The 144179-nt window shown below is 38.1% G+C and overlaps 1 protein-coding gene across 1 annotated transcript; it reads right to left on the reverse strand.

Annotated features, from left to right (window-relative positions):
- Window positions 1-48377: 48377 nt before the first annotated feature.
- On the reverse strand, window positions 48378-113908 carry UBE2V2 (ubiquitin conjugating enzyme E2 V2). The gene is made up of 4 exons (XM_046010466.1): window positions 113819-113908; window positions 65513-65661; window positions 60785-60910; window positions 48378-52111 (listed from the first exon to the last, which is right to left on the reverse strand). Exons 1-4 carry the CDS (start codon window positions 113832-113834, stop codon window positions 51965-51967), a joined length of 438 nt encoding a protein of 145 aa, XP_045866422.1. The 5' UTR covers window positions 113835-113908; the 3' UTR covers window positions 48378-51964.
- Window positions 113909-144179: the final 30271 nt, after the last annotated feature.

A 144179-nucleotide genomic window follows, 5' to 3' on the forward strand; every position in this document is an offset into this window, starting at 1 on the left:
AGACCCCTCCCCCAGAAAGCCAAACAAAAACAAAAACAAAATAAATAAATAAAGACAAGAGGACAACCACCACTACTTCAGACACAACTTTTATTTATTTTTTTACACAACTTTTATTTTTAATTCATTCCCACTATTCTTGTTCTTTTCATTTTTATGCATAACTTTTTAACCTATTTACCATTACAGTGAGATGTCCAGTACATCAAATTCCATAATAACCTTTTAACCTGAACTTTTTGATACATATACCTGTGTTTTTCTTTTGCTCTTCTATTTTTTAATTTTAGTTTAGTTTAGTTTCTTCTTTTTTAAAAAAAAATTCATATAGAGATAAGCTTCAAGGTAATCCCCTTTCCCCAATCAATGCTACCCCTATAGGTAAACCAGTTTTTTTTTAAGATTTTATTTATTTATTTGACAGACAGAGATCACAAGTAGGCAGAGAGGCAGGCAGAGAGAGAGGGAGAAGCAGGCTCCCTGCTGAGCAGAGAGCCCAATGTGGGGCTCGATCCCAGGACCCTGGGATCATGACCTGAGCTGAAGGCAGAGGCTTTAACCCACTGAGCCACCCAGGTGCCCCGGTAAACCAGTTTTTAATCCCCCTTTATCTTAGGAAAGTTGAGTCCTTTAACAAAGATATCAAGATACATCCAGGACTAATCAAAATAACCTTCCTCACCCACACTGAGACTTTATAACCACTCTCCCATCTTTTTCTTCTGCCACTGTATCTGTGTTTTTGTTTTTGCCCTGGTAGTGTCTAAATCTTATACTTGGGGTTCTTTCTGACAAGGTTCTTTTTTTTTTTTTTTTTGGGGGGGGGGTTTTATTTATTTATTTTTCTTTTGTCATCTACTTTTGTCAGTCTTTTTGTTTGTACTTACCTTGGGGCCCATTTGGGCTGGGTCTTCTCTTTTATTTTATCTTTCATTTTTTTCCTCTCTCTCTCTCTCTCTCTCTCTCTCTTTTTCTTTTTTCTTTCTTTTGGGTGGGGACACTTGATTGCTCAGAAGTGTTCCAGGGTGCACCTTGCCTGCACCACTGTCAATACATTCAGCTACACATCCATTCAGCCATCTCTCACCAAAATGACTAGGAGGAGGAATGCCCAACAGAAGAAAAATTCACAGACTGGGCCTTCTGCATCAGAGCTATTGGATATGGACATAGACAGTACGTCGGAAAGGGAATTCAGGCTAACAATTATCCAGGCAATAGCTATGTTGGAGAAAGCCATGGATGACAAAATGGAATTGATTAGGGCAGAAGTGAAAGCCACCAGGGATGATGTTCAAAATTCTCTCAAAGATTTCCATTCTAATCTAAATTCTCTAAAAGCTGGGGTAACTGAGGCAGAAGATAGAATTAGTGATCTTCAGGACAAACAGAGAAAAATGATCCGGAGGAAGCCTGGAACAAACAGCTTAGAAGCCACAGAAAGAGAATTAGGGAAATAAATGATGCCCTGAAACATTCCAACACCAGAATTATTGGAATCCCTGAGGGGGAGGAGAGAGAAAGACTAAAAGGTATACTTGAACATACTCTCCATGAAAATTTTCCCAGTCTCCTGAATGGAACCAGCATTCATGTACTAGAAGCAGAAAGGTCTCCACTGAAGATCATAGAATCTAGAAAGACCTCAAGACACCTGATACTGAAAATGATGAATCATAATTGTAGACAGGAGTTCTTGAAACAACTAGGGCAAAAAAATTCCTTATGTACAGAGGAAAGCCCATCAGAATAACATCAGACCTGTCCACAGAAACCTGGCAAGCCAGAAAATGCTGGCAAGTCATACTCAGGGCACTACATGAGAAGAACATGAAGCCAAGAATACTTTATCCAGCAAGACTGACATTGAAAATGGATGGAGAGATAAGGAGCTTCCAAGACCGGTAAGGTTTAAAAGATTATGCAACCACCAAGCCGACACTGCAGGAAATATTAAGAGGGGTTCTATAAAAGAGGAAAATCCTAAGAATATCATCAAACAGAAATATATGGAGACAATCTATAAAAACAAAGACTTCACAGGTAACATGATGTCAATAAAAACGTATCTCTCAATAATCACTCTCAACATGAATGGCCTAAATGCGCCCATAAAATGACACAGTGTTGCAGATTGGATAAAACAACAAGACCCATCCATATGTTGTCTACAAGAGACCCATTTCGAACCTAAGGCTACAGCCAGATTGAAAGTGAAGGGATGGAGAAGCATCTTTCATGCCAATAGGCCTCAGAAGAAGGCTGGGGTACTGATCCTCATATCAGATAAATTAGATTTTAAAATAAGACTGTAGTCAGAGATACAGAAGGATACATCTTTCTTAAAAGGATTATCCACAAAGAGGATCTAACAATTGTAAATATTTATGCCCCTAATATGGAGCAGCCAACTACATAAGAAAACTGTTAATCAAGATAAATAGTATATTGATATGAATACATTAATAGTAGGAGATCTTAACATGCCACTCTCAGTAATAGACAGATCATCGAAGCAGAAAATCAATAAAGAAACAAGAGCACTGAATGACACATTGGACCAGATGGACCTCATAGGTATATACAGAACATTCCACCCTAAAACAACAGAATACTCATTCTTCTTGAGTGCACATGGAACCTTCTCCAGAATAGACCACATACTGGGTCACAAATCAAGGCTCAACCCATACCAAAAGACTGAGATTATTCCCTACATATTCTCAGATCACAATGCTTTGAAACTGGAACTCAACCACAAGGAAAAGTTTGGAAGGAATTCAAACACCTGGAAGCTAAAGACCACCCTGCCTAAAAATGCTTGGATCAACCAGGAAATCAAAGAAGAACTTAAACAATTCATGGAAACCAATGAGAATGAGGACACTTTGGTCCAAAACCTATGGGATATAGCAAAGGCAGTCCTAAGGGGGAAATACATAGCCATACGAGCCTCCCTCAAGAAAATTTAAAAATCCAGAATACACCAGCTGTCTCTACACCTTAAACAACTGGAGAATCAACAACAAATTAAGCCAACCACACACACAAGGAGGAAAATAATCAAGATTAAAGCAGAGATCAATGAGATAGAACCTAGAGATACAGTAGAACATATCAATGAAACCAGAGCTGGTTTTTTGAAAGAATCAATAAGATCGATAAACCATTGGCCAAACTAATCCAAAAGAAAAGAGAGAAGGCCTAAATTAATAAAATTATGAATGAAAAGGGAGAGATCACAACTAACACCAAGGAAATAGAAACAATCATCAGAAAACCTCCCAAAAAACAAGAGTCCAGGACCTGACAGATTCCCTGGAGAATTCTACCAAACTTTCAAAGAAGAAATAACACTTATTCTTCTGAAGCTGTTTCAAAAAATTGAAGCAGAAGGAAAACTTGCAGACTCTTTTAATGAGGCCAGCATTACCCTGATCCCCAAACCAGGCAAAGACCCTACCAAAATGGAGAATTTCAGATCAATGTCACTGATGCATATGGATGTTAAGATTCTCAACAAGATCCTAGCAAATAGGATCCAACAGCACATTAAAAAGATTATCCACCATGACCAGGTGGGATTCATCCCTGGATTTCAAGGATGGTTCAACATTTGCAAATCAATCAACGTGATAGGACAAATCAGTAAGAGAAGAGAGAAGAACCACATGGTCCTCTCAATTGATGCAGAAAAAGCATTTGACAAAATCCAGCATCCGTTCCTGATTAAAATGCTTCAAAGTATAGGGATAGAGGGAACATTCCTCAACTTCATAAAATCTATCTATGAAAAACCCACAGCAAATATCATCCTCAATGGGAAAAAGCTCACAGCCTTCCCTTTGAGATCAGGAACACAAGGATGCCCACTCTCACCACTCTTGTTCAACATAGTATTAGAAGTCCTAGCAACAGAAATCAGACAACAAAGAGAAATAAAAGGTATCCAAATTGGCAATGAAGAAGTCAAACTCTCTCTCTTCACAGATTATATGATACTTTATATGGAAAACCCCAAAGACTCCACCCCCAAACTACTAGAACTCATACAGCAATTCAGTAACGTGGCAGGATACAAAGTCAATGTACAGAAATCAGTTGCTTTCTTATACACTAACAATGAAAACACAGAAATGGAAATTAGAGAATCAATTCCATTTACTATAGCACCAAGAACCATAAGATACCTGGGATAAACCTAACCAAAGAGGTAAAGGATCTGTACTCGAGGAACTACAGAACACTCATGAAAGAAATCAAAGAAGACACAAAATGATGGAAAACCATTCCATGCTCTTGGTAAAAATCTCTCTACTGCCTAGAGCAATCTATATTTTTAATGCCATTCTGATCAAAATTCCACTGGCATTTTTCAAAGAGCTGGAGCAAATAATCCTAAAATTTGTATGGAATCAGAAAAGACCCCGAATTGCTAAGGAAATGTTGAAAAACAAAAACAAAACTGGCGGCATCACGTTGCCTAATTTCAAGCTTTACTACAAAGCTGTGATCACCAAGACAGCGTGGTACTGGCATAAAAATAGACCCATAGACCAGTGGAACACAGTAGAGAGCCCAGATGTGGGCCCTCAACTCTATGGTCAAATAATCTTTGACAAAGCAGGAAAAAAAATATACACTGGAAAAAAGACAGTCTCTTCAATAAATGGTGCTGGGAAAATTGGACAGCTATATATAGAATGAAACTCAACCATTCTCTTATACCATACACAAAGATAAACTCAAAGTGGATAAAAGACCTCAATGTGAGACAGGAATCCATAGGGTAGAACCATGGAGGAGAACATAGGCAGCAACCTCTTCGATATCAGCCACAGCAACTTCTTTCAAGATATGTCTCCAAAGGCAAAGGAAACAAAGTGAAAAATGAACTTTTAGGACTTCTTCAAGAGCAAAAGCTTCTGCACAGCAAAGGAAACAGTCAACAAAAGAGAGAGGCAACCCACGGAATGGGAGAAGATATTTGCAAATGACAGTAGAGACAAAAGGCTGATATCCAGGATCTATCTTTGGATACTCTGAGTTAAGTGCACGCCAAGGTCCTTATGCTTCCAAAATGTATAATCGCTCTAAAGGTGAACACTCATATGTGGCAGTGTGTTCCCAGTTGAGGAAAGAAGTTAGAATAAGGACGAACTCTAGGCAGTTTGGATACTCTGAGTTAAGTGCACGCCAATGCCCTTATGCTTCCAAAACGTATAATCGCTCTTAAGGCATATACTAATAAGTGGCAGTGTGTTCCCAGTTGAGGAGAGAAGTTAAGGCCTATCAAAATATCATGGACATTTTCCACAGAGCTTGAACAAATAATCTTAAATTCTGTATGGAATTAGAAAGGATCCTGAATAGCCAAAGGAATGTTGAAATAGAAAACCAAAGCTGATGGCATCACAATTCCGGACTTTAAGTTATATTTCAAAGCTGTCATCATTGAAAGAGTATGGTACTGGCACAAAAATAGACACCTAGATCAATGGAACAGAATAGGGAACCCAGAAATGGACCCACTACTCTATGGTCAATTAATCAACTGGCAAAGCAGGAAAGAATATCCAGTGTAAAAAAGACAGTGTCTTCAACAGATGGTGTTGGAAAAATTAGACCGCCACATGCAGAAAAATGAAACTTGGCCACTTTTTTACACCATACACAAAAATGACTCAAATGGATGAAAGACTTAAATGTGAGATAGGAATCATTGAAATTCTAAAGGAGAATACAGGCAACAACCTCTGTGACCTTGGTCACAGCAAATTTTGCTAGACACATCTCCAAAGGCAAAGGAAACAAAGGCAAAAATGAACTATTAGGACTTTATCAAGATAAAAAGCTTTTGCACAGCAAAGGAAACAGTTGACAAAATCAAAAGAGAACTGACAGAATGGAAGAAGATATTTGTAAATGACATATTAGGTAAAGAGATAGTATCCAGAATCTATAAAGAACTTACCCAAATCAACACCCAAAGAACACAAAATCCAATCAAGAAATGGGCAGAGTACATTAATAGACATTTCTCCAAAGAAGACATACAAATGGCCAACAGATGAAAAACTGCCCCACATTACTTGACTTCAGGGAAATACAAATCAAAACTACAAGCAGATACAACTTCACACCAGTCACAATGGCCAAAATTAAAAAGTCAGGAAATGATATAGATGTTGGTGAAGATGCAGAGAAAGGGGAACCCTCCTACACTGTTGGTGGGAATGCAAACTGGTACAGCCATTCTGGCAAACAGTATGAAAGTTCCTCAGAAAGTTGAAAATAGAACTACCCCCAACGTCAGCAATCGCACTATTATCTTACCCCAAAGATACAAATGTGGTGATGTGAAGGCACACATATACCCCAATGTGTACAGCAACAATGTTCACAATAGTCAAACTATGGAAAGAGGCCAGAAGTTCATCAACAGATGAATGCATAAAGAAGATGTGGTATATACATACAATGGAATATTACACAGCCATCAAAAAAAGAAATACTGCCATTTGCAATGACATGGATGGAACTAGAGGGTATTATACTAAGCAAAATAAGTGAATCAGAGAAAGACAATTATATGAGTTCACTGATATGTGGAATTTAAGAAGCAAAACAGAGGATCATAGGGGAAGAGAAAAAATAAAACAAGAAAAAAGCAGAGAGTGAGACAAACCATAAGAGATTTTTTAAAATTTTATTTTATTTTCTTCAGTGTTCCAAAATTCAGTGTTTATGTACATAAGAAACAAACTGAGGGTTGCTCCCTTCCAGGGAGCAGCGTGGAAGGATGGGGTAACTGGATGATGGGCATTGAGGAGGCCAGGTGATGTAATGAGCACTTGATATTATATACAATGAGTGAAATGCAGGCCTGTACATCTGAAACCAATAATACATTATATGTTAATTCATTGAATATTTTTTAAATGTTTTAAAAAGAATAAACTCAGGTATAAACTATTTTTTCTAATTTCTGCAATTAATTATTTCTCTTAAATTATTATTTTAAAAAATAAAAAGTTGGGTCCCCAGGTGGCTCAGATGGTTAAGCATCTGGCTTTGGCTCAGGTCATGACCCCACGGTCCTGGGATCAGGTCCTGCATCTGGCTCCCTGCTCCTTAGAGACTCTGCTTCTCTTTCTGCCTCTGCTTCTCTCTCTCTCTGTCTCTCATGAATAAGTAGATAAAATGTTTTTTAAGGGGCGCCTGGGTGGCTCAGTGGGTTAAAGCCTCTGCCTTCGGCTCAGGTCATGATCCCAGGGTCCTGGGATCGAGCCCCAAGTCGGGCTCTCTGCTCATCAGGAAGCCTGCTTCCTCCATCTCTCTCTGCCTGCCTCTCTGCCTGCTTGTGATCTCTGTCTGTCAAATAAATAAATAAAAATAAAATATTTTTTAAAAATAAAAATAAATGTTTTTTTAAAAATTAAAAAAACCTTAACGTGTCACAAAAGCTAAAGGGAAGAAAAGAACAAAAGAACTTCTTGTCTCAAGCTGGTGTCACGATTTTCTCTTTAACTCTGAAATTTGCAAGCTTCACTATTATATGTCGGGGTGTGGATCTATTTTTATTGATTTTGACAGGGGTCCTCTCTACCTTTCAGATATCTTTGCCTGTTTCCTTCCCCAGATTAAGGATGTTCTCTGCTATGATTTGATCAAATATACCTTCTGTCCCTCTCTCTATCTTCTTCCACTGCCACTCCAATAATTCTAATATTGTTTCACTTTATGTTATCACTAATTTCTTTTTTTTAAATATTTTATTTATTTGACAGAGAGAAATTGCAACTAGGCAGAGAGGCAGGCAGAGAGAGAGGAGGAAGCAGGCTCCCTGTGGAGCAGAGAGCCCGATGTGGGGCTCGATCCCAGGACCCTGGGATCATGACCCAAGCCGAAGGCAGAGGCTTTAACCCACTGAGCCACCCAGGTGCCCCTGTTATCACTAATTTCTTAAAGCCTCCTTCTTCCCATCAATTTGTCTTCTCTGTCATTATTCCCTCTTTGGCCTCATTTAACCTAGGTACTAGAGCATCCAATTTAGATTGCATCTCAGTTAAAGCATTTTATTTTTTTAAATTTAATTTTATTTTACTTTCAGTGTTCCAAAATTCATTGTTTATGCACCACACCCAGTGCTCCATGCAATACGTGCCCTCCATAATACCCACCACCAGGCTCATCCCACCCCACTCTCCAAAACCCTCAGTTTGTTTCTCAGTCCACAGTCACTCATGGTTTTTCTCCCCCCCACCCCGATTTCCCCCAACTCACTTCTCCTCTCCATCTCTCCATGTCCTCTATGTTATTCCTTATGCTCCACAAGTAGGTGAAACCATATGATAATTGACTCTCTCTGCTTGACTTATTTCACTTAGCAACATCTCTTCCAGTTCCATCCATGTTGATACAAAAGTTGGGTATTCATCCTTTCTGATGGAGGCATAATACTCCATTGTATATATGGACCATATCTTCTTTATCCATTCGTCCCTTGAAGGGTATCTTGGCTCTTTCCACGGTTTGGCAATTGTGGCCATTGCTGCCATGAACACTGGGGTACAGATGGACCTTCTTTTCACTACATCTGTATCTTTTGGATAAATACCCAGGAGTGCAATTGTAGGATCATAAGGTAGCTCTATTTTTAATTTCTTAAGGAGTGTTCACACTGTTTTCTAAAGTGGCTGCACCAACTTGCTTTCCCACCAACAGTATAAGAGGGTTCCCCTTCTCCACAGCTTCTCCAACACCTGTTGTTTCCTGTTTTGTTAATTTTGGCCATTCTAACTGGTGTGAGGTGGTATCTCAATGTGGTTTTGATTTGAATCTCCCTGATGGTTAATGATGGTGAACATTTTTTCATGTGTCTGTTAGCCATTTGTATGTCTTCATTGGAGAAGTGTCTGTTCATGTCTTCTGCCCATTTTTTTATGTGATTATCTGTATTAGGTGTTCAGTTTGAGGAGTTCTTTATAGATCTTGGGTATCAGCCCTTTGTCTGTAGTGTTATTTGCGAATATCTTCTCCCATTCTGTGGGTTCCTCTTTCTTTTGTTGACTGCTTCCTTTGCTGTGCAGAAGCTTTTGATCTTGATGAAGTCCCAAAAGTTCATTTTTGCTTTTGTTTCCTTTGCCTTTGGAGATATGTCTTGAAAGAAGTTGCTGTAGCTGATGTCGAAGAGGTTATAGCCTATTTCTCCTCTAGGATTTTCATAGATTCCTACCTTACATTGAGGCCTTTTATCCATTTCAAGTTTATCTTTGTGTATGGTGTAAGAGAATGGTTGAGTTTCATTCTTCTACACATAGCTGTCCAATTTTCCCAGCACCATTTATGGAAGAGACTGTCCTTTTTCCACTGGATATTTTATTCCTGCTTTGTTGAAGATTAGTTGACCATAGAGTGGAGGGTACATATCTGGGCTCTCTACTCGGTTCCAATTTGTTTTTCTTTTTCAACATTTCCTTAGCAGTTCGGGTCTATTCTGGTTCCATAGAAATTTTAGGATTGTTTGTTCCAGCTCTTTGAACAATGCCAGTGGAATTATGATCAGGATGGCATTGAAAATATAGATGGCTCTAGGCAGTAGAGATATTTTAACAATGTTTATTCTTCCAATCCATTAGTATGGATTGTTCTTCCATCTTTTTGTGTCTTCTTCAATTTCTTTCATGAGTGTTCTGTAGTTCCTCGAGTACAGATCCTTTACCTCTTTGGTTAGGTTCATTCCCAGATATCTTATGGTTCTTTGCGCTATAGTAAATGGAATTGATTCTCTAATTTCCCTTTCTGTATCTTCATTGTTAGTGTATAAGAAAGCAGCTGATTTCTGTACATGGATTTTGTATCCTGCCACATTACTGAATCGCTATATGAGTTCTATTAGTTTGGAGGTGGAGTCTTTTGGGTTTTCCATATAAAGTATCATATCATCTGTGAAGAGAGAGAGTTTGACTTCTTCTTTGCCAATTTGAGTAACTTTTACTTCTTTTTGTTGTCTGATTGCTGTTGCTAGGACTTCTAATACTACGTTGAACAACAGTGGAGAGAGTGGGCATCCTTGTTTTGTTTCTGAAGGCTATCAGCTTTTCCCCATTGGGGATGATATTCACTGTGGGTTTTTCATAAGAGATTTGATGAAGTTGAGGAATGTTCCCTCTATCCCTATACTTTGAATTGTTTTAATCAGGAATGGATGCTGTATCTTGTCAAATGCTTCTTCTGCATCAATTGAGAGGACCATGTGATTCTTCTCTCTTCTCTTATTGATTTGTTCTATCACATTGATTTGTGAAAGTTGAACCACCCTTGTATCCCATGGATAAATCCCACCTGGTCATGGTGGATAATCTTTTTAATGTATTGTTGGATCCTATTAGCTAGGATCTTGTTTGAAATCTTGGCATCCACATTCATCAGGGATATTGGTCTGAAATTCTCCTTTTTCATGTGGGGTCTTTGCCTGGTTTGGGGATCAGGGTAATGCTGGTTTCATAGAAAGAGTCTGGAAGTTTTCCTTCTGTTTCTATTGTTTGAAACAGCTTCAGGAGAATAGGTATTATTTCTTCTTTGAGTAATTGGTAGAATTCTCCAGGGAATCTGTCAGGTCCTGGGCTCTTGTTTTTGGGGAGGTTTTTGATCACTGCTTCAATCTCGTTAGTAGATATTGGTCTGTTCAGGTTGTCAATTTCTTCCTGATTCAGTTTTGGAAGTTTATAGGTTTCCAGGAATGCATCCATTTCATCCATTTCATCGCTCCCTTTACATTCATAATTTACTAATTTCGGTTCTTTCTCTTTTCTTTTGGATTAGCTTGGCCAGTATTTTATTACTTTTATTGATTCTTTCCAAAAAAACAGCTTCTAATTTCATTGATGTGTTCTACTGCATCTCTTGTTTCTATCTAATTGATCTCTGCTCTAATCTTGATTATTTTCCTTCTTCTGTGTGGGGTTGGCTTAATTTCTTGTCGATTTGATTCTCCACTTCTTTAAGGTGTAAAGAGATTTGGTGTATTCTTGGTTTTTCAATTTTTTTCAGTGAGGCTTGGATGGCTACATATTTCTCTCTTAGGACTGCCTTTGCTGTATCCCATAGGTCTTGGACTGATTGGATGTTCATTCTCATTGGTTCCCATGAATTGCTTAAGTTCTTCTTTGACTTTCTTGTTGACCCAAACATTCTTAATCAGGGTGGTCATTAGCTTCCAAGTTTTTGAATTCCGTCTAAACTTTTTCTTGTGGTTGAGTTCCAGTTTCAAAGCAAGATTATCCAGGGAATAATCTCAATATTTTGGTATCAGTTGAGCCCTGTTTTGTGATCCTGTATGTGGTCTATTCTGGAGAAAGTTCCATGTGCACTTGAGAAGAATGAGTATTCTGTTCTTTTAGGGTAGAATCTTCTTTATATATCTATGAGGTCTATCTTATATCTATGAGGTCTATCTGTTACAATGTGTCATTCAAAGGTCTTGTTTCTTTATTGATTTTCTGCTTGAATAATCTGTCTATTATTGAGAGTGCCATGTTAAGATCCAAGATGAATACAATTAATGTATTTATATCAATATGACTCTTTATCTTGACTAACAGTTTTCTTATGAAGTTGGCTGCTCCTGTATTGGGGGCATAAATATTTATAATTGTTAGATCTTCTTGGTGGATAGACCCTTTAAGAATGATGCAGTGTCACTACTGGGTATTTACCCTAAAGATACAGATGTAGTGAAAAGAAGGGCCATCTGTACCCCAATGTTCATAGCAGCAATGGCCACAGTCGTCAAACTGTGGAAAGAGCCAAGATGCCCTTTAATGGATGAATGGATAAGGAAGATGTGGTCCATATACATGATGGAGTATTATGCCTCTATCAGAAAAGATGAATACCCAACTTTTGTAGCAACATGGATGGGACTGGAAGAGATTTTGCTAAGTGAAATAAGTCAAGCAGAGAGAGTCAAGTATCATATGGTTTCACTTATTTGTGGAGCATAACAAATAATATGGAGGACATGGGGAGATGGAGAGGAGAAGGGAGTTGAGGGAAATTGGAAGGGGAGATGAACCATGAGAGACTATGGACTCTGAAAAACAACCTGAGGGTCTAGAAGGGGTGGAGGGTGGGAGGTTGGGGGAACAAGGTGGTGGGTATTAGTGAGGGCACGTGTTGAATGGAGCACTGGGTGTGATGCCAAAACAATGAACACTGCTTTGCTGTAAATAAACAAATAAAAATAAATAAATAAATAAAATTTTTAGATAAATAAATAAATAAATAAAAGGAATCTTTTATTTAAAAAAAAAAAAAGAATGATGCAGTGTCCTTCCGTATCTCTGACTATAGTCTTTAGCTTAAAATCTAATTTATCTAATATGAGAATCAATACCTCAGGTTTCTTTTGAGGCCCATTGGCATGAAAGATGGCTCTCCATCCCTTCACTTTCAGTCTGGATGTATCCTCAGGTTCCAAATGGGTCTCTTGTAGACAACATATGGACAGATCCTGTCATTTAATCCAATCTGCCACCCTGTGCCATTTTATGGAGCATTTAGGCCATTCACATTGAGAGTGATTATTGAAAGATACGTTTTTATTGACATCATGTTGCCTGTTAGATCCTTGTTTCTATAAATTGTCTCTATAAATTTCTGTTCTGTGACACTCTTGGGTTCTTTCTTCTCTTATAGAACGCCCCTTAATATTTCTTATAGTGCTGGCTTGGTGGTCACATATTCTTTTAAACCTTGAGAGTCTTGGACACTCTTTATCTCTCTATGCATTTTGAATGCCAACCTTGTTGGATAAAGTATTCTTGGCTGCATGTTTTTCTCATTTAGTGCCCCAAATATGTCTTGCCAGCTCTTTCTGGCTTTCCAGGTTTCTGTGGACAGGTCTGATGTTATTTTGATGGACCTTCTCTGTACGTAAGGAATCTCTTCCCCCTAGCTGCTCTCAAAAGCTCTTGTCTACAATTATGATTCATCAGTCTTACAAAGTGCCTCAAGGTCTTTCTAGAGTCCTTGATCTTGGGGGGTGTTCCTTCTACCTCTAGGACATGATCGCTGGTTCCATTCCCCAGATTGGGAAAATTTTCATGGAGAATTTGTTCAACTATATCTTCTAGTCTTCTTTCTTTCTCCTTTACCTCAAGGATCCCAATAATTCTGATGTTGGAACATTTCATGCATCATTTATTTCTCCAATCCTGTTTTCATGGCTTCTAAGCTGTTTCTTCCAGGCCTCCTCCTGATCCTTTTTCTCTATCAGTTTGTCCTCTAGATCACTAGTTCTATCTTCTGCTATGGTTGCCTTAGCTGTTAGAGTATTTAGATTAGATTGGATCTCATTGATAGCATTTTTAACTTCTTCCTGGGCAGCTTTCATTTCTGCCCTAATTGATTACATGTTGTCACTAATGGTTTTCTCCAACATAGCCATTGTCTGGATAATTGTTATCCAGAATTCCCTTTCCAACATACTGTTTATGTCCATATAAATAGTTCTGATGAAGAGGGCACAGTCTCTGAATTTTTCCTCTGTTGGGTGTTTCTCCCCCTAGTCATTTTGTGAGAGGTGGTTGAGATGTGTAGCTGAATATATCAACCACGATCCAGGCAAGGTGCACCCTGGAACACTTCTGAGCAATCAGAAGTCACCACCAAAAAGAAAGAAAAAAGGAGAGAAGGAAAGAGAGAGACAGAAAAAAAAGAAGACCCAGACAGAATAGGCTCCAAAGGTCATATTTATAATGTATACAACCAAAAAAGGACGAACAAAAAGGCTGACAAAAGTAAATGACAAGAAAATTTAAAAAAGAACCCATCCAAAATGAACCCCAAGGATAAGATTTATATAATACCAGAACAAAAACAAATACACAGAAACACTGACAGAAGAAAAAGGTGGGAGGGTGGTTATAAATCCTCAATGTGGGTGAGGAAGTTTATTTTGATTCTTCCTGGATTTACCTTGATATCTTTGTTAAAGGACTCAAATTTCCAGAGATAAAGGGAGAGTAAAACTGGTTTATATATAGGGGTAGTATTGATTAGGGAAAGAGGATTACTTTGAAGCTTATATCTATATGTATACAAAAAAAAATAGAAAAGAAGAAGAAAAACACAGGTGTATGTATAAAAAAAATTCAAGTTAAAAGGTTATTATGGAATATGTTGTATTAAACCTCTAGTTGTAATGGTAAGTAGGTTTAAAAAATTAAAAAGAACAAGAATAGTGAGAATGAATTAAAAATAAAAGTTGTATCTATGAAATATACAGGTTTTAGGGCAATACCAGGAGCTTAATATATTGTTTTCCCCTGATATTGGGGTTTTACAGTCTTATGGAGACCCTGTGGTGGTTGTCCTCTCATTCTTTTGGCTGAATTTCTGGGATAGGGGCATGCCTTTTTGTTTTTCAGTCAGTCTTGCTTGGGTTGAGTCCTTCTGCTCCCTATCAAGGGACTGGACTTTGTGGAAACCTGTTTTTCAGGCTTTTGTCCTCTGGAGGTTTTACTTTTTTCTTTGGTGGCTTTTTGCGGCTTTTTGGAGGTTTAGTGGAAAGCAAACAGCCACCAGACCTCTGGTTCAGAGAGAAGCCTCAGTCTGCTCACCTCTGGGTGGTCCAGAACACACAGACTCCCCTTCTGCAAACTCCGCTGAGCCATGTGACCTCCCACAGGCAGTGTACATCCCAAGCCACTGTCTCAAGGGTTGCCCAAAGTGCCTCCTTGTCTCTGCACTCCCATGCCACTAAAACAGCAAGTGATATTGATCCAGGAAGCCTGCTTCCAGTGGCTGCCTTTGCCAGGACTGCTATCTAGGGTAGGTCCTTCAATTCCGGGCAGGATTGTCCAGACTCTTGGCCAGCCCTAAAGACCTCCAGTTAGTGCCTGCATGGAGCACTCTTAGGCACAGGTGGGGAGTGCAGTTCAGACCCTGTTGCACAGTGAGCACAGACTGCAAAAGGCTCTGGTTCTATAGAGCGCCCACCAGACTCCCTCATGCGCGGGTGGGAGTGCGTCCCTGCTGAACAATGGTGCTGATGATGTTTTAGAATTTGGTGAGGTTTGGTGGGGTGAGGTCCAGAGCTGATGACCAAGAAAGAATTCTCGAGACATCTTTGGTACAAAATGGTGGTTTATTAAAGCACGGGGCAGGACCCATGGGCAGGAAGAGCTGCTGCCCCAGGTTGTGAGGGGTGGCAGGTTACGTACCATGGGGGTGGGGGAAGTAAGGAAAAGAGAGGTTTCAATAGAACTTTCATATGCTAAAGAGGACCTACAAGATACCAGATACCAGAGGCCTTGCCATTGCCAAAGTCATTTTGCCCTTTTTAGCAAGCTATTAAGAGAGTTGAGAGATTCCTAAAGAATGTCACATATGTCCCACCCAGAAATGGGGAGGGCGGGGGTTGCAAGGGGTCAGCCTTTTGCTTTGTCCTCAGCCAGCCTCCTGTTCCCTAATCAGTGCAAGCCACACAGCCCTGGGGGCTCAGAGACCAGGAACTGGAGGCTCTGCCACTGCACTCTCTCTGGCACAGGTGGTCGCAGGTGGTGGCTGACCTGGGACAGTGGGCTTAGGCTCATGCCCATGATTGCCCAATTCCACCAGTTGCCCTTTAAGATCTTTTGCTTTTTTTTAGTGCTTTTAACTAGACTCCAAGTTAAGACTGTCCCTAATCACAGGGAACTTTCATATTGGGGTATTACTTTCCAATGGGTTGCTTCTGTGGTTCCCTTCCCCTTCTGTTTATCCTCCGATATCAGCCCGATATTTCCCAGTATGCTGTACCTTTCCACTGATGTTTTCTGCCCCCATAGAGATCCAGAAGTGTATAATTCTACATCTCAGTCTTGTTTCATGGGTGTTCAGTGTTCTGGTAAATAATTAGCTCACTTTAGGGTACCAGTTGAAACAGGGTCTCCTACTTCTCTGCCATCTTGCACCTCCCTCTCAGTTAAAGCATTTTTAATTTCAACCTGATTAGAATTTATTTCTGCACACTAGAGATTCTCTATTGTCTTTGATGCTTTTTCCAAGCCCAGCTCATAACTTTATAATCATTCCTGAATTCCAGCTCCAACATTTTACTTATATCCATATCAATTAGATCTATGGCAGAGAGTATTACCTTTGGTTCTTTCTTTTGATTTGAATTACTCCTTCTAGTCATTTTGCCCAGAGAAAAATGGACGATCAAGAGAGCAAAATCAAAAATATCAGCCATGAACCAAAGGAAATACATACTAGACAAATCCAAAGAGGTCAGAAATCAAAAAAGAAAAGAAAAAGAAAAAAAGGGTGAGGAGAGAGAATATAATTTCCCAGGTGATCAAAACAGGATGATCAACTTGGTCCTGGGTGTATTTTGGTCTGTTTTTTAGAAGACACTAAATCCCAAAATTATAAAGAATGCAGAAGTTTATATACACACACACACACACACACACACACACACACACACACAAATAAATTTGAATACAGTGAAAGGAAGCCAAAATGAAGAATATGTTTATAAAATGTAAAGGTAGAAAAATGAAAGTTAAACAAAGACTTAAAAATAAGGAGTTAATAAAATGTCTATATGGCCTAGAGCAATCTATACTTTCAATGCCATGCCAATCAAAATGAGAAACTAGTTGAAAAGGGAAAAAAAGGAAAAAAAAAAGGGAAAAAAAGGAAAAAAGTAAAGGAAAATTTTAAACTGAAAGAAAACTGAATCATGAGGAAGAACTTAGCCTTCTATATACTATTTTCCCCTAGTGCTGGAGTTCTGCAGTTCTGTGTGTTTGTAAACTTGGTGTTCACCTGTACTTTCAGCTAATCTTCTAGGGGAGGGGACTGCTGCACTGCTGCACTGATTCTCAGGTGTCTTTGCCTGGGGCAGAGCTGCAGGGGGCAGAATCAGTGTAAACTGCTTCTGGTTGCGATATGTGGCTTTTGTTCCCTGGAGGTTTCTTTGGGCCCTTTAGAAGATTAAAATGGCCACAACCCAATTTTCAGCCCCAGAGCTGAAAGATCCTGGTCCCCTCTCTTCAGTAAACTCTCAGGGATAAGCAGTCTTCACTTCCTGTGTCAAATTCTGCAGTCGCCTGTGGTGCATGCCAACACCAATCCTCCCAGGAAAAGACACAGAGTTGCCACTTTTTCTGTCCTTTGTATGGCCCTCCAATAGAGAGCTGTCACTGAACCCAGCTGTGGTTTATCATTTGTGGCAAAATGAGCTGAGAGCCCCCTCTTGGGCCTGCTGACTCTAACAGTTTCTGTACCCTAATGCTTGGGAATTCTACCAACTCAGGCATCCTCATTCTTTCTGTGACTCTGGGGATCCTGAGACCACATTGTCCCACCTAGGATTCTGCCCCACTTCACCATCAGAGCACCTTTCAGGCAGGGATGACTCTCACTGGAGCATATTTGAAAAGGTTTGGACTTTGCACCCTGGGGTTATATCACTTCCCCATAGTAGGCTTATGGAGGCTCCCTCCCCAATATATTTCCTCAGATTCACTTCTCCGCACCTCCTACCTTACAAAAAGTGGTCTCTTTTCTTCTTGTAGAATTCCAGCAATTATTTTCTTACATCTCAGGTTAAATTCATAGGTGTTCAGAGTGATTTGATAGTTACCTAGGTAAATTCAGGAACCAGATGAAATGAGGTCCCCTAGTCTTCCACGACGTTGCCTCCTTCCCTAGAACCTCATTGTGGTTTTTATTTATATTTCCCTGATGAGTGTTGCTGAGCATCTTTTCATGTATCTGTTAACAATCTGAATGTCTTCTTTGGAAAATTGTATATTCACGTCTTCGGCCCACTTCTTAACTGGATTATTTGGGGTTTTTTTGGGTGTTCACTTTGTTAAGTTCTTTATAGATTTTGGAGACTAACCCTTTATCAGATATGTCTTTTTTTTTCTCCCATTCCATAGTCTGCCTTTTAGTTCTGTTGATTGTTTCCTTCACTATGCAGAAGTTTTTATCTTGATGAAGTCCCAGTAATTCACTTTTGCTTTTGTTTGCCTTGCCTCCAGAGATGTATCTAATAAGACCTTGCTGCAGCCAAGATCAGAGGTTGCTGCCTATGTTCTCCTCTCGGATTTTCATCGTTTTTTGTCTCACTTATAGGTCTTTCACCTTTTTAAATTTATTTTTGTGTATAGAGTAGGAAAGTGGTCTAATTTCATTTTTTCTGCATTTTGCTGTCCAGTTTTCCCAACTGGACATTTGTTGAAGAGACTTTTTTTTTTTTTTTTCCCATTGGATATTTTTTCCTGCCTTGTCAAAGATTGGTTGATTTCATAGAGTTGAGGGTTCATTTCTGGGTTTTCTATTCTGTTCCATTGTTCTATATGTTTTTGTGCAGTAACATGCTGTCTTGATGACTACCACTTTAAATTATAGCTTTAAGTCCAGAATTGTGATGCCTTTAGCTTGGCTTTTCTTTTTCAAGATTGCTTTGGCTATTCAGGCTCTTTTGTGGTTCCACACAAATTTTAGGATTGTTTGTTCTAGCTCTGTGAAAAATGCTTGTGGTATTTTGATAAGGTTTGCATTAAATGTGGACATTGCTTTGGGTAGCATAGACATTTTAACAACGTTGGTCCTTCCTAAGCATGGGCATGGAATGTTTTTCTATTCCTTTGTGTCCTCTTCAATTTCTTTCATCAGTATTTTATAGTTTTCAGAGTTCATATCTTTTACCTCTTTGGTTAGGTTTTTTTCTTAAGTATCTTATTGTTCTTGGTGCAATTGCAAATAAGACTAATTCCTTGATTTCTTTTTCTGCTGCTTCATTATTGGTGTATAGAAATGCAACAGATTTCTTTGTGTTGACTTTATATCCTATGACTTTGCTGAATCCATGTATTAGTTAAAGCAAGTTTTTGGTGGAGTCTTTTGGGTTTTCTACATAGAACATCAACATCAACATAGAACATCTGTGAATGTGAAAGTTTGACTCTTTTCTTGGATGTGAATGTCTTTTATTTCTTTTTATTGTCTGATTGCTGAGGCTAGGACTTCTGTACTATGTTAAATAGTAATGATGAGGGTGAACATCCTTCTCTTGTTTCTGACCATAAGGGAAGGTTTTCAGTTTTTCCCCATTGAGGATGACATTAGCTGTGGGTCTTTCGTATGTGGCCTTTATGATGTTGAGGTGTGTTTCCTTTATCCCTACTTTGTTGAGGGTTTTTATCAAGAATGGATGCAGGCAGGACTTGAATCATATTAAATTTGTTGTTTTGTGACCCAAAATATAGCTTAGCTTAATCAATGTTCCATGTGCAAAATGTATCTTCTGTTTTGGGCGGAGTATTCTATAAATGTCTATTAGGTCAAGTTGATTGATAGTATTGTTTGAGGCCTTTACATCCTTATTTTCTGTCTTCTTATCCTATCCAATTATTGAGAGGGTTGCTGAAATTGCTGACTATATTTGTGGATTTGTCTATTTCCCCTTGAATCTATAAGTTCTTTTTAAGATTTTATTTATTTATGAAAGAGAGAGTAGGGGAGCAATAGATGGAGAGGGACAAGCAGACTCCACACTGAGCCACTGAGCACGAAGCCCCACGTGGGACTCAATCTCAGGACACTTAAATCATGACCTGAGCCAAAACCAAGAGTCAGATGCTTAACTGACTGAGCCACTCAGGCACCCTGAAATTCTATCAGGTTTTGCTTCACTTTTGAAATTATTTTATTTGGCAGAGAAATTATTAAAGTCATTATGTCCCTATGATGAATTGATAATTTATAATTATTAAGTGACTCTTTATCCTTCATAATATTCTTTTCTGTGAAATCAATTTTGCCTGATAATATAGCTACTCCAGATTTCTTTTCATTAGAGTTTGCATAGTGTATTTTTTTCTTTCTTTTTCTTTTAACCTATTTGGGTCTTTTTATTAAAATTAGAATTCTTATAGTCAGCATATGTTTGGGTCTCATTATTTAATCTAATCTGATAACTTCTGCCTTTTAATTGAGGTGTGTAGAGCATTTACATTTAATTTATATGGGTGAAATAATTAGTATCATTGAATATAAATCTAAGATCTTACTCTTTGCATTTTACTTTATTTGTACAATTTTTTTTCTCTTTCTCCCTTTTCCTCGTTTCTGCCATTTTTTGGATTTGGTGATTTTTTTTTTTTTTTTACTCCATTTTATACCTTTTGGCTTATTAGTTGCAACTCTTTGGCATGTTATTTTAGTAGTTGCCTGAAGATATCTAGTATGCATATTTAATTTATCACAATCTACCTTCAAGTGATATTATATCACTTTTCATATAAGAACATTATAACAGTATAATCTTATTTCTCTCCTCTAAGACTTTGTGCTATCATCATACATTTTACTTTTACATATATTACTAACCCTACGAGAAGACATCAACATTATTATTGCTTTATACAGCCTATCTTTTTAAGATTTAAATAAGAAATGTGTATGTAGGGGCGCCTGGGTGACTCAGTGGATTAAGCCACTGCCTTCGGCTCAGGTCATGATCTCAGGGTCCTGGGATCGAGCCCCGCATTGGGCTCTCTGCTCTGCGGGGAGCCTGCTTCCTCCTCTCTCTCTGCCTGCCTCTCTGCCTACTTGTGATCTCTCTCTCTGTCAAATAAATAAATAAACTCTTTAAAAAAAATGTGTATGTATATATATAATTTTTAGTGTTCTTCATTCCTTTGTATAGATCCATATTTCTTCTGGTATAATCTTCCATCTGCTTTAACAATTTCCTTTTATAATTCTTATACTGCAGGTCTTCTGGTGGTTAATTCTTTCAACTTCAATGTGTTTGAAAATATTCTTATATCACGTATGTTTTCTAAAGATATTTTCAATGGGCAAAGAATTCTAGGTTTGTTTCCCATTCCAGTACTTCGAAGCTGTTCCTCTGCTCTGTTGTAGCTTGCATAACTACAGTACAAGAACTAAGAAATACTCTGTCATCCTTACCATCATTCTTTTATAATGATGCACCTTTTTCCTGCTGATTTTAAGGTATCTATATCACTGGTTTTAAGCAATTGATTAGACTTAAGGTTGTTTATTCATGTTTCTTGTGCTTGAAGCTTATTTTTATTTTTGAATGTATGGTTTATAGTAGTCATCAAATTTGGAAAATATTCAGTCATTACTTCTTCCCATATCCTGACTCTTCAGAGAGTCCCTTCTTTCCCCTCCAGTCTTTTTTCTCCTTGGTTTCTTTTTGAATGCTTTCTATTGTCTTTAAATTCACTACTCTCTTATTCTGTAATCTGTTATTAATCCTACTTGGTTAGGATTAATTCCTTTAGTTACTAATCCCGTCAATCTTATTTTTCACCTCAGACATTATAGTCTTTATTTCCTAAAAATTCAATTTGGGGCTTTTATATCTTTCATGTTCAGTCTTTCCTCTACATTCTTAAAAATATCAAATACAATCATAACTAGTTTAATATTCTTTGCTCATTTTATCACGTTTGTTATTTTGGGGTCAGTTTTGATTAATTGATGGATTTTTTTTTCTCTTTTCATTATGGGTCTTATTTTTCTACTTTGAGCACTGGGTAACTTTTGACCAGATGCCAGATAATGTGATTGTTGAGTGCTAGGCATTTTTTGTATTCCTATAATTTGTGCTTTGTTACAGGACACAGTTAAATTTTTTTTTCTTTTAGATTTTATTTATTTGACAGAGCAAGTGAGCACAAGCAGAAGGAGCAGCAGGTAAGGGAGAAGGAGAAGCAGGCTCACTGAGCAGGAAGCCTGATGTAGGGCTTGATCCCAGGACTCCCGGATCATGACCTGAGCTGAAGGCAGACACTTAACAACTGAGCCACCCATGTGCCCCACACAGTTTAATTTCTTAGAAAAAATTTGATCCCTTTAGGCCTTGCTTTTAAAATTTCCTTGTTAGGACCACTGCAGCATTTAGTCTAGGGTTAATTTACCCTCACTGAGGCAAACCCATCCTAAGTATTCTACCTAGTATCTTGTGAAATATGAAGTATTCCGCTTTGCTTATGGGAACAGCCACTGTTCCAAGTCCCCTGATTGTTCCCTCTAATCCTTTCAGTTATCTTTCCTTGGCCTCAGGTGCTTTTCTCTCTCACACAGGCTGATCTGTACTGAGCTAAATAACAAATGGAAACCCTCTGTAAATCTTTGTTTTGCTCCTTTCTATCCAGTACTCTGATCTGCAAAATCTAGCCACCTCAGGTTCCCCAAGTTCCCAGCTCAAATCAGGGAGACTGCTTCAAATCAGGGAGACAGCTCGGTTCTACGTGGCTTTCCCCACCCACCCCCTGTACCTTAGGAAACTTTCTCCAGGTGGTTAACTAGGGAATTAGAGGACTCCATTTGTTTCCTGTCTTCATTACCTGATGTTCAGTGCTTCACAAGGCTTTATATATTTTGTTGAATTTTTGTTTTTGTTTTTTTAAGGAGGGAGAGTAAGTATGGTCCCTTTTTTTCCATCTTTTTATAAACAGGAATGTGTATCCTTATGTTTTAGCTGTACATCACATTAGCTATCATATACTTAGGTATTTTCTTTGTTTCCAATCTGACAATATTTGTTTTTATTAGAATATCCTACCATTTACATTTAACATAATTATAGATATATTTATGTCTGGATCTACCATCTTATCAAGCTCCTGTGTTACCTATTCTATATTCCTTTTTCCCTTCCTTCTCGCCTTCTTTTGGATTATTTAAGGAAGGGAGAATACAAAATGCAGCTGGCAGCTCTCAGATGAGGCTCACTCTGGGTAATGAGAATCACCTTAGCTGATATTATGCCCTCTTTCTGGAGGCAGCCCACATAGAATGGTTGTTTGATGCCAGAATCTAAGAACCTAGTCCCCTCACCTTGTTCCCATGGGATTGGCTGGGGCTTTTGCTGTGACTCTCAGCTCAACATTGTGGTGCAGTGGCCCTGCCAGTTAGGCTATACAACTCAACTCTATGCTATTAGAAGTATTTGGCGGGGGGGGGGGGGGGATACCTGTGGTATTTGCAACAAGTCCTTACAGGAGAATCACATTATACTGCCAAGGTTCTAAAGCAAAGCCCCGCCTTCTATGGCAGACACTTATGTCTTTTGAAATACCGCTGTTGGTGCAGTACTGGCCCTAGAAACAGAGTGCCGGATCACAGCCAAACAGATGTCCATGCAGCCAAAACTGCCTTTGATGATCTGGCTCTGTCAGACCCACCAACTCATGAGGCCAGGTGAATCCATCAGCAATCCACTATAAAAGGAAATGGTACAAAGGGATCAGACTTAAGTATGGCCACAGGGAACTTGTGAGCTTCACGTGCAAGTGATCTGAACATCATGTCATCATTGTTGCATCAATGCCTCTTCTTCAGTTTATACCTGTAGCTACATTGGGGCTAAGGGGATATTTTAGACCAGCTTACAAAGGAGAAATAAGGACAAGCCTAGTTTCCATGTTGGTCAGTTATGGATATCAGAAGCCAAAAAGGGACTGCTGCCACACCACAGTCCTACTTATGGCAGTCCTGAAAAGTAGCAGTGAGTGACATCCTCCTTATGACATCCTTGGGCACCACATCTCACCATCTACTTTGTGAGGCAGGAGGAAGCCTAAAGTCAGAACACACATGGACTCATGGGAGGTGACAAAATGCTCAGCTGGCTGAGGAAGAGTATGGTAGGAAAACAATTGGGAAGTCAGAGGCATGTGGATTCATGTGTGGAGTGGGTACAAAGTGTGAAGACCACTGGATCAGAGGTTAATGTCCACCAGAGGACAAAAGAGATAGCAAACACCCAAGTGGACAGAATGACTTAGCCAGCTGGCATCATCTGGTCTCTCCTCACCACCTCAGGACTGACATAATGACACAATGAAGAGAATATCAATGATGGCAGGGGTGGAGGTAACCCAGTCCAGTCTGTCAACTGCTACTGCTCAGTGTCCAGCATGTCAATGACAGCCCAATACAACACTATATTGAGACAATCAACCAGTTTGGGTGAAGTTGAGTCTATTGTACCCTTTCAATCCTGGAGAAGGATAATTTAATCTTGCCTTTAACAGACATATTCTGGGGATGGGTTCGCCTTTCCTGCCACAGTCTCATGCTCTGATCCCGGGGGCAGACTGGACCATGACTGTCCGTAGAGGGATATAAAGGCCCACTCCTCTTGCCCCATATTAGGACAACTCTGAACAGCCATCCCAGGTCAGAGCACCTCCACTGGAGTGGCTGAGGCCTTTGTTGTGACTGCATCACAGCTCACAATCTCCCTCTGCCAAGACTGCTTTAGTCCCATAGGTATTGGTTCCAACAACAGTTCTCAATAAATTTCCTTCACAAAAGTCTCCATCTGAGTGTACATCCCAGGGAACATGCTTGCAGTAGAGGACAAGGCTAGAGACAAAAAGACCAGCCTAAGCCAAAATGTATTGATTGCCCTCTTCTATACACTGTCCATTGCTGATCCAATCCAGGACTAATGGGCACCATCTAGCATTAGGTTCTCAATGACAACACTGTTAATTCTGATTTCTGAGTTTCCAAAAAGGGATCCAGTGTTTGCAGCCTTAACAGTTCACCTAGTACCTGGGCTTCTGAATTAGAAAATCGGGATTTCAAGAGAGAATAAGCAGAATATTGTTGAACTGGCAGATACATTAAAATCAAAAAGAGTCACATTTGTAGCCAAACAGTCTGAAATATAATTTGCATTAAATAAATTCATACAATAAAATATACCGTGTGTGAAATTTCCTAAATAAACAATAGCTTGAGCATGATAACAAGTATGAGAATATTGGCCTTCTGATTCAGAAAAATGAATTGTCTAGAGAAGAGCTTAATAAACCAGATTAAAGCTATAATATAATTTCTGCAGTTGGTTTTATGTTGTCTAGCAATGTCTTCAGTGAATCCTGAGAAAATTTAAATATTGATCTGTAATACAAAACTGCCAATTCTGACTGGTCAAGGAGAAATAGAAATTTAGCTACTATGCCCTCTTTTTCTCCCTTCTCTTGCCTTTTCTTCTCTCAGAGGTATTTTTTCCTGCCCCCAAAGCCAGGAATTACCAAAAATAAAAACAAGCCCTTGGAGTCATATAAGCCCCTGAAACAAGAGGATGACTCTAACATGTCTTCCTTAAATTTCTACAGATGCCATATTTATAAACTCATATTAATCTGTGTATCTATTCACCTTATCAAATGAATGATGTATCCAGCAGTTAGATTTACTGTAATTATCACTTTATCACACTTGATCAAATGATTTTTGTATTTTTTTAAAAATCCTGTATATATAAGGACCATAGACAAGTCCATATTGAAACATAATTAAGCAATGTGCCAAAAAGGGATAAAATAATAATTTGGGGCCCTAGAGAAAATAATGGTTCAAATTCAATTCTAGAAATACTAGAAGTTCAGTCAGAGAGAAGATAAGAGCCCTAGTGACATTTAATTTTCTCAATCAATATCTAACAATAACAGTTTTTGTTTCCCTCCAGAACTCTTTAGTACATTCTTTGTTCATCAAGAGATGTGTCCACTTATAGTGGGTCTTATTTTTATAACTGCCAGGATCAATTGATAAAATACCATCAATAGTTTCTTCAAAACACAGTTGCCACGTGCATTAGCAGTATTTCAGTAAAAGGAGTATTTCGGTAAAAGGGATGAGGCTCCCTCTTAGATTTCTGAGCACCTTTTCCCCAATTCCCACAGCTGGGCTGGCTCCATCACCTCAGATCTTCTGCCTGTAAACTCAAAGGAGACAGGAAGCAAGTCATAGTAACCTATGTTGTTTAGAGCCAGAGAGGAAAAGAAAGGGCTTCAGAAGTATCTAGGTTTTACTTATGTGTTTCCAGCATGCTATAAAAAGTAAATCAGAAGAGTCAAAAAGGAAAAACATCTAAATGATCTGAGGACATGAATTTGGCTCCTAAAATGCAGGGCATTTTGTTTTCTTTTGCACATATTTACTTCATCCAACCTAGACTCCCTTCCCTGGATGCAGCACTCAACCCTGAGGCTGCCCTCATTTCTACTGTTATATAATGACAGATAATTGCAATAAAACACATCCACACATTTTTACATCTACAAAGTGCCTGACACTAAACAATTCTGGTCTGGTCTTTGCAAAATTTCAGCTTTTATTTAGCTAAGCCCAAAGAAAAACAAATAAACGAATGTCCTATTTCTCTTAGGAAACTGCCTACTAGCAAAACTCTTCTGGTCAAATATATAACTTTTTGTTCCCAGGGGGTCAAGATAATACAACTGCCTATTAAATAGCTGAGAAAGTTCTTCTGGAAGTAATACATGAAAATGGGTTATGTCAAGCTCCTTTCTGAGTCTTGCATCAGCCCTGAGCATTTTCCCAAATGGCTGTCCTGCCGAGCCTGCTTACTCTCAAGTTGGTCTAGTCATTTTCAGCAATTACTTTTGCCAACACAAGAAACAGAAAGAGGATTTTTGTAAGCTATTTTTTATCCTCAGCACTGCCAAGTCATTCTTCACTCAGAGTAATAGACTTTTTTTTTGGAATTGCCCAGGTTGTTAACCATAAATAATGGAATATTATAAAGCACTATCTTATTCATATTTTCTTTAGCTTCATTTTTAGCGTGCTACTTCCCAATTCCAGAATCCAATCAGCTCCAGGTTAAGCAATAACCTCATACTTTTTCTCTGCACCCTGCCAACCAAAAAGGTCAGTTCTTATTTGGGGCTTCTGAGTTGGACCAGTTGGTGACATGGACTTGAGAAGTGTGTGGAAGATCTCTTATCCCTGACAACTGCCTCAGATTGTGCCAACTTGACTGGCTCATTGCCTAGGAATTGCCAGGTTGGACAAAAATGCAGATATGCTCCACTCTGTGACTTAGAAAATTCACTCCATTCATATAAAAATTAAAATAGACACAAAAAAGATCATGTCTCTATCACTGCTTAATTTACCTGCAAATCTCCAGCCCATACCAGTCATCAATCGCATTTGTATTACAAAAATCCAGGCAGATGCTCTTAAAATTATTGGGTTTTGTATTTATATCCTACTATCATAAATATTTGATTTTTTCCCCTCCAATCTTAAAAAAAAAAAAGTAGGACATTTTTAGGTAGAGAGAATACTCATGTACTCCCTTCTCCCCACTGCACACACTTTCCCTTACTAGCATCTTCCGTTAGTGTGGAACATTTGATGAACCAATACTGACACATTAACTAAAGTCTTTAGTTTACATTAGGGTTCACTCTTTGTACTGCATATTCTATGGCTTTTGACAAAGGTATAATGCATGTATTCATCATTACATTATCATACTGCCCTAAAAATGTCCTGTGCTCCATCCCCCACTACCTTCCTACTACTCCCCAAACTCCTGGCAACCACTAATCTTTTTACTGTTAGCCTTTTCCAGATGTCATATAGTTGGGATCGTAAGGTATGTAGCCTTTTCAAACTGACTTCCTTGACTTAATGATGTATACTTAAAGTTCCTCCATGTCCTTTTATGGCTTGATATCTCATTTCTTCCACTACTGAAAAAGCATCTATCTCTTCCTCCTCCTCCTCCATCATCATTACCATTGCTGTATGCCAAGCATTATTATAAGTGCCTTGTACATGTTAACTTAACCCTTTCAAAAACCTTGTAAGTACTAGTAATATCCCCATTACAGATAAAAGAGGAAATATTTTACAGAGGGAACAGGACAGAGAGCCCAAACCTGCAAAGCTAATAAATGGTGGGACAGGATTTAAACTCAGGTAGTCTGGTTCTAGAGTCATGCCCATAACCACTATAATATACTGTGTCATGTAAAAGTGTCTACAATATTTTTCAGAGCCTAATCTTGTTTTATTAACTAATAGAGCTATACTGAATATGGGGTGCCCTTTATTATTTCTCAGGAAGAGTTACTCTTCCTGATTAGATTCCTGTAGATTAGTTCCTACATCTCTCTTTACTTTTATTTGAGTAACTCTGTAATGAGTGACTCATTACCCACATTCAATAATATCAGTATGCATAAGTGTAATTTGGTGACAGTAACTAGACTCATCATCTAATGTTTAATTCACATTCAGTTCTCCTTTTTTATAGTATTTCCATAATAACTCCATATATCTCAGCCAAAATTATATTTCCAACATTAACTGTAAAGAGTAGGATATCAGTTTCACAAGATAATGGCAATTGCAGACTGAGTAACACTGGGCTCACTTATAGTCATGCTGTTGTGAGAGGTCCTTGGTTAGATACTACTTCAATCTCAACATCATGCCCTCTGGGAAACACAGCAACCTGGTAAGCAACTCTAGCTGGAAAACTACTCTCGAAATATTGATAGTATTTCTGCATTCTGGCTGCAAAACATAATGGAAGAGCAATTGGGCAAGAAAAAGAAATGAAAGACATCCACATTGGAAAAGAGTAAAGTTATCTCTATTTGCATATGGCATGATTTTATGTAGAGAAAACCCTAAATAATAAACAAGTTCAAGATTGAAGACACAAGACTCTCAACAAAGCGGATACAGAGGGAATATCTCAACATAATAAAAGCCATACGTGATACACCCACAGCTAACAAGATACTAAATGGTGAAAAGCTGAAAGATTTTCCTCTAGATTAGGAACAAGACAAAGATGTCCACTTTTACCAGTTTTGTTCAACATATTACTGGAAGTCCTAGCCATAGCAATCAGACAGCAAAAAGAAATAAAAGTATTCAGATTAGTAAGGAAAAAAAATAAAACTGTCACTATCTGCAGATGATATGATACTATGTATAGAAAACTTTAAAAACTCCACCAAAACACTATTAAGACTCATCAATGATTTAGTAAAATTGCAGGATACAAAATTAATATACAGAAATCTGTTGCTTTTCTGTACAATAATAAACTAACAGCAGCAAGGGAAATTCAAAAACAACCCCATTTACAATTGCACAAAAAAAAAAAAAAAATTGGAATAAATTTAGCCAAAGAGGTGAAAGACTTGTATACTGAAAACTGTAAGACATTCATGAAAGAAACTAAAGACAACATAAGTCAATGGAAAGCTATTCTATGCTTATAGATAGAATTATTTAAAATGTCCATATTGATCAAAGCAATCTAGAGATTTAATGTAATACCTATCAAAATACCAAAGGTATTTTTCACAGAATTAAAACAAATAATCCTAAAATTTGTATAGAACCACAACAGAACAAAACAACAACAATAAAGAAACCCCAAATAACCAAAGCAATCTTGAGAAAAAAAGAACAAAGCTGAAGGTTTCACAGTCCCAGATTTCAAACTATACTAAGAAACTATAATAATAATCAAATCAGTATGGTACTGGCCTAGAAACAGATAGATCAACAAAACAGAATAGAGACCTCAGAAATAAACTCATGCTTATATAGTCAGTTAATCTACAACAAAGGAGGTAAGCATATGCAATGGGGAAGGGGCAGTCTCTTCAATAAATGGTGCTGTGAAAACTGGAGAGCTACATTCAAAAGAATCAAACTGAAATACTTTCTTACATTACACATGAAAATAAATTCAAAATGGATTAAGACCTAAATGTAAGACTTGAAACCATAAAACTCCCTAAAAGAAAACATAGGCAGTAAACTCCTGAACACTGGTCTTAGCAACATTTTTTAAGTCTGTCTCAGGCAAAGGCAATCAAAGCTAAAACAACTGAGACTATAAAAAGTTTTTGCACAGCAAAGGAAACTACCAAGAAAACGAAAAGGCAACCTACTGAGTAGGAAAAGATATTTGCAAATGATATATCCAATAAGGGTTTACTATTCAAAATATATAAGCAACTCCTACAACTCAACCCCCAAAACAAATAATCCAATTAAAAATGGGCAAAGGTTCTGAATAGAGATTTTTGCAAAGACATAAGATGGCCAACAGACACATGAGAAGGAGCTCAACATCAGGGAAATAGAAATCAAAACCACAATGAGATATCACTTCACACCTGTTAAAATGGCTATCGTTAAGAAGAGAGAAGTGGTAAGAACATGGAAAAAAGGCAACCCTTGTGCACTGTTGGTGAGAAGGTAAATTGGTGCAACAACCACTATGGGAAACAATATGGTGGTTCCTCAAAAAATTAAAAATAGAACCACCTGGGGCACCTGGGTGGCTCAATCAGTTAAGTGTCTGATTCTTGATTTCAGCTCAGGTGAGGATCTCAAGGTTGTGAGATCAAGGCCTGCACTGGGCTCTGTACAGCATGGAGCCTGCTTAAGATTCTCTCTTTTCCTCTCTCTCTCTCCCTCCTCCCAAGCTTGCACATTTGCATTCTCTTGGGACAAAAAAAAAAAAAAAAAAAAAAAAAAAAAAAAAAAAAAAACCAACCCTATGATTCAGTAATCACTCTACTGGGTATTTACTCAAAGAAAACAAAAACTAAATGCAAGCAGATATATGCATGTGTGTCAGCTATATTCAAATTTTAAAAAAAGATATATGCACATCTATGTTTATTGCAACATTATTTACAATTATCAACATATGGAAGCACCGTAAGTGTCCACTGATAGATGAATGAATTGAAGAAGACATGGCATATATACACAATGGAATATAACTCAGCCATAAAAAAAAGAATGAAATCTTGCTATTCACAAAGATGGACTTTGAGGGTGTTAATGCTAAGTGAAATAAGTCATATAGAAAAAGACAAATACATGATTTCATGTTATGTGGAATCTAAAAAACAAACAACAGGAACAGACACACAAATACAGAGAACAAACTAGTGGTTGCCAGAAAGTAAAGAGTGGGAGGGCTGGGTGATACAGATAAAGGGGATTAAGAGGTACAAACATCCAGTTACAAATAAATAAGTTCTGTAGATGAAAAGTACAGTATAGGGGATATAGTCAATAATATTATAATAACTTTGCATGGTAACAGATGGTAACTAAACTTACTGTGGTGAGCATTTTGTTATTATATCATACACCTGAAACTAATATAATATTGTATGTCAACTATACTTTAATTAAAATTAATTGAAATATAATTTTTTTAAAGATTTTATTTATTTGACAGACAGAGATCACAAGTAGACAGAGAGGCAGGCAGAGAGAGATGAGGAAGCAGGCTTCCGCTGAGCAGAGAGCCCGATGCGGGTCTCGATCCCAGGACCCCAAGATCATGACCTGAGCCGAAGGCAGAGGCTTTAACCCACTGAGCCACCCAGGTGCCCCTATAAATTTATTTTAATGGATTAAAGATTTGAATATATTATTTGACACCACAAAATCCCTAGACGAAAACACAGGTGGTAACATTCATGTTGGCAATCAGTTTTTGTATTTTGCTCCAAAAGGTAAGAGACAACAAAAGCAAAAATAAACAAGTAAGACTATAAAAAAGCTTCTGTACAGCAAAGGAACTCATCAACAAAATGAAAAAGCAACCTATGGAATAGGAGAAAGTATTTGCAAACATGTATCTGGTAAGGGGTTAACATCCTAAATACATAAACAGCTCACACAATTCAACACCAAAAATTATAATAAAAACATCCAGTTAAAAATAAGCAGAGGATCTGAATAGAAATTTTTCAAAGACATACAGATGGCTAACAGACACATGAAAAAATGCTCAATATCACTTAATCATCAGAAAAATGTAAATCTTTAAAATATTTCAATATAAATGGTCCCAGTTTCAAAAATCATGCTCCAGTGTCAAGAATTATATTTAACTGGACAAAAAGATGCATGGGCACAGAAGCTTTAATCTCAAGAGGCCTCCCTATAAGCACCCCTTCCCACACACAAAAAAACACTAAATAAAAATTTCTCTATCTTAAAGTAAAATATCAACTTTAAGTGATCCCCTAATATAATTTTAGAGAAACTTTTAGGTTTGTTTTATCAATATTCAGAATCACTAAAGACAGGCATTGAAGATCTGAAATTACAACAAAGTATTCCAGAATAATCACAACTCAGGTAACATGGAATGTTGATTTTCATACTGTTGTCTTTATTCCAAGTGCTTCATTTTCATACCCTACACCAGAATCACTTCCTTTGTAAAATAATAAACATCCTTTGTTCTAAGCACATATCTAACAAATAAGGAAGCAAAGATCAATGTTTGAGAGAGAGGAATTAAACTTCAGTTGATGCTAACTCATTTCATCATGACTTGATAAGCCTGCTGTGGCTAACAGTGCTGGTCATTACTTGGGAAAACTATAATTTCTCTTCAGGCACCCTAGAGCAGAGGAAAAAATATTGCAAACACATGATCAGTATACAAAAATCAGTTGTAGCAATTAATCTGAAAATGAAATTAAGAGAACAATTCCATTTCAGTAGCATCAAAAATAGCAACATATATAGGTATAAACTTAAAATAAGAAGTGCAAGACTTGTATACTACAAAGAAAGACAACTATGAAACATTGTTGAAAGTAATCAAAGATGTAAATAAATAAAGTCATCCCATGTTAATGGGTTGGAAGATTTAATATTGTTAAAATGGAAATACTTCCCAAAGCAATCTACAGATTCAATACATTCTCTATCAAAATTTCAACTTTCCTTGTTTCCCACAATAATGAACAAGCTGGTGTTAAAAGTCATATGGAACTGCAAAGACTCAGAATAGCCCAATCTTGAAAAGAACAAAATTGGAGGACTTACAATCCTTGATTTCAAAACTTACTGCAAAGTTACAGTAATCAAGACAGTGAGGTATTGGCATTAAGGCTAGACTTACAGATTGATGAAATAGAATTGGAAGTCCAGAAATAAACCCATACATACATGGTAAACTGATTTTTGACAAGGGTTCTAAGACCATTCAACAAATGGTGCCAAGATAACTGGATATCACCGTGCATAAGAATGAATTTGGATCCCTCCCTCACATTATATTAAAAAACAAACTCAAACCAATCAAAGACCTAAATGTGAAAGCTAAAAATATAAAATTTGTAGAAGAAAACATAGATGTAATTCTTTGTTACTGTATCAGGAATAATAAATGATAAATGACTAGATAGATTGATTGATCAATAGACACAGGTAGACAGAGATTGATTTATTGTTAAGAAACTCGTTCAAACGACTGTGGGGTCTAGCCAGTCTGAAATACATAAGGTAAACTAGCAGGCTGGCAATACAGGCAGGACTTGATGCAGAATTTATTCTCCTCCCAGAAACCTCAGTTGTTTCTCTTACAGCCTTCAACTGACTAGAAGAGGTCTACTCCCATTAGCGAGGGCGGTCCCCTTAGCTGATTGTAGATGTTGCCTGTATCTGATCTGTGTCTACATCTATAAAGTATCTTAAGAGGAAGATCCAGATCAGCGACTGATTAAATAACTGGTTACTATAGGTTAGCCAAGTTGACACATAAAACTAACCATCATAATGACCTTGGACTAGGCAATGATTTCTGAGATGCATCAAAGTACAGGCAGCCAAAGGAAAAAAAAGAAAAATTGGACTGCATAAAAATTAAAATTTTTGTGCACCAAAGAGCAGTGTCAATAGAGTGAAAAGACAATACAAAGAATGGGCTGCAAACCATCTATCTGATAAGGATCTAGTATCCAAAATAAACAAGAACTCTTACAACTCAACAATAAAACAACAAAGAACCCAATTCTAACAAGGGGCATTAGACTTGAATAGACAATTCCCTAAAGAAAATTTACAAATCTTGTAAAAAAAAAAAATGCTCAACATCATTAGTGATTAATAAAAATCACAATGAATTACCACTTTATATCCAGTAGGATTGCCTGAATCAAAAACAAATAAGCATGGAAAGGATGTGGAGAAATTAGAACTCCTCCCATACACTGCTGGTAGGGTTGTATAATGACACAAGCACTTTAGAAAATATCCAGGCAGTTCCTCAAAATGATTAAAGAGCTACTATGACTTGACAATTCTACTCCTAGGTATCTACCCAAGAGAAATGAAAACATTTGTCTATGCAAAAACTTGTACACAAATGTTTATAATACCATGAGAGCCAAAAAATGGAAATAGCTCAAATGTCCATCATTCTGGGAATGTACCAGAATTAGATAGTGGCAATAGTTGCACAATCTTGAGGATACATTTAAAAACACTGAATTGTACACTGCTAAATGGCAAATTATATGGTATGTAATTTAGATCTCAATTTTAAAAAGAAATAGAAATGAAAAGCTCAGGAAATGTAGATATGACATCACTCCCAGCTATCCTGCCCTCAGGCCTAGCACCATCAGAGCTGGAATGGAGTGGGCCTAGAGAAGTAGCAAAAGAACACTGCAGCATTGTGCAACATAGCTTCAACTCCAGGGAGCACCCTCATTGGGTGCATGAACCAATCATGTTTAGGAGAGAGGACGTGACCAGGTTGTCAGTCAGCACACACTAACAGAGAGCACCATTGGCAGTGTTCCATACCATTTATCTCAAGGGTAGACTGGCTTTATCATAAGTCCAATCTCTACATGTCCAATGTTGGTCCAACCTCCACATAGTTACTTTTAGATCCAGGTCAAATGTCTGTATTTTAGGTGGGCCAGTGAAGTGTGTGCCAATACCTGTGTTGGATGAATACATCAATAAAACTACACCAACAATACCATTCAATTTGTAATTTATGGCATAAGAAGGTGGCAAACCATCATAAATATTAATGGACACATTACCATGAAAGGAGCAGGTGGAAAAGGCAGAAGTGGAGCTGGGTATCAGAAGCAACAGGAACCAGAAATGAATACCACACCATCCTATCTGTCCATCTCTTATGTCTGTCTCTGAGGGCCAACCTGTCCTCTGACTGGCTTCACTCTCACAGTGAGAATGGCACACTACCTCCACTCCCTCATCCCACACACATCTTAACCCAGAGGAAAAAATGAAGAGTGTCCATTCCTCAGGTGAAAGGAAAAGGGTGTACAATCGTTGTCTACCACACTGCCTTTCAAAATTTGTTTCAAATTATATACAGTTCATTAAAACTTTAATCCAGGCTACAACGTAAAAATTTAGAAAGTAAGGGGGGAGGAGTCAAGATGGTGGAGAAGTAGCAGGCTGAGACTACATCAGGTAGCAGGAGATCAGCTCGATAGCTTATCTAAACATTGCAAACACCAACAAATCCAACGGGAGATCGAAAAGAAGAAGAACAGCAACTCTAGAAACAGAAAATCAACCACTTTCTGAAAGGTAGGACTGGCAGCGAAGTGAATCTAAAACGACGGGAAGATAGACCGCGGTGGGGGGGGGGGGGACGGCTCCCGGCAAGCGGCGGAGGAACAGAGCACAAAATCAGGACTTTTAAAAGTCTGGTCCACTGAGGGACATTGCTCCAGAGGCTAAACCAGGGTGAAGCCTGGGTCAGCGTGGCCCCAGGTCCTGCAGGGTCACAGAAGGATCGGGGGTGTCGGAGTGTTGCAGAGCTTGCAGGTATTAGAACAGAGAAGCCGGCTACAGAGACAGAGCCGAGGACTGAACTCTCAGCTCGGGGTTACCTTGAACTGGTCGCGAGCTGGGTGAGCTCGGAGCGCGGCTAGAGGCTGGGGATACGGGAGTGATTGGGTGCTGTCCTCTGGGGGCGCACTGAGGAGTGGGGCCCCAGGCTCTCGGCTCCTCCGGGCCGGAGACTAGGAGGCCGCCATTTTCATTCCCGTCCTCCGGAACTCTACGGAAAGCTCCCAAAAGCGAACCCAAGCCGATTACTTAGTCCAGCCGCCGGTAAGGGCGGTGCAATCCCGCCTCGGGCAAAGACACTTGAGAGTCACTACAACAGGCCCCTCCCCCAGAAGATCAATAAAATATCCAGCCAGGACGAAGTTCATCTATAAAGGAAAGCAGGTTCAATTCATAAGACAGCAGCGCAATTCCAGAGGAGGAGAAAGCAAAGCACGGAACTCATGGCTTTCTCCCCATGATTCTTTAGTCTTGCGGCTAATTCAATTTTTTTTCTATTTTCAATTTTTTTTCTTTTTTTCATTTTTCTTCTTCTCCTAAATTTTTTAAAACTTTTAGCCTTTTCTTTTTTAATGTTTTTGACTAGTTTATCTAAATATATATATTTTTTCTTTGTTTTATTTTTTAAATTTTTTTCTTTTTCTTTCCTGAACCTCTTTTTATCCCTTCTCCCCCCCACAATTTGGGGTCTCTTCTGATTTGGTTACAGTGCATTTTTCTGGGGTCTTTGCCACCCTTTTAGTATTTTATTTGATCCTTCATATCCTCTTATCTGGACAAAATGACAAGGCGGAAAAAATCACCACAAACAAAAGAACAAGAGCCAGTACCAAAGGCTAGGGACCTAATCAACACAGACATTGGTAATATGTCAGATCAAGAGTTCAGAATGACGATTCTGAACATTCTAGCCAGGCTCGAAAAAGGCATGGAAGATATTAGAGAAACCCTCTCTGGAGATATTAAAGCCCTTTCTGGAGAAATTAAAGAACTAAAATCTAACCAAGCTGAAATCAAAAAAGCTATTAATGAGGTGCAATCAAAAATGGAGGCTCTCACGGCTAGGATCAATGAGGCAGAAGAAAGAATTAGTGATATAAAAGACCAAATGACAGAGAATAAAGAAGCCGAACAAAAGAGGGACAAACAGCTACTGGACCACAAGGGAAGAATTCGAGAGATAAGTGACACCATAAGACAAAACAATATTAGAATAATTGGGATTCCAGAAGAAGAAGAAACAAAGAGGGGAGCAGAAGGTCTATTGGAGAGAATTATTGGAGAGAATTTCCCTAATATGGCAAAGGGAACAAGCATCAAAATCCAGGAGATGCAGAGAACCCCCCTCAAAGTCAACAAGAATAGGTCCACACCCCGTCACCTAATAGTAAAATTTACAAGTCTTAGTGACAAAGAGAAAATCCTGAAAGCAGCCCAGGAAAAAAAGTCTGTAACATACAATGGTAAAAATATTAGATTGGCAGCAGACTTATCCACAGAGACCTGGCAGGCCAGAAAGAGCTGGCATGATATATTCAGAGCACTCAACGAGAAAAACATGCAGCCAAGAATACTCTATCCAGCTAGGCTATCATTGAAAATAGAAGGAGAGATAAAAAGCTTCCAGGACAAATAAAAACTGAAAGAATTTGCAAACACCAAACCAGCTCTACAGGAAATACTGAAAGGGGTCCTCTAAGCAAAGAGAGAGCCTAAAAGTAGTAGATCGGAAAGGTACAGAGACAATATACAGTAACAGTCACCTTACAGGCTAATAATGGCACTAAATTCATATCTCTCAATAGTTACCCTGAATGTTAATGGGCTAAATGCCCCAATCAAAAGACACAGGGTATCAGAATGGATAAAAAAACAAAACCCATCAGTATGTTGCCTACAAGAAACTCATTTTAGACGCGAAGACACCTCCAGATTTAAAGTGAGGGGGTGGAAAACAATTTACCATGCTAATGGGCATCAGAAGAAAGCTGGGGTGGCAATCTTTATATCAGATCAATTAGATTTTAAGCCAAAGACTATAATAAGAGATGAGGAAGGACACTATATCCTACTCAAAGGGTCTGTCCGACAAGAAGATCTAACAATTTTAAATATCTATGCCCCTAACATGGGAGCAGCCAATTATATCAACCAATTAATAACAAAATCAAAGAAACACATCAATAATAATACAATAATAGTAGGGAACACTCCCCTCACTGAAATGGATAGATCATCCAAGCAAAAGATCAACAAGGAAATAAAGGCCTTAAATGACACACTGGACCAGATGGACATCACAGATATATTCAGAACATTCCATCGCAAAGCAACAGAATACACATTCTTCTCTAGTGCACATGGAACCTTCTCCAGAATAGATCACATCCTGGGTCACAAATCAGGTCTCAACCGGTATCAAAAGATTAGGATCATTCCCTGCATATTTTCAGACCACAATGCTCTGAAGCTAGAACTCAATCACAAGAGGAAAGCTGGAAAGAACCCAAATACATGGAGACTAAACAGCATCCTTCTAAAGAATGAATGGGTCAACCAGGAAATTCAAGAAGAATTGAATAAATTCATGGAAACAAATGATAATGAAAACACAACGGTTCAAAATCTGTGGGACACAACAAAGGCAGTCCTGAGAGGAAAATATATAGCGGTACAAGTCTTTCTCAAGAAACAAGAAAGGTCTCAAGTACACAACCTAACCCTACACATAAAGGAGCTGGAGAAAGAACAAGAAAGAAACCCTAAACCCAGCAGGAGAAGAGAAATCATAAAGATCAGAGCAGAAATCAATGAAATAGAAACCAAAAAAACAATAGAAAAAATCAATGAAACTAGGAGCTGGTTCTTTGAAAGAATCAATAAGATTGATAAACCCCTGGCCAGACTCATCAAAAAGAGAAAGGACCCAAATAAATAAAATCATGAATGAAAGAGGAGAGATCACAACTAACACCAAAGAAATACAGACAATTATAAGAACATACTATGAGCAACTCTACGCCAACAAATTGGACAATCTGGAAGAAATGGATGCATTCCTAGAGACATATAAACTACCACAACTGAACCAGGAAGAAATAGAAAACCTGAACAGGCCCATAACCAGTAAGGAGATTGAAACAGTCATCAAAAATCTCCAAACAAGCAAAAGCCCAGGGCCAGACGGCTTCCCAGGGGAATTCTACCAAACATTTAAAGAAGAACTCATTCCTATTCTCCTGAAACTGTTCCAAAAAATAGAAATGGAAGGGAAACTTCCAAACTCATTTTATGAGGCCAGGATCACCTTGATCCCAAAACCAGACAAGGATCCCACCAAAAAAGAGAACTACAGACCAATATCCTTGATGAACACAGATGCAAAAATTCTCACCAAAATACTAGCCAATAGGATTCAACAGTACATTAAAAGGATTATTCACCACGATCAAGTGGGATTTATTCCAGGGCTGCAGGGTTGGTTCAACATCCGCAAATCAATCAATGTGATAGAACACATTAATAAAAGAACAAGAACCATATGATACTCTCAACAGATGCTAAAAAAGCATTTGACAAAGTACAGCATCCCTTCCTGATCAAAACTCTTCAAAGTGTAGGGATAGAGGGCACATACCTGAATATTATCAAAGCCATCTATGAAAAACCCACCACAAATATCATTCTCAATGGAGAAAAACTGAAAGCTTTTCCGCTAAGGTCAGGAACACGGCAGGGATGTCCATTATCACCACTGCTATTCAACATAGTTCTAGAAGTCCTAGCCTCAGCAATCAGACAACAAAAAGAAATTAAAGGCATCCAAATTGGCAAAGAAGAAGTCAAACTATCACTCTTTGCAGATGATAGGATACTATATGTGGAAAACCCAAAAGACTCCACTCCAAAACTGCTAGAACTTGTACAGGAATTCAGTAAAGTGTCAGAATATAAAATCAATGCACAGAAATCAGTTGCATTTCTGTACACCAACGACAAGACAGAAGAAAGAGAAATTAAGGAGTCAATCCCATTTACAATTGCACCCAAAACTATAAAATACCTAGGAATAAACCTAACCAAAGAGGCTAAGAATCTATACGCAAAAAATTATAAAGTACTCATGAAAGAAATTGAGGAAGACACAAAGAAATGGAAAAATGTTCCATGCTCCTGGATTGGAAGAATAAATATTGTGAAAATGTCTATGCTACCTAAAGCAATCTACACATTTAATGCAATCCCTATCAAAATACCATCCATTTTTTTTCAAAGAAATGGAACAAATAATCCTAAAATTTATATGGAACCAGAAAAGACCTCGAATAGCCAAAGGAATATTGAAAAAGAAAGCCAAAGTTGGTGGCATCACAGTTCCAGACTTCAAGCTCTATTACAAAGCTGTCATCATCAAGACAGCATGGTAGTGGCACAAAAACAGACACATCGATCAGTGGAACAGAATAGAGAGCCCAGAAATCGACCCTCAACTCTATGGTCAACTAATCTTCGAAAAAGCAGGAAAGAAAGCAGGCAGCAACTTCTTTGACCTCAGCCACAGCAACATCTTCCTAGGAACAATGGCAAAGGCAAGGGAAGCAAGGGCAAAAATGAACTATTGGGATTTCATCAAGATCAAAAGCTTTTGCACAACAAAGGAAACAGTTAACAAAACCAAAAGACAACTGACAGAATGGGAGAAGATATTTGCAAATGACATATCAGATAAAGGGCTAGTATCCAAAATCTATAAGGAACTTAGCAAACTCAACACCCAAAGAACAAACAATCCAATCAAGAAATGGGCAGAGGACATGAACAGACATTTCTGCAAAGAAGACATCCAGATGGCCAACAGACACATGAAAAAGTGCTCCACGTCACTCGTCACTCGGCATCAGGGAAATACAAATCAAAAGCACAATGAGATATCACCTCACACCAGTCAGAATGGCTAAAATTAACAAGTCAGGAAATGACAGATGCTGGCGAGAATGCGGAGAAAGGGGAACCCTCCTACACTGTTGGTGGGAATGCAAGCTGGTGCAACCACTCTGGAAAACAGCATGGAGGTTCCTCAAAATATTGAAAATAGAGCTACCCTATGACCCAGCAATTGCACTACTGTGTATTTACCCTAAAGATACAAACGTAGTGATCCGAATGGGCACGTGTACCCGAATGTTTATAGCAGCAATGTCTACAATAGCCAAACTATGGAAAGAACCTAGATGTCCATCAACAGATGAATGGATAAAGAAGAGGTGGTATATATACACAATGGAATACTATGCAGCCATCAAAAGAAATGAAATCTTGCCATTTGCGACGACGTGGATAGAACTAGAGGGTATCATGCTTAGTGAAATAAGTCAATCGGAGAAAGACAACTATCATATGATCTCCCTGATATGAGGACATGGAGATGCAACATGGGGGGTTAGGGGAATAGGAGAAGAATAAATGAAACAAGATGGGATTGGGAGGGCGACAAACCATAAATGACTCAATCTCACAAAACAAACTGGGGGTTGCTAGGGGGAGGTGGGGTTGGGAGAGGGAGAGGGGGTTATGGACATTGGGGAGGGTATGTGCTATCGTGAGTACTGTGAAGTGTGTAAACCTGGCGATTCACAGACCTGTACCCCTGGGGATAAAAAGACATTATATGTTTATTAAAAAAAAAAAAATTTGGAAGGGGAGGCGAACCATAAGAGACTATGGACTCTGAAAAACAACCTGAGGGTTTTGAAGGGTCAGGGGTGGGAGGTTGGGGGAACAGGTGGTGGGTAATAGGGAGGGCACGTTTTGCATGGAGCACTGGGTGTTGTGCAAAAACAATGAATACTGTTACGCTGAAAAAATAAATTTAGTCTCATGAAAAATAAATAAATAAAATATTTAAAACATTTTTTAAAAATCTTACTTTAGATGTTTACCAGAAGTTTCTCAGATGATAAAATCATCAGAGATTTTGTTTTGTTTTGTTTGGGTTTTGTTTTGTTTATGCTTTGCTTTATTTACTTAATACCTTACTATAGGGGTGAGGGGGTTAATTTAATTTTTTCTTGGTATTTTGCTTTCCTTGGATTTTCCAAGGAAAATGTTTGTTTGCTTTCCTAGGATTTTCCAAGGAAAATGTTTATTTGTTCTTTTTTAGAGTAAAGATATGTTTATAATAATAGAAATAAACTTCTATTAAAATTACAATATAAACCTTTATAGAATAAAAAAAAATTTTAGAAAGTAAGCTGATGACAAAGTTCTAGAAGTCATCATGGGGTTTTTATTTGCACTTTTACTCTTTGCTTAGAGACAATTCAGAAAACTAGTATATCGGTAACAACACAAAAAATTTTTAGTGATGAAAATATTTTTTAACATGAAAATGGCTTATGATGTCACTACTGCTCCCCATCTTTGCTTCTAGCAAGATGCACCTTCAACATTGCTGACTCTTGACAAGTAGCTGACTTTTCTCTCGTCCCGGGAATACATCTAAACTCAGTGGTAATCATATTTAGAGCCATCATTATTACATGGGTAATGTTTTCCAAAAGAAATGGTCTCAAAATTAGAGAATAGTCACCCACAGCTGCTAACGGGGAGGCTGTAGGTAAAATAGCAATACAACTTTAGAAAGAGAAATATCTGTAGCGCTTAGAATGTTTTAAGAGCCATCCTACCTAGCTTCACATTATGTGAAGTTCAGAACTAGAAAGGAATTAAAATAAATATCATCCAATAGACAACACTGCAGATAAAATCACATAATAAACTACTAAACCAACAAATATCTATTACATAATGATTTGTAAATATTATGTATCAATTTGCCCTGGTCAATTAAAAATGCTTGAGAAATAAGTTTAAAAAATAACAATGAACCTTGGAAAACTGAAAAAATAAAATTAAAAAAAATTAAAATAAAGTTTTTAAAAACCTCAACGGTTCTAATAGTAACTGAAGAGACTCCTCTTTTCACTTATTTTCCTCTTCCACCGCAAGCTGCCATTTCTGTGACCTCATGCAGCAGTTTGCATCTTACTATCCTGACCTTTTCACTCAATGGTTATGCCAACACCAAACAGGTGAGCCTGGCCATGCTGGTGGGCAGCACACACACTATGCTAGTGAGGACTACATTTACATCATCATTTACATTACATCAGTAAGCCACTCTTTTGCTCATTCCAGGAAAATAATGCCTCCACCTGTAAGCTATTCCTTTACATATGTATAGTTTGGGAGAAGTAGTATGAGATGAACATTTTAATTGAGGTAAGATCTGAACTTGGCCATAACAGGATACTTTAAAGAAATCCGTTTTTGCAAAAGTGAATGGCCATGTGTCTGGAACAGGGGTGAGGAGCTTCCCAGGCTTGGTAAAAGAACTAGTATTAACAGGGGATGAAGGTTTGGATTCTGTGAGGCAGCATTCAGAAGTGTCCATCCAGCAACAGAAAGGAGTAGCTTTGCAAATAAATTCAAGACCAGAGCAATGTGGGCATATACCAATGGCGGGTCCACAAAGACCAGAGGTGCAGTGAGGGGATTGGGGGAGGGAGGAGCTGGAGGCATAGAAACATCATTGTCTGCACAGGAAATGCCGAGGACAGCAGTCACAGTAAAACTAATTTACATACAGCCTAGATAGGAACATTTGGAAAGAGAATTAACCTTCGTAATATAGCAATATCGAATTTAGATACCTGGGGTAGAATCACCCCTACATCCCTACACACACACAGAAACACACATGTTCTGACAGTCAGATCTCAAGTATGAGGCTGGTGAAGAACACCAGAGGAATTAACAACAGAGAGCCAGAAAGGTGAGCAAGAAGAATTTGGAAAGACAATCAGCACACACAAGGGTTCCTCAGTGCAACTTCCCTTGCTCCTCCTCTGTATAGAGTAAGAAAATGAGCTTACTTACCCAAAACATGATTTACTCAATAATGTCTGATATATGCTAGATACTCTTTCATTACTTTCCCCCAAAATACTGTTTATTAGACCCTTTGGTAGTGAAAGTGTGGTCCACCAACCAGGGGACATCACTGGGAATTTAATAAATACTGAACTGTAGGGCCTATCCCAGATGTACTAAATTTAAATACTCATTTTAACCACCCCCTACTCAAATGCCATTAAAATCTGGGCAGCACTGGTCTATACCATCAAATTTAACCCTTCCAGACTGCACACTATATGCAAATAAAACTATGATTCTGTGTGCCCCAACAGGACCAGCAAGGCTCAACACATGGTATTCAATGCTGCTTAGAGCACACACTGTAAATGACTGAAAAGGCACTTAAGACATTTCAGAACTTGTCTACTCCAATGTCCTTTTCGTGGGTCAGGAAATTACTCCAGAGAATACGTGGAATATCTAAAGTCTAAGTTATTCTTCTATGATAGTATTTCCCTTTAATAATTCATAGGTTACCAAATACCAGGATGAGCAAATCGGTACGTAGGTATGGTTTATATTCTCTTTAAGAGATATGCTAACAATCATAGCATGTGTTAACTGTTCAAGAACCTTAGAAATTCAGTCCCAAGAAGATAGATGTTCCTTATGAATGTCTCCCAAAAGCCAACACTCCATCTCTCTTGGCATTTGTCACTAAATGAATTGCCTATTTGCTCATCTCTAAGCCCCAACAGATTGTAACCATGAGATGCTGTGTGACACCACCCTCTGACACTCACCAATGTTTATACACACTTGGTGGACTGCACAAACCTAATACACTTTTGTTGAATTAATGAGTTAATATAACCAAAAAAAAAAAAAATCGATTAACCAAAATCAGCCAGCTCTTAGGGTAAGGACAGTATTAAAAGCCAGTCTTGTAATATCTGGCAGGGGAATTAGGGGCAAGTATTACTAACTTAATCCACATTTTAACTTTGACTACTTAAAAAATAAACATTTACTGAGGTCTTAACCTATCCAGGAATTACATTATAATACAACTCCAGGAAGGCAAAGATGAGCAAAGAGAAAGCCCTACTCTTGAGATTTCCTTGGAGGCACCACATATTGACATTTACTATAAGCAGACTCTTTTACCAGCTCAACAACTCAGGTGACTTGGATGTGATTATATCCAAGAGTGAAGATTATTAGTGGAAGAGGCAAATTTGAAATGTTACTTTATGTAGGTTGCATATATGAAATTTTCTATTGGAATGTAGTGGGGCCTTCAGCCCAAGTTACACAAGCTTTCTTTTGCACTGTTAGTAAGTTACCTCTTTCCAATGGAATTCATTGTAAAAACCTGCTTCTGATGCCAAAACAATTGTGCCCATCCAGAAGTGAATCCACCTGGCCCACCATACCCAGGAGCAGGACAGGTGGAAGGGATCCTCTGGCCAATGTTGGGGGTGCCAGGCATGACAGGACTAACATTCAGAAGCCCATCTATTTACCTTCAACCATGACCAGAAATTCAATTCATCCAGAATGCACAAGTAGCTTAATAAAGCCTACTAAACCTGGTAACACTTCTTGAAAAATCAGCCCAAACTTTCCACAACAGAGACTTAATGCAAGTGCATATTTTAACATAACGTAGAATTTAATACTTAGATTAGTAACATTTTTAAATGCTACCACTTACTGATCACTCTGTATCAGACTGTAATTAAAACATGCATATTACTTTACGAAACCACAACTCGGGGTAAACATGAACTTTACAGAAGAAAGTGAAGATTACAGAAGCTAAATGGTCCAAAGTCATAGGACATATGCCAAATAGTACTCACCCCAGGATTTGCACTAGCTTCCTCTCTACTGCTCTCCTTCATTTACCAATATTACTATCCTGTTCACTTTAGAACCTTATTGCTAACAGGCACTTAGGCTCTAATAGTAAGCAGTACCCCTCCTCCTGCCATCATGATCATCCAGTCAATAACCAAGAGGTGACCATAATTTATATTTATGTATAAACCCCGTAATATCATCTATATTCATGTACTACTAAGTGGCACTTCACGAGGATTTAACACAGGGAGGTCTTGAATACAAATATCGCAATGTGTTTGGTAAAGAGAACTCAGCAAAGTTTTCATGACATAAAAAGTTGCCTCAGGGGCACCTGGATGGCTCAGTGGGTTAAAGCCTCTGCCTTCAGCTCAGGTCAGGATCCCAGGGTTCTGGGATCGAGTCCCGCATTGGGCTCTCTGCTCGGCAGGGAGCCTGCTTCTCCCTCTCTCTCTCTGTCTGCCTCTGCCTACTTGTGATCTCTGTTTGTCAAATAAATAAATAAAATCTTTTAAAAAAAAAAAGTTACCTCATTTCTGGTAGTCATGATTCAAACAAATTCTAACATTTCTTTGTAGCCAAATACATTTGTTTTCAAAATCTTAATATATCTTAAGTATCTCAAATAAGAAAACATCCAATTTTTAATTTTTAGTTTCAAAAAATATGCTTTGGAAGTATGTTATTTAAAATTCAAATAATAAAATTATTAAGATACATTTATAAATAACTTTACAACCTTACAATGATGATCATGACCACCATAGTTGGCTGCTTGGACGTCAACTCTCAGAAGTTAAAAATCAAAAACATCAACATGAGTCCAAGCAAGACAACAGAGACAGGCTGAGAAAAAGATCTACAATGAGAGTGGTAAAGTTAGGAAGGAACAGGATTACAAACATTAATAGAGGTGATTAACAAAGGACATGTGGTAGGAAGGAGTCAGAGCATACCAACTGATTCAAGCTGGTGAAATAATCTCCCAAGAGTATTCTTCAAATTCATGGTCAGTGCTGATGTCAAAGGAAGAAGATGGAAGGGATCAGATCCAGGATGATGGGGAGAAGAATACTGAACATGCAAAGGAGTCACAAGGAAAAATCCACTCAACAGGACAGAAGAGAATTGGTCACAAGAAGAGCAGAGGTGACCAGGGGCTGACAGAGATTTACGAGAGAATGATGGCACAGTAGTCGAAACAAAAAGGGAGGGGAATTTTTAACTGCAGTTTATAAGAATATAAACAATGAATGTATTCAGCACCCATTACCACTGAGCTTGGGGATCATACCATTTAGCTTGAAGACATTGATTAAAATGTGTTATCCTAGAAACTAGTAATACAGTATGTTAACTAACCTGAGTTTAAGTAAATTTTTAAAAGGGAAAAAATGTTACCCTAAATTAAAATGTTATCAGTATACCAAGTTACCATTCATCACCAATTGTAAGTAATTTTTATTCCTATATAGGACCACAATGACAGTAAAGTGGGTATCACTGTTAATTCTTCATAATCAAGGGTTTAAGACAATTGTGGTCTCTAAGTGGAACCAAAGACTCTGGAGTTGGGGCCCGTGGGTGGCTGTCATTAAGCCTCTGCCTTCAGCTCAGGTCATGATCCCAGGATCCTGGCATGGAGACCCCCATCAGGCTCCCTGCTCTGCAGGAAGCCTGCTTCTCCCTCTCCCACTCCCCCTGCTTCTGTTCCCTCTCCCCGTGTCTCTTCCTGTCAAATAAATAAATAAAATTTAAAAAAATAATAAAAATAAAAAGACTCAGTTCTTTGCAAGAATGGTCTCTGGTTAATAGAAAAGAACAGTAATGGAATTAATAAAGAATTGTATTTACAACAAACAAAGGTCAGATAACATATCAAAGACGTTTCTGTAGCAGTAGGCAGGAGAAAAAAAGAAAATCTGAGATCCAGCAGCACACCATAGTCTAGACATAGCAAAAAAAAAGGGGGAGGCGAGAGCCAAAAAGAGACACCACCAATAGTTATAAGCAAATTAAATAAAACATCCTCAATTCTAAATTATTTTACATTTTAATTACTCTATAGTTGAATGTACTTTATAATTTTATGAAGGCCCAAGAGCCTAAGTTTATACAACATTTGCATTAGTACAGTTTTATGCATCAAACAATGTTTTAACAAAAATAATTCAAAACAATACTGAGTCCACAAGTACTATTTTTCTCCTTAAAGTCCATACATTACTCAAGATTAAGAAATCTAGGCATTTAGATATTTTACTTTTCTTGTGTACTCAATTATTTTCTCTTTTGAGTATTACAATTATTGAAGAAAAATTTATCACCCTCTTTAAATTTGTCTCACCCAATTTAAATTATCTGGAGTTTAAAAAAATTATAGCAATAGAAAGATAATTTAAGATAATAAGCTGGACATCTAACAATCATTACTTGGCCAATGTGGCTTGAAAAGGAGTAAACAATATTACATTTCTTTGTCAGTTATCAACTGTGAAGAAAATCTACTTTTTTCCCTCTGTCAAAGGCTGCTAAACTATAATTCACCCCACCATTATAATAATAAAGCATTTACAATTACCATGCTTGTTGACTGGAAAAGGAGTCATCTTCGGACCCCCCAAAATGACATTAATTATCAAAACAAGTTTTACTACATATTGCAAATTTTCCAGGTTACTTTGTTATCTGTTTTTTAAAAAGCAATTATACTATATGAAGAATATAAAATCAACTGTTAACAGCGCTTCTTTATAACCTTTGAACAAATTTTTTTTAAAATTATCTAATTACTGCACCGGACAAATTAAAGTCTTTACTTTTAACTCAGTAACTATTTGATCTTTACTGACCACATGTTTCTCATTACTATTGGATTCTTAGTGCCAACTATTAGTCTTCCTTTGCGGGTAAAATACTAACTTCATTTTTGTGTAATTTCTTGGCTGCAAAAACTACCAGATAAGCAGCTGCTCATAATTGAATAAGGACAAGATAAAAGAATTCACACAAGTTTACACTGAGCAGCCAATGGATCACTGTATAAATCTTACATGGTGTTTGGTCAGTTATTCATTTTCGGATGATTCCTGGAATCTTTTAAGTTAAGAAAATGAGATCTATCTGGCTTTGACTGTTGATTTCCTAATGAACCTGCCAAAAAACTCTTACAGACTACATGGGAAATGAGATGAAGCCAACCCTTAGGAACTTTTTTTGGTGAGAATATCCAACTAAGGATGTAAACACCGTGGCAACCTCCTCATTTCTACTGTTGTTTTTATTTTTTTAAATCATGTACTCACTCCATGAGTTCCCAAAACTCCCTTATTCCACAAAATGATGGTTTTGACATCATTTTCTTTATCACCAAATACCTTCAAATTTTTCTCTCAGGAAATACATATGGCATATCTTTTATTTTCAATGTCCCTCTACATTTTAAAATAAAATTTTCAGTGTGAACTATGGTCAAGATTTCCATCCACTCATAATATAACTTCTATAAGGCATAAAAGATATTTTATTTCCATACATTTCCCACTTTTTAGAAACACAGTAGTGGATGGGAATTAACTGCCAATGCTCATATCAATTCTGTAATACACTGCATCCATTCCTTTTTATGATGTTCCTATTTTATATACAAAATACATATACCTTCCAAAATTGTGAGAATTGGAATCTTTTTGTGAAAATAACCAAAAACCAATCAAGTTGATACTGGAAAATTACACTGATACTTAGCAGAGAGGTAAACTCAGTGCCTTTTAGATCTTTCCCAGCAATAAACAACACTATGATTCTACACATAGGTCTAAAAAAAATACTTCTAAAATGAAATCGGGGAAAAAATTCCTTAAATACCTACCAAATCCCATTATTCATTATACCAGACTTTATTTTATGTACTTACATTCTTTAAACTGTATGTAAGAACACAGTAATGTGCTCATTAAAAGGGTTAACATAGTTTTGATGAGACTGTAATTCCATGATGCACCTACCAAAACTATCCAAAGCTGTACACACCGGATCTATTAAGGATCATGTAATAATATTTTCCAGCTGTATCCTCTAAATTTTCAAAACAATATTTCACATGTATTTATCAATAAAAATATACATAGTGGAAAATATTTAAATCAATGAATTGGCATTAAGTAATCCAGATTAACAAACCAGCTGTAAGTAAAACTAATGTATTCTCCAAGCACTTACTCAAATTGAAGTGTGATAAATTCTTTTAAAAGGATAGTTTGAAATGATAAATTTCTTCTACAGCACTACCCTTACAAATGTTAATGTTCCGTGATTCTGAAAATTAACACTTAACCCATAAACAAATGCCATCACTTTAAAATATTAGAAAAAATATGTTAAAACCAGCAATTCTGAAAACTAGTAACTAAAACCATTAAAGCATAACACTGACCTATAGGACAAGAATTTCATTTCTGTAATCTTTATTAAATTTGCTGATCATCCCCTAGGGTTGCAACTGCTAGTCTTTTAAACAAATTTCAAAGGCAATTTTACAGTTCATTTAATACCATACACTCCTATAACCTTAGCCACTTTAGAAAACAAAGGAAAGATTGCTTCAAAATGCGGTCTTAGAAATGTTACTATAATTAAGAGCAGCTCTATATTAGCTCCTTCTATAATCAACCAGTGTGTTTTAGATTGCCATGTATATCTTGATTGTTACATGCAAAATGGATTCTGCTTTGGAAACTAATTAGCATGCAGATTTCTGCAGAGATCAGTCCCAAAAACAAAACAGAGGAAATAAACACCCTCAGCCAACTCAGACAACATATACTTCAGGGGAGAACCCTTCACAATAGTGGATACGGGAAAAGGAAAGAGAACAAGTGATCAAGGTACCCAGATTCTCTGTCTACCAATATAATTTAAATTCAAATGGTTATTAAGCTACACTGTATGACAAGTCACATTTCCAAAGTGGAAAAGAAGTTGTTAGACTGATTTAGACTACCAGTAATGGTTTTACATATGAAGTCACTGTAAATCAAGTTCAACAATTCAAAATTTTTAAGAAAGTATGCCAAGATAATAATTCATTTCAAACCTACTTTAATAAATTACACATGCACTAATTTGTGGGTATATCATTTCTATGTGTCATCTGAAAGCATTTTAGACATCTTTGATAATTAAAAATAGCCATGTTGAAATTAGTAAGTTTAGACAAACTGTCACTAACTTTCATGTATTATTAACCAAGAAAAACTAGCTCAGAGCTTTAACTGTGAATGACTTGATAAAAACATGTCAGGGAACCTTTAAGAAATTTGTCCTTGGTACCTGATCACCCTTCTATTTTCTTCAGGGAATTCGTAAGAAAAAAAACATTTTTAACAAAGTAGTATACCCAGTGCTTTGAAATGAAAAACAGTGACTTAAAGCCTTTAGTAATTTTGGTAAAGGGAGAACATAAATGAGCTTTCAATTAAGAATTTCTATTTGTCAAAGTGGAGGTTAAGAGAAATTGGATAACATTAATCCCAATTAGAAGCACTGGGGGAAGAAATGTCACAGAAAATTATAGAAAAGGGAGGTTATAAAGAGAATGGAATGTGTATTCGGATAATTTGCAATTTATAATTCTGTAAGAACTGCTAGAATCCAAACATTTTTAAATAGTATTTCTGGCCAACTAGAATTTAAAATATAATACCTGCGATTCCTCTTTCTCCAAAAATGAAATTAAACTAATTAGGTAATTTGTTCTCTCAAATACCCTGCAAATTCTAATTCACAAGAAGTATGCAAAATAGGATAATAAAGGTGTTTATAGATGAATAGCTACAATAATTCCAATTTTTGCTACCTCAGCAAGGTACTATACATTTACCACATCAATATAATAGAAATGGCACGGTTTCTGAGGACATGTTCCACATTTTATTTACATTTTAAGACTAACTTTAATCTCAAAATCATATACCCATACACCTATTTCCTTTTTGTTGATTTCACTTAAATGCATGGTTTGTCAAACAAAGACTGTAAACAAATATTTACCATGTCTGTTACATGTAACACACAGGAACGGCTTTTAACAGAAAATTCATCGACCTCCCCCACAACATTTTTTATTATAAATACAGGTATCAAAACAATCCTGAACATTTTTTTGATACTACTAGTAGTCAGCACCCACACCGCTTCAAAAATTAACACAATTTGTGACAATATTCATTGTACCTGCTACTTTAGACAATTTCAACTGAAGCTCTTTCACTAAGTAAGATGGACAAAGCATGCCATTTCTGTTTTTCCTCTTGAAATTTGTTTTTACTTTTCAGAAACACACATGCTTCCACAGCGTCTGATTCTTCTCTCCATGCTTTCATCTTGTAAACCTGAATTCTACTTTGAGTACTCCAGGTTTATGCTTAAATGATAGTGCCTTAACAAGAGAAAAAAAAAAATTGTGCTGCATTTTTCCTCCTGTAACCTGAAAACATAATGGTGTACATATATTAAATATATTCTTACAAATGTCCAGGTCATATTTACCAGCTGGAATTCTTTTACTTAATGTGTGGGTATTTTGCATTGTAATATTTAATCAAGACATTAACATGAGTAGAAGGTTGTTGATTTAAGACAAGTTTGAGATCCACTAAAATTAATTGTTGTATGTTTGTCCTTCTGGTGGCTGTGGAAGCTTCATATTTTCTTTCGACATCATTAGACGTCTTAGCTCTTGAAGTACAACTTTAATGCTATATGAATTTTGCCATTTTGCTAACACTGGTATGCTCCGTGCATCGACCTAAAATGGGGAGAAAAGAGCAAAACTAACTACAAAGTTTAAAGTACTATGACACCAATTTATTAAACATACCTTAATGAGAAGAAATGATTTTAAAATTCATAGCCTGGCTCTACTTTCACAAAAGAGAACATCTGAAACTACAGGTTCACATCATACTTAGGAATAATAGTGCTTCTGTAACAGTATTTCCTAAAAATGTGTGTCGTGTGTGTGTGTGCTTTTCTGTATCTTACAATAAACATGTAGTGAACTTTGGACATCAGAAATAAGCAAACATTACATTAAATAACTACATATTTGCCATATATGTAATATATGTAAAATATGTAAACATATTTGCCAATTGCTTCTTGATGAGATAAGATCTGAAGGTTCCTCTCTATCTCCAAGGCCACTACCCAGAACCTGGGCAATTATCTTAAAGATTTTTTTTTTTTTTTTTTTTTTTTTTTTATTTATTTATTTGACAGAGAGAGATCACAAGCAGGCAGAGAGGCAGGCAGAGAGAGTGAGAGGGAAGCAGGTTCCCTGCCGAGCAGAGAGCCCGACGTGGGACTCGATCCCAGGACCCTGAGATCATGACCCGAGCCGAAGGCAGCGGCCTAAACCACTGAGCCACCCAGGCGCCCCTGGGCAATTATCTTAAATAGGATTTAGGAAAAAGCTGAGAACCTAATTTCTGCTTTTGGATTTTTTTACCAGTGTTTCCTTTGCATGATACTAAACTAACCTTCCATTGTAAAAGATTGACAGAACGGACTACAGCTCTTTCAAAGCCTTATTCCCAGATAACTGACATCACTTGACCTGTCTGGCAGTTCCCAGAAAAATCCCACCCACAGGGTTTTTCTTTTTCTGACCTCAAAATTCACCCACTGAGTACCACCTATTCCTCCTCCTAACCACATCCACACCTACCCCAGGCATTTGTCAAAAATAACCGGTGTCAATTGTTTTAACATCTCTGCTGCCTGGGGAAACAATACAAACAGGAAGGTGATCAAAATATTTCAGAGGAAAAACTGGGAAATGAGATGTCCATAGGGACTTTGAAAAGTTCCAACATATCCCTGGGAATCTTTAAGACCACATATGTACAGGGCTGTTCACAGGCTTACAAAAGACTTGATAAATACCCACCTGTGGCTGATCTTCAGTAATGCATAAAAAAAGATTCCGACCAAGTGGAATTTATCCCAGAACTGCAAGTTTGGCTCAGGATTTTAAAAGCCAGTCAATATAATATACCGTATTAACAGAGAACAAAAACCATAATTATTTCAATTAACAAAAAAAGGTATCTGATAAAAATCCAATTTTTCATGATTAAAAAAACACTTAAGAAACCAGGAGCAGAAGAACTTCCTCAGCCTGAAAAGGGGGATCTATAAAAACCTACAGTTAACATCATACTTAATCATCACTGCTACTCAACATGGTACTAGAGGTTGCAGCCAGGCAATCAGGCAAGAAAATGAAATAAGAGGCATCAGACTACAAAGAATGAATAGATCAATCTCTATTTGCAGGTAAAATGATCTTGTATATAGAAAATCCTAAGGTATCCATTAAAGAAACTAGCAGAGCTAATAAACAAATAGAGTAAAGTTGCAGGATATAGAATTGATTTATAAAAACCATGTCTATATAGTTGCAATAAGCAATCTGAAAATAAAATTAAGAAAATGCCATTTACAATTGGGAAAGAATAAAATGCACAGATATAAATTTAACAAAAGAAGTGTAGGACTGCTATAAAGAAAACTATAAAATACTGTTGAAAACTTAGACCTAAATAAATGGAAAGACTTCCCCTTATACATGGATCAGAAGATCTAATACTGCTAGGATGTCAATACTCCCTCAAAGTGGTCTACAAATTTAATTAAGCTCCTATCAAAATTTCAACTTCCTGGCACTTTTTATGTTTTTGTAGAAATGAACAAGGTTATCCTAAAATACATGTGGAAACAAGGAACCCAGAATAACCAAAACATTGTAAAAAATAACAAAGTTTTTCCAATTTTAAAACTTACTACAAGGGTACAGTAATCAAGATGGATGGTTCTTACATAAGGAATGATACTGGACCAATGGACTACAAATGAGAGCAGAAAAGTAAATCCATGCATATATGGACAACTAATCTTTTGACAAAGGTGTCAGAAAAACATACACAAAGAATAGTCTCTTTAATAAATGGTATTGGGATAACTGGATATCCACAAGCAAAGGAATGAAGTTGAACCGTTAACCCACATTATACATGAAGATTAACTCCAAATGGATCATAGATCTAAATTAAGAGCTTAAGCTATTTAAAAAAAGAAAACAGGAGTAAATCTTCATGACATGGCATTTGGCAATGGTTTCCTAAGTATAATGTCTAAGAGGCATACAACAAAAGAAAAAGTAGATAAACTGGCTACATCAAAACTTAAAATTTTTCATTGCAAACCACACCCTCAAGAAAGCAGAGGCAACTCAAAGAATGGGAAAATACTTGCAAATCATATATTTGACAATGGGCTCCTGTTCAGTATATAAATAATTCTTACAACTCAATTAATAAAAAGCCAAGTATTTCTCAATATACACAGCTGGAAAGAATGCAAAATGTAATGGTCACTTTGAAAAACAGTCTGTCTGGCTGTACCTCAAGAAGTTAAACATATAGTCAGTCATCATATGACCCAGTAATTCTATTCCTAGGTATACACCCAAGAGAAATGAAAAGATTTACCCATTCAACCTTGTACACAAATTCACAGTAGCAATGTTCATGATAGCCAAAAGCAGAAAAACCCAAACATCTGTCAGGTGATGAATGAATAAATAAAATGTGATATATCCATATAATGGAATTATTATTACTCAATAACAAAAAGCAATAAAGTACTGATATATGCTACAACACAGATGAACTTTGAAAATATTGTTTAGGGGGCGCCTTGGTGGCTCAGTGGGTTAAAGCCTCTGTCTTTGGCTCAGGTCATGATCCCAGGGTCCTGGGATCGAACCCCGCATCAGGCTCTCTGCTCGGTGGGAAGCCTGCTTCCTCCTTTCTCTCTGGGCCTGCCTTTCTGCCTACTTGTGATCTCTGTCTGTCAAATAAATAAACAATCTTAAAAAAAAAAAAATTATGTTGTTAAAGAAGCTAGTCACAAAAAAAATATTATTCCATTTATATGAAAAGTCCAGAATAGGTAAATCTATAAAAACAGAAAGATTAAACGTTGTTTATGGTATGGGAAGGCAGGACAGAAAGTGACAACTAAACTAATGGACATGGGGTCTCCTCTGAGAGGAACAAAAATGTTCTAAAAACTGGATTGTGGTAATGGGTCCACAACCCTAATACTAAAAGACACTGAATTATATGCACTGAATGAATTGTATGGTATGCAAATTATATCACAATAAACTGCTTAAAACAGAAAAGATAATTTTTAAATAATTCTTTTACAAGTAACTGAAATAATAAGAATATTATAATATTAAGATGTATTTATTTTTTTATTTTTGAAAGATTTTATTTATTTGACAGACAGATCACAAGTAGGCAGAGAGGCAGGCAGAGAGAGGGGGAAGCAGGCTCCCTGCTGAGCAGAGAGCCCTAGGCAGGGCTCAATCCCAGGACCCCAGGATCATGACCTGAGCCGAAGGCAGAGGTTTTAACCCACTGAGCCACCCAGGCACCCCAATGTTAAGATGTATTTAAAGTGATTACTCTAATGCTTTAACTAATGCAGTAGCAAGCCCCTTAGCCTATTTTAAGTAGACTCCATTAGCGAACAGGAGTTTACAAGTGGAGAAAATACCAAGCTCTTTCCAAAGCAGAAACAAACACAGCTGTAAAGTTACATGACAGTTAAATAAACAAGAAACTGCAAATCCTGTAAAATACCAACAGAATACACCAAAAAGGGAGGGGGGGTGAAAAAGAGAGGAAGGAGAAAAGAGCACGGGAAAATAAATATCATGTCAGAACAAATATGCATCTTATCATTCTATAATATACAATAACTTCTAAAACTTGAGACCTCATAGTATAAAGACCTATAATTTATGCTTTATAGTGCTAAACACCCCAAGGAATAATTCTGCCTTGTTGTATTAAATAGATACACACCAAAATTACTAAAGCAACACCCATAATTCACCAGGTACTTAAATAACCTCAAAATATATAATATAAAATTATGCCAGCATATCACCATTGATCAATGTGAGATTATGGCTATTTATTTACTAGTTATGAAAGTAATACTTTAAATTCTTAAATTCAAGAGAAAAACTGATGTCCAGTGTATTCACCCTACCTCTACCCTCTACACTCTAATAATTAAAATCAGTATTTCTTTTTCTGTTTCCAGACTGCCGATATGAAGTGTTGGTGACATGTACGATCACAGGGTACTGTTACACACAGCTAGGAGGACAGACATAGATATAATCCTATGGAGAGTAAGATGGCAGTATTATATCAAGTTGAAGGAAGCCCCACACCTCAGCAGACATTCCATTTCTGGGTGTATGTCCTGGAACAGTGCTACTCTAAGCATGTTTCATAGAATGACGCCAGGCCTTGAACTGATTTTTTGCTGGTGTACCGCAAGATAAACACAGAAATTGAGAGTGTTTCAAGAGTTCTATGATAATTTGACACAGAAATTTTTATTTAAAAAATCCAAACTTGTATTTTATCTTTTTTAATTTTATTTTCTTAGTAATTTTTATTGTATCTTACAAAAGTACTGATCTATAACATACTGGAACCAACAAACCAAGGAACCAACAGCCAAGTCTTGAGAAACACTGTCCTAGGGTAAAAGAATACATGTACAAGAATGTCCACAGTACCAATCTTTTCAGTGAAAACTGAAAACAGCCTAAATGCTCAGCAGGTGACAAATAGAGTATTAAAAAGAACAGTCTAATTTAAATGACTCAACATGAAAGCAGCTCAAAAATCACTGACAAAAGTGATACAAAACAGAAGTATACACACACATGCATAGTAAAAACAAAACAATCATGTTCAGAAATGATAAACACGAAATTCAAGATAAGACTACCTCTGAGGAAAGTGGAAGGGGAAACTTGGAAAGGAACACAAAGTTAACTATTTATAATATAGTCTCTCTTTAAAAAAAAGAAAAAAGAAAAGAAAAAAGGCTATTACAGATAAGACCAACATGCTAAAATCTGACAAGAGAAAATGGAAGATGCTGGTTATATCATTTTCTAAAACTTGTCTATATGTTAAAAATATTTCTTTTAAAAAAACGCCAAAAATGAGGATACCTGGATGACTTAGTCAGTTAAGCATTTGCCTTCTGCTCAGCTCATAATCCTGGGTTCCTAGGATGGAGTCCCAGCATTGGGCTCCCTGCTTGGCAGGGAGTCTGCTTCTCCTGACTCTGCCCCTCCCCCTTGGTTGTGCACACCCTCTCTGTCTCTCAAATAAATAAATAAATAAATAATCTTTTTAAAAAAGACACCAAAAATGAAAACTAAGAGAAAAGTGGTAATAAATTTATAGTAACTGCTATTATCAGAATAAAAGATTATCAGAGAAAAGATTATCAGAGTAAAAAAAGGGACAGAATTCAGACTAGAGAATCAGGAAGGACTTGTCTAAGAAAGTGACATTTACACTGAGAAATGAAGCATCCATAAGGATTGGCCAGAGTGGAGATGTCCAGACCAGAACAAACAATGTAACAGTCCTAAGGCAAAATGAAAGGTGTGTCTGGCAGTGAGTCCCAATGAGTCATAGCAAAAGGCATGCACAATGTGGCTGAAATCACTCAAGGCTATTAAAGCACAGAAGTGACATGACACAATTTGTATTTTAGAAAGATCCTCTGGCTCCTTGCTCTGGAAAGACTGGAGGAAGTAAGAAAGCAAAATCAGAGAGATTGTTGCAAGACAAGAGATGATGGTCAACATTCATTTGGTGGCAATGTAAACAGAAAAATAAGACCTGACTGACTCAAAGTTACATTTTAAACAAAGACTTCTAGGACTTAACAGTAGACAGGAAAGGGAAGAAAAACAGAGAAAGAGACAAAAATGTCAAAAAGTAGATAAGAGGGGCGCCTGGGTGGCTCAGTGGGTTAAAGCCTCTGCCTTTCGCTCAGGTCATGATCCCAGGGTCCTGGGATCGAGCCCCGCATCGGGCTCTCTGCTTGGCAGGGAGCCTGCTTCCTCCTCTCTCTCTCTCTGCCTGCCTCTCTCCCTACTTGTGATCTCTGTCAAATAAATAAATAAATAAATAAAAAATAAAAAAAATCTAAAAAAAAAAAGTAGATAAGACACCCATGAGGTCAGATAAACTCATTAGAGGTGTGCCTGAAATTTAATCCTGAACTTCCTAGTTCCTACAACAATGCAGAGCCCACCATTAATTACTTAATGTACAGAGTCTAAAATATGAAAACAAACCAGCAGTTGAGAAGAACAGCTACTCCTGGTAGAGAAATTTTTCTCTAACAAAAACAGAAATATTTTTGTTAAATTTCTTCCTCATAAAGGTAATGCTGTGTGTCACAAAAGAAATTCCCTGAACAGTATTCTTTCTGTAAATTCAAAATGTTTTATAATCCTACTTCTATAATATCTCTTATCACCTGACATAGAAATAGTTAAGTATGCACATTATAATTTCCAGAATAACCACTGAAAGAACAGAAACCGAATTTAAAAAGCTGAGAACCATTTCAAAAGTCGACAAGAAACAAAAACCACACAGGAAATCAGAAACCACAAAATAAGATAACTTATTAAACCAAATGTATTAATATATTATATATTAAATAAACTAAATGTTCCCAGTAAATTACAAAGAGTGACAGACTAACAGGAAGGACTCTCAGAACCCAGCTTCTAATTGGCATGTACCAGATAGGGAGGTTTAGAAGTGACCCAGCAGGCCCACAGCTGAGATTTCCAATGACCCATCTACCTTCTTCTTATCAGGGTCAGGCTTTCATCCAATATACCCAGCAGGGAGGCACCAGCCATTCTGGGTCCTAGCTGTGGGCCTGCATATTTGACTGAGGTTAGAGGCTAGACAGCTAGCTCTATGTCCAGAGCTCAACTTGTAGCCAAAGGGAATTACAAATGTAGAGAAGATGAAATATGGAATATACCCTATCGTGCTGAAATAGAATTGAAGGTACTGGTATAAACTTTTGGCTTTTTCGGGGTTTTGTTGTTGTTGTTTCATTTATTTGTCAGAGAGAGAGAGTACATGTGCCTGTGAGCAGTGGGAAGGAGGCAGAGAAAGAGGGAGAAACAGATTCCCCACTACTGAGCAAGAAGCCTGATGTGAGACTCGATCCCAAGACCCTGGGATCATGACCTGAGCTGAAGGCAGACACTTAACTGACTGAACTACCCAAGTGTCCCATAAACTCGGTTTTTAACAGATGATATATTAAGGTACACATATAGGTAGATAGGAAGAAAAGGAGGAAGGATAGGTAGACACATGTAATACACTGGGTAAAATTTAAAAAAAAAAAATTAGGGGCGCCTGGGTGGCTCAGTTGGTTAAGCGACTGCCTTCAGCTCGGGTCATGATCCCAGAGTCCTGGGATCGAGTCCCGCATTGGGCTCCCTGCTCCTTGGAGAGTCTGCTTCTCCCTCTGACTTTCTCCCCTCTCATGCTCTCTCTCACTGTCTTTCTCTCAAATAAATAAAATCTTTAAAAAAAAAAAAATTAGAGTATAAAAGAAAATTTTTAAGATGTTAATTACCATTGTTGAGGAAAAGGAATACAGGGATGGGATGAGGAGGAGCACACAAGAAATTAAGGATATTGGTAACATTCTATTTCCTAAGATGGATAATGTTCATTTTACTATTATGTTGTTGTTGTTGTTGTTATACTACCTAACATGTATTTTGCATGTTAGTGTGCCCTCAAGGGCATGGTATTTCAAGAGCCTGGATTTAAAATTCTTAACATGAGGGGCACTTAAGTGGCTCAGTCGGTTAAGTCTGCCTTCAGCTCAGGTCATGATCCCAGAGTCCTGGGATTGAGTTCCACATATATGGGGCTTCCTGCTCAGGGGTGAATTTGTTTCTCCCTCTCCTTCTGCCCCTCCCCCTGCTTGTGCTCGCTTGTGCTCTCTCTGTCAAATAAATAAATAACATATTAAAAAAAAAGTCTTAACATGAACCTTAACAACATACTGAAAATCAGCCTTCCCTGTGTCAATCTGGTCCAGCATGTCATTTTGGTTTATTTGCTTTCAACATACAACAATGTTCAACCCGTTTGTTCTAATACAGACAAAGTTTCCCTCAAAGAAAAGCCTCCTCTTTAAGAATACTCATCCTTTTAAACTCACCAAATGTACCTTAACCTTAAAGAAAAACAACATTCAAAGAGAAATAATGGTCATTTTTTTCACCAAATAAGGATTCAACTAAAATATGACTACTGAAGCAATTAATAAAACCCTAAGAAAACTGTTGTCAACATCTATCTAGGCTGTTACATACAAGTTTTTTAAGGATAGGTTGACTTATACGAGAAAAACAACCTAAGATTAATTTCTTTTAGACTTCTAGCCAAACAAAGTCCTTTTTAAATTTTAACTTTCTCCTGACTATATATTATTCATTATATAGGAATAAAATGATATTTTAACTTACCATTCCACTGGAATTATTAATTCCATTCATATTAATTTTGGTTACAAATCTAACTGATGGAGGAGCTTCTGGGTATTTAGGTCCACATTCTACTTTCAGGCTATATATTCTGTTTTCATAATTTGTCTGGAAGGCAAAAAATGATAATAATAATAATATTCAATTACTAATTAAAGAAGAAAAGTACAACATGAATATATCTGACATTACTTTATGATCAAGAATTTACTTTTCTACATTCAAATTTATTTGACTTATATGATCAGAAAAAAATGGAGCAAGCATACTTAAAAATCAAGGTTTTATAATATTAAAATTATTCTATAAAGTAATATCAAGAGACAGAACTTGCTTTTTGTGGCACAAACAATGCCTATAACAAATTAAAATGAAAAAACAAAACAAATTCAGACTTCAATAAAAAAAAGTTTATATTGTGTGGGGAGGCACTACTGACTTGTGTCACACATAAAGGTTCCCATTTGTCCAGAACAATTCTATCTATTCCTACTGTCCCAGTATTAATTATTAACAATACTTATTCACTCTCAAAAGGGACTGGCTGGACAGTACTTTACGCGATTACTTCACTTATCAGAGTCAGAATCAGAATCAGAATCTCCACAATCAGAAACTTCTAGCCAAAGGGAAAACAGCATATTATACCATCTTACTGTAATAAAACATAATTATTTCATGCCTCTTATTATATTTCTATTACTTCATTAACTTTGCGATTCATTAAATTCCATTTTCAGAGATACAACAGCAAACTTTATGTCTCTGTATCACTTTAAAATAGTTTCTTAATCAAGAAGTTGAACATCACCATATTATTAAACAACTATTTTAAAGCTACCAAACTAAAATACTTGCAGATTATTTAGGCTTATTTTCATGCTATAATTAAAATTAACTCTTTATCCTTACGGCTTTTGCTCACTTGGTTAACTTATTAATGTAAAATCAATAATAGTAAAGTAAAAAATAAATGAAAGTGACAAATTTAATACCTGTTGGTTCCTGCATAAACCTGGAAAAAAAATTAAGCTAACCATCTACAGATTTCACTTACCCAAACTGATCCACAGCTTCCTTTCCCTTAAGTAAGAGCTATTCCCAAGTGGAGGTCAGATCTGGGATATTAAACTACTGTAATTTAAAATGTATGCAACAATCTTGTACATATGATTATTAAATATTTTGACACTTTAGAAACACCTATATAAAAGTCATCCCAGTTTAACAGCACACATCCATTAACAACATGCCCAGTGCTTTGGATATGTATAGAAAGGACTAAAATCAGGGAGACCTCAAGGAAATCATCCAGTCTGTGGTTCTCCAATCTGGATATACATTAGTCTCTCTAAAAAACTTGCATTAAAAAATAATAGCCCCCAAGAAATTCCACAATGTTAGAAATACTCACTGTATGTGGAAGCAACCAGACTCTCACACTCTGCTGGGAGTAGAGAGTGGTAAAATCATTTTGAAAACAATCTGGCATTTTCTTATGGAGAGAAATAAGTGTACACATACCCTATGATGTAGCAATTCCATTCCTAAGCATTTTATCCCCCCACCAAAATGGAAACAAACATGTTCACAAAGGACTTTTTGTGAACTTTTAAATAAGCACAAAGTAGATAAAATCCAAATACCATGAACACAACTGATAAACATATTGTGGTATATATCCATACAGTAAAATACTACACAGTAATAAAAGAAACACACTCCTACTATATGGAACAAACAGGTGAATCTCTAAGATACTAAGTCAAAAGAAGCAGACCAGTAAATACAAACACTACATGATTCCACTTACACAAAGTTCTACAACCTACAAAACTGCTCTAAGGTGCAGGGAGTAGTGCCTGGGGTGGAGGTGGGAAGAGGCAGAGGTAATTGAAATGTTCTGTCTCTGGAGTATAGGCAACAGGTATATTTTTGGAAATTCATGGTAAGATTTGTGGATTTCATTATATGTAAATTATACCTCAACATTTTTTTTTTGGTAAGTTAAAAAAAACTAAGTTAGCCTTTTGGTCTAATTCAATGCTTAGAGTAAACATTGTCTTAGCTTTGGGCACTATGGGCTAATTTTATAACCTCTAAATTTCAAAAAAACAGCCCTATCCTTCTGTTACCTAATAAAATAGTAAAATAAAAAAGTAAAAAAGGAACTAATATTTACTAAATATATACTATAGTCAGACACCTTCCTGTTGTCTAATTAAGTCATTTAATTCTCCGTATCTCTTTAAGATTTTGAGAGAGAGAGAAAGAGTGCTTACACATGCGTGAACAAGGGGAGGGGTAGAGGAAAAGAGAGAATTTCAAAAAGACTCACACTAAACTGGACACAGGGTTCAATCCCATGACCCTGAGATCATGACCCGAGCTGAAATCAGGAGTCAGACGCTTAAACTGAGCCACCCAGGCACCCCTCCAATATATATATAAAGTTGGGTGTAGCATCTCCATTTACATATAAGGAAACTTGGAAAAGTTACTAAACCTCTAATGCTAGAAAGTATTGCTTCAAAAAATGTAAAACTCAAACATATACGGCAAAACAAAATTGCTAATCATATAAATCCAAACGAATACAGAATAACATTTAAAAAGGCATCTTAATAATGCACAAAACAATTTAAAAACCACTTGCCAAGTAACGGTATGGTAAGGTAAAAATTTTCACATTATCCTGGTTGGATGTAGATACCTAAAGCTGGGAACAAACTGCTCTAAACATGGCACCTTCTAAAGAGAAAACAACTAAAGTGAGACACCAACCCCTGCAGATTTTATTAAAAGGCAACTGAACGAGTGTACAAGCACTCGCCCCACTGAGTCCCACATGCCTCATGAGAGAGGTTAAGTGGAGAGAGGGTAGGTGATGCAGGGCAGAACTCACTGGCTGGCTACAAAGACTCTGTGCCTTTATGAGGTGCTCCCCTCTTGCCTGGAAGTGAGAAGAGGCTCCAAGACCCCCACTCCCAGAAAGGGGAAAGCCCAATGAACAGAAGCCTTAGCATGGCCACTGGCAGCACTGTGTCTACATAACCTTTCAAGCAAGCCAGATCTCCTCCCCAAAGCAGAGCAGCCTTCACTATGCACTGGCACAGCCTGGACACAGGAGCTTCCTGCAGTTTAGTGACACCAGGAAAGACACCTAGTCCGGGGAGTCCTGCTGGTGACCCCAAAAGTGTGAGATCAAGTGGGAGTTGCTCTTCCATATTTGCTTATGCTATGGGACAGCCCACAGAATCACTGAGGAACTCATACACAAGCTCCAAAACATTCCTAACGTTTTAAGCCCACTGGAGGTAGTGCCTGGAGAAAAACTAAATCTAAATAATTTCAAATTTATATTCTACTAAGTTCAGACTGTCAAATCTTCAAACTATTCATTAAGAATGTTGATAAATTAAATCACTTTTTTTTAACCAAACATGGTAATCACATTCATAGGCAGTGAAAATCATGGTTTTCATTACAAACACCAAGTTATAAAATAAATCAAGAACCTTAACCATCAGTACTACATTTCCTTCCCCAAATATCTCATGGAAAAATCAAGGCAGTGGAAGGAAGTCAGAGTTTGTTAGGTTAGTACTGTGTTCAAATTTTGCAAAGGAATACCAGAAAATATAAAACATACATTAATTCACTCACTAAAGTTAACACTATTGATTACTTGGATCCATTTTTCTTCTGTAATAATCAAGAGGAAATCTAAACCCTACCCAACAGCAAAACAGTTGAAATGCTCCCATAAGGTAGCCATTAGTATATAATACCGAAGACTTAAAAAAAAAAAAAAAAAAAAAAACTTCAAATTAGTGCTCTTTTCAGCAAGTCACAACGTTACACAATACATATTACATATTTCAAAGACTCACTGCCAAGAGTGTAGTAAATGGGATCTTTGAGTATGGAATGCAATGTACAAAATATTTCCCAGTCTGGAAAAGATTTTGAGTAAAAATAAAACTTTAAAACCTTGAGAAAGATCTAAGAATAAAACACAATGGGCCTGTTGCCAACAAAAGAAAATATACAAAAATCAGAGACTTTTCTATATACTTTATTAATGAAAAAATTGATACCTATAGCATTTACAAGGCAAGTCAAATGTCAAAAGAGCAAACAACAGTGTGCACTCAATACAAACCAATTTAGAAACCCTTGGTTACACACACAGCAGATTAGTAACACATTACGTCAAAATACACTGTTTGCTCTTCCCAAATACCCCTCCATTTCCTCACCTTTTCTCCTCTCTATCTGGAATGTTCTCCATCCCCATCACCACCTTCTGAAATCCTACCAGTCAGTCCTTTAAGGCTCATTCCAAAGGCAACTTCCTCCACTGTTCAGCCTTCCTCAATTATTCCAGCTAGAAGAAACATATTCTGAAGTCCCGTAGTGAACTTTCTCTGTCATAGTTAGAATCTGTCATTTGTATTTATTCTCCTCCACTAAACTGCAAACACCATGAGGGCAATGACCATATCAATCTTTTCCCCCCCAGTCCTCCATAAAATCAAGCATTACATCCTATACACAAGAAGCATCAATAAATGTATACAAAATAAATTAAAAGGGAGGAATTATTTCTGTTAGAAGTGATAATTATTTTAATATCAATATAAAATAAAATTCTTACTCTAAAATGACAGTAAGTAATAGAAAAAATATGTAATTTATAGCACTGACCCTTGGTGGCCCAATAATCATGCCTGTCCACCTTGTAAGTGTCATATCTTCATCATCTTCAAGGCCCCAGCTAACCGTACCATCGCCTACTCCTTTTTGTCCTTCTTCAAGTTCTTCCAACAAGCGAAAATTACGAGGAACTTTAACTCCTATACAAAAGAATGTCAATGTAAATGTAAAAAGCCCATAATTACAACAGCTGCATATATTCAAATTCAACTTTTTCCAAATTAACCTTTAAGACCAAATTCCCTTTAAGCATTCTGCCCTAGAAAATGCTCAATTTAAAAACTAGTCAAAATGAAAACACTGAAGAGAAAGCACTGTACCAAATATTAACTGCAATACAGATCATGTATATAAATTCCTAATTAATGTTATCCTGATAAAAATCAATCCATGAGTATTTTCCCGTAACTGAGATTTCTGTCCCAAGCCTAGAACACTGCATCAAATAAATGGGCAAAGACCAGAACGTTCATAAAAGCTCAAATTCATTAACATACACTCTCTAATGCTTTTTAAAGAATGGAATTATGTTCCAACTTAAAAAAAAGGCACTAGAAAGTACTATTTTTTTCGAGAATGCTGAAGCAGCCCCATCCACAGTCCCCAGTCAGTTTCCTTTACTATCCTCGCCCCAAACAATAGGGTCTTACCTCTCCCATGTCAGAATGCCGCTTAATCATCACTTGGAGAGTTCCTCCATTTAAGAACAACTCTCCTCATGAATGTAACAGTTTCCTAGGACACACCCTTCACCTCTGGGCCCAACCCAGCAAATTACTCATAATCCACTAGTCCTTATCACACCTCCCATTCTTTAGACCTCATCACCCCTACTTTATTTTTAAAATCTTAACACAGATGTCTTCTCCTCTGCCTAGAATTCCCTAGCATTTCCAAGTTTTCTCTTTCATTCTCAGTAAACCTGGTCTTTGCTACCACTGTGAACTCCAATACCTAGAATCCAACCATGATTCTTCTAACTGACCACAACCTTTCCTAAAATTATTGGCCTGGCCTCTCCAAAGGATAGATCTTGTGGTCTCACATGTTCTCAACAACATCAAGCTTGAAACATCCCCCAGTCCCACCACGTAAGTCTTGAAAAAATTAGGTAAATGTCCCAGAAGCCTCTCTCTCTGGTTCTGGAGTTTGCACATATATTCTTGTGTACTCTCTCTCATGCATGCACACACACGATGAAGCAGAAAGAAGTGACATTTTATTTTTTTTAGAGACATCTCTTCTAAAGCAACTGTCAATTTGTGTAACCTCTCTCTTGGTAAAACCAAAACATCTTTCACTTATTGATTCATACTAATCTTTCCAGACATACAATGAAAAAGCAATAAATATTGTAACTTAAGTGAACACTAGACATTTTATGTACTGTGCTTTATTAAAAAAAATGCTTGAAAATCTTGGGCCACAAAAATATGGAGCTGTCATAAATCACAATAAATAAGAATAGTCATTATTACAACTATTATGATTATCAATAATCACTTGTTTAGCATACACTGTATGCTAATTTAAGCAAATTATCCCATTTAATCCTAAAAGCACCCATTTTACCACTGTAGGAACTGGGATATAAAGAAGTTATGTGACCTACCCAAAGTCACACAAGCTATACGAGACAGATCCTCAATTTCTAGACCAAAGCCACTTTTAACCACCAAGCTGCACAGCAGTACAAACTACACAGGCAGCATATCCTGGCACAGATACAAAATCAGACTGCCCAAGTCCAGTTCTGCTAACCACTTGATATGTGACCCCAGCCCTATTTTCTCGTCTATAAAAGTGAGGTAACAGTAGTTCCTACCCACAGAATCACTGTGAAAACTAAACAAGGTAATCCATCTTAAACTCAATGTTGACTATGATGGTAATTTCAGTATCTGTTTTTAGACAGAATTACATAAAACTTCTATTAACCTCCATCTAAGCTTTGTGAGAAGAAAAGCTCTTTGTACAACCCTATGAGGTGGACCCTAGAAATATTATCCTAAGCTGCAAGTTTCTATTCACCTATCATTGTTACTCTCCTGTAACTTATAGTCATTACCTCCACAATGTATTGCTACTGAGTTTTTAAAGTAATCCTAAATGAACATGATTACCCTTGCCCTTATGAAGTCATTCCCCAAGGATTATTATAAATTTGCATTATTATAAATTATTATAAGTGTTTCCTCCTAGTTATAAACAATTCAATCAAGTGATCTTGATGAGCATCCAAAACAACAAAGCAAACAATGTAAAATTAATGTTTCTCTTTACATGAGTGCCATAAAAATGATAAACCTAGTTACTGCTAAACTTTTCACCCTTTATACAGCTTTTTGGGAAAATAGTTCTAAAACTGATAAATCTATTACTCACAATACTAACATTTAGAAAGTTGTAGCAGCTTAAACTATTTTAATTTTAAAGTGTAAGACAAACAAAAACCAAAAACCACTGAGCTGTATTTTCAAATTCAGGACTAGAGCACTGGCTTTATTTCACCTAACCACCAATGTCTGTGAAGGAAAAAACAAAGCCACAAGATGGGGATGTTGCTCCATGAAAACTGAAGTATTACACAGCTACCTTCTAGATCTCTTGCCATCTATGAGTCTTTTTCTACAGTTCTACTTGTCTTTTTCCTGTATATCTGTGTGTGTTGTTTTGTTAATGGTTTTAAATATTTTACCTCCTTATTCTGGGTTCAGTTATAAATAAATAAATAACCCATAAATCTATCCCTTTCTAGCTGAAACTTTTAAAATGCTGTCAATATTTGGTCCAGGAGAACACGAGATCATCTAGTCCAAAACCTAACACTTGAGAGTAAAGAAACTTACCACCAGAAATGTTAGGTAATTTTCCTAAAGTCACTTAACTATGTGTTTGTTGACAAACCAAGTCCAAAACCCATCTCCAGGCTTCCTCCACTAATCAATCTAGTCTCTTCATCACAATGAACCTGCACTTCTAAGACGTAACACCAAAAAAACTACATTCACAATGCAAACGACCTAGGAAACATGCTTCCAGCTTTAAATCTGAAGGATATCAAATCCCAAATCATTTGCCTTTAATTCCCATGATACCAAAAATAAAAGCATAAGTTTCACCTTTTTCAAATTACAGCAAAAATGGTATAAGACCTTGAATAGTAATAAATCTATCAATATGTCCACACAAACATATGAGAAATGGTAACAAAGCAAATCTATCAGTTTGCAATTAATAATCTAAATTAAGGAAGTTCTCGGGACGCCTGGGTGGCTCAGTGGGTTAAGGCCTCTGCCTTCGGCTCAGGTCATGATCCCAGGGTTCTGGGATCGAGCCCCACATCAGGCTCTCTGCTCAGCGGGGAGCCTGCTTCCTCCTCTCTCTCTCTCTGCCTGCCTCTCCCCTACTTGAGATCTATCAAATAAATAAATAAAATCTTTAAAAATAATAATAATGAAATAAATTAAGGAAGTTCTAAAGTAACAGTAAAAAAAGGTAAGCGGTATCACAGTTTTAGAGAGGGCAATGTGGATTCCAGTTCAGCAGCTGATGATAAACAGTCTAAGATGTACAAAAGTCCCCAAAATTCAAGGAATAATTATGGTCACTATTTTAATGTACTTCTCTTCAGATTATTTTCCATATACAAAATATGGTTTCCATGTTTTTTGCCAAAATGAGATCATGACTCATAGTTCTGTAACTTCCTTTCCCCCCCTACTTATGAACATCTTTCTATGACAGACATTATCAAATGCCATTTTAAAATGCCTGCTTGAGGGGCAGGGGTTGGGAGACTAGACCAGAGTAATGACCACCTACTCAAAAATTAAAGAAGAACACCTGTAGGAATGGAATAAATCTTTTCTGTGTTATATGCTTTTCAACCATTCTTTAGCCGATCCTCAAGAACACCCAAGTCAGCAATGGGTCCCCTCCCCTTACCATACTACCCAGAGTACCCAGAGGTTAAGGAAGAGAGTATCTGGGGCATGTGTGTCCCTCCCCTTATCACACTACCTAGAGTATCAGTGTATGAGGTTAAGGAAGAGAGTAGCTGGGGCATGTGTGCTATGGGAAGCAACCAAGTTATTTACCTATCCCCCTGCAGAATTCTTACATGTGGGTTGCAACAAACCTGAGCAGACACACTGTTAAGATGGAATTCATGAAGAGTCCCCACCTGTGACATTAGTTCTCTGGTTCTGCCCCATAGTGGGAGTTCTGAGTTCTCCTCAAACCCCAACAAGCTGACTGATTAAAAATAATATACTTACTGAGCACCTCCTATGAGACAAACATTTGCTGAAAACTTTACAGGAAGATTACTTCACTAAATCTCACCTTGTAAACTGATATAATATCACCATTTCACTAGATAAGAAAATTAAAACTTAAATTACTGAATCTTATCAAATGAAACTGCTACTATTTAGGCATCTTTTTAACCAACAGAAAGAGTAATCTCATAAAATTCAATCTAATTACATGGAGAGTGACTGAGTCAGGGTTGAAGCTCTTAGCCATTATTCTCCAATGCCACCTCATGGAACCCACTAGTCCCAGATGGAACTCTTTACCCTAGCCACTACTAACTTGTCCAAAGTCCCTGCAAATCAGATGGGGATGAGAGACACATCTTGACCAACTATGAAAGAAACTCTGACAAAATACATACAATTCTGAATTCCCTTAAAAGGAATCTTTCTATATGTCTCACACTGGGTATACTCAAAACACTCCTATCCAAGAAAATAACATAGCATTTTATATTTTTCAAATCACTTTCTCATACAGCCATTTATTTGTATATAAAAGAAATCTTTTGAGCTATATTGGACAGCTACATCCACATCTACAAAGACCAAAACATTAAGTAATTTATTTAAGACCATGGTAAACTAACAACTGAGTCAAAACTAATATTCAAATTTCCCAACACAGTTACAACACTCTATCACTATATACTGTATCTCAAAATCCAGAAAATTTTATTCATTTTTACTTTTTTAAGTAAGCTCTATGCCCAATGTGGGGCTTGAACTCATCACCCCAATATCAAGAATCACATGCTCCACCAACTGAGCCATCCAGGCATCCCAAAATTCAAAAAAAAATTTTAAAAGTAGGGAGATTATAGGGGCGCCTGGGTGGCTCAGTGGGTTAAGCCTCTGCCTTCGGCTCAGGTCATGATCTCAGGGTCCTGGGATCAAGCCCCACATCTGGCTCTCTGCTCAGCAGGGAGCCTGCTTCCCCCACCCCTCTGCCTGCCTCTCTGCCTACTTTTGATTTCTGTTAAATAAATTAAAAAAAAATTTTCTCTCTGTTAAATAAAATCTTAAAAAGAAAAACAAAAAAGTAGGGAAATTATAGATTTGAGGGGCAAGATGGCAGAGAAGTAGGAGACCCTGTTTCAACTGGTCCCCTAAAATGAGCTAAGTATCCACCAGAACACTCTCAACACCCATGAAATCAGCCTGAGATGTAAGAATATACACTTCTGGATCTCTACGAGGGCAAAAGACATCAGTGGAGAGGTAAAGTGGAGTGGGAATGCTCCGACTGCTATCAGAGGATAAACAGAAGGGGAGTCACCAAAAGAGACACCCTGGAAAGTAATACACCAATAGGAAAGTGCCCTGTGATTGGGGACCAGCATTAACCTGGAGTCTAGTTAAAAGCACTCAAACAGGGGCGCCTGGGTGGCTCAGTGGATTAAGCTGCTGCCTTCGGCTCAGGTCACGATCTCAGGGTCCTGGGATCGAGCCCTGCAACGGGCTCTCTGCTCCGCGGGGAGCCTGCTTCCTCCTCTCTCTCTGCCTGCCTCTCTGCCTACTTGTGATCTCTCTCTCTGTCAAATAAATAAATAAACTCTTTAAAAAAAAAAAAAAAAAAAAAAAAGCACTCAAACAGAGTAAAAGACCTTAAGGGGCAACTGGTGGAATCAGGTGGTCATGGGCACGGGCCTAACCCACGGTCCTAGGACAGTCACCACAGGAGACCACCCACGCCACAGAGAGTTCAGCAGGGGCCCCCAGTCCATGGTCCCTGAGCCCACGACTTTCAGCTGTTTGCACCACTACAGGGGTTGGGCATACATCCGCCTGCGCCTGAGAGAACACACGGCAAACTCCAGTTGGGGTTCTTATGCCCACAGCCTTCCGCAACCTCTGAGGCAGCGGAATCTGAGCACACCCAGCATGAGCCTTGACTCTAGACAGCAGTTCCAGCAAAGGCACCCACGGACCAGTATCACTTGCAGTTTTAGTGGCACAGGGGTACAGAGACAAGAGGGGCCTTGGATGGCCACTAGAATGCTGGCTGGGGGTGCATACCGCCTGTGGGAGGTTGTGGTTTTCAGTGGAGCTTGCAAAGGGAGTCTGTGTGTTCTGGACCACCCAGAGGGCAACAGTCTGAGGTTTCTCTCTCTGAGGTGGAGGTCTGGGAGCAGACAGATTCTTTGCTCTGACCCTCTGAAAAGACACAAAAAACCCACGAAAGAACAAAAACCCCCAGAAAACAAAAGCCTGAAAATCCAGTTTCCACAGAGCCCAGCCCCTTGAAACTCAACACAAGCAAAACTGACTGGAAAACAACACGGGAGCCCACCCACCCCAGAAGACAAGCCAAAAGAACAAGAGGAAACCACCAAAGGGTCCCCATAAAACTGTAAAACCCCAACATCAGAGGAAAACAATATATTAAGCTCCCAATATTGCCCCCAAACCTGTATATTTCATATATAAAACTTTTTTTTAACTCGTTCTCACGATTCTTATTTTTTTTAACCTACTTAACATTACAACTAGAGGTTTAATACAACATATTCCATAATAACTTTTTAACTTGAACTTTTTTTTTTAAGATTTTATTTATTTATTTGACAAACAAACATCCCAAGCAGGCAGAGAGGCAGGCGGGGCGGGGGGGGAAGGGGGGAAGGAGCAGGATCCCCGCCGAGCAGAGAGCCCAATACGGGGCTCAATCCCAGGACCCTGAGACCCTGACCTGAACTGAAAGCAGAACCTTAACCCACTGAGCAACCCAGGTGCCCCTAACTTGAACTTTTTTCATGCTTATAACTATATTTCTTTTTGTCTTTTTTTTCTTTAATATACATATAAATATAAGCTTCAAGATAATCCTTTCCCCTATTTAATGGTACCCATATATATAAACCAGTTTCAATCTCCCTTTATCTCTGGAAAGTTGAGTCCTTTAACAAAGATAACAAGATACACCCAGGAAAAAAAAAATAACCCTCCTCGCCCACATTGAGATTTATAACCACACTCCCATTTTATTCCTCTGTCAGTGTTTCTGTGTATTTGTTTCAGTTCTGGGTTATATTAATCTTATTCTTGGGGTTCATTTTGGTTGGGATTTTCTTTTTTTTCTTGTCCTTTACTTTGTCATTCTTGTTTGTTCTTGTTTATGTACCTCATACATCTTACTTTGGGGGCCCTTTCTGGCTGGGTTTTCTTTTTTTTTTTCTATTTTTCTGGTGGGGACTTCCAATTGCTCCGAAACTTTCCAGGGTGCACCTCGCCTCAATCATGGCTGAAAGATTCAGTTATACATTCCCTCAACAACTTCTCACCAAAATAACGAGGAGGAGGAACACCCAACAGAGGAAAAAATCAGAGACTCTGCCGTCCCCATTAGAACTACTGGATATGGACATAAACAGTATGTTGGAAAGAGAATTCAAGATAACAATTATCCAGGCAATGGCTAGGTTGGAGAAGGCCATTAGTGACAACACAGAATCTCTAAGGGTGGAAGTGAGAGCCAATATGGCAGAAGTTAAAAACGCCATCAATGAGATCCAATCTAATCTAAATACTCTTAACAGCTAGGGTAACTGAGGCAGAAGACAGCATCAGTGATCTAGAAGACAAGCTGATAACAAAGAAAGATCAGGAGGAGTCCTGAAACAAACAGCTTAGAAGCCATGAAAACAGAATTAGGGAAATAAATGATGCCATGAAACATTCCAACGTCAGAATTATTGGGATCCCTGAGGGGGTAGAGAAAGAGAGAAGAGTGGAAGATACAGCTGAACAAATTCTGGATGAAAATTTCCCCAATCTGGGGAATGGAACAAGTTTCGTGACCTAGAGTCAAAAAGGATACCCCGCCAAGATCAATGAATCTAGAAAGACATCCAGACACTTAATTGTGAAATTCACAAATCATAATCAGACAGGAGGTCTTAAGGACAACCAGGCAGAAGAGATTCCTTACATACAGAGGAAGGACCAACAGATTAAGGTCAGATCTTCCAAAGAAATCTGACAAGCCAGAAAGAGCTGGCAAGACATATTCAGGGCACTAAATGAGAAGAACATACAGCCAAGAATACTTTATCCAGCAAGGCTGACATTCAAAATGGATGGAGAGATAAAGAGCTTCCAAGACTCGCAAGGTTTAAAAAGGTGTGTGACCACACAGCTGGCACGACAAGAAATGTTAAGGGGTGTTCTATAAAAGAAGATCCTGAGTGTCATAGAACAGAAACTTACAGAGACAATCATAAAAACAAAGATTACACAGGCAACATGAGGTCAATAAAAACTTATCTTTCAATAATTACTCTCAACGTGAACAGCCTAAATGCTCCAATAAAACGGCATAGAGCTGCAGACTGTTAAAACGACAGGACCCGGCCATATGCTATCTACAGGAGACACATTTGGAACCTAAAGATACATCCAGACTGAAAGTGGAGGGATGGAGAACAATCTTTCATGCCAATGGGCCTCAAAAGAAAGCTGGGGTAGCAATTCTTATAACAGATAAATTAGATTTTAAGCTAAAGACTGTAGTCAGAGATACAGAAAGATACTACATCATTCTTAAAGGGTCTATCCACCAAGAAGATCTAACAATTTTAAGTATTTATGCCTCCAATATGGGAGCAGACAACTATATAAGCCAACGGTTACTCAAAATAAAGAGTCATGGGGTGCATGGGTGGCTCAGTGGATTAAAGCCTCTGCCTTCGGCTCAGGTCATGATCCCAGGGTCCTGGGATCGAGCCCTGCATCGGGCTCTCTACTCAGCAGGGAGCCTGCTTCCTCCTCCCTCTCTGCCTGCTTCTCTGCCTACTTGTGATCTCCGTCTGTCAAATAAATAAATAAAATCTTATAAAAAAATAGTCATACTGATATGAATACATTAATTGTAGGGGATCTTAACATAGCACTCTCAGTAACATATCATCCAAGCAGAAAGTCAACAAAGAAACAAAAGCACTGAATGACATATTGGACCAGATGAACCTCTTAGATTATAAAGAACATTCCACCATAAAAAAAAAAAAAAAAAAAAAAAAAAAAACCAGAATACTCATTCTTCTTGAGCTCACTTTCCCCAGAACAGACCATACCAGGTCACAAAGCAGGGATCAACAGATACCGAAAGACTGAGATTATTCTCTGCATATTCTCAGACCACAATGCTTTGAAACTGGAACTGAACCACAAGAAAAAGTTTGGGAGGAATTCAAAAACTTGGAAGCTAAAGACCATCCTGCTCAAGAATGTTTGGATCAAACAGGAAATCAAAGAACAACTTAAACAATCCATGGACCAAGGAGAATGAAGACACATCAGTCCAAAACCTATGGGATACAGCAAAGGTGGTCCTACGGGGGAAATCCATAGCCATCCAAGCCTCCCTCAAAAAATTGAAAAATCCCAAATCTCAGCTCTCTTTACACCCTAAAGAACTGGAGAATCAACAACAAATTAAGCCAACCCCACACACAAGAAGGGAAATAATCAAGATCAAAGCAGAGACCAATGAGATAGAACCTAAAGCCTAAAGATACAGAAGAACACATCAAAAAACCAAGAAGCAGATTTTTTGAAAGGATCAATGAGATCAATAAACCACTGGCCAAGCTAATCCAAAAGAAAAGAGAGAGGACCCAAAGTATTAATATTATGAATGAAAAGGGAGCGATCACGACTAACACCAAAGATATAGAAACAATCATCAGAAATTACTATCAACAGTTATATGCCAATAAGTCAAGCAACCTAGATGAAATGGATGCATTCCTGGAAACCTATAAACTTCCAAAACTGAATTAGGAAGAAATTGACAACCTGAACAGACCAATATCTAATAATGAGATTGAAGCAGTGATCAAAAACTTCCCAAAAAAACAAGAGTCCAGGACCTGACGGCTTCCCTAGAGAATTCTACCAAACATTCAAAGAGAAAATAATACCGACTCTCCTGAAACTGTTTCAAAAAGTAGAGAAGGAAAACTTCCAGACTCTTTCTATGAAGTCAGCATTACCCTTATCCCCAAACCGGGCAAAGACCCCACATGAAAAAGGAGAATTTCAGACCAAAATCCCTGATGAATACAGATGCCAAGATTCTCACCAATATCCTAGCTAATAGGATCCAAAAGTACATTAAAAAGATTACCCACGGCGCACCTGGGTGGCTCAGTGGGTTAAAGCCTCTCCTTTCGGCTCAGGTCATGATCCCAGGGTCCTGGGATCGAGCCCCGCATCAGGCTCTCTGCTCAGCAGGGAGCCTGCTTCCTCATCTCTCTGTCTGCCTTTCTGGGTACTTGTGATCTCTGTCTGTCAAATAAATAAATAAATAAATAAAATCTTAAAAAAAAAAAAAGGATTACCCACCATGACTAGGTAGTTGTTTTCCCTGAGATGCAAAGGTGGTTCAACATCCACAAATCAATCAATGTGAGAGAACAAATCAATAAAAGAACAACATGGTCCTCTCAATTAATGCAGAAAAAGCAGCTGAGAAAATACAGCATTCATTCCTGATTAAAACAATTCAAGGCATAATGATAGAGGGAACATTCCTCAACTTCATAAACTCTATCTATCTAAAAACCCACGGAGGAGGGGGGGAGTCAAGATGGCGGGGAAGTAGGAGGAGGCGCAGTTTCAACCTGTACCCTAAAGTGAGCTGATTACCTACCAAAGAACTCCGACCACCCATGAAATCAGCCTGAGATCAGAATTATACACGTCTGGTCTCAACAGGAGCAGAAGACGCCATTGGCAGGTAAAGCAGAGTGGGAACATCGGACTGATATCGGAAGATAAACAAAAGGGGGAGAGAGCCACCAGAGGTGACCGATTGGAAAGTAATACGCCAATACGAGAGTGCCCTGCGTCTGGAGACCAGCATTAACTTGGAGTCTGGTGGAAAGCACTCAAAAAACAAAGAGCAAAGGATCACGGGGGGAAATAGTGGGAATCTGGGCGGTTAGGGACAGGGACCTCAGTCCCCGCACCCAGAACACCCTCCCCTGGCGCTGAGCAAGAGAGAGTGTGGCGGAGAAATCAGGTCTCCGTCCCTGAGCCGCCAGCACGCACGAGAACGAGTGGGGTCCGGCTCCCGTGAGGGGCGGGGAGCCTGGCCAGATGGCAATCCTGAAACTTGTGCGTCCACACCCTCCCTTGGGAGAGGTGCTCATAGGTGCTAGCCTGGAGCTCTGGAGCTGCCTAGACAGCCGCCACTGCCCTGGTATTGGGTACAACGAGGAGCTCCTGCATCCCCAGGGACCGTGACTCAGAACCGACTCTGCCAGCAGCTCTGCAGAGCATTCTGAGGCTTCTCCCTGAGAGGGAGGTAGGGGTGCAGTTTGCTCTTCTCTAAAACTCCAAAACTATCAAAAGCTGTCAAGGTGAGAGAAAACAGATGAAAGAACATAAAAAGCCCCAGAGAACAAAAGCCTGAAAAAAACAGTTTCCTCAGAGCCCACCCCCTTGAGGGGAGTGGGAGGACCTAATTCAAGGAACATCATTGTCTGAAAACCAACGTGGCAGGCCCCTCCCCCAGAAAACCAACGAGGAAGGAAGAAAAAAAAAAAAGAAGACTACAAGAGAACAACCACCACTACTTCATAAATACAACTTTTATTTTTAACTCTTTACCAATATTCTGGTTCTTTTTTTTTAAATACATACAGATAATTTTTTAACCTATTTACCATCACACAGAGATGTCCAGTACATCAAATTCCTTAATAACCTTCTAACCTGAACTTTTTGATACAAACGCCCGTGTTTTTCTTTTGCTTTTCTATTTTTTAATTCTTTTTTAATTTTAACTTAGTTTAGTCTAGTTTATTCTTTTTTAATTTTTATTTTCTACTATACATATAGAGTTAAACTTCAAGGTAATCCCCTTTTCCCATCAATGCTACCCCTATAGGCAAACCAGTTTCTAATCCCTCTGTAACTTAGGAAAGTTGAGTCCCTTAACAAAAACATCAAGATACATCCAGGAAGAATCAAAATAACCTTCCTCGCCCACACTGAGAATTTATAACCACTCTCCCAATTTTTCCTTCTGCCAGTGTTTCTGTGAATTTGTGTTTGTCCTGATAATATATAAATCTTATACTTGGAGTTCTTTCTGATGAGGTTCTTCCCTTTTTTTGCTTATATATATATATTTTTTTTCTCTTGTCATATACTTTTATCAGTCTTTCTGTTTTTCTGTTTTTGTTTGTATACTTCATAAATCTAACCTTGGGGCCCATTTGGGCTGAGGCTTCTCTTTTATCTTCCCTTTTTTTCCTGACTCTCTCTCTCTTTTTTTTTTTTTCCTTTTTTCTTTTCCTTTTTTTTTTTTCTTTCTACTTCTCTATTTCTTTTTCTTTTCTTTTTTCTCTCATATGGGTGGGGAACCCTGACTGCACAGAAGCGTTCCAGGGTGCACCTTGACTGCACCACAATCGATAAATCCAGCTGCATCTGTTCAGTCATCTCTCCCCAAAATGACTAGGAGGAGGAATACCCAACAGACGAAAAATACAGAGGATGGACCTTCTGCAACAGAGCTAATGGCTATCGACATAGACAATATGTCGGAAAAGGAATTCAGACTAACAATTATCCAGGCAATAACTAGGTTGGAGAAAGCCATGGATGACCAAACAGAATTGATTAGGGCAAAACTGAAAGCCATCAGGGATGATGTTCAAAATGCTCTCAATGAGTTCCAATCTAATCTAAATTCTCTAAAAGCTAGGGTAACTGAGACAGAAGATAGAATTAGTGATCTGGAGGACAAACAGATAGAGAGAAAGGATCAGGAGGAAGCCTGGAACAAACAGCTTAGAAGCCACGAAAACAGAATCAGGGAAATAAATGATGCCATGAAACGTTCCAACGTCAGAATTATTGGAATCCCTGAAGGGGAGGAAAAAGAGTCCCCCCAAGATTTTAGATACTCGAAAGGCCTCACGACACCTTATAGTTAAAATGAGGAATTATGTTTCAAGAGAAACCCTCTTAAAAGCAGCTAGGACAAAGAAGCTCCTTACATACAGAGGAAAGCCCATTAGAATAACGTCAGACCTTTCCACAGAGACCTGGCAAGCCAAGAAGGGCTGGCAAAATATAATCAGAGTACTAAATGAGAAGAACATGCAACCAAGAATACTCTATCCAGCAAGACTGACATTTACAATGGATGGAGAGATAAAGAGTTTCCAAGACCGGCAAGGCTTAAAAGACTATGCAACCACCAAGCCGACACTGCAGGAAATATTAAGGGGGGGTCCTATAAAAGAGAAAAAATCCTAAGAATATCATTGAACAGAAATATAGAAACAATCTACAGACAGAAAGACTTCAAAGGTAACACGATATCAATAAAAACCTATCTCTCAATAATCACTCTCAATGTGAATGGCCTAAATGCGCTCATAAAACAACACAGGGTTGCAGATTGGATAAAACGACAGGAATCATCCATATGTTGTCTACAAGAGACCCATTTTGAACCTAAGGATACACCCAGACTGAAAGTGAAGGGATGGAGAAGCATCTTTCATGCCAATGGGCCTCAAAAGAAGGCCGGGGTAGCGATTCTCATATCAGATAAATTAGATTTTAAACTAAAGACTGTAGTCAGAGATACAGAAGGAAACTACATAATTCTTAAAGGGACTATCCACCAAGATGATCTAACAATTGTGAATATCTACACCCCCAATATGGGAGCACCCAATTACATAAGAAAACTATTAATCAAGATAAAGAGTCATATTGATATGAATACAATAATAGTAGGAGATCTTAATACACCTCTCTCAGAAATAGAGAGATCATCGAAGGAGAAAATTAATAAAGAAGTAAGAGCACTGAATGAAACATTGGACCAGATGGACCTCATAGACATATACAGAACATTCCGCCCTAAAACAACAGAATACTCATTCTTCTCCAGTGTACACGGAACCTTCTCCAGAATAGACCACATACTGGGTCACAAAGCAGGACTCAACCGATACCAAAAGACTGACATTATTCCCTGCATATTCTCAGATCACAATGCTTTGAAACTGGAGCTCAATCACAAGGAAAAGTTCAGAAGGAACTCAAACACCTGGAAGCTAAAGACCACCTTGCTCAGAATGCTTGGATCAACCAGGAGATCAAAGAAGAACTTAAACAATTCATGGAAACCAATGAGAATGAAGACACCTCAGTCCAAAACCTATGGGATACAGCAAAGGCGGTTCTAAGGGGGAAATACATAGCCATCCAAGCCTCCCTCAAAAACATTGAAAAATCCAGAATACACCAGCTGTCTCTACACCTTAAAGAAATGGAGAATCAACAACAAATCAAACCAACTCCACATGCAAGAAGGGAAATAATCAAGATTAGAGCAGAGATCAATAAGGTAGAAACCAGAGATACAGGAGAACGTAGCAATGAAACTAGAAGCTGGTTTTCTGAAAGAATCAATAAGATCGATAAACCACTGGCCACACTAATCCAAAAGAAAAGAGAGAAAGCCCAAATTAATAAAATTATGAATGAAAAGGGAGAGATCACAACTAACACCAAGGAAATAGAAACAATCATCAGAAATTATTACCAGCAGTTATATACCAATAAGCTAAGCAACCTAGATGAAATGGATGCATTCCTGGAAAACTGTAAACTCCCAAAATTGAACCAGGAAGAAACTGACTACCTGAATAGACTGATATCTAGTAACGAGATTGAAGCAGTGATCAAAAACCTCCCAAAAACAAGAGCCCACGACCTGATGCATTCCCTGGGGAATTCTACCAAACTTTCAAAGAAGAAATAATACCAATTCTCCTGAAGTTGTTCCAAAAAATTGAAGCAGAAGGAAAACTTCCAGACTCTTTTTATGAAGCCAGCATTACCCTGATCCCCAAACCAGGCAAAGACCCTACCAAAAAGGAGAATTTAAGACCAATATCACTGATGAATATGGATGCTAAGATTCTCAACAAGATCCTAGCAAACAGGATCCAGCAGCACATTAAAAAGATTATCCACCATGACCAGGTGGGATTCATCCCTGGGTTACAAGGTTGGTTCAACATTCGCAAATCAATCAGTGTGATAGAACACATCAATAAGAGAAGAGAGAAGAACCACATGTTCCTCTCAATTGATGCAGAAAAAGCATTTGACAAAATCCAGCATCCGTTCCTGATTAAAACGCTTCAAAGTATAGGGATAGCGGGAACATTCCTGAACTTCATAAAATCTATCTATGAAAGATCCACAGCAAATATCAACCTCAATGGGAAAAAGCTTGCAGCCCTCCCGTTGAGATCAGGAACACGACAAGGATGCCCACTCTCACCACTCTTGTTCAACATAGTATTAGAAGTCCTAGCAACGGCAATCAGACAACAAAGAGAAATAAAAGGTATCCAAATTGGCAAGGAAGAAGTCAAATTCTCTCTCTTCGCAGATGACATGATTCTTTATATGGAAAACCCTAAAGACTCCACCCCCAAACTTCTAGAACTCATACAGCAATTCAGTAACGTGGCAGGATACAAAGTCAATGTACAGAAATCAGTGGCTTTCTTATACACTAACAATGAAACTACAGACAGGGAAATTAGAGAATCGATTCCATTTACTATAGCACCAAGAACCATAAGATACCTGGGAATAAACCTAACCGAAGAAGTAAAGGACCTGTAATCGAAAAACTACAGAACACTCATGAAAGAAATTGAAGAAGACACAAAAAGATGGAAGACCGTTCCATGCTCTTGGATCGGAAGAATAAGCATTGTTAAAATGTCTATACTGCCTACAGCAATCTATACTTTTAAAGCCATTCCGATCAAAATTTCACCGGTATTTTTCAAAGAGATGGAGCAAATAATTCTAAAATTTGTATGGAATCAGAAAGATTCCGAATTGCTAAGGAAATGTTGAAAAACAAAAACAAAACCGGCGGCATCACTTTACCCGATTTCAAGCTTTACTACAAAGCTGTGATCACCAAGACAGCGTGGTACTGGCATAAAAACAGACACATTGACCAGTGGAACAGAGTGGAGAGCCCAGATATGGACCCTCAAATCTATGGTCAAATAATCTTCGACAAAACAGGAAAAAATATACAATGGAAAAAAGACAGTCTCTTCAATAAATGGTGCTGGGAAAACTGGACAGCGATATGTAGAAGAATGAAACTCGACCATTCTCTTACACCATACACAAAGATAAACTTGAAATGGATAAAAGACCTCAACGTGAGACAGGAATCCATCAGAATCCTAGAGGAGAACATAGGCAGTAACCTCTTCGATATCAGCCACAGCAACTTCTTTCAAGATATGTCTCCAAAGGCCAAGGAAACAAAAACGAAAATGAACTTTTGGGACTTCATCAAGATCAAAAGCTTCTGCACAGCAAAGGAAACGGTCAACAAAACAGAGAGGCAACCCACGGAATGGGAGAAGATATTTGCAAATGACAGTATAGACAAAAGGTTGATATCCAGGATCTATAAGGAACTCCTCAAACTCAACACATGCAAAAGAGATAATCATATCAAAAAATGGGCAGAAGATATGCACAGACACTTCTCCAATGAAGACATACAAATGGCTACCAGACACATGAAAAAATGTTCATCATCACTAGCCATCAGGGAGATTCAAATTAAAATTACATTGAGATACCACCTGACACCAGTTAGAATGACCAAAATTAGCAAGAGAGGAAACAACGTGTGTTGGAGAAGATATGGAGAAAGGGGAACCCTCTTACACTGTTGGTGGGAATGCAAGTTGGTGCAGCCACTTTGGAGGACAGTGTGGAGATTCATCAAGAAATTAAGAATAGAGCTTCCCTATGACCCTGCAATTGCACTGCTGGGTATTTACCCCAAAGATACAGATGTAGTGAAAAGAAAGGCCATCTGTACCCCAATGTTTATAGCAGCAATGCCCACGGTCGCCAAACTGTGGAAAAGAACCAAGATGCCTTTCAACGGATGAATGGATAAGGAAGATGTGGTACATATACACGATGGAGTATTATACCTCCATCAGAAAGGATGAATACCCAACTTTTGTAGCAACATGGACGGGACTGAAAGAGATTATGCTGAGCGAAATAAGTCAAGCAGAGAGAGTCAAGTATCATATGGTTTCACTTATTTGTGGAGCATAACAAAGAACACGGTGGACATGGGGAGATGGAGAGGAGAGGGAGCTGAGGGAAACCGGAAGGGGAGATGAACCATGAGAGACTATGGACTCTGAAAAACAACCAGAGGGTTATGAAGGGGCGGGGTGGGGGGGAGTTGAGGAACCAGGTGGTGGGTAATAGGGATGGCACGTACTGCATGGAGCAGGTGTGGTGCAAAAACAATGAACACTGTTACCCTGAAAATAAACAAATAAAAAAAAAAAAACCCACAGAAGTTATCATTTTCAATGACGAAAAACTGACAGCCTTCCCACTGATATCAGAACATGACAAGGATGCCTACTCTCACCACTGTTATTCAACATAGTACTAGAAGTCCTAGCAACAGCAATCAGAAAACAAAATAGAAGGTATTCAAACTGGCAAAGAAGAAGTCAAACTCTCTCTCTTCACAGATGACATACTTTATATGAAAAATCCAAAAACTCCACCCCAAACTACTAGAACTCATACAGCAATTCAGTAATGTGGCAGGATACAATATCAGTGTACAGAAATTGGCTGCTTTCTTATACACTAACAATGAAAATATAGAAAGGGAAATGAGAGAATCATTTCCATTTACTATAGCACAAAGAACCATAAGCTACCTCGGAATAAACCTAACCCAAGAGTTTAAAGGATGTGTACTCAAGGAACTACAGAATACTCGTGAAAGAAACTGAAGAAGACAGAAAAAGATGGAAAAGCATTCCATGCTCATGGATCAGAAGAATAAACATTGTTAACATGTCTATACTGTGCAGAGCAATCTATACTTTCAATGCCACCCCGATTATAATTTCCATCAGCATTATGCAAAGAGCTAGAACAATCCTAAAATTTTTATGGGCCCCGAAGAGACCACAAATTGCTAAGGAAATGCTGAAGAAGAAAAACAAAACTGGGGGCACCACATGGCCTGATTTCAAGCATTACTACAAAGCTGAGATCACCAAGACAGCATGGTACTGACACAAAAACAGACACACAGAACAATGGAACCACGTAGAGAGTCCAGATATGTTCCCTCAACTCTATGGTCTAATAATCTTCAACGAAGCAGGAATAAAATATCCAGTGGAAAACAGTCCCTTCAATAAATGGTGCTGGGAAAAGAGGACAGCTATGTGTAGAAGAATGAAACTCAACCATTCTCTTACACCATACACAAAGATCAGCTTGAAATGGATAAAAGACCTCAACGTGATGTAGGAATCTATATCAAAATGCTAGAGGAGAAATAGACTGTAACCTCTTCGACATCGGCCATAGCAACTCCTTCCAAGATACGTCTCCAAAGGCAAGGAAACAAAAGCAAAAAAGAACTTTTGGGACTTCATCAAGATCAAAAACTTGTGCACAGCAAAGGAAGATGTCAACAAAGAAAGAGGCAACCCACAGAATGGGAGAAGATATTCGCAAATGACACTACAAAGGGCTGATACCCAAGATCTATAAAGAACTCCTCAAACTCAACACACAATACAGATAATCACATCAAAAAATGGGCGGAAAACATGAACAGACACTTCTCCAAAAAAGACATACAAATGACTATCAGACACAGGAAAAAAAAAGTTCATCATCATTAGCCATCAGGGAGATTCAAATCAAAACCACAGTGAGATGCCACCTTACACCAGTCAGAATGGCCAAAATGAGCAAGACAGTAAACAACGTGTGTTGGAGAGAATGTGGAGAAAGGGGAATCCTCTTACACTGCTGGTGAGAATGCAAGTTGGTGCAGTCAATTTGGAGAACAGTGTGGAGATTCCTTAAGAAATTAAAAATAGAGCTACCCTAGGACCCTGCAATCACACTACCGGGTATTCGCCCCAAAGATACAGATGCAGTGAAAAGAAGGGCCATACGTATCCCAATGTTCATAGCAGCAATGGCCACAATTGCCAAACTGTGGAAAGAGTCAAGATTCCCTTCAATGGACGAATGGATAAAGAAGATATGGTCCATATATACAATGGAATATTATGCCTCCATCAGAAAGGATGAATACCCAAATTTTGTAGCAACATGGATATGACTGGAGAAGATTATGCTGAGTGAAATAAGCCAAGCAGAGAGTCAATTATCAAATAGTTTCACTTACTTGTGAAGCATAAGGAATAACACAGAGGACACTGGGAGATGGAGAGAAGTGAGTTGAGGGAAATCAGAGGGGGAGATGAACCAGGAGAGACTATAGACTCTGAGAAACAAACTGAGACTTTTATAGGGGATGGGAGTGGGCGGGTTAGGTGAGCCCGGTGGTGGTATTAAAGAGGACATGTATTACATGGAGCACTGGGTGTAGTGCATAAAAAATGAATCTTGGAACACACACAAAAAAAGGTAAAATAAAATTTTAATAAAATAAAGAAGTAGGGAGATTACAAAATGTATACAACTTAAAATACGTATTTTCTAAAAACCACTCACTGTTGTAGTTTGTCATATAAACAAATACTGTAAAGAATTTCTGTAATTTGTCATGTGAAAAAATAGTGTAAAGAAAGCATTAAAATTGAAGTCCAAGAATTTCTGGTTTATGGTGCTAAAATCATATATTAGTAAAAGGATTTATCTGATAATACTCTGTAATTTTTCAGTAACTTAAGACAAATATTTGATTTTTAACGTTACTATCTACCTTAATGGAACAAATAACATCAGGAAAACATAACGTAGAGGGACACACATAAGGCAGGAAAGTAACAGATGACCTATATTTTGTCATCCATTCACTACTGTATTAATTCACACCTACATTCAATAATCATTTGAGTACTACTAGATTCAATTACTACATGGACTAGGAGGACTAAAACCCTGCTCTCAAGAACTTTACAGTCTATGAGAGAAAGACAAAGAGACAGCATAATACAATGTGAAAAACTGCCTGGGAGCATTTAGAAAGGACAACTTACCCCAAAAGGAGGGACAAGGAAAGTCTCCTAAAGGAAGAACTCTCCAGATGCACCATAAAGAAGAATAGAAACCATCCAGGGTGAAGAATGGGTGAAAATATGTACGATGTCAACAGAAAAAATTATAAAACATAAGCAAAAAAATTAAAAACCTGAAAAAAAAAGCAATGTACCACATGACAAACTTATTCCAAAGATTAAGTTCTCAAATTAATCTACAGAGTCTTCCAATTTAAGCTGAAATTCCAATAACCTTGTTTGGAACCTGACAAAACAGTTCTAACATTCTTCTAGCAAATCTGAAAGACAAGACTCTGGAGAAAATTTTTAAAGAAAAAGAAAACAGAGGAAATAGTTTTTCCTAGATATTAAGATTTCCTCATCAACCAAAGAATGTGAATGTGACGAAGGTAATCTGAAACTAACGGCAGAGGTGGCCCCAAAACAGATACATGCTTGGAAAAAAACATCAAATAAAGCCTAAATCCAACAGGAGAAGAGAAATAATAAAGATTAGAACAGAAATCAATGATAAAGAAATTTAAAAAAAAAAACAAACCAGTCAAACAAATCAACAAAACTAGAAGGTGTTTCTTTGAAAAAATTAGGAAGATTGATAAACCCCAGCCAGACCTACCAAAATGAGAAAGTACCCCTGAAACAAATAATGTATTATATATTAATAATAAAATGTTTAAAAAGTAAACAAAAAAAGGACCCAAATCAATAAAATCATAAATGAAAGAGAGATCACAACCAACACCAAAGAAATAAAATTGTAAAAACATCATGAGCAACTATATCTCAACAAATTAGGTAATTTGGAAGAAATGGATACATCCCTAGAAACATATAAACTAACAAAACTGAAACAGGGAGGAACAGAAAGACTGAACAGACATATAACCAGCAAAGAAGTTGAAGCAATAATCCAAAATCTACCAACAAACCAGAGTCCAGTCCAGATCACTTCCCAGGGAATCCTACCAAGCATTTAAAGATGACCTAATACCTATTCTTCCAAAACTGTCCAAATAAATTGAAATGTGAGGAAAACTTACAAACTCATTGTATGAAGTCATCACTACCTTGATCCTAAAACCAGACAAAGACCCCATTAAAAAGGAGAATTACAGACCAATATCCCTGATGAATATGGATGTAAAAATTCTCACCAAGATACTAGCGAACAGGGGGCACCTGGGTGGCTCAGTGTGTTAAACCTCTGCCTCTGGCTCAGGTCATGATCTCAGGGTCCTAGGATTGAGTCCCGCATGGGGCTCTCTGCTCAGCAGGGTGCCTGCTTCCTCCTCTCTCTCCCTCTGCCTGCCTTTCTGCCTACTTGTGATTTCTGTCTGTCAAATAAATAAAATCTTTGAAAAAAAAAAAAGTCACTTAAAAAAAAAAGATACTAGCGAATAGGATCCAACAGTACACCAAAAGGATTATTCACCACCACCACCAGGAGCTGGATTTATTACTGGGCCGCAGGGGTGGTTCAACATCTGCAAATCAATGTGACACACTACATTATAAGAGAAAAGATAAGAACCATATAATCCTCTCAATAGATGCAGAAAAAGCATTTGACAAAATATAGCATCTTTTTTTTTAAGGATTTTATTTATCTATTTGTCAGACAGAAAGATGGCACAAACAGGGGTAGGGGCAGGCAGAGGGCAAAGCAGGCATCCTGCTGAGCAAGGAGCCTGATTGTGGGACTGGATCCAAGGAACCTGGTATCATGATCTGAGCTGAAGGCAACCACTTAACCGACTGAGCCACCTAGGTGTCCCTACAGTATCCTTTCTTGACACAAAAAAAAAAAAAGAAAAAAAAACTAAACAACAACAACAACAAAAAAACAAAACAAAAAACCACTCCACAATGTAGGAATAGAGGGAACATACCTAAACATCACAAAGGCCATACAAAAGATCCACAGAGATTATCATACTCAATAGGGAAAAACTGAGATCTTTCCCCCTAAGGTCAGGAACATAACATGGAACATCGACTCTCATCACTGCTGTTCAAAACAGTACTAGAAGTCCTAGCCTCAGCAATTAGACAACGAAAGAAATAAAAGGCATCCAAATCAGCAAAAAGGAAGTCAAACTTTCACTCTTCATAGACACTCTACATAAAAAACCCAAAAACTCCACCAAGAAATTGCTAGACTGAAACAGGAATTCATCAAAGTCAGGATATAAAATCAACATAAGCAGTCAGTTGCATTTCTATGCACTAGCAAAGAAGCAGCAGAAAGAGAAATCAACAAATCAATCCTGTTTACAACTGCACTAAGAAGGAACAGATACCTAGGAATAAACCTAACCAAAGAGGTACTCTAAGAACTACACAAGACTTACGAAAGAAACTGAGGAAGACACAAAGAAATCCAAAAACATTTGTGCTCATGGACTCAAAGAACAAACATTGTTAAAAAGTCTATTCTAGGGGAACAGGTGGTGGGTAATAGGGAGGGCACGTTTTGCATGGAACACTGGGTGTTGTGCAAAAACAATGAATACTGTTACGCTGAAAAAATAAATAAATTTAAAAAAAAAAAGTCTATTCTACCCAAAGCAATCTACATATTCAATGAAATCTCTAACAAAATACCATCAGCATTTTTCACAGAGCTGCAACACAATCAATCCTAAAATTTGTATGGAACCAGGAAAGTCATCAAATAGACAAAGAACTGTTGAAAATCAAAGATTAAGGTAAAACAATTCACAGACTTCAAACTGTATTACAAAACTGTAATCATCAAAACAGTATGGAACTCACAAAAACAAACAAACAAACAAACACACAGCCCAATGGAACAGAATAAAGAACCCAGAAAAGGACACCTTAATTCTATCATCAACTACCCTTCAACAAAGCAGGAATGAATATCCAATGGAAAAAGAACAGTCTCTTTAACAAATGGTGTGGGAAAATTGGACAGCCACATGCCGAAGAATGAGATTTGACCACTTTCTTTTTTTTAATTTTTAATTAAAGATTTTTATTTATTTATTTCACAGACAGAAATCACAAGTAGTCAGAGAGTCAGGCACAGAGAGAGGGGGACGCAGGCTCCCTGCCGAGCAGACAGCCCGATGCAGGACTTGATCCCATGACCAGAGCCGAAGGCAGAGGATTTAACCCACTGAGCCACCCAGGTGCCCCTCTACCACTTTCTTAAACCATACACAAAAATAAACTCAAATTCAATGAAAGACCTAAATGTGATACAGGCATCCACCCAAATCCTAGAAAAGAACCTCTGTGACCTTGACCACAGCAACTTATTGCTAGACACGACTCCAAAGGCAAAAGAAACAGAAGCAAAAATGAACTATCAGGACTTCATGAAGATAAAAAAACTTTTGCACAGCAAAGGGAACAGTTGACAAAACTAAAAGGCATCCTATGGAATGACAGAAGATATGTGCAAATGCCTTATCAGATAAAGGGCTAGTATCCAAAATCTATAAAAAACTTATCAAACTTATCAAGATCAAATAATCCAATCAAGACATGGACAGAAGACAACAGACATTTCCAAAGAAGACACACAAATGGCCAACACGAAAAGATGTTCAACATCACTCATCATTAGGGAAATACAAATCAAAACCACAACGAACTGTCACCTCACACCTGTCAGAATGGCTAAAATGAACAACTCATGAAACAACAAATGATGGTAAGGATGCAAAAAAAGTGGACCCCTCCTATACTGTTGGTGGGAATGTAAGCTGGTGCACCCACTGGAGAACAGCATGGAGGTTCCTCAAAAATTTAAAAAGGGAACTACCGTAAGATCCAGCAGTTTAATTACTAGGTATTCATCTATCCAAAGGATACAAACACAGTGATTTGAAGGGGCACATGCACCCTTCTGTGTATAGCAGGAATGCCCACAAAAGCCGAACTATGGAAAGGGCCCAGATATCCATTAACAGATGAATACATAAAGAAAATGTGGTGTATATATACACACAATGGGATAATAGCCATCAAAAAGAATGGAATTGTGCAATCTGTAATGAGTAGAAGGAACCAGAGGGTATTATGCTAAGTGAAATCAGTCAGAGAAAGATAATCAATTATATGATTTCATGTATGGTATTTAGGAAACAAAACAGGAATATCAAGGAAGGGAAGGAAAAATAAAACAAAAATAGACAAGCAAACCATAAGAGACGCTTAACTACAGGGAACAAACTGAGGTTTGCCAGAATGGAAAGAGTGGAGGGATGGGGTTACCAGGTGATGGGCATAAAGGAGGGCACTTGAAGTAATTAGGACTGGATGTTTTATGCAACTGATGAATTTTAAATGCTACCCCTAAAACTAATAATACAGTATATGTTAACTAAATTGAGTTTAAATTAAAAATGTAAAAAAAAAACACAAATAAATAAAACACATTAGTGGGAAATTTGGCAGAACATGAATAGTCCTATATCTTAGAAGTTCTATATCAATGCTCATTTCCTGATCTTGAAAATTACATTGAGGTTTTCTTGTTTTTGTTTTTTTAAAGATTTTATTTATTTATTTGACAAAGATCACAAGTAGGCAGAGAGGCAGGTAGAGAGAGAGGAGGAAGCAGGCTCCCCCCTGAGAGAGAGCCCGATTTGGGGCTCAATCCCACGACCCTGGGATCATGACCTGAGCCAAAGGCAGAGGCTTTAACCCACTGAGCCACCCAGGTGCCCCAAGCCATTGAGCTTTGCAGTGATTAGGGACACCTGGGTGCCTCAATCAGTTAAGGGGCTGCCTTCGGCTCAGGCCATGATCCCAGGGACCTGGGATCGAGTCCCACATGCGGCTCCTTGCTCAGAGGGAGCCCGGTTCTCCCTTGCCTGCCACTCCCCCTGCTTGTGCTTACTCTCTCCCTCCCTCTCTGTATCAAATAAATAAAGTCTTAAAAAAAAAAAAAAAAGAAAGGCAGTGTTTCGCTATATACCCAGAGATAGGTAAAGGTGAGAAAAGCAGGTGAAAATGTACTCTGGAGAAAAATGTTTAGCAGTACGAAAATTTAAAGGACAACTGCCATACATTCAGGTTAACTATGTCACATATTTAAAACATTAGGGGCACCTGGCTGGCTAAAGAGATAAGTGTCTGCCTTTGGCTCAGGTCATGATCTCCAGGTCCTGGGATCAGGCCCTGTGTCAGGCCCCTCCTTGGTGGGGAGTCTGCTTCTCTCTCCCTCTGCCCCTCCTCCCTGTTCATTCTCTCTCTCTAAAGTAAATAAATAAAATATTTTTAAAAATATTTTAAAAAACATTAAATGAAATAATTTTAAAATACGTGAATTAGGGGAGCCTGGGTGGCTCAGTCAGTTAAGCATCTAACTCTTGATTTTGGGTCAGGTCATGATCTCAGGGTCATGACATCCTGCCCTGCATTGGACTCTCCCTTCCCCTTTCCCCACCTCTTAAAAAAAAGAAAAATTAAATTAAATTAAATACAAGACTGTATCCAACAGTTAACATCATCCTCAATGGGGAAAAACTGAGAGCTTTTCCCCTAAGGTCAGGAACAAGGCAAGAATGTCCACCCTCACCACTGTTATTTAACAGAGTACTAGAAGTTCTAGCCACAGCAATCAGACTACAAAAAAGAAATAAAAGGCAATCAGATAAAGAAGTTAAGGAGGGTACAGTTAAGGAAGAAGTAAAACTTTCACTATTTGCGGAAAGGTATAGGTATAGGTAAGGGAGGTATACATAAGGAAGAAATAAAACTTTCACTATTTGCAGATGACATGATACTCTATACAGAAAACCTGAAAGCAAGTCCACCAAAACACTGCTAGAACTGATAAATGAATTCAGTAAAGTCACAGGATACAAAAGCAATGTACAGAAATCTGTTGCATCTCTATACACTAGTAATGAAGAAGAAAGAGAAGAAAGAGAAATTTAGAAAACAATTTCATTTTCAATTGTACCCAAAACAGTAAGATGTCTAAGAATAAACCTAACCAAAGAGGTCAAAGACCCATACTCTGAAAACTGATGAAAGAAATTCAAGACGACACTAAGAAATGGAAAAACATTCCACGCTCATGGACTGGAAGAAAAAATACTGTTAATTTGTCTATAATACCCAAAGCAATCTACACATTTAATGCAATCCCTATGAAAATACCAACAGCAATTTCCACAGAATTAGAACAAACAATTCTAAAATTTGTATGGAACAATAAAAGACCCCAAATAACCAAAGGAATCTTGAAAGAGAAAAATAAAACTGGAGGTATCACGATTACAGGCTTCAAGTTATATTACAAAGCTGTAGGGATCAAAACAGCATGGTACTGGCACAAAAATAAACAGATTAAAGAAAGAGAAAGAAAACCCCAGAAATAAACCTACAACTACAAACCTAAACCAACAATGCTTAATTCATCTTTGACAAAGTGGGAAATAGTATCCAGTGAGAAATCGTCTCCTCAACAAACAGTACTGGGAAAACTAGACAGTAACACACACAAGAAAGAAATTGGACCACTTTCTCAGATCCTACAAAAAATTCAAAATGGATTAAAGACCTAAATGTGTAAACTGCAAACATAAAAATGCTAAGAGAACAAAGCAGTAACTTCTTTCACTTGGGCCATATGAACTTTTTTCTAAATATGTCTCCTGAGGCAAAGGAAATAAAAGTAAAAACAAACTACTGAGACTAAATCAAAATACAAGTTTCTGCATATGAAGGAAACAATCAACAAAACTAAAAGGTAACCTATGGAATGGGAGAAGATATATCCAAATAACGTATCTGATAAAGGATTAGCATCCAAAATACATAAAGAACACCCAAAAAACAAATAATCGAATTAGGCAGAAGACATGAACACACAGGCATACAGATGGCCAACAAAGATGCTCAACATTACTTCCCATCAGGGAAATGCAAATCAGAAGTACAATTAGGTATCACCTTGCACCTGTCAGAATGGCTAAAATCCAACAAAAGAAACAACAGGTGTTGATGAGCATGTGGAGGGAAAAATAAAACAAAACAAAACAAAAACCCTCTTGCATTCCCGGTGAGAATGAAAACTGGTGCAGCCACTGTGGAAAACAGTATGAAGGTTCCCCAAAAACTGAAAAACAGAACTCCTCTATGATCCAGCAATCACACTCCTGGTTATTTACCCAAATAATACAGAAACACTAATCCAAAGGGATACATGCACCTCTATATTTACAGTATCTCTATTTATAGTAGCTACAATATGGAAGCACCTCAAGTGTCCCTAGATTGATGAATGGCTAAAGAAAATGGTGTATGTGTGTGAGAGAGAGATAATAAATATTATTTAGCCATAAAAAAAAGGAAGGAAATCTTGCCATTTGCAATGACATGGATGGTCCTAGAGAGTATAACGCTAAGCAAAATAAGTTAATCAGAGAAAGACAAATACCATGATTTCATATCTATATGTAACAGAAACAAACAAGCAAAAGGGAAATAAAAGAAACAGAATCAAGAACTTATAGAGTCTTAGAGAGAACTGATGGTTCCCAAAGGGGAGTGGGTAAGAAGACAGGTTAAATATGTAATGAGGTTTAAGAAGTGCACTTTGATCAGCACCAGGTGATCATGAAGTGTTGAATCACTATACTGTACACATGAAACTAATACAACACTACAAGTTTACTAACTGGAATTAAAATCAAAACTTAAAAAATAATAAAGTACATGAATTACACTAACAGTGTATAAATGAAAAAACAAGGCTAATAAACAACACACACACTATGGTTTTATTTATCAGAAGCTTTCAAATGTTCATCAATATAGACCCAAAGATAATCCACAAGTGATGCTTTAAATTCATTAGGCCTTTTTACCTTACAATGTTAATAGCAGAATATTTTAGTGGTCATTTAGAGGTCATTTAGAGGTCATTTTGTGTCACCACTTTACTGCCCTCTCTTTTGGATTATTTGCACTTACTTTCTTCCACACACCATCAGTGGAACTCCTAACTGAGTAGGTCTATCATCCTATTAGCTCTGACCACTGGTTCTTCAAAGGAATAAATCTGACTGAATCATTAATCCTCATTCAGAGTTCTTCACTCAGAAAAAAACCCCATTCCACAATTTTAACTGAGCCTACAATCCCACTAGCTTTTTCAAAACCAGCAATTACACTCCCACTATGAATACTATCATCAAAAATGTTAAGAATACAGGATTATTTACATCAAGGAATATGATTTACATTACAAAAAACTTTAGAATGGAATTATGTCCATCAGAGAGTATGAACTGGTAATACAAACATTGACTTAATATTGAAAGTTATATTTATATAAGTCACAGAAAAACACCAGAATATTATTTTGCTGAAATGAAGCTTTATCATGTACAGCAATTTCAACTTTTCTAAGCATTTTAAGAAATTGTGTAAGATTAAAAATTATTTCAATTTTTTTTAAGATTTTTTTTAACTTTATTTATTTGACACAGAGAGAGAGAGAGAGAGAGCATGGGGATCAGCAAGGGAAGATGGAGAAGCAGGCCCTCTCCACTGAGCAGGGAGCCCAACATGGGGTTCGATCCCAGTACCTGGGATCATGACCTGAGCAGAAGGCTAAGGCAGACAGACACTCAACCGACTGAGCCACCCAGGCACCCCTAAAATATACTTAAGTTTATAATAACTGCTTAATATTCAATTAAGAAAAGACAACACATGTTAACATGCTTATAGAACTCTGTAACTTAAAATCTGGTATATGGGTTGCCTGGTGGCTCTGCTGCTCCCCCTGCTTGTGCTCTGTCAAATAAATAAAATCATAAAATAAATAAATTATAAACAAATAAAATCTGATATGTATTCAGCTCACTGAAATGCTCTGTAATAGATTTCAAGTATTTTCTTTCATCTAAATCTAAGATAGCATAAACTATGATGGACTATTTTTTTTAAGATTTTATTTATTTGTAAGAGAGAGAGACAAAGCACATGAGCATACACAAGCACACAATCAGTAGGAGCAGTGGGCAGAGGGAGAAGCAAGCTCCTCACCAACCGAAGAGTCCAATGTGTGACTTGATCCCAGGACCCTGGGATCGTGACTTGAGCCAAAGACAGATGCTTAACTGACTGAGCCACCCAGGTGTCCCTATGAGGGACCATTATTAAGAAATTTAAAAAAAAAAATTTTTTTAAATTGAACACTACCAATTGAACTATACAAATACACCCATTTTAGATATTCAAATGTGTCTTAGAACTGATGAAACATGGGGTGCTTGAGTGGCTCAGTCAGTTGGGTATCTGCCTTCAGCTCAGATTGTGATCTTGGGGTCCTGGGATCAAGCCCCATGTCGGGCTCCCTCCTCAGCTGGGAGTCTGCTTTTCCCTCTCCCTCTGCCCCTCCACTCTGTTCATGATCTGTTATGCACAAATGCACTCTCTCAAATAAAATCTTAAAAAAAAAGAACTGATGAAACATGGTAAATAAAAACATCTGAAAAAAACAAAATTCAAGTCAAATATTGTTCATCTGAAGGAAAAGCCTCTGGAATACAGATTTTGTAAAGTATCTCAATTCTGTGTTTTGGGAGATGCATTATGCACAGAATATGAATTATGCTACTGGAACTCAAGGTTACAACCAAAACCACTCTGCCCCTAGACACTCCCAAAAAATTCTGCAACTATACGAATACAGTTATGTGCTGTATACTAAGTCAGCCAGGTAAGGAGAAAATAATGTGTTTATTTAATGAATGCACCTGAACATAAAATTTTTTAGTACTATTTTACTTCAGAAAAGTGAACTAAAAAGCAATTTATGAGCACAACATAATTTATAAAGAAGGAAAATTAGATTTTACTTAAACCATTTATTTTCTCATTATTAAATCACTTAAATAGAAAGTACTGTAAGAAAATGATGGCAATACACACTTGGTATATTTATGGCAGGTGCTTACCTTCGATCTTACTCTCAACACTTACAAACCAGTCCTGTAGCAGGTGTTGCTTATTCTGAATACCAACACAGAATCCTTTCCCCAAGGTTTTACACTCAGATGTCAGTGAAGACAACCACATAAGTGGATACATTCAACATTCAAACACAACAGAGTAAGCTGCTGAAGACTGCTCAGACACACTGAGATATATAAATATATCTCAGTGTGATAAACAAAAACAAAGGGAGAATACAAAAGTTACTATTCTCCAAGAAAGCAGCTAACGATGTTTATTCCAGAACTAGAAAAAGACCTGAGGAAGTCCCTTAGAATAAATTGAGAAGTGGAGGAAAGTTAGGTAATCTGCAATATACTGTGGTTCCTTTCTAGGATGAATTTCTAAGTTAAATTAAGAATGGCATACACTCTGGAAGATATGAGATCTTCTGATAGAGACCATTTAAATGAATATAACTGCTCTCCTATGAGCCCAATTAGTTTGCAATCAGAAAACCATATTAAGCAAAATAAGGAAATATCCCTCCAAATTGCTACTTATAAGGTAAGCACTTGAGAAAATTAAAAACTTTACAACTTAAGAGTTACTTCTCAGAAAATAACCACTTACATCAATACAGTTTAGTAAGCCACAACTGATAAATTAGGTAACAGGTGATACAAGCATAGATAACAAAGAGTAAGCCAATTTATGCACTGTGTATATTCTTTAAGAATATAAACAATTTGTTTATATTGTTTATATCACAATACTTAACTGAAAAATCTGCATCATAATTACAGTATTACAAATCTCAAACTGCTGAGAGTATGCCTTATTATCTGGCTATTTAGCTTTTTTAATGGGAAGGTTAAACCTTATACCTGGCAAGAGGGAGCTTGGACTCCTACAGTTCTCTGCCATATGATAAAGATGTAAAATAATCATAGCCAGATCATCAATTAGAAGTTACAGTATGTCACCATTTCTCCCCCTTTTGGCTAAAATCAACTGTAGAGTTTATGTATGTCAACCTGACATTTTTAAAACAAAGAATCAGCCTGACAATAAAATACATACCAAAAGCCATACTTTGCATCTTAATAACGTGGAAAGGATAATTGGACTTAATCAAAATTTAAAACTTTGGGTTTTAAAGGATACCATCAAAAAAGTGAAACAGTGGGGTGCCTGGGTGGCTCAGTGGGTTAAAACCTCTGCCTTCGGCTCAGGTCATGATCCCAGGGCCCTGGGATCGAGCCCCACATCTGGCTCTCTGCTCAGCGGGGAGCCTGCTTCCCTTCCTCTCTCTCTCTGCCTACTTGTGATCTCTGTCTGTCAAATATATAAATAAAATCTTAAAAAAAAAAAGTGAAACAGATAACCTACAAAATGGTAGAAAATATTTACAAACTATATATATAAAGAACTTGTATCACTATATAAAGAACTCTTACAACTCAACAAAAAAAAGCCTAATTTAAAAATAAGAATCTGAATAGACATTTCTTCAAAGACAATATACAAATGACCAATATGCACGTAAAAAGATGCTCAACATCATTAGTCACCAAGGAAATGCAAACCAAAACCACAATGAAGCACCACGTTACACATACCAGAATGGCTAGTCAAAAAGTCAGGCAGTTTATGTGACATGTGGAGAAATCAGGACTCTTATAAACCACTGGTGAGAATATAAAATGATCTCCCGTTGGAAACCAGTCTGATAGTTTCTCAAACAATTAAAAACAGAATTACCAGGGAGGAGCAAGATGACGGAATAAGAGAACTAAATTTCGTGTGGTACCAAGAATTCAGCTAATTACCAAACCATTCTGAACACCTACAAACTCAACAGGAAACCAAAGAAAATAGCAGCAATTCATAAACAGAAAAGCGACCACTTTCTGGAAAGTAGGACATGCAGAGAAGTGAAACCAAGGTGGTATTTGGGAAGACAGAATGTGGCAGGAGAGGGTCCCTCCATCACCGGCTACAGGCAAATGACAGAGAAACCAAGCATAAAATCAGAACTTTTACAAGTCTGTTCTGCTTAGAGACGTCACTCCTGTGGCTAAGCGGGGGTGGAACCCTCACTGGGACAGTGTGGCCACAGGACCCTCGGGGTCACAGAAAGACTGGGGGTGCCTGAGTGTGGCAGAGCTCCCAGGTATCAGAGCAGGGAAGCCAGCTGAGTCAAGGAAGGGGCTCTCAGCTAGGGGTTGCCATAAACACTGATCCACAGCACAGCTGGACCACTACTCGAGAAGGGATCCAACAACACCTGAGCACACCAGAGGAATCTGCTGGGTATGTAAACCCCAAACAGGTCGTGTGCCAGAGACAGAAATGCTCAGTCACAGGCCAGGTAAGCAAGGAGTGCAGCCAGAGACCAGGGAGACAAGAGTGATTGACTGTTTTTCTGTGAGGGCACACCAAGGAGTGGGGCCCCGAGTTCTCGTCTCCTCTGGGGCTGGAGACTGGGAGTCCACCATGTTCATTCTCAACTACCAAAGCTATACAGAAAGCTTTCAGGAAACAAAAGTTACTGAAAGCAAACCCTGACAAGGGCAGTGCAATTCCACCTCAGCAAGGACATTTGAGAATCACTGCAACAGGCCATTCCCCCAGAATAGTAGCAAGAATAACCAACTAAGACCAAGTTTACTGATCAATGAGAACCACAGAATACCAGGGCTGGGAGAATACAGCATATAGAATTCACAGCTTCTTCCCCATGATTCCTTAGTCTTTCAAAGTTAATTTTTTAAATTTATTTTTAAATATTTCTTTAATTTTTCTTCTCTCCTTTTCAAGCAACATCTTATCAATTACTTTTTTAAAAAAATCTTCAATTTCATTTTACAGTCACATTCTATCCCTTTGTTGTATTTAGCCTTATTTTTTGTATATACGTAAGCTTTTCTTTCTTTAAAATTTGGGATGCAGTTACTTCTAACAGACCAAAACATACCCCAAATCTACAGTATGGCTTTGTTTTAATCTCCAGCATAGTCACATTCTCTCCTTTTTTCTGTTTTGTTGTTGTTGTTGTTGTTTCTGTTTTTATTTTTTTCTTTATTTTCTCAACCAACTTATCTTACGAATTCCCTTTTTAAAATGTTTTTTAATTTTCTTCTTTACAGCCATATTCCATCTTACTTCTCCTTATTTTTACATATATATGTTTTCCTTTCCTTAAAATTTTGGGAAGCAGTTTCATCTAACAGACCAAAATACACCCAAAATCTAGTGTGTGGCTATCTTTTATTCATCACTCTGATCATACTCTCTTTTTTCCCCCATCCTTTCCCCCCCATGTTTCAGGTCTCTTCTGATTTGTTTAGAGTATATTTTTCTGGGGTTGTTGTTACCTTTTAGCATTTTGTTCTCTCATTCACTTATTCTTCTCTGGACAAAATGACAAAATGGAAAAACTCACCTCAAAAAAAAAAAAAAAAGGAACAAGAGGCAGTACCGACTGCCAGGGACCTACAATACACAGTAAGATGTCGGAACTAGAGTTTAGAATGATGATTATAAAGACAGGGGCTTGGAATAAAGCATAGAAGATACTAGAGAACAGAAAATACTAGCATAGAAGATACTAGAGAATTCCTTTCTGGAGAAATAGAAGAACTAAAATCTGACAAGTCAAAATGACGCACAAGTCAAAATCAGGTGCAATAAAAAATGGAGGCTCTAACTGCTAGAATAAATGAGGAAGAAATGAGAATTAGTGATATAAAAGACCAAATGATGGGGAATAAAAAAGCTGACCAAAACAGAGATAAACAACTACTGGATTGCAAGGGGAGACTTTGAGAGATAAGTGATACCATAAGATAAAATAGTATTAGAATAATTGTAATCCCAGAAGTAAAAGAAAGTGAGGTGCAGAAGGTATACCAGAGCAAATTATAGCAGAGAACTTCCCTAATTTGGGGAAGGAAACAGGCATTAAATCCAGGGGGCACAGAACCCCCCTCAAACTCAATAAAAATGGGTCAACACACCATCATCTAATAGTAAAACTTACAAGTCTCAGAGACAAAGAGAAAATCCTGAAAGCAGCACAGGACAAGAGGTCCATAACATACAACTGTAGAAACATTAGATTGGCAGCAGACCTATATCCAGAGAGACCTGGCAGGCCAGAAAGGGCTGGCATGGTGTACACAGAGCTCTAAATGGGAAAAATATGAATCCAAGAATAGTATATCCAGGTAGGCGGTCACTAAAAAGGAAGGAGAAATAAAAAGCTTCCAGGACAAACAAAAACTGAAAGAATTTGTGAACACCAAACCAGCCATATAGGAAATACTGAAAAGGTCCTCTAAGCAAAGAGAGAACCTAAAAGTAACACAGACCAGAAAGGAACACAGAAAATATACAGTTAACAGTCACCTTACAGGCAATACAATGACACTAAATTCACATCTTTCAACAGTTATCCTGAATGTTAATGGGCTAAATGCTCCAACCAAAAGACACGGTATTAGATTGGATTAAAAAAACCAAGACCCATCAATATGCTGTCTGCAAGAGACTCATTTTAGACCCAAAGACACCTACGAATTTAAAGTGAGGAGGTGGAAAACCATTTACCATGCTAATGGACATCAAAAGAAAGCTGGGGTGGCAATCCTTACACCAGACAAATTAGATTTTAAGCCAAAGACAATAATAAGAGATGAAGAAGGAAACTGTATCATACGTAAAGGGTCTATCCAACAAGAAGATCTAACAATTTTAAATATCTATGCTGCTAACATGGGAACAACCAATTATATAGGCCAATTAATAACAAAATCAAACACATAGATAATAATACAACAGTAGTAGGGGACTTTAACACCCCTTCACTTAAATAGACAGATCATCCAAGCAAAAGATCAACAAGGAAATGAAGGTTTTAAATGACACACTGGGCAAGATGGACTTCACAGATATATTCAGAACATTCCATCCCAAAGCAACAGAATACACACTCTTCTCTATTGCACATGGAACATTTTCCAGAATAGAACATATCCTGGGTCACAAATGAGGTCTCAACCAAGTACCAAAAGACTGGGATCATTCCCTGCATATTTTCAGACCACAATGCTTTGAAACTAGAACTCACTAAAGTGGGAAAGAACTCAAATCCATGGAGGGTAAAGAGCATCCTACTAAAGAATGAACGGGTCAGCCAGGAAATTAAAGAAGAATTTTTTAAAATTCATGGAAACAAATGAAAATAAAAGCACAATAGTTCAAAATCTTTGGGATGCAACAAAGGTGGTCCTCAGAGGAAAGCATGTAGCAATACAAGCCTTTCTCAAGAAAGGTCTCAAATACACAACCTAACCCTACATCAAAGGGGCTGGAGAAAGAACAGCAAACAAAACCTAAACCCAGCAGGAAAAGAGAAATTACAATAAAGATTAGAGCAGAAATCAATGAAATAGTAACCAAAAGAACAGGAGAACAGACCCACAAACCTAGGAGCTGGTTCTTTGAAACAATCAATAAGAATGAAAAAAACCCTGGCCAGATGTATCAAAAAGGAAAGAGGAAGGACTCAAATAAATAAAATCACAAATGAAAGCAGAGAGATCACAACCAACACCAAAGAAATACAAACAATTATAAGATATTATAAGGGGCACCTGGGTGGCTCAGTGGGTTAAAGCCTCTGCCTTCGGCTCGGGTCATGATTCCAGAGTCCTGGGATGGAGCCCCACATCAGGCTCTCTGCTCAGCAGGGAGCCTGCTTTCTCCTCTCTCTCTTCCTGCCTCTCTGCCTACTTGTGATCTCTGTCTGTCAAATAAATAAAAATCTTTAATTAAAGAAAAAAGATATTATAACTGTATGCCAGCAAATTAGACAATCTGGAAGAAATGGATGCATTTCTAGAGACATATAAACTACCAAAACTGAAAAAGGAAGAAACAGAAAACCTGAGAAGACCCATAGCCAGTAAGGAAACTGAAAGAGTCATCAAAAATCTCCCAACAAGCAAGAGCCCAGGGCCATATGGTTTCCCAGGGGAATTCTACCGAAGATTTAAAGAATACTTATTCTCCCTAAATTGTTCCAAAAAAATAGAAATCAAAGGAAAACTTCCAAACTCATTTTATTAAGCCCGCATTACCTTGATCCCAAGACCAGATAAAGACCCCATCAAAAGGAGAATTACAAACCAATATGCCTTGATGAACATGGATGCAAAAATTCTCACCAAAAACTAGCCAATAGGATCCAATAGTACATTAAAAGGATTATTCACCACTACCAAGTGGGATTTATTCCTGGGCTGCAAGGTTGGTTCAACATCCGCAAATCAATCAATGTTATACAACATGTTATTAAAAGAAAGAACAAGGGGCACCTGGGTGGCTCAGTGGGTTAAAGCCTCTGCCTTTGGCTCAGGTCATGATCCCAGGGACCTGGGATCGAGCCCCACATCAGGCCCACATGGGGCTCTCTGCTCGGCAGGGAGCTGGCTTCCCCCTCTCTCCCTGTCTGCCTCTCTGCCTACTTATGATCTCTCACTCTGTCAAATAAATAAATTTTTAAAAAAAATGAAAGAACAAAAGGCATATGATACTCTCAACAGATGTAGAAAAAGCATTTCAAAAGTGCAGCATCCTTTTTTGACTAAAATTCTTCACAGTGTAGGGCATATCTCAATATGATAAAAGCCATATAAGAAAACCCACAGCAAATTATCATTCGCAAAGGGGAAAAACAGAGCTTTCCCCTAAGGTCTGGAACACAGCAGGGCTGTCCACTATCATCATCCTATTGAACACAGTACTGGAAGTCCTAGCCTCAGCAATCAGACGACAAAAAGAATCAAAGGGCATCCAAATCAGCATAAAAGAAATCAAACTCATTCTTGGCAGATGATATGATACTTTATGAGGAAACCCAAAGGACTCCACCCAAAAACTGCCAGAACTCACACAAGAACTCAGTAAAGTGTCAGGATACAAAAAAATCAATGCACAAAAATCAGGTGCATTTCTATACACCAACAACAAGACAGAGAAATTAAGGAGTCAATCCCATTTACAACTGCACCCAAAACCATAAAATACCTAAGAATAAATCTAACCAAAGAAGCAAAGAATCTGTACTCAAAAAACTATAGAATACTCAAGAAAGAAATTGAATAAGACAAAGAAATGAAAAAGCATTCATGCTCATGGACTGGAAGAACAAATACTGTGAAAATGTCTGTGCTACCTAGAGCAACCTACATATTTAATGCAATCCCCATCAAAATACCATCAACTCTTTTCAATGAAATGGAACCAAAAAAATCCTAAAATTTCTATGGAATCAGGAAATACCCTGAATAGCCAGAGGAATGCTGAAAAAGAAAACCAAAGTTTGTGGCATCAAATTCTGGACTTCAACCTCTATTACAAAGCTGTAATCATCAAGACAATATGGTACTGGTACAAAAACAGACACATAGATCAATGGAACAGAACAAACCCTCAACTCCTGAACTTCAACAAAGCAGGAAAGACCATCTAGTGGAAAGAAGACAATACCTTCAACAAATGCTGTTGGGAAAATTGGATCGTCACATGCAGAAAAATGAAACTGGACCGTTTCCTTACACCACACACAAAAACAGTCTCCAAATGGATGAAAGACCTAAATGTGGGACAGTAATCCATCAAAATCCTAGAGGGGAACACAGGCAGCCACATCTTCAATCTGGGCCACAGCAACTTCTTCCTAGAAATACTGCCAAAGGCAAAAATGAACTACTGGGACTTCATCAAGATCAAAAGCTTTTGCACAGCAAAGGAAAGAGTCAACAAAACCAAAAGACAACAGACAGAACAGGAGAAGATATTTGCAAATGACCTATCAGATAAAGGGTTAGTATCCAAAATCTCTAAAGGATTTATCCAACTCAACACCCAAAGAAATGAAGAATCCAACCAAGAAATGGGCAGAAGGCATAACCAGACACCTCTACAGAGAAGACATCCAAATGGCCAACACATGAAAAAGTGCCCAACATCACTCGGCATCAGGGAAAACAAATCAAAACCACAGTGAGATACCACTTCACACCAGTGAGAATGGCTAAAATTAACAAGTCGGGAAACAACAGATGTTGGTGAGGATGTGAAGAAAGGGGAACCCTCTTACACTGTTGGTGGGAATGCAAGCTGGTGCAGCCACTCTGGAAAACAGTATGGAGGTTCCTCAAAAAGTTGAAAATAGAGCTACCCTACAACCCAGCAATTGCACTACTGAGTATTCACCCTAAAGATACAAATGTAGTGATCTGAAGGGCACGTGCACCTGAATGTTTATAGCAGCAATGTCCACAATAGCCAAACTATAGAAAGAGCCTAGATGTCCATCAACAGATGAATGGACAAAGAAGATGTGGTGTTTGTGTGTGTGTATGTGTATATATGCGTGTGTGTTAATGTATGTATATACACACACACACACACACACACACACACACAGGAATACAATGCAGCCATCAAAAATGAAATATTTCCATTTGCACTGAGGCATAAACATATATATACACATCACACACAATGGAATACAATGCAGCCATCAAAAATGAAATATTTCCATTTGCACTGATGTAGATAGAACTAGAGGGTATTATATTAAGTGAAATAAGTCTATCAGAGAAAGACAATTATATCATCTCACTGATATGAGGAATTTGAGAAACAAAACAAGATCATAAGGGAAGGGATATAAAAATCAAACAAGATGAAACCAGAGAGGGAGACAAACCATAGAAGGCTCTTAATCTCCGGAAACAAACTGAGGCTTGCTGGAGCAAGATGGGTGGGAGAGACAGGGTAGCTGGGAGATGGGACACTGGGGAGGGCACTGCTATGGTTAGCGCTGTGAACTGTGTAAGACATGAATCATAGACCTGTACCCCTGAAATAATAATAAAAATTAAAATATAATTAAAAATAAATAAATAAAAATAATTACCATATGATCCAGCAATTGTACTCCTAGATATTTCCCAGACGAAATGAAAACATACATGCACGCAGAAACTGGCTCACAAATGTTTATAGCAGTATTATTCACAATAGCCAAAAAGTGGAAACAATCCAAATCAACAATGAATAATAAATCAAATGTGGTATATATAGATATATAAACAATGTATTATTCAGCCATTAAAAGGAATGCATAAGAACTGATAAATGCTACATCAATGAACCCTGAAAACATTATACTAATTGAAAGAAGTCAGACATAAAAGACCACATATTCTATGATTCTATTCACATAAAGTCCCAGAATGGGTAAATCTACAGAGACAGAACATAAATTAGTGGTTGCAGGGGCTAGAAGGAGACAACAAAGGGATAGGATGATGAGGATTAAAGGATACAGGGTTTCTGAGGCAATAAAAATGTTCTAAGGTGATTGTTGTTAATGGTTGCACACATCTGCAAACATACCAGAAAACAATAAATTGTACACATAGGTCAACTGTGCGGTCGTGAATTCTATCTCAACAAAGGTTTTCGGGAAAAAAAAAATTAAATAGAAAAGAACTCCCTGAAACTAAACTCAGTATTCACTTATGATTCCATCTCCCAGAAGCTTCAGCTTTCTCAGTGATCCATCACTCAAAGGTGTACTGAAGGCCCTCACGGGGAAGACTGGCCTTTTTCCAAAGCCTGGATTTTTTTTTTCTTTTTAAAGATTTTATTTATTTATTTGACAGAGAGAGATCACAAGTAGGCAGAGAGGCAGGCAGAGAGAGTGAGAGGGAAGCAGGCTCCCCGCCGAGCAGAGAGCCCGACGCGGGACTCGATCCCAGGACCCCGAGATCATGACCCGAGCCGAAGGCAGTGGCCTAAACCACTGAGCCACCCAGGCGCCCCCTTTTTTTTTTTTTTTTTAAGATTATTTTAGAGAAACAGAGAAAGTACACAAATAGGGGGAGGGGCAGAGGAAGAGGAGAAGCAGACACCCCGATGAGCAGGAGCATGATGCAGGGCTCATGATGCAGGGCTCAATCCCAGCCAGGATCCCAGATCATGACCTGAGCCAAAGGCAGCCATTTAACCAACTGAGCCACACAGGCACCCCAGGACCCTGGATTTTAGAAACCATTTCAAAACCCCACGGGAGAATAAGGAGTCAGGTTACATAGCTGTTGCCAGTCTTCCCAGTCCCACAGCTTGCAACCAGGTTCTTCCTACCCAGTGAACATGCACAGTCCTGTGCAGAGGCACCCTATTTGGAGAAGTAGTTAAGAGAAGAATGGGAGAAGGGAGAGTCAGTATTAAACCTCCTGAAGGGCCACCTTATGAGCAATATGGAAATGTTTAAGACAACTCATCAGGTTATGCTTCCTAACTCTGATAGAGATGAGTATCTATAAACCTCCTAGCACTCCCAATAACCTCCCCTCCCATCCCACTCCCAAAATAAGCTCAAAGGAAAAATGCCAGCTATTGTAAGAATCATCAAGGAAAACAATTACTATGTGTATTTGCCTGCAATACCAAATTCGTACGTGCACACACACACACACACACACACAAAATGTATAAATGTTAACAAGATTTAGCTATTAATATCAACTGTCTTAATTTTTTTGTTATTCTTTCAACATAATCATTTACACCTTAGTTTTAATTACTTATAACGCTATTACACTCATTGAAGTGTCCTGTCTTGATCCTTAATGGCATTTATTTAGGAAATCACAGTTAAGTTTCTACAAAATAAAAGCAAACAAAAAGTTTACAGAATACAGTGTCATAAAGTAGTAGTATCAAAGAACTTGAAAGCAAGAAACTAGCTCTGGACTCAACATCTAGCTAAATAATTTTGTAAAAGTCATTTCATGTCTGGATTAACATTGCTCATCTGTAAAATGAATTTGGCCCAGAGTCTAGAAAATTCATAACATGCTTTCCATTAGAACTAGTAATTCAAAAAAACATATGTAAAGTAGGCCTTAAGGATTTCTCTCCTGTGGCCTGAAACTGTGCTGAGTTCTAACTTAAACTAAATATAATATCTGCTCTTACACAAATCAGTGAGACTTTATAAATAAGAGTTAAGTCACTCACAAACACCAGTCCTGAAGTTCCTTCAAATATTTATTTTTTAATATATTTTATATGTTATATATAAAATATATTATGTTATATTATATATTTTCATATATATTTATAATTATCAAATATCTGAAGGTAATAATGTTACCTCAAAGACTTACCTCTTTAAAAAAATCAACTATATTTGAAACAATCTTTTGAACACTGAATTTTATTCCATTTTTTCTAGTCTACAAGCCTCATGTATCCACTTCAAAATTTTGTGTCAAGCAGCTTCCTATAAAATTGTCAAGTAGATGTCTCCGCTAACGATAATCTTTGCTTTCCATAGTTTCCAATTGCATGACCTTCAGTTAGCATCGTTTAAGTAACACACCAGTTCCCCAACAACACGGATGAAGCTTCAGTTAGCAGTCTCCTGTGGGTAACTGCATTAAGTACAAACTTTGCTGCTAGCTCCCTAGTCCACAAATCCTATGTAAATAATAGATGAGCATCCTAACCAGAGGCCAATCCCTTCACGTCTTTCAAAATCTGCTGATGCACAGACTGCACATCTGTTACATACAGACAGCAATGCTTATAATAGTGTTATACTTATAATAGTATAAGTATACTGCCTCCCTGTGTGCCAGTGATAAACTCATGTGATATTCTCACTTTTTTTAAGACTGTATTTATTTACTTGAGAGAGAGACAGTATGAGAAGAGACAGCACAAGGGGGTGGGGTGCACCAGGAGAGAAGCAGACTCCCCACCCAGCAGGGAACCAGATGCAGGGCTCAATCCTAGGACCCTGAGATCATGACCTGAGCAGAAGACAGACACTTAACCCACTGAACCACCCAGGCACCCAAACCCATGAGACACTCTATAAAAATAGCCAAAAAAGGAAATTAGCCAACAAAGATCAAAGTACAGCAAAGAAATGAAAACTGAAAGTTCAGTAAGAACAAAAACTGGTAACACTGAAGTGAAATGTGAATCAGATGAAAATAGTTAAGAAGAAAAACTCGACCATAAAGTGTAGACTGTAGACAGGCTGTAGATGAACAGACATATAAACTTTGTGAATGAAAGCTTATGCATGTATATGAGAGAAGTAATTTAAGAAAAGGATGACAATGTTCCAGAGAAAGTAAAGCACTTCACAATCAACAAAGTCGCAGATTACTTCCTAACATGGAAAGCACAACGGATAAAATACTGGAAATGATTCCATCTTAGAAGTAGGACAATTTATCAAAGCACTGAAAAGATGCTTGCCCCGTCATAGTTCTATTACTCAGAGAAAAGAACTGTCCATTTTTTTTTTAATTCACCTGTATGGGTGGTCTGAGTACATGTTTTTGTCTGTTGGTATATATATATATGTTTAAAAAATAATATTTGTGTTTACTGCAAAAAAAAAAAAAATGCTTGCCCCACATTATATTAGAAAACAGAAGCACTGTTCAAACTACTCCTAACAAGTATTTTTAAAAAAATAAAACACTCTAATTCTTAATGTCTCATGTTAAGAGTACTAAACAAATATTAGTTTTGTAATTTTTTTCATTTTCCTATATACTTGTAACCACAGGAAGAGTTTTTAATGTCTGAACAAACATTTTCAAAGGTCACAGAATAATAATTTTTCTTACTTAACCAAATTGTTTTGGGGGCACCTGGGTGGCTCGATCAGTTAAGCATCTTACTTTGGCTCAGGTCATGATCTCAAGGCATTGGGATCAAGCCTCATCAGGTTCTGTGCTCAGCAGGGAGTCTGCTTGTCCCTCTTCCTCTCCCTATGCCCCCGCCAACTCATGCTCTCTCAGTCTCTCTCTCAAAAAAATAAACAAACAAAATCTTTTTTTATTTTTTTAAAAGATTTTATTTATTTATTTGACATAGAGAGATCACAAGTAGGCAGAGAGGCAGGCAGGGAGTCTGCTTGTCCCTCTTCCTCTCCCTATGCCCCCGCCAACTCATGCTCTCTCAGTCTCTCTCTCAAAAAAATAAACAAACAAAATCTTTTTTTATTTTTTTAAAAGATTTTATTTATTTATTTGACATAGAGAGATCAGGCAGAGAGGCAGGCAGAGAGAGAGAAGCAGGCTCCCTGCCAAGCAGAGAGCTAGATGTGGGACTCAATCCCAGGACCCTGAGATCATGACCTGAGCCAAAGGCAGTGGCTTAACCCACTGAGCCACCCAGGCACCCCAAACAAACAAAATCTTAAAAAAAAAAAAAAAAAAGTGCGGGGACGCCTAGGTGGCTCAGTGGGTTGAGCCTCTGCCTTCAGCTCAGGTCATGGTCTCAGGGTACTGGGATCAGTCCCACATCTGGCTCTCTGCTCAGCAGTGAACCTGCTTCCCCCTTTCTCTGCCAGCTCCTCTGCCTACTTGTGATCTCTCTCTCTGTGTCAAATAAATAGATAAAATCTTTAAAAAAAAAAAAAAAGTGCTTTGAACAGTTTCAGTTTGAATGGTCATTTTTACCACTCTGTAGTACTGTGCAAAGGGATGGCTGCCTGTATAATAAGGTTGTATCATTTAATCATATTGTCAAGAGCAAACATGTATCAAGAGTATGCAGGTTCCTAATGGACAAAGAAAAATCTATCAGGCCAGTTAGTAAAGTCTCAAGAGGAAAATGCACTTACTGGACTACTGCAATTCGGTTCTATTGTTTAGTTCCCAGATTGTAGGTTGTAATTTACATATGCAGATCTCTTCTGTTCCAATCCCCAGATTCTGCCCATTTGTCTTCATCTTAAAGATGGGGAAAATCATGTTGTCCAACCTTTTCATAGAAAGGATGGGGAAAGCAAGGCTTAAGAGACTCAGTGGCATGCCTATCATGCCTCAGTAATCTATCAGGGGGTAGCAGAGAAATTAAAACAATGCTAATCTAGTTCTCGTTCCTGTATACACAATGCTGTCCACCTCTGAAGGAGGTAATTAGTTAAGTTTTATTTTGGTTTTGTTTTCCAACCATATGGCTTACAAAGACCCACTATCAAAGAAAAAAAGACACCATTTTTTCCTGAACCTCTCATTAAAGATATTTTACAATCATCAGCATTCAGAGACTAGAACTGTGTAACACTACTGTAACTTAAGTGACAAGAGATTTTTTTTTTTTTTTAATTTATCCATTTGACAGACAGAGATCACAAGTAGGCAGAGAGGCAGGCAGAGAGAGAGGGGGAAGCAAGCTCCCCGCTGAGTAGAGAGCCAGACGCGGGGCTCGATCCCAGAACCCAGGGATCATGACCCGAGCCGAAGGCAGAGGCTTTAACCCACTGAGCCACCCAGGCACACCGTGACAAGAAATTTTAAAATTTTTCATATTACAATGTATCCCAGACGGGATCCTGAGACAGAAAATGTCCATTAGTTACTCTAATGTACAATCTTCTATGTACTATCTTCACAACTTCCCCTAAAACTAAAACTATTCTAGGGCACCTGGATGGCTCAGTGCTTTAAGCCTCTGCCTTTGGCTCAGGTCATTATCTCTGGGTCCTGGGATCAAGCCCCGCATCGGGCTCTCTGCTTAGCAGGGAGCTTGCTTTCCCCCCTCTCTCTCTGTTCGCCTACTTGTGATCTCTCTGTCAAATAAATAAATAATATCTTAAAAAAAGAGAGAATGAGAGAGAAGAGAGAACATGGCAGGGGGGAGGGTCAGAGGGAGAAGCAGATTCCCTGCTGAATAGGGAACCCTATGCGGGACTAGATCCTGGGACTCCAGGATCATGACCTGAGCCGAAGACAGTTGCTTAACCAACTGAGCCACCCAGGTGCCCCCCAAAAAAAATTTTTTTGAAGTACTACACAAACTTTTTTATCTATGTCTTTTCTTAGTGCTGGGATATAATTAAGTTTTTTAATCAAAGATACTAAATGTACTAATAAATTTCTATTCCTTGAAGTAGTTTTTCTTAAGCTATGTCCTCTGAAATCCTCTTGAACCCCAGAGGCAACTATGCCTCTTGGAAAAGGGGAACCCAGGCAGTGGGTCTCTACCATAGCCCCATTTCCATTCATAAGAAGAATCTTAACAGTCTGAAACAAAGATTCTGCTAGAATGAAAAGTGTGAAAGTCACTCTTAAGCATAAAAGGGAGTAAGGTTCATGATTTGAGGAATATTCCAAATTCACAATTCCTCATAACGGAAAGAACATTAGACTGAGAACAAAAAAACCGCAAACTATAATCTTCAATCTATCACTATGTATATATAATCTTGTATTTCTTTAGGCCTCAGTCTTCTCATCTGCAAAGTAAGAGAACCAATAGTTCCCATTCTAATCAGAATTTTTTCTCCCTAATTTTCTTCTAATAAGAGGAAGGGTAAAAGTATATGACTTAGATACCACACATTAAAATATACTGCCTTAGAAAAGATCAAAAAATATTTGTCAGGTGTCTCTTCTTTTTGGCCTACCAAATAACCATTTTTATCCAAGATTATTTTGTCTATGTACATTTCTAAATGATTCTCTTTTTTCAAAGTTTATTTCTTTTTTTTAGTAATCTCTACACCCAAAATGGGGCTTGAACCCAAGACTACGAAATCAAGAGTTCCATGCTCAGACTGAGCCAGCCAGGCACCCCAAAACATGTACATTATTACATCCATCTAGCTCATCTCACTTTAAATTTCAAGTTACATCAGGTTTATTTCACAAATATACAGACTGTTTCCCTTCCATGCCACCAAGAAGCAAATACAGAAATATAGTTAACAGGAAGTATAATTTAAAAAGCCCAGGTTAAAGCCTCTGCCTTCAGCTCAGGTCATGATTCAGGGTCTTGGGATCACGCCCCGCATCCAGCTCTTTGCTCAGCGGGAAGCCTGCTTCCTCCTTTCTCTCTCTCTGGCTGTCTCTCTGCCTACTTGTGATCTCTGTCTGTCAAGTAAATATATAAAATCTTAAAAAAAAAAAAAAAAAAAAGGCCCAAAGCTGCTTCTGCACTCCCTCTCAAGTCAATAATACTGTCAATAATGTAAGGCACAGGGCGCCTGGGTGGCTCAGTGGTTTGAGCCGCTGCCTTCGGCTCAGGTCATGATCTCGGGGTCCTGGGATCAAGTCCCGCATTGGGCTCTGCTCCGCAGGGAGCCTGCTTCCCTCTCACTCTCTCTGCCTGCCTCTCTGCCTACTTGTGATCTCTCTCTGTCCAATAAATAAATAAAATCTTTAAAAAAAAAATTGTAAGGCACATAAAATGAATAGAATAGTGACATTTACCAGGGCAAGTTTTTAGCAGTAGTTTCAAAATGAATTTCAGTGGTTTAAGAAAGCCCAAATGCCTAAATTACATCCTTATTAATTATGCTAAGTCTTCAAATTTCATAAATCTAAGAACAGTGAAAATGTAACATTGTGATGCTGAAGTATAAACCAGAAAATAAAGGCATTCGATGTATAAGGAAATTTGCCAATAATCAGCAACATCTTTATAATTTATATTATAAAATGTCTAAAAGTGACTTAAAAACTAAAAGTGGTTAGCGAAAAATATCTGCCATTAATATCATCTAATATTTGGTTTTTCCAAAATATCTCCACACTTTCTTATAGGTATAATGTTAGGGGGAAAAAATCATGTTTAAATAAATAATGCTATCCGCAAAATGAAAACTATCAAATTAAAATGCATTATTTTATTATTAAATTTTCAAGAACCCATAGGTACTAAGCACAATTCTTAAAAAGATATGACCCATTCAAAAGCGCACTGGATTTCAAACAGGTGTAACAGTAAACTCTCATTTTTTAAATAATCCTTTACTAGTTCGCTCTGACCTCAAGTATATTTCCCAACGCCTAAACTGTTAAGGATCTCATCACCTATGACATCCGTAAATAAAGATGAGCCTTAAAAGACACATTAAAATGTATGTTGAATGTATTCTGAGAGGTATTACAAGTTACAGTAATATACAATGCAACCATTTTTTAGCCAATATAGGTTTAAAAATTCGTTCTCTTATGCAATGACGGCGTGAAAAATTAAATCACACTGTTCAATAACCTGGTTTCAATGACTAAGAAAAATGAAAGAACAAAAGCGTATGTTTAAGTAGTCAAACTTAACATTTACATTTTTAACTTTTAAAATGGTCATGCTTCGAAAATTTCAGCGTTAATATTTAATTTCAAAGTCTGTGCTCATTGGGAACCAAACATTGTACACCGTACAAGAGAACAGCTGAACAGCCTATCTAAAACAGCACTGCTTCAATTAGCTTTTCCTTGCTCCATGCTTTTTACTTGCACTAGTTTTGTATTCAAATGAATAAAAAGACAACACGTATTCAGTCAAGTAAGAATAGTCATCATTTCTCCGCTATTACAAAGAGCAACAGTCCTCTTCTTAGTGCTCTTCTCCTCCACCCATATAAAGGCAAGTCCAAGAGAACGTAATCCCCACTCTTACCCCTTACCCCGAAACCCTTCCGTGCCTAAGGTTGACACCGCCCACCATGGGGCCTCCTCTCCTCCCTCCCACACGGTCTTCCGCTCCCGCAATCAGACCCGCACCCGCCAGACCCAGCTAGTGCGCCCGCGCCGGAGCCACCCCGCCCCCGGCCCGCGGGCGCGCGGCCGACGCGCAAGCACAACCCGCCGCCCCCGACGGCCGCCCCGGGCCCTCAGCGCCGGCGCCCTGCCCGCCCGGACCCTCCCCGCTCCCGGGCTTCGCTCCACAGGGAGCCAGGTGTCCGAAAAGGCGCACTCCAGATTCTCCCATACAGTCAGGGCTCGGCCGCCAAAAGCAGGCAGAGGGGCAAAGCCAGGCTGGAGTGGGAATGCAGGCAGCCCAACCCGGGAACCGACCTGTGGAGACCGCCATCTTCTCCTGCAGCCCGACGCAGCCGCCTACACGCACAGCGACGTCAGCGCCACTTCCGGGAGCGCGCTGCCCCGCCCCTCGCCCGCCGCTTCCCGGAGTGCGTCAAGTGGGCTCCGCCCCCGGAGGCCTTCTCTCAGGTCACCTAAGCCCAAAGGTATGCTGGAGTTCTTGGCTCTGTGGGTGGCTTCTTAAGATGCCACTCCTGGGGCGCCTGGGTGGCTCAGTGGGTTAAAACCTCTGCCTTCGGCTCAGGTCATGGTCCCGGGGTCCTGGGATCGAGCCCCACATCGGGCTCTCTGCTTGGCAGGGAGCCTGCTTCCTCCTCTCTCTCTATGCCTGCCTCTCTCCCTACTTGTGATCTATCTGTCAAATAAATAAATAAAATCTTTAAAAAAAAAAAAAAAAGATGCCACTCCTGATTCAAAGTAAAAATTAAAGAAAAAGTTTATTGGGACACCTTGTTGAGTTAGTTATCATAATGTAGAGCAAAAAGACAGAATATTTTTAAAATGCATGTGCAATGGAAGGGAGGGGAAATTTCTTTTTTCTTTTTTCTTTTTTTTTTTTAATTTTTAGAAGAGGCGTGTGCAGTACGGCTGCAATTCCTAGTACGGCAATCTCGTGTATTATGAGCTCGTGCCTGTATGGGAGACAGCGCAGGTTTTCAAAACCTTAATCTGTTCAACAATACACGTAAAGAACATCTCATTAAGAATGTTTTATATTGATTAAATATGGAAATATTTTTATATATTGAATTAAGAGAAATATATTGTTAAAAGTCATAGCAAAATAGGCCATGATAATTTTGTGTTGAAAAATGATTCAGAGAAGTTAGAAAATGTAGAGAACCTCTTTAGAATTAAGTGAATTTATTGCATTCATATTTTGCTTTTGAGGTATGCATGATAGTGAAACACTAAAATCTACGTCTAAGTCGGAAAGCTCTTTCAGAAACGTCTAATATAAAATTTATAAGTAATTAGGAAGTATGTTCAAAAAGCAATGATTTTACATCCTTAGTTTTCAGTATAGCAACACAGTAGAAATGTTGCCATTGGTATTATATAACTAGCATGACTCTCAATACCATCCTCACAAATACAATTAGTAATATTTGATACTACCATCCCCATTTTATAAGAAATGACACTAAACACGAAAGAGCTTGAATTACTTTACTAAGAGCGTGAATGTACCAGTAGTTGCAACAGAGCTGGTGTTCAGATGAAATTCTGATTCCCAAGTCAATTCCCATTTCATTTCTGGTTGTCCTTACAATGCTGGTCCTGATAGTAAATGCTGATGCTGCTGTAGTAGTACTCAGAGTCTGAAGTCTTTCGTTCTTTTTTTTGTTGTTGTTGTTGTTGTTGTTGTTGTTTTTTAAGAGTTATTTGACAGAGAATGAGAGAGCACAAGCAGGGGGAGTGGCAGAGGGAGAGGAAGAAGCAGCATTGAGCAGGGAATCTGATGTGGGGCTCAATCCCAGGACACTGATATCATGACCCCAGCAGAAGGCAGCCGTTTAACTGATTAAGCCACCAAGGCACCCTACCCCATCTCTTAACCTGTGTCTGAAGCTTTGGGAAAAGAAAGGCTCTATTCTTAATTTCTGAATGTGCAGCACCAGTTGCTTTTTCTTCCTCGTCAGTCCCAGTTCTGTCTCATAATATGAAGTGACGCTACTCAGCATTCTTTTAATGTTTGTTTCACTCTCTGTAGTAGGCAAACCTCTAAGAGGCTCCCAGTGATACCCTCCTGGTGTCCATGCCCTTGTTTTTATAATTCCCTTGCCTTTTATGGGGGCTGAGTTTACTAACTAGCTTTCAGCGAATAAAGTAAGACAACAGTGCTGGGATATCACTTTTGAGATTATGTTTTAGAAAGATTAGATTCCATCTACAACACTCTCTTGCTCTCTTGCTTCCCCCAAGGATCACCAGCTGCCATATGGAGAGCTACCCCAGAGTGAAGCCCAGGTGGCAAGGAACTGATATCCACTTCTGGCCAACAGCCGTGGAAGTAAGGCCCTCGGTTCAACAGCCATGAAGAACTGAATCTTGTCAACAAACACTTCTGTTTGAGCTTGAAAGCATACCCTGCCCTAGTTAAGTCTAAAGATGACACTACAGTTCTGGCCAACACCTAATTGCCACGCTGCTAAGACCCAGCTAACGCCTGTCCAGATTCCTGACCCACAGAAAATAAAATAAATAAGATAATAATATGTTGGCTGTTTTAAGCCACTAAGTTTGAGGATAATTTGTTATGAAGCAATAAGAAACTAATACATTCTCCCTGTTTACTGTTATTCTGTGTTAACTATTCTTGCAAACATTGCTTGAGTAACCATTATCATGCATTTTTCACAAATGTCCACTTATATTTGAATGCTGATGAACTTCTGCTGACGTATCCCTACCATCGTATTAGGGCAGACTGATAGATAATGGCATTTAATAGATTAAATCCTATCCTCCCCACAACAGAATCAAAATTAACTAGCAAAACATTGACCAAATTCAATTCTACTTTACCAATTGTAAACATTTTCTCAAGAAATGCTTGAATCTTAATACTGCTAATAAGCACAAGAGCCAGAAACAGCTCCCTCCCCAGTCAAGCCTTAAAAGGAGACCACAGATCCTGAACTGACATATAGATTAAAGCCCTGCAGAGGACCCAGTTGACCCATGCCCCTGACTCCCGACTCACAGATGCTGTCAAAACATAAATGTGAGTTGTTTAAACTACCAAGATGGTGATAATTGCAGACATGTTCTATCCACAATATAAAAATCAGATTCATCTGAAGCCAGTTAACTTGTTGACTCAGGAAGTTGTAAAGCCTCAAAAATCAATGCAGTCATAGATTTTATTACAAATGGGAAGCTCAGTACCTGTAACTGAAACACTCGTATGTACATATACACTTAGAAAACCTCATTATTCATTCTGGGAATATTCCTTTCTTCTCAGAATTTTATTTTATTTATTTTTATTTTTTGTTTTTAAAGATTTTATTTATTCATTTGACAGAGAGAGAGCACAAGCAGGGAGAGCAGCAGGCAGAGGCAGATGGAGAAGCAGGTTTCCTGCTGAGCAGGGAACCCAACGTGGGGCTCGATCCCAGGAACCCAAGGATCATGACCTGAGCTGAAGGCAGATGCTTAATCAACTAAGCCACGCAGGCATGGTCTTCTCAGAATTGTAATGCTGCCTCTTCTGTGTTGCCCTTTTATGAAGCTGGGTGCTTTTTTTCTCTTGTTTGGAACAAATTTCAATCATTTAAAGTCTTTGCTCCAAAGTTTAACTTTCTCCATTATTGTTATATTTTCCCTGCTTAAAAGTCTTCCAATATTGAAATGCTGTCCAATAATGGAATCTGATGGTTAATTCCCAGTGCTCATCCTACTTGATCTACAAGAAGATGGTAGCATAATTGAACATTATGTTATCTGAGAACAATTTCTTCACTTGGCTTCAAACTCACCACACTTTCCTAGTAAATACCTGGGGTTCATTTTAATCAGATATGGTAAGACACATAGAGAAATGACTATCATGAAGAAATAAATTTGTTATACTCACAGTTCCCTAGAAAAAGTAGGCATGAAGGGGCGCCTGGGTGGCTCAGTGGGTTAAAGCCTCTGCCTTCGGCTCAGGTCATGATCTCAGGGTCCTGGGATCGAGTCCCGAATCGGGCTTTCTGCTTGGCAGGGAGCCTGCCTCCCCCTCTCTCTCTGCCTACCTCTCTGCCTACTTGTGAAAACTTTAAAAAAAAAAGAGTAGGCATGAACATCTCTGGTGTGTTCCTGACCTTAGGGGAAATGTTCTCAGTTTTTCCCCATTTTCAGTCAAGAAATGGGCAGAAGACATGAACAGACATTTCTCCAAAGAAGACATAGGAATGGCCAATAGACACATGAAAAACTGGTCCACATCACTTGGCATCAGGAAAACACAATGAGATACCACCTCACAGTAGTCAGAATGGCTAAAATTAACAACTCAGGAAACAATAGATGTTGGCAAGGATGTAGACAAAGGGAAATCCTCTTACACTATTGGGAATGCAAACTGGTGAAGCCACTCTGGAAAAGAATTTGGAGGTTCCTCAAAAAGTTGAAAAAATAGAGCTGCCCTACAATCCAGCAATTGCCCCTAGGCATTTATCCAAAAGACACAAACATAGTGATTAAAAGGGCACATACACCCCACTGCATATAACAGCAATGTCCACAATAGCCAAACTATGTAAAGGGCCCAGAAGCCCATCGACAGATGAATGGATAAAGAAGATATGGTATGTAATGGAATAGTACTCAATCATCAAATCTCACGATTTGTTAACAACCTGGATGGAAGTAGAAGTTATTATGCTAAGTGAAATGAGTCAGGGAGGCACCTGGATGGCTCCATCAGTTAAGTATCTGCCTTCGGCTCAGGTCATGATCCCAGGATCCTGGGATTGAGCCCTGCTTTGGGCTCCCTGTTTGGCAGGGAGCCTGCTTCTGCCCCTTCCCACTGTTCATGTCCTCTCTTTCTGTGTCTCTCTGTCTTAAAGAAATAAAATCTTTTTTAAAAAAAAAGAAATAAGTAAGTCAGAGAAAGTCAAATACTATACGATTTCACTCCTATATGAAATTTTTAAAAAGATTTTATTCAAAAAAAGATTTTATTTATCCATTAAATATCCAAAAAAATATTTATTCATGTTCATTTATTCATTAAGTCACACATCGGACTCGCTGCTCAGTGAGGAGACTGCTTCTCCCTCTCCCTCTGCCTTTCCCCCTTGCTCTTGCTCTCTGTCTCTCAAATAAATAAAATCTCAAAAAAAAAAAAAAAACAGGGAGACAAACCGTAAGAGACTCTTAACTATAGGAAACAAACAGGTTTCTGGAGGAGAGGCAGGGGGGATGAAGTAACTGGGTGATGGACATTAAGGAGGGCACTTGAAGTGATGAGCACTGGGTGTTGTAGGCAACTGATGAAACACTGAATTCTATCCCTGAAACTAATAATATAGTATATGTTAATTAAATTGAACTTAAATAAAAAGTTAAAAAACAAAAGTAGGCATGGTGTATCATGTTGGACCATATGGAGAAGCACCAAACAGTCAGGAGACAGAGGGGGTGCCAAAGAAATGTAGACAAGAATCTTTATTGTGGATTCCACAAGAGAGAATGGACAAAACAGGATAAGCAGGCTTAGAACTGATAAATTTAAGTAATTTCAGTGGGCTGTGGAACATAGGGGATGTCCTTAGTTTGATGTCTTACTCTGGAGTGATTAGGCAGGGAATAGCAACCCAGAATGTGAAAAATCTAATAAAGGAGGTGATGGGGGTGTAAACTCTATTGTTTGGTTTGCTTTTGAAAGGCACAATCCCAGGAGAGTTATTTACCATTTTTAGGAATTAAGCAACCTTGAAGAGGGCCATCCCTCAAAGGCCAGGAATGCCAAAGGATATCAAAGCATGAAAAAAACAGAAAATAAAAAGACATGGTTAATGTTTCTTGTCTTCCTCCTTCATCACTGGCCATTCCTTCCAAGGCTCCTTTTCTGATTTCTCCTTTTCTCTGAGAATCAACACTGAGGGCTAGCTCTCAGTCCTTGGAAGTTTTTTCTCTCTCCATAGTCACTTGGTGACCACATCTAGACTCATGGTGTCTATACACTTTGCCTCCAAAAATTGTCCTTTATTGCTCCTTCTCTCACATCATGTATTCAATCCATCTGGAAGTTCTGCTGGCCCTACCTTCCAAATATATCTGACAAATAGCTCATTCTTACCATGGTAGCCAGAGTGATCATTTTAAAGCACAAATCAGATTAAATTATTCCTCTGCTCAAAAGTCTCCACTGATTCCCAAAATATGTGGAGATTGAATAACACACTTCAAATAACACAGGTCAAAGAAATAATATCAAGAGAAATTTACATTTTTAAATAAATGAACATGAAAACACAATGCATCAAAATTTCTGGGATACAGTAAAAGCAGTGCTTAGGGAGAAACGTATTAGAAAGGAGGAAAAGAACTAAAGTCAGCCCTCTAAGTTCCCATCTTAGGAAGATAGAAAAAGAAGAGCAAATTAAATCCAAAGAAAGCAGAAGGAGGGGTGCCTGGGTGGCTCAGTGGGTTAAAGCCTCTGCCTTCAGCTCAGGTCATGATCTCAGGGTCCTGGGATCGAACTCCGCATCGGGCTGTCTGCTCAGTGGGAGCCTGCTTCCCCCTCTCTCTCTGCCTGCCTCTCTGCCTACTTGTGATCTCTCTCTCTGTCAAATAAATAAATAAAATCTTTAAAAAAAAAGAAAAAAAGCAGAAGGAAAGAAACAATAAAAGTTAGAGTAGAAACCAATGAAACTGAAAATAAGAAATCAATAGACAAAATTAACAAAACCAAAAACTGTGTTCTTTGTAAAGATCAATAAAATTAATAAGCCTCCTGACAGACTAATTAATAAAAATGAGAGAGAGAACGCAAATTACTAAATTGGGAATGAAAGACGGGACATTACGACAAATCCTATGGACGTTAAATGTACAATAAAAAAAAAATATATATATATATATATATATATAGGGGCACCTTGGTGTCTCAGTGGGTTAAAGCCTCTGCCTTCAGCTCAGGTCATGATCCCCAGGGTTTTGGGATCGAGCCCCACATCGGGCTGTCTTCTCAGCAGGGAGCCTGTTTCCCCCTCTCTCTCTCTGCCTGCCTCTCTGCCTACTTGTGATCTCTGTCTGTCAAATAAATAAATAAAATCTTTTAAAAAAAGATCCAGAATATATATATATATTTATATTTATATATTTATACACACACACACACACACACACACACACACATACATACATACATACTCTGGGGCATCTGGGTGGCTCAGTCAGTTAAGCATGTGACTCTTGATTTCAGTTCAGGTCATGATCTCAGAGTCATGAGACTCTGGATGTGGAAACTGCTTAAGATTCTTTCACTTATTTATGTAAGAATGAGGGGTTTATTTTTGCCTTTTTTTAAAACAAAAATATTCTTTTTTTAACTTTTTATTTTTTTATTAACATATAATGTATTATTAGCCCCAGGGGTACAGGTCTGTGAGTCACCAGTTTTACACACTTCACAGCACTCACCATAGCACATACCTTCCCCAATGTCCATAACTCCACCAGCCTCTCCCTATCCCCCTGCCCCCGGCAATCCTCAGTTTGTTTTGTGAGATTAAGAGTCTCTTATGGTTTGTCTAAACAAAAATATTCTTTCAGATATTTCTAACTACTTTGTAACTGCATGACTTAACCCAGTGATAAAAGCAGTTATTAAAAGTCTACCTTCTCAGGGGCACCTGAGTGGCTCAGTGTGTTAAGCCTCTGCCTTTGGCTCAGGTCAAAATCTCAGGATCCTGGGATTGAGCCCCACATCAGGCTCTCTGCTTAGCAGGGAGCCTGCTTCCCCCTCTCTCTGCCTGCTTCTCTGCCTACTTGTTAACTCTTTAAAAAAAAAAAAAAAAAAAGTCTACCTTCTCAAAAAAAAAAAAAAAAAAGATTTTTCTCTCTCTCCCTCTCAAAACAAAACAAAACAAAACAAAATAAAACAAAAAACACTATGAGCTACTCTATGCCACAAATTCAACAACCTAGATAAAATGGACCAATTCCTTGAAAGACACAATCTGCCAAAACTCACAGAAGAAGAAATGGTATAAATATGTCTATTTCTATATTCCAAAACAGAAAGCACCAGGCCCAGATGGGTCCAATAGTAAGTTCTATCAAACATTTAAAAAAGAAATTACACTGATTTTCTATAATCTCTTTCAGAAGGTATAGCAGAAGGAATACTGTTTACTTCATTATGTTCAACATCACCCTATTACCAAAACCAGACAAAGACATTACAAGAGAAGAAAACTATAAACCAATGTCTCTTTAACGTGAATGCAAAAATCCTCAACAAAATATTGGCAAATAGAATCCAACTGTATATATGTATGTGTGTATAATTACACAGTAACCACGTGGATTTAGCCCAGGGACACAAAGCTATTTCAACATTCAAAAATTAATTAATGTAATCAATCACACAGATTAAAAAGAAAAGCACAGGGACGCCTGGGTGGCTCAGTTGGTTAAGCTGCTACCTTCAGCTCAGGTCATGATCCCAGTGTCCTGGGATCGAGTCCCACATCAGGCTCCGTGCTCCGCGGGGAGCCTGCTTCTCTCTCTGTCTCTGCCTGCCACTCTGTCTGCCTGTGCTCGCTCTCGCTCTCTCTCTCTGACAAATAAATAAAAATCATTAAAAAAATTTAAAAAAAAATTAAAAAAAAGAAAAGCACATGATCATACCAATAAATGCAGAAAAAAATTTAATAAAATTCAACAACCATTCATGATTAAAACCCTAAGTAAAATAGGAATAGAAAGGAAATTCCTTGATCTGATAAAGAATATCTATTAAAAAAAGTTGACATGATACTTAATGGTAACCAACTATAAGATTTTCCACTAAGATCAAGAACAGGACAAAGATCCTTTCTTCATCACTCCTCTTCAACATTTTACTGGAGAAGAAAGAAAGAAATTGTTTGCCAATGACATGATTACCTATATAGAAAATCTGAAAAAAAAAAATAACAAAAAAAATCTGACACTAGCAAGGTTGCAGGATAAAAGGTTAATGTACAGAAGTCAATCACTTTCCTAAATATCTGCAATGGTCAAGTGAAATCTGAAATTTAAAACATAATACTATTTACATAAACATCCTAAAAATTAAATTCTTAGGTATAAATCTGACAAACTGTGTATAAGATTGATAAGAGTAGGGACAATTGGAAGGTTCAGTTGGTTAAGCGTCTGCCTTCAGCTCAGGTAAAGATACCAGGGTCCTGGATTCAAGTCCCACATCAGGCTTCTTGCTTACAGGGAGCCTGCTTCCCCCTCTGCCTACTGCTTCCCCTGCTTGTGCTCACATACTCCCTCTCCCTCTGACAAGTAAACAAAAGTTTTTTAAAAATTAATGAATTAAGCTGAAGGAATCTATAGGTGGAGAGCTTGATTTGGAATGTAACTTGACTGACTGAAGATGACTCAGTCATTTCTATGGAACTTTTTAATCTCTCTGCATTATGTGAGGTTTTTCTTCTTTAAAATTATTTATTCTTGGGGCACCTGGGTGGCTCAGTGGGTTGGAGCCTCTGCCTTCAGCTCAGGTCATGGTATCAGGGGCCTGGGATCGAGCCCCACATCGGGCTCTCTGCTTGGCAGGGAGCCTTCTTCCTCCTCTCTCTCTGCCTGCCTCTCTGCCTACTTGTGATCTTTGTCTGTCAAATAAATAAATATTTTTTAAAAGTTATTTATTCTTAACCAGCAGAATATGCTTGAAATCTAGACCTGGCAATAAGATTTCACATATTGGACCCTTTCAGAAAATTCTTGTTGCCACAGTATATCCTGAGGACACAGTACATTTATTGACTTCTTATCACCACAAACATGGGCACTCCTTCCATTTCTACCTGGCTGAATGAATTGCCAGATTGTGATCAGGAAATCAGAGGATTGGTTGACTGTTTCACAAAGAAAACCTCCCTAGAATTTTAGTAGAAAATAAAGCGTACCACATTACAGATGGCTGTAGTAACACTTCTTATACAGTATCTAAGTGGTATCATTTCAGGTGCACATGAACACTTAGAGAATGCTTAGTAGTGTGTCTGGAAACATAAATAATCTTATTATTTGTAAATGATTTTCCAATGACATATTTTTTTAAATGGACCTTTAGTGACTTGTGACCATAAAATTAACTTGCCTTTTAATGGAACAAGTGTTGGAGCACCCAGCTGGCTCCATTAGTAGAGCATGCAGCTCTTGTTCTCAGGGTCATGAGTTCAAGCCCCATACTGGGCATAGAGTTTACTTTAAAAAAATAATTAGACAACTGTTAATCCAAGCTACTTATGAATAAATTAGTCTAGGCTATACTAGAGAGACTATTGCACTATAAAGAAAACATGAAATTTATTAGCATTTATTTAACATTTTCTCTGTAAGCATTTATTGAGTTCTTACTGTTTTTTTCAACATAGAGTATCGTGTGAAGGAAAATGAAAGAATAAGAATTTTTTTTTAATTCCAAGATATTAGAATGGTAGTAGTTTTGTTCAAGATTTTGTCCTTAAATTTGTGAGGTCTGTATTAACTCTGGGTAGTTAGTGTTGGGATCTGACACCCAGTTGGTGTCAGAGTTGGTGTTTGAACACTCATAGACTATGTAAAAAATGTAATAATACTTGGAGCACCTGGGGTGGCTCGCTCAGTAAAGTGACTCTTAATTTCAGCTCAGGTCATGATCTCAAGGTCCTGGGATCAAATCCTGCTTTGTGTTCCATGCACAGTGGGGAGTCTGCTTGAGAATTCTCTCTCCATCTCCTTGGGCCCCTCCTCTCTCACACTCGCTTAAATAAATAAATAAATATGGTTTTTTGTTTTAAAAAAAGGTAACAATACTTTTTATATAGCCATAGCCACTTGTCAAAAGACAAAGCATGTTAGTGTTGCTCATGCCTTGGTGTTTTCTGCTCTATGGTAGATCTTTAGTGATCTTCGAAGGAAGTTGGAGTCATCTCCAACAGCATAATAACCATATACTAACACTGCAACATGACATTACTTTGCAATATGGTGTTGCAAAGGTAGTACTGTAAGAAAGATCTTTTGGTGCGTCAGAAGTACAAGAAATGATATTCCAAAATTTCACATAGGTATTTGTCACCATCAATATATCTAGACCCTTGCAGCCTTTTGGTAAGTTTGGTTGCATTTAAAAGTCAACTTAAGTATTAATAAAGTTACTCTGTAATGGCAAGACTAGCTACATCACCAAAGAAAAGCTTAGTGTATATCCAGTTAAATTATTTCCTTTGTTTTTGAATGGGTAATACAATCCCAGTGTTCATAAATGAACTATAAGAAACTATAGGAAAAAGTATTACATCCATCTATGTACCATCTGCCCCATTAGCTCCCCAAATAACTGCTTTTATTAGGTTTTTATATTCTTCCAGAGTTTTTTTATGCATTCTAGAGAATTAGAATTAGAATTAGAATATGGATTTTTACTCTTCCCTGATTTTTTTATACACAAGAAGGATAACTAAATACACTATTTTAGACCTGGCTTTTTCTTCTTAGCAATATTTCTTAGAGATCTTTCCATATAAGTACATTGAGAGGCTATCTCATTTTTTAATAGTATTCCCTTGTATGGATATATATAATTTATTTAATAATTTCATATTAATGTGTATTTGGGTTGTTTCTATTTTGTAGAATTATAAGCAATACACAATAACCTTATATATAAATAATGTCACATCTGAAAGTATTTAGACTGAGAATTGTTTTGTGCAAACATTCACAGTAATACATTATAGAAAATTAGATATAACAATTCTTGACAACTACTACTTGCTTCAGATCCCAGAACAAGCAGGTAGTAAAAATTTTAAGGAGCAAGAAAGTGAGATTCTGAAAAGTTAAGGTGTCTTCTCACATTGTCCAGCAGTGCTAGAGCCCAATCACTACCTCTTGATTCCAATGTCTGAGCCTGCTGGTATGCAAGACTTTTTCCATTTGTCTCCCATTACTCAGAAATCCTTTCCAGTCAAGCCTGGAAGCCTCATCAAGTCTAGTGATGCAAGGATTAGGTTTTCAGAACCTAATTAGACAAGAAATCTTGACAATAGCTTCATGTTCCAAAGTTTGCATTCTATTCTTTATTTTTTTGTTTTGTTTTGCTTTGTTTTGCACAATTTTAAAAATTTTATTTTTTTCAGTGTTCCAAAATTCATTGTTTACGCACCACACCCAGTGCTCCGTGCAATACATGCACTCCATTATACCCACCACGAGGCTCACCTAACAACCCACGCCCCTCCCGTCCAAAACCCTCAGTTTATTTCTCAGAGTCCGCAGTCTCTCATTGTCTCCCCCTCCGATTTCCCCCAAATCACTGCTACCAATGTCCTCTGTGTTATTCCTTATGCTCCACAAGTAAGTGTAACCATATGATACTATACTCTCTCTGCTTGACTTATTTCACTCAGCATAATCTTGTCCAATCACGTCTATGTTGATACAAAAGTTGGGTGTTCATCCTTTCTGAAGGAGGCATAATACTCCATTGTATGTACGGATCATATCTTCTTTATGGTACAGACCATATCTTCATCCATTGAAGGGCATCTGGGTTCTTTCCACAGTTTGCCGATAGTGGCCATTGCTGCTATGAACATTGGGGTACAGATGGCCCTTTTTTTCACTACAACTGTATCTTTAGGGTAAATACCCAGTAGTGCAATTTCAGGGTTATGGGTAACTCTATTTCTACTTTCTTAAGGAATCTTCACACTTTTCCAAAGTGGCTGCACCAACTTGCATTCCCACCAACAGTGTAAGAGGATTCCCCTTTCTCCACAGCCTCTCCAACACTTGTTGTTTCCTGTCCTGTTAATTTTGGCCATTATAACTGGTATAAGGTGGTATCTCAATGTGGTTTTGATTTGAATCTTCCTGATGACTAATGATGATGAACATTTTTTCATGTATCTGTTAGCCATTTGTATGTCTTCATTGGGGAAGTGTCTGTTCACTACTTCTGCCCATTTTTTGAGGTGATTATCTGTTTTTTGAGTGTTGAGTTTGAGGAGATCTTTATAGATCTTGGTTAACAGCCCTTTGTCTGTACTGTCATTTGCGAATATCTTCTCCCATTCTGTCGTAGACTCCTTGTTTTGTTGACTGTTTCCTTTGCTGTGCAGAAGCTTTTGATCTTGATGAAACCCCAAAAGTTCATTTTCACTTTTGTTTCCTTTCCCTTTGGAGGCATATCTTGAAAGAAGTTGCTGTGGCCAATGTCGAAGAGGTCACTACCTAGGTTCTCCTCTAGGATTTTGATAGATTCCTGCCTCATATTGAGGTCTTTTATCCATTTCGAGTTTATCGTTGTGTATGGTGTAAGGGAAAGGTCGAGTTTCATTCTTCTACACATAGCTCTCCTGTTTACCCACCACCATTTATTGAAGGGACTCTATTTTTTCCACTGTATATTTTTTCCTGCTTTGTTGAAGATTATTTGACCATAGAGTTGAGGGTACTTATCTGGGCTTTCTACTCTTTCCACTGGTCTATGTGTCTGTTTTTGTGCCAGTACCATGCTGTCTTGGTGATCACATCTTTGTAGTAAAGTTGTGGGAATGGGATGTCCCCAGCTTTGTTTTTCATGTTCAACATTTCCTTAGAAACTCGGGTTCTCTTCTGGTTCCATACAAATTTTAGGATTGTTTGTTCCAGCTCCTTGAACAATGCCGGTGGAATTTTGATTGGGATGGCATTGAAAGTATAGATTGCTCTGCACAGTATAGACATTTTAACAATGTTTATTCTTTGATTCATAAGCATGGAATGCTTTTCCATATTTTTGTGTCTTCTTCAATTTCTTTCATGAGTCTTCTGTAGATCCTTTACCTCTTTAGTTAGGTTTATTCCCAGGTGTCTTATGATTCTTGGTGCTATAAAAAAATGGAATTGATTCTCTAATGTCCATTTCCATATTTTAATTGTTGGTGTATAAGAAAGCAACTGATTTCTGTACATTGATTTTGTATCCTGCCACATTACTGAATTGCTGTATGAGTTCTAGAAATTTGGGGGTGGAATCTTTTGGGTTTTCCATATAAAGTATCATGACATCTGTGAAGAGAGAGAGTTTGATTTCTTCTTTGCCAATTTGAATACCTTTTATTTCTTTTTGTTGTCTGATTGCTGTTCCTAGGACTTCTAGTACTATGTTGAACAACACTGGCAAGAGTGGGCATCTTGTCGTGTGCCTGATCTCAAAGGGAAGGCTGTCAGCTTTTCCTCTTTGAGAATGATATTCTGTGGTCTTTTTGTAGATAGATTTTATGAAGTTGAGGAATGTTCCCTCTATCCCAATACTTTGATGGGTTTTAATCAGGAACGGATGCTGTATCTTGTCAAATGCTTTTTTGCATCAATTGACAGGACCATGTGGTTCTTCTCTCTTCTCTTATTGATTTGTTCCATTGATTCGTGAATGTTGAACCATCCTTGCATCCCATGGATAAATCCCACCTGGTCATGGTGGATAATCTTTTTAATGTGCTGTTGGATCCTATTAGCTAGGATCTTGGTGAGAATCTTGGCATCCATATTCATCAGGGATATTGGTCTGAAATTCTCCTTTTTGGTGGGGTCTTTGTCTGGTTTGGGGTCAGGGTAATGTTGGCTTCATAAAAAGAGTCTGGACATTTTCCTTCTGTTTCTATTGTTTGAAACAGCTTCAGGAGAATAGGTATTATTCCTTCTTTGAATGTTTGGTAGAATTCTCCAAGGAATATGTCAAGTCCTGGGCTCTTGTTTTTTTTATCACTGCTTCAATCTTATTAGTAGACATTGGTCTATTCAGGTTGTCAATTTCTTCCTGATTCAGTTTTGGAAGTTTATAGATGTCGAGGAATGCATCCATTTTGTCTAGGTTGCTTAACTTATTGGCATATAACTGTTGATAATAATTTCTGATGGTTGTTTCTATTTCTTTGGTGTTAGTTGTGATCGCTCCCCTTTCATTCATAATTTTATTAATTTGGGTCCTCTCTCTTTTCTTTTGGATTAGTTTGGCCAATGTTTTATTGATCTTATTGATCTTTCAAAAAACTAGCTTCTAGTTTCATTGATGTGTTCTACTCTATCTCTAGTTTCTATCTCATTGATCTCTGCTTTAATCTTGATTATTTCCCTTCTTGTGTGTGGGGTTGGCTTAATTTGTTGTTGATTCTCCAGTTCTTTAAGGTGTAGAGACAGCTGGTGTATTCTGGCTTTTTAATTTTTTTTGAGGGAGGCTTGGATGGCTAAGGATTCCCTCCTTAGGACCGCCTTTGCCATCCCACAGGTTTTGGATAGAAGTGTATTCATTCTCATTGGTTTCCATGAATTTTTTAAGTTCTTCTTTGATTTCCTGGTTGATCCAAACATTCTAAAGCAGGGTGGTCTGTAGCATCCGAGTGTTTGAATTCCATCTAAACTTTTCCTTCTGGTTGAGTTCCAGTTTTAAAGCACTGTGGTCTGAGAATATGCAGGGAATAATCTCAATGTTTTGGTATCAGTTGAGCCCTGATTTGTGACCCAGTATGTGGTCTGTTATAGAGAAAGTTCCATGTGCACTCAAGAAGAATGAGTATTCTATTGTTTTAGGGTGGAATGTTCTGTATCTATCTATGAGGTCTATCTGGTCCAATATGTCATTCCACGCTCTTGTTTCTTTATTGATTTTTTTGCTTGGATGATCTGTCTATTACTGAGGGTGAAGTGTTAAGATCCCCTACTATTAATTTATTCCTATCAATGTGACTCTTTATCTTGACTCACAGTTGTCTTATGAAGTTGGCTGCTCCTGTACTGGGGGCATAAATATTTACAATTGTTAGATCTTCTTGGTGGATAGGCCCTTTAAGAATGATGTTGTGTCGGGGCGCCTGGGTGGCTCAGTGGGTTAAGCCGCTGCCTTCGGCTCAGGTCATGATCTCAGGGTCCTGGGATCAAGTCCCGCATCGGGCTCTCTGCTCAGCAGCGAGCCTGCTTCCCTCTCTCTCTCTCTGCCTGCCTCTCTGTCTACTTGTGATCTCTCTCTGTCAAATAAATAAATAAAATCTTTAAAAAAAAAAAAAAAAAGAATGATGTTGTGTCATTCTGTATCTCTGACTACAGTCTTTAGCTTAAAATCTAACTTATTTGATATGAGAATTGCTACCCCAGCTTTCTTTTGAGGTCCATTGGCATGAAAGATTGTTCTTCATCGGGACACATGGGTGGCTCAGTCGGTTAAGCATCTGCCTTCAGCTCAGGATCCAGTCCTGTATCAGGCTCCCTGCTCAGCAGCTTCTTACTCTCACTCTGCCGCTCCACCTGCTTATGCTCTCACTCTTTCTCTCTCTCTGACAAATAAATAAATAAAATATTTTTTTAAAAAAAAGTTTGTTTTCCATCCCTTCACTTTCAGTCTGGATGTATCTTTAGGTTTGAAAGGGTCTCTTTTAGACAACATATGGGTGGGTCCTGTCATTTAAATCAATCTGCAACCTTGTGCCATTTTTGGAGGCTTTTAGGCCTTTCATGTTGAGAGTGATTATTGAAAGATAGGTTTTATTGACATCATGTTGCCTGTTGGGTCCTTGTTTCTATAAGATTGTCTCTATAAATTTCTGTTTTATGACACTCTTGGGTTCTTTCTTCTCTTATAGAACACCCCTTAATATTTCTTATAGTGCCAGCTTGGTGGTCACATACTCTTTTAAACTTTGAGAGTCTTGGACACTCTTTATCTCTCCATGCATTTTGAATGTCAACCTTGTTGGATAAAGTATTCTTGATTGCATGTTCTTCTCATTTAGTGCCCCAAATATGTCTTGCCAGCCCTTTCTGGCTTGCCAGGTTTCTGTGGACAAGTCTGATGTTATTTTGATGGACCTTCCTCTGTACGTAAGGAATCTCTTCCCCCTAGCTGCTCTCAAAAGTTCTTGTCTACAATTATGATTCATCAGTCTTACAAAGTGCCTCAAGGTCTTTCTAGAGTCCTTGATCTTGGGGGGTGTTCCTTCTACCTCTAGGACATGATCGCTGGTTCCATTCCCCAGACTGGGAAAATTTTCATGGAGAATTTGTTCAACTATATCTTCTAGTCTTCTTTCTTTCTCCTTTACCTCAAGGATCCCAATAATTCTGATGTTGGAACATTTCATGAGTCTTTATTTCCCTAATCCTGCTCATGGCTTCTAAGCTGTTTCTTCCAGGCCTCCTCCTGATCCTTTTTCTCTATCGGTTTGTCCTCTAGATCACTAGTTCTATCTTCTGCTATGGTTGCCTTAGCTGTTAGAGTATTTAGATTAGATTGGATCTCACTGATAGCATTTTTAACCTCTTCCTGGGTGGCTTTCATTTCTGCCCTAATTGATTACATGTTGTCACTAATGGTTTTCTCCAACATAGCCATTGTCTGGATAATTGTTATCCAGAATTCCCTTTCCAACATACTGTTTATGTCCATATCCAATAGTTCTGATGAAGAGGGCACAGTCTCTGAATTTTTCCTCTGTTGGGTGTTTCTCCCCCTAGTCATTTTGTGAGAGGTGGTTGAGGGGATGTGTAGCTGAATATATCAACCACGATCTAGGCAAGGTGCACCCTGGAACATTTCTGAGCAATCAGAAGTCACCACCAAAAAGAAAGAAAAAAGGAGAGAAGGAAAGAGAGAGACAGGAAAAAAAGAGGACCCAGACAGAATAGGCTCCAAAGGTCATGTTTATAATGTATACAACCAAAAAAGGACAAACAAAAAGGCTGACAAAAGTAAATGACAAGAAAAAAAAAAAGAACCCAGCCAAAATGAACCCCAAGGATAAGATTTATATAATACCAGAACAAAAACAAATACACAGAAACACTGACAGAAGAAAAAGATGGGAGGGTGGCTATAAATCCTCGATGTGGGCAAGGAGGGTTATTTTGATTCTTCCTGGGTTTACCTTGATATCTTTGTTAAAGTGATGAAGTTCTAGAACCTAGGTGAGGTTCGGTGGGGTGAGGTCTGGAGCCGATGACCAAGAAAGAATTCTTGAGACATCTTTGGTGCAAAATGGTGGTTTGTTAAAGCAGGGGGACAGGACCCATGGGCAGAAAGAGCTGCTGCTCTGGGTTGTGAGGGATGGCAGGTTATGTGCCCTGCAGCTGGGGGAAGGTGAGGGGAAGGGAGTTTTCAACGGAGCTTTCATAAGCTAATGAGGGCCCACAAGGTGCAGGGATACCAGAGGTCCTGAGGCTTGATCAATGTTGTGTTTTGGCAAGCTATTAACATCAAGATAGTTGGGAGATTGGGGCGCCTGGGTGGCTCAGTGGGTTAAAGCCTCTGCCTCAGGTCATGATCCGGGGGTCCTGGGATTGAGTCCCGCATTGGGCTCTCTGCTCAGCAGGGAGCCTGCTTCCCCCTCTCTCTCTGCCTGCCTCTCTGCCTACTTGTGATCTCTCTGTGTCTGTCAAATAAATAAATAAAATCTTAAAAAAAAAAAAAGATAGTTGGGAGATTCCTGGTGGAATGTCACAACCCTGCTACCAAGCGTCTTTGTTAGTGAGATTTGGGTTTAGAAGAAATTTTAACTTTATTTAGGGCTTAAGGAGCTGAGTTATTGTTATTTGCCTCTGGAAATTGTGCTATTGTTAAGGTAACTTCTTTGTAAGATTTCTAGGACATTTGTAAACCAAGGGAGACTCCTGTCTTGCAGGATTGTGATCTCTGCAAGTTAACTATATGTTTCTCGTTTATGGCGGTCGGTCGGGGAGCCTGAGGAATGTCATGCATATTACTGAGGGGAGCGGGTGGAGAGGGGGTGCAAGGTGCCAGCTTTTGCTTTGTCCTCAGCCAGTCTCCTGCTCCCTCATGAAAAGGACTCAAATTTCCAGAGATAAAGGGAGAGTAAAACTGGTTTATATATAGGGGTAGTATTGATTAGGGAAAGAGGATTACCTTGAAGCTTATATCTATATATATACAAAAAAAATAGAAAAGAAGAAAAACACAGGTGTATGTATGAAAAAAACTCAGGTTAAAAGGTTATTATGGAATATGTTGTATTAAACCTCTAGTTGTAATGGTAAGTAGGTTTAAAAAATTAAAAAGAACAAGAATGGTGAGAATGAATTAAAAACAAAAGTTGTATCTAGGAAATATACAGGTTGTAGGGCAATACCGGGAGCTTAATATATTGTTTTCCCTGATATTGGGGTTTTACAGTTTTATGGGGACCCTGTGGTGGTTGTCCTCTCGTTCTTTTGGCTGGCTTTCTGGGGTAGGGGCCTGCCTTGTTTTTCAGTCAGTCTTGCTTGGGTTGATTCCTCCCACTCCCTATGAAGGGGACTCTGTGGAACCCGGTTTTTCAGGCTTTTGTTCCCTGGAGGTTTTTTTTTTTTTCCTTTGTCGGCTTTTTATGGCTTTTTGGAGGTTTAGTGGAAAGCAAACAGCCCCCAGACCTCTGGTTCAGAGAGAAGCCTCAGTCTGCTCCCCTCTGGGTGGTCCAGAACACACAGACTCCCCTTTTGCAAACTCTGCTGAGCTGCGTGACTTCCTACAGGCAGAGCACGTCCCAATCCACTGTCTCAGGGGTTGCCCAAAGCGCCGCTTATCTTTGCACCCCTGTGCTACTAAAACTGTGAGTGATATTGGTCCAGGGAGCTTGCTTCCAGTGACTGCCTTTGCGGGGAATGCTGTCTGGGGTCCAGACCTCTGGTTGCCACAGCAAGAGATCAACTGAGTTCCTTTAGGCAGAAGCTGGGAGGGTCCAGACCCTCGACTGATCCTAGAGGCCACCGAATAGTACCCTCATGGAGTTTGTGGGGACTGGGTCAGACCCCAATCACCCAGTGCACAAAAGCTCTAGGGACTGCAGCCTGGTGCCATCACCAGACTCCCTCATGTGGGGGCGGGGATATGCCCAGCCAAGCCGTGATGCAAGCTGCACAACCCTGGGGCATTCTCCCACACTCTCTCTGGCACAGGTGGTCGCTGGCCATGGCCATCCTGGATCCATGGCTCAGGCCCATGACTCTGACCACCCGATTCCACCAGTTGTTTCTTAAGATATTTTGCTCTTTTTGAGTGCTTTTAACCAGACTCCAAGTTAATACTGGTCCCCAATCACAGAGCACCTTTATATTGGGGTATTATTATCCAATGGGTCATTTCTGGTGGCTCCCTCCCCCTTCTGTTTATGCTCTGATATATCAGTCCGATTGTTCCCAGTATGCTTTACCTCTCCACTGATGGCTTCTGCCTCCATAGAGATCCAGAAGTGTATAATCTTACATCTTGGGCTGATTTCATGGATGTTCAGAGTGTTCTGGTAGATAATTAGCTCACTTTAAGGGTTGCAACAGGGTCTCCTACTTCTCTGTCATCTTGTCCTTTCTCCATTCTATTCTTTTCAAATGCTCTCTTCCACAAAATTTTATTTCCTCTCTATTTTCAAACATTCTGTTAAACTGTTTGCCTTGTAGGAAGAACACTGGGGAGCAAGTGTGGAAAAAGTAATGTGTTTGGTTATATATTCTTTGGTATCGTTTGAAATTTTAAGCCAGACATTAGCTTGTTCTTTTTAAAAAATAATGTTTTTAAAGATTTTATTTATTTATCAGAAAGAGAGAAAGAAAAGAGAGACAACGTCCAAGCAGGTGGAGAGACAAACAGAGGGAGAAGCAGCCTTTCTTTGAGCAAGGAGTCCAATGCAGGGCTCAATCCCAGGGCCCTGGGATCATGACTTGACCAAAGGCAGACACTTAGCCAACTGAGCCACCCAGGCATCCCCCAAAATAATTTCAATTGGCAAATAAAACTGCTTCAAAAATTTTTTTTTTAATCAGCCATGGTCTCTTCCAAACTTCTGTCCACTATTTATCATGTATATACATGATGCTTGTTTGTTATTCAGTTATGTATGAAAAATCCTTTTTGAATCCTCCCTTTTGGCCCCCAAGTTTTTTTATTTCAAAAGTAGCAATGTAAAAGAGAAAAGTTTTGATGTTAACTTAAAAGGCAAATTACATAACACAATAAAAATTTTTTAAAAAGGGAAATTACAGAATTTCAGTACATAGTATGAACATAAATATTTTAAAACATTCAAACATACCTTAAGGACATGCAAAAATACAGTTAAAAGTGGTTTTGTTTTTGTTTTTTGTTTTGGGCTGTTTGTTTGTTTTTGAGTAGGTGCCACTCCCAATGTAGGGCTTGAATCATGACCCTGAGATCAAGAGTGGCATGCTCTACTGAGACAGCCAGGCACCCTCAAATGTTTTTTCAAGGAGGTTATTTTTTATTAGTATAACTTGAGTAATTTTTTAATCTCTTTTTCCTTTACCATATCATACAAATTTTATATAGTATAGATATATATTAATTGCCTAGAGCTGCCATAACAAATCACCACAAACTTGGTGGCTTAACAACAGAAATTTATTCCCCCACCCCCATTCCTGTTCTGGATTCTAGAAGTCCAAAATCAAGGTGCCTGCAAGGTGGATTCCTTTTTAAGGTTCCGAGAGAGAATCTGTTCTGTGCCTCTCTCTTACCTTGTGGTCACTAGAAGTTCTTGCCCATACAGACACATCAATCCAGTTTCTGCCTCTGTCATCTAATGGTATTCTCCCTTTGTATCTCTGTGTCCAACTTTCTTTCTCCTTATAAGAGCACTAATGCTTGATTAAGGACCCATTCTAGCCCAATATAACTGCATATTAGATTACCTCTCCAAAAACTATCCCAAATAACGTCACATGCACCAATACCAGAGGTTAGAACTTGGACATACCCTTTTAAGGGACATAAACCAACCCAGAGTGGCATGTATTCATTATTTTATGACATTTTTGTATCTTTCTTTTAAAAAAATATTTATTTTATTTATTTTGGAGAGAGAGAGAGAGAACATGAGCAGGGGAAGGGGCAAAGGGAGAGAGAGAATCTCAAGCAGACTCCCCACTGGGCATGGAGCCCAACACAGGGCTTGATCCATCTCAGGGCCCTGAGATTGTGACCTGAGCTGAGTTGAACACTTAACTGAATGAGCTACACAGCCATCCTTTCAGACCTTTTTGTTAACACAAAAGTAAGAAGTTAATTTTACAAAGAATAAAAATAAGTAAATTCATATAAAAATATATCTGGAAGGATGCATAAATATATGGTAACATTGCTCAGCAGGTAGGGAGGGAGCTGGAAGGACAAGAGTAGGAGAAACAGTTTCCATTGGCATCATTTTATATCCTTAGTGTGTTGTACTATGTATACACATTTCCCTCTTCAAAAATAATGTTTAAATATTTTTAAAAGGTGATCTGAATAAAGAGGAAAAGTAAAATTACCTATAATTCTGCCATCCAAAGACCACCATGCTATCATTTTTAGATTTACCCTTTCTGTATTTTCCTCTGTGTGTATGTGCAGTTTCTACAAATAGGAAATCACACTGTACATTTTAGTTTTTAATTTTAAGATGTATAATTTTTATTATGTGAAAATAAGTGTATTTGGGAGATCCTCTTCTTGAAGTGATGGTAGTGAAGAGTGATTACTTATTATGCTCTTACTCTGTACCAATACATCATCTCAGATAAATTTTCTGATCTGCCCATGGGCTAGGTGGGTACTGGCAGTGAATATTTTTTCTCCTTCAAGCATCCATCTCCCTTCTGGTCACAGCACCCTGCTTTTCCTTTGGAGAAAACCCTCTGCCCCACTCAGTCTGATTTATAGGCAAGAACAGTGCCCACTCCATCAAGACCTAGGTGGACAAGGGACTGAAACTGGGACAGCTACATACTCAATCCACCAACAGCGCATGGGTGCAGAAGGTTCTTACTGCAGAAGGAAGTCTGTCTTTTAGGTTGGTGAGCTCTTCAGTAGCCACCCAGCCCCACCCCCAGAGAACCTACCTGAGCAGAAGGGACAACAGAAAGGAGGGCTGAGCAATGGAGACAGAAGTCAGCCACATCAGTAGGCCTCTACACCTGGCCAAGACTGAAATCCAGTAGGCTTCTACACCTGGCCAAGACTAAAATCCAGTAGTCCTCTACACCTGGCCAAGACTGAAATCCAATCAATATTCTAGTTCAGCAAATTATATATTTTCTTTTTTTCTTAAGCCAATTTGTGCTAGGTTTTTTTCCTTTGCCAATTAACTAATATAGTAGCATTACCTCTATTCAACACATGAAGCAACTGGGGCATGGAGGGGTAAAGTAATGTGCCCAAGGTCACACAGCTTTAAGGTAATAAAGCCAGACTTGAACCTGGGCCTGTCTGCCTGAAGGCCAATGTTTAAAGCAATAGACTATATTACAAAAAAGCATACCTACCAGTGTCTCTGTTCATAAGATACAAATAAGTCTTATTGCTGTCGAAAAAGGAACTACAGGCTACTATGCTAAGTGAAGTAAGTCAATCAGAGAAAGAATTATCATATGATCTCCCTGATATAAGGAATTTGAGAAATAAGAGAAAAGGATCACAGTGGAAGGGAGGGAAAAATAAAACAAGATGAAACCAGAGAGGGAGACAAACCATAAGAGACTTAATCTCAGGAAACAAAATGAGGGTTGCTGGATGGGAAGGATGGGGTGGCTGGGTGATGGACGTTGGGAGTATATGTGTTGTGGTGAATACTGTGAGTTGTGTAAGACTGATGAATCATATACCTGTACCCCTGAAACAAATAATATATTATATGCTAATAAAAATAATAATAAAAAAGGAAAAAATAACCAGGTAAGTCTCAAAAAAGCAGGATAAAGAGGAGGGACATATTATTTCTCCATAAAAAGGGATAAAGTGCTGATACATACAAGTGGAAAAACCTTGAAAACGTTATGCTAAATGAAAGAAGACTGACACAAAAGGTCATATATTAGATAAAATATATAAAATATACATAGAGACAGGAATTTTAGGGACAGAAAGCAGATTAGTGGTTTCCAGGTATTAGAGGTGGGGGAATGGGATGTGGCTGCTTAATGGGTATGAGACTTCTTTTGGGCGCAATAAAAATGTTTTGAAACTGGACCAAGGTAGTGATTGCACAACATTGTGAATGTACTAAATGCTATTAAATTGCTCACTTTTAAATAGTTAATTTTATCTTATGGGAATTTCACCTCAATGAATTAAAGAAAGGGGGAGCAATAGTTGAAACTAACAATTACTCACTGGTCCCCTCCAAGAACAGGTCTTTCTGACATTACTTCTGCTTCTCTTTACATAAACCCCTACACTTCCCACTGCTCTGGAAACTGCATCTCTTCCTCTGGGGCTCCCGTCTTTGAGCCCTTGCTTGGTCCTGCCACTCAGGCTTCTGTCAGGTACCAGTGGAGCCACTCTGAACTAGTCTACCCAAGAATGCAGAGGATCAGGGGTGCTTGATACCAACTCTGTCTTTCCTTTGGAGAAAACTGTGTTTGAGATCCTTCAGAGAAAGATGTGTTTGGGCACTCAGAAAGAAAAAATACTCCTTATCAAAGCAAACTATGGGTTTTTCTGGCACGACATAACCTAATCTCTTATTTAAAAAGGACATTCATTCTGTTGACCTGTCATTGACCAGGCAATTTTCCAAACAGAAATTCTCAAGGCACTTTGTGGAAGAGAATTTACTTCTTTTCCTGGGTCTGATTTAAATCACAAAAGCTACCCTACTATGAATGTTTCACTTTAACAGCTAAGTTGTTTCTGTTCATGCCAAATGTCTCCTCTAATTGCATGTGGGAAGAGTGAAAAAAATGGGACTTTTTTTTTTCCAATTTTACTCTACCATACCCACAATACACTAAGTTACAAAATCCTTTCAATATATATGTAAACCTTCTAACCACCTTGTTATGTGGTTGGAACAAGTATCCTTATTCCAGTTTGACAAATGAGGAGACCACTGAAGTTTGGAGAAATTAAGTGTTCCAGCTGGAACATGAATCCAAGCCCTCTGACCTCTAATCCATAGCTTTTATGAGGCTTAAAGGCTGAGAAGGAAATGGTATACATTTTTAAATATAAATGATAATTGCTACCCCCAAATCAAGCACTTTCTCTGTGTCAGGCACATTTACTTAATTATGTACATGTGTTTTTTTTTTTTCATTCAGTCCTTACAACAGCTATATACATTGACATAATTATTACCAATTTTCTAAATATAAAACTCAGAGAAGATAATTTGCCCAAGTTCACATAGTAGTGGCAAACCAGAGAATAAACATAGGTTATCTGATTCTAAGGCTTAAGTTTTAAACCTCTGCATATGATGTCTATAAATAGTGGTTTGGTTTAGGTGGAGGAAGAATTTAAAAACTACATAGAACTATTTTTTCCTTTACTTTCTCTGCATATAATTTGTAAGAAGGCTGGAGAGATTGTAACCAACTGCTTCTTTAACATCTGCTTTTTGGTTGACTGAAGAAACAATTAAGTCCTAACTTCCATTTTCCTGTTTTAATTTTTCTAGTTAAAATTGCCTCATGAAGGGACACCTAGGTGGTTTAGTCAGTTAGGTGTCTGACTCTTGGTTCCAGCTCAGGTCATGATCTCATGGTCATGAGATCAAGCCCCATGCTAGGCTGTGCACTCAGCAGAGAGTCTGCTTGAAGATTTTCTCCCTCTGCCTCCTTCCCCCACACATGCACATGCATGCTGCATCTCTCTTCCTCAAATAAATAAATAAATAAATAAATAAATAAATCTTTTTTTTTTTTAAAGATTGCCTCATTAAAAGGAAAGAATGAATAGAAGAGAAACAGGTGGAGTAAATCTGTGGTGTTACTTTGGCATTGCTTGTATCAATACAAAATTATAGGAAAGGAAAAACTTTCCTCTCTCTTCTTGGGTTAATTTGTGGCCCTGCAATTGATTAAATGGACAAAATACTGACAGGAATAAATACAGAGGGGGAAAAAGAAAACAGATCTAATTAAACAAGTCAATGACTAATGGTTTGGTCAATCATGACTGTGCAATGAAACCTCCATAACAATTCAACCCTCCATAAAAATTCACAACAATGGAATGTACACTTGTGGAGATTGGGAACAGTGGTACCTGGCGAAGGCATGCAAGCTCTGTGTCCTTTCCCCATACCTCACCTTATGTATCTTTTCTTATGGCTGTTGATTTATATCCTTTATCATACCCTTTAATAATCTGATAAACATGATTCCTTCCCTAAGTTCTGTGAGCTATGCTAGGAAATTAAAAAAACCTAAGGAGAAGGTCATTAGAACCTTCAATCTGTAGCCAGTTGGTCAAAAGCACAGGATAACACCTAGGGTTTCAAACTGACATCTGAAGTTGGGAATGGGGTCAGTCTTAGGACTGAGCCCTTAATCTGTGAATCTAATACTATCTCTGGGTCAATAGTGTCTGAACAGAGTTGAATTCTTGAACATCCTACTGGTGTTTAAGAATTGCTTCATGTTTTATGTGTGGGGAAACCATCACCTACATGTTGGAATTGGGTCTAGGAACCTTAAAAGAAGGGCATTATTTTAAATGAAATAAGCCCATCTCAATGGACAAATATTTATAACTCCACTTATATGAGATACCTAGAATGTCAAATTCATAGAGACAGAAAGTAGAATGGTGATTATAGGGATTGTCATATAAGAAGAGGGGAATTATTGATTAAAGGGTACAGAGTTTCAGTTACGTAAGATGAAAAGACTTTCAGAGATGAATGGTGGTGATGGTTGCACAATAATGTGAATGTACTTAATGCCATTGAAATACATACTTAAAAATGGTTAAAATGTGTATTTTACCCCAACTTTTTCTGAAATGATGTTATTTATTTATTTAACACACAGAGAGATAGTGAGAGAGAGAGAGAGAGAACAAGCAGGGGAAGCAGTAGGCAGGCAGGCAGAGGGAGAGGGAGAAGCAGGCTCCCGACCAAGCAAGGAACCCAATGCGGGGCTTGATATCAGAACCCCAGGGTCATGGCCTGAGCTGAAGGCAACCACTTAATGACTGAGCTGCCCAGGTGCCCCTTACCCCAACTTTTTAAAAAGGAAAGCACAGAAGAGTATATAGTATGCTATTGTGACAGTTAATTTTATATGCCAACTTGGAAGGTAGGATAAATCAGATCTGGATAAAGCAGATTGTTCCTATATTGTGGTGGGGCTCATCCAATTAGCTGAAGGTCCAAATAGAAATATAATTGGCCTCACTAACCCGAAGGAAATTCTCCAGAAGGTAGGCTTTAGACTTCATCTGTAGCATAGATTTCCTGTGTTTCCAGGCTTCCAGGCCACAATGAAGATTTTGAATTTCCCAACCTCTATCATCATGTGACAAATTCCTTATTATATATACATATATGGTGAGAGAGAGAACCCTAACACCGCTACTATTTATGTCTTAAGAAAAGAAAAATTCAATTGCACCAAAAATAATAAAATATCTAGAAATAAACTTAACCAAGGTTGTGAAAGATCTGTACTCTGAAAACTATAGGACACTTATGAAAGAAATTGAGGAAGACACAAAGAAATGGAAAAATGTTCAATGCTCATAAATCGGAAGAACAAATATGTTAAAATATCTATGCTACCCAGAGCAATCCACACATTCAATACCATCAACATTCTTCACAGAGCTTGAACATATAATCCTAAAACTTGTATGGAACAAGAAAAGACCCTGAATTGCCAGAGAAATGTTCAAAAAGAAAACCAAACTTGATAACACTAGATTTCTGGACTTCAAACTATATTACAAAGCTGCAATAATTAAGATAGTATGGTACAGGCACAAAAACAGACACATAGATCAATGGAACAGAATAGAGAGCCCAGAAATGGTCCCATAACTCTATGGTCAACTAATCTTCAACAAAGCAGGAAAGAACATCTAATGGAAAAAAAAGACAATACCTTCAACAAATGCTGTTGGGAAAACTGGACAGCCACATGCAGAAGAATGAAACTCGACCACTTTCTTACTCCATACCACAAAAATAGATTCAAAATGGATGAAAGACCTAAATATGAGATAGGAATCCATCAAAATCCTAGAGGAGAACACAGGCAGCAACCCCTGTGACCTTGGCCACAGCAACTGATTATTGCTAGACATAACTACAAAGGCAAGGGAAACAAAGGCAAATATGAACTACTTGGATTTCATCAAGATAAAAAGCTTTTGTATAGTAAAGGAAACAGTCAACAAAACCAAAAGACAGAATGGGAGAGGATATTTGTAAATGTCTTAGCAGATAAATGGCTAACATCCAAAATCTATAAAGAACTTATCAAACTCAACACCACAAAAAACAAAAACTCCAGTGAAGAAATGGGCAGAGAACAGGAACAGACATTTCTCCAAGGCAGACATCCAAATGGCCAACAGACACATGAAAAAATGCTCAGCATCAGGAAAATACAAATCAAAACCACAATGAGATATCACCTCACACCATTCAGAATAGCTAAAATGAAGAAATCAACAAACAACAAATGTTGGTGAGGATGTGGAGAAAAAGGAAATCTCTTATACTGTTGGTAGGAATGTAAGCTGGTGTAGCCACTGGAAAACAGTATAGACGTTCCTGAAAAAGTTGAAAATACAGCTACCTACAACCCAGTAGTTTCACTACTAGGTATTTACCCAAAGGACACAAACATAGTGATTTGAAGGGGCACATGCACCCCAATGTTTATAGCAGCAATATCCACAATAGCCAAACTATGGAAAGAGCCCAGATGGACCAGAAGGTATTATGCTAAGTGAAATAAGTCAATCAGAAAAAAATTAGCATATGATCTCACTCATGTGGAATTTAAGAAACAAAACGGGGCTGTAGGGATAGGGAGGGAAAAATAAAATAAGATGAAATCAGAGAAGGAGACAAACCATAGGAGATTCTTAACTATGGGAAACAAACTGAGGGTTGCTGGAGGAGATGAGGTGGGGGGATGGGGTAACTGGTTGATGGGTATTAAGGAAGGCATCAGATATAATGAGCACTGGGTGTTATATGCAACTGATAAATAACCGAACTCTACATCTGAAATTAATAATACATTATATGTTAATTAATTGAATTTAAATAAAATAAGATAAAAAATAAAATAAAATAAATTCAGAATGGAAAAAAGGCCCAAGTGTGACACCGGAAATCATCAAAATACTAGAAAAGCGCACAGGCAGTCACTTCTTTGACATCGGCCATAGCAACATTTCTCTAGATATGTCTCCTAAGAATAAAAAAAAAAAAGAAAAAAGAAAAAAGAAACTATTAGAACTACACCAAAATTAAAATCTCTGCAAAGCAAAGGAAACAATCAACAAAACAAAAAGATAATCTAAGAATGTGAGAAGATATTTGCAAATTATATATCCAATGACACATTAGTATCCAAAATATATAAAGAACTGATATAACTCAACAGCGAAAAAACAAATAATCCAATTAAAAAATGGGCAGAAGACATGAACAGACATTTCTCCAAAGAAGACAAACAGATGACCAACAGTCACATGTAAAGATGTCCAACATCACTAATTATCAAGGAAACACAAATTAAAACTACAGTGAGCTATCTTCACCTGTCAGAATCGCTAAAATAAAAAACAATAAACAAGTATTGACAAGGACATGGAGAAAAATGAATACACATGAACTGTTGGTAGGAATGCAAACTGGTGAAGTCATTATGGAAAACAGTATGAGGTTCCTCAAAAAATTAAAGATAGAATTATCATATGAACCAATAATTTCATTACTGGATGCTTACCCAAAGAATATGAAAAGCTATATGCACCACTATGTTTATTGTAGCACTATCTACAATAGCCAAATTATGGAAGCAGCCCAGGTGTCCATTGATAGATGGATGGGTAAAGACGTGTGTGTGTGTGTGTATCTCATTATATGATTATATATGAATGTTACTCAGCCATAAAAAAGAATGAAGTCTTGTAATTTCCAACATCATGGATGGATTCAGACAGTATAATGTTAAATGAAATACATCAGTCAGGGAAAGACAAATACCATATGATTTTACTCACTGTGGAATTTAAGGCACAAAACAAATGAAGGATAATTTTACTGGATATAGAAATCTTGATGGATAGGGCTTTTTTTTTTTTTTTTCAGCCCTTCAAATATGTTGTCTCACATCTTCTGATCTCCAAAGTTTCTGAGGAGAAATTAGTTGATATTCTAATTGAGTATCCTTTTTTAAAATGATTTTTTAAAGATTTTACTTATTTGACAGAGATCACAAGTAGGCAGAGAGGCAGGCAGAGAGAGAGGGAGAAGCAGGCTCCCTGCCGAGCAGAGAGTCTAATGCAGGGCTTGATCCCAGGACCCCAAGATCATGACCTGAGCTGAAGGCAGAGGCTTAACCCACTGAGCCACCCAGGTGCCCCTAATTGAGCATCCTTTTATGTGACAGGTTGCTTTCAAGATTATTTCTCTATGTCTTTTGACAATTTGTCAAAACCATCAAAAACTGTTTATGTGTTGGTGTTGTTTTCCTGGAGTTCATCCTATTTGGAGTTCATTAAACTTTTTGGATTTGTATATTCACATTTTTCATCAAATTTGGAAAGTTTTTTGCCCATTATATTTTAAAATATTTTTTGCTCCCCCTTTTCACTCTCTTCTCCTTCTAGGAGTCCCATAATGTATATGTTTGATGGTGTTTGTAT

Source organism: Meles meles, chromosome 1, assembly GCF_922984935.1.
Source record: "Meles meles chromosome 1, mMelMel3.1 paternal haplotype, whole genome shotgun sequence".
In the NCBI taxonomy this organism is placed as follows: domain Eukaryota; kingdom Metazoa; phylum Chordata; class Mammalia; order Carnivora; family Mustelidae; genus Meles; species Meles meles.

What these genes read in the sequence shown, in the direction of transcription:
- UBE2V2 (XM_046010466.1), bottom strand. An exon ending in TGATTATTGGGCCACCAAGG is followed by an intron (nt 60,911 to 65,512) that starts GTCAGTGCTATA and finishes TTTGCCTTCCAG; the next exon opens with ACAAATTATGAAAACAGAAT. An exon ending in TTAATAATTCCAGTGGAATG is followed by an intron (nt 52,112 to 60,784) that starts GTAAGTTAAAAT and finishes TCCCCATTTTAG; the next exon opens with GTCGATGCACGGAGCATACC.